At 48.4% G+C, this 118,234-nt stretch overlaps 4 protein-coding genes across 4 annotated transcripts; 2 read left to right on the top strand and 2 right to left on the bottom strand.

The window, feature by feature from the left end:
• Window positions 1-13,527: 13,527 nt before the first annotated feature.
• LOC142091358 (discoidin domain-containing receptor 2-like) lies at window positions 13,528-75,370 on the top strand. Its single transcript, XM_075170476.1, has 17 exons — window positions 13,528-13,703; window positions 41,614-41,751; window positions 46,089-46,191; window positions 48,432-48,660; window positions 52,529-52,676; window positions 52,886-52,991; window positions 55,744-55,930; window positions 59,259-59,505; window positions 60,527-60,619; window positions 61,147-61,304; window positions 61,546-61,741; window positions 62,952-63,196; window positions 66,412-66,533; window positions 66,912-67,109; window positions 69,880-70,114; window positions 71,512-71,661; window positions 72,894-75,370. The coding sequence occupies exons 2-17, from the start codon at window positions 41,688-41,690 to the stop codon at window positions 73,032-73,034; spliced, it is 2,622 nt and encodes an 873-aa protein (XP_075026577.1). The 5' UTR covers window positions 13,528-13,703; window positions 41,614-41,687; the 3' UTR covers window positions 73,035-75,370.
• A 3,654-nt stretch (window positions 75,371-79,024) lies between these two features.
• CIMIP2A (ciliary microtubule inner protein 2A) lies at window positions 79,025-92,132 on the top strand. Its single transcript, XM_075171004.1, has 8 exons — window positions 79,025-79,100; window positions 79,416-79,503; window positions 80,648-80,841; window positions 84,585-84,898; window positions 85,843-85,960; window positions 87,158-87,252; window positions 89,386-89,503; window positions 92,044-92,132. The coding sequence occupies exons 1-8, from the start codon at window positions 79,025-79,027 to the stop codon at window positions 92,130-92,132; spliced, it is 1,092 nt and encodes a 363-aa protein (XP_075027105.1).
• Window positions 92,120-94,344, bottom strand: TUBB4B (tubulin beta 4B class IVb). Its single transcript, XM_075170475.1, has 4 exons — window positions 94,210-94,344; window positions 94,008-94,116; window positions 93,820-93,930; window positions 92,120-93,332 (listed from the first exon to the last, which is right to left on the bottom strand). Exons 1-4 carry the CDS (start codon window positions 94,264-94,266, stop codon window positions 92,272-92,274), a joined length of 1,338 nt encoding a protein of 445 aa, XP_075026576.1. The 5' UTR covers window positions 94,267-94,344; the 3' UTR covers window positions 92,120-92,271.
• An 8,379-nt stretch (window positions 94,345-102,723) lies between these two features.
• LOC142091354 (ectonucleoside triphosphate diphosphohydrolase 2-like) lies at window positions 102,724-116,072 on the bottom strand. The gene is made up of 9 exons (XM_075170473.1): window positions 115,925-116,072; window positions 113,568-113,685; window positions 111,723-111,873; window positions 110,790-110,949; window positions 109,285-109,512; window positions 107,918-108,190; window positions 106,932-107,027; window positions 105,807-105,941; window positions 102,724-104,746 (listed from the first exon to the last, which is right to left on the bottom strand). The coding sequence occupies exons 1-9, from the start codon at window positions 116,036-116,038 to the stop codon at window positions 104,519-104,521; spliced, it is 1,503 nt and encodes a 500-aa protein (XP_075026574.1). The 5' UTR covers window positions 116,039-116,072; the 3' UTR covers window positions 102,724-104,518.
• Window positions 116,073-118,234: the final 2,162 nt, after the last annotated feature.

Genomic DNA, 118,234 nt, shown 5'->3' with positions numbered 1-118,234 from the left:
TCCGTGACCTCTGGCTAACTTCAGCTGCCTCCAGGAAAAGAGGTTTGTCTTTAAATATTCCTAAAAAGGAGCTAATCCAAGCTGCCTCCATTAATCAAAGCGAGCCTGTCTAAAGCCGCCTCCAGAGGTGGGTGCTGGCTGATGTGGTCAGCCTGGCTGCGAGGCTGAGTCCTCCCTGGGATTTCTTTCCGCGTGGGAAGAGGCTGCAGTGAAGGTACAGTACTGGACCAGAGCTGCTCTCTTACGCACCACAGTATGGTGCCAGCCTTGCTGGGCTTGCCTGGTCCTCAAGTGCTGCTGGGGCTGCTCCTACTGCAGTGTGGCTACCCAGCGGGACATTGTCCTTGCTGGCTGGTGCCTCTGGCCGTGATGGCTCTACCAAGAACCACAGAGGATGTGTGACATGGGCCTGGGGCACCTGAACAGTGTTTGCAGATAGACCCAAATTGGGGTACCACTTACAGGGGGTGCAAGGGCAACAGAAAGCCCATCTCTGTGTACACTAATGATATGTCCTTACACAGGGCAAGGGAAAGCTACTGATGATCCCTAGAAGGTTAAGTGCTGCTCTACTTCCCCACCCCACTCCCCCCCCCCCCAACTCCTGTGGTCTTCACTAAATAGACAAGCTGCAACCGGGAAAGCAAATTTTAACATCAGTGAGAGCAGGGGAAGATCATGGGTTGCGGTAGGGGAGAAAAGAGCAAGGACAGCTCAGGTAAGTTAGAGGTTTCCCAATAGCTGTGAATGATGCAATTAATCTGAGGGTGCAGAGGGAACTGTCTACAACAGCTTTCCAGACCACATGGAGATGGGGTGAGCCTCTGAAAGGTGGAGGGAGGACAAGCACTCCGACGTTTTCCAAGTTAAATCGTGACCATAGAGTCTAATTTCCTCCTCTGACAGGATATTCAAAGAATAGCTGTTAATAGTTACTGGGATGAACTGGAAGGAGTTTTCCAGGGCTTGGGAAATTCAATACCCAGAGCTGGGTAGGGAGGACAGAGGTGGGAGCTTGCCTGCTCATTGAATTTGGAGAGGATGGGGAGCTGGGAGGCATGCAAGCATTGCAGAAGACAGGCTTGGGATGAAAAGCATAAATTGGAGGAAAGGTCTGAAAGAAAGTTCTGCAGAGAAGAGTGGGAGTGAGCAAATGCACGTTCCAGGACGGGGAGGGCGAAGGGCTGGAAGGAAAACAAGCCTGGGGGGGATCTCAGTGCTCATGCTCCACACAAGGAATAATACCACAGGGTTGCAAGAAAGGCAAACATCCCATTAAAATGTATAAATAGGTGTGTTGCATATACAAGGGATGAAGTAATGCGGGGCCACGCGCGGTGCCTCGCTGGAGCGCTGTGGCCATATTTGGGTACCCTCCTGGGGAGGGAGCCCTCGGCGCTGCGCCGCATCAGCCATCTCGCCCGCAAAAGTGAGCTCCAGGAGGGGAGCAAGCGAGGGGGGTTTGTGCAGCCTGGGGAAGTTTCAGGTGAAGCATGATAAGCGGTTTCAAATATGCAAAAGACTGGCAGAAGGGAGACAGCAGTGCTTGGTTTGCCCAGTCCTCCTTGGGCAGGATGTGGAGCTGGCTCCAGAGGGTGAGATTTAGGTTAAACTTCAGGAAAATTGCTGTAGATGCAGCAGTAAAGCACCAAAATGGATTGATTAGGGTGGCTGCAGAATTGCTGCCACTGAACCTGGGGACAGAGGAGGATGGCTTAGCCAGAGCCGCAGGACTCTGCCTCAGTGGTCTCACAAGGTCCCACTTTGCCTGTCCTCCGTCACCCCTTGGTGCCTGTCAAGAGTTCAGCTGTAATTTTCTCCTGCCCAGCACACAGCTGGTCTTACTCACAGTGCTTCACAGAGATCACACCAATTAAACATTACTCCTCTGTAATGGGTTTGTTTCAGTTACTAAAACACCTGGATTTAAGGCACCTGCATCTGAAAATGGTCAGCCTGGGGAAGCGTGGCGAGACCAGCAAGTAACCCCCCGAATGGGTTGATTTCCCAGGTGGGATGAATTAGAAGGACAATAGAATCAGCCAGCATTGAACCCAGAGCATGCAGAAGAGTTAATAGTATAACTAAACTAATCTAGAACACCATTTACTTCCCCTTGACACTTTTCCCTTATCAATTCAGTTTATTAATAGTCATTAGATATGATTTTAGGGTCTACGTCTAGAGCTACCTCAGAGGACTTGTAGCCATCTCCAGGAAGCACCTGCAGAAGGGGCAGACCTCCCCAGCGTGGTTTGATGTTCTCCAGTTACAGATGTAGAGCTGGTCGGTGGCTCCCTGTGCCACTGTGCAGGAGTGGAGCTCGGCAGCGTGGGACTTGGCATCGGCTCCTGCTCCTCCTCCGGCCGTGGGGATCACTGCAAAGAGCCACTCATGGCTCCGTCAGGATACACACAGTCCAGGATCTTCTGTGGATGCTATTTTGAGTTTACTGACACCGTGCTTCCTGTGCTGTTTTATCAACCGATCCCTCGGGCTGGATTTCAGCTGCCCTAATTTCGGCACCTTGAGGAAGTCTGAGTAAGTCTGCCTGGGATTTCCCCATCCCTGCCTCCTGGAAAGAGCCTGCCCAGAAACCCAGGCCTGGGAAAAGGCCACTTGGAAAAAACTTCCCTGAGCCACAGCTCATGCTGTGGGCTCCCTGGGCAGGGTGGGACCCCTGGGACCATGTGGTGCCCATGCAGCCCCCAGGTTATTCCAGCCCATTGCAGCCCTGTTCTTCTTGATGCAACAGCTTCAGCTGTCAGCATGCTGCTGATGGAAGCCACCACCACTGCATCCCACCCCTGGCTTACCCTGCCATGATACCCAGCCATCCTCACCTGACATCTTCTGTCTAGGACAGAGTGAGCTCCTCCGGGTCAAACTCCTGCTAAGCAGCAGCTGTGGGCCAAGCCTGCTTAGTCTGCTACTACAGCCATGGAAGCAGTCACTCTGCCCTGAGCTACAGGGCATCTTTGTGGGCACATCTTGCCCTGCATTTGGCTGTTATTGCTAATGGTGTATCTCCCTGCTGGGGCTTTACCCGAGGGATGTGCCTGGAGGAATCACCATGTTCTCCCCAGCTCCCAGCCTGGGGCACCTCACCAGATCCCTGAGGCTTCTGTTTTTGTTAGCTTTTGGCATCGGCTCCAGCTTCCCCAGAGGGGCAGAGAGGATCCAGTCCCAAGGAGCCCACCCTTCACCAGATTCTGGCACCTGACCCCCATGAGATGTGTGTACATTTTTGTGGACAGCAAGTGATATGTGAAAGAAAAGTTAAAGCATTAACTGCAGCCAAAACCTCTGTTTTCACCTCTAACTTTGCCCCTCTCCTGCTCCTATAACAAGCCACACTATCCAAACGCTCTCACTCCAACCAGACCCATGCGGTATCTCGCCTGTTCTTCCAAGGAAAAAAAGAAAAAAATCTTCAAAATCCTGGAGAAAGATGTTCCCAGAACTTATGGTTTCCTTTTAAACTCTTTGAGCCACCTGACACAGGGTGTACCTGTGTGCAGGTACAAAAGGAGTTGCAGGCATGACTCTTCAAAATCGGGGAATCTGGTGCTGTGTTCCCACCCAGCCCTCCCCAGCTTCCATGTTTTCACAATGCAGCTCTCAGTTCCCCAGCAGCTTTCCCAAGGCTGCAACTGAAGAGGTAGGTACCCCTGTTAGCGGCCACAACTTGGCATTACTATCGCATGCCGTTTCTGATATATCACAACAGTTTTTCTTGAGATGACTTCATATATTCCCCCTGTGGGATCAAGGTTTCTGAGTCACAGGCTTGCTTTGCCTTTGACAAGGTCCTGCCATCTCTCCGGGTGCGGTGGGGGCCTTGGAAAGTCAGTTCTGAGCTTTTTCTTTGAGCATAAGCCGGTCCTTGGCTTCAAGGTTGTTGCTTCTCTCTCCAACGTGAAAAAGGGCTTGTGTGCCTTAGGTTTGCTCCAACTATTTCGAATGATGTAACAAGCATTTCTGCCCCTCCCTGCAGACTTCTTTAGCACAAACAGCACTGCAATTCTTGGGTGGCTCGAGGTCAGAACATGGTACTGAATGTTGCAGAGCACCTTGGCCTGACGCGACCCAGTGTCCTCAGCTTCATCAGTGCTATGGCCTCTGTCCTCTTCAGCTGCAAAAGCCACTCCATGCCGGTTCTGTTACTCCCATGACCCATGCCAAGGCCTTTCAGGTTGCACCCTGATGCCAAAGATCCAGCACCTCCACCTCTGAATGCTGCTCCTGATGCATCCAAGGCTCGGTTTTTGGCTTTGGTGATCCATTGGTGAAGTGCACTGAAGTCTCTGGGTTAGAGGGGGTTGATGAAATTCAATTCTTTGGATCCAGCTCAACAGAAATTGTTTTTCTTCTCCTTGCACCTGGTGGGCAGAAGATCTGCTTCATGCAGTGCTGATTCATCTTAGTTCTTCTCACTTGAGGAGGATCCAGTGACCTGCTTGGACAAGCTGGGAGTTATAAATACATCCCTGTGTAATACTCACATGACAATAAGCTAATGGGTAATGCTGATTGCCAATAAGAACAGGATTTGTCCCTACAGGTAGAGCCCCCTCTTCCTGGGGCTCATTTTGAGGTTGGGTTATTACTTGCCTCCCTGCAGCTGGATGCTGGACAATGCTAGTGAGACGGGTTAGGTGCATGAGAGGTGCAAGAAGTGGAACTTCACTGAGAAACCCCTACATGAGTAACACAAGGTGATGCCGTTGGTGCCAGAGCTGGAGTCAGCTTCTGGACGGGCTGCGTTCTGGTCCATCGGGAGCTGCCCATTAACTGCACTGAGGTAAACACAGCTCATACGGTGGGACAGCAGGAAGAAACTAAATTGATCTGTCTCTCTCCTTGGATATGATCCTGTCTGAAATAAAGGGGATAGTTGAATGTAACGCTGAATGTTTGATTTTTGGCCTTTAACATCCACGGTTCACTCAACATCCAGGTGTATTTGGTGTCCAGTTTGGGCAGCTGCCTGCGGCCCTTTCCCTTCCCAGCTGAGCCGAGCTGGCCTGAAACCCATGGCCTGGGAGTGGGAGGATTCGTCACTAATCCCCAGCCTGACTCATTTGTGTGTTGGGACCAGGGCGGGTCCGAGGGCTCAGACACCACAGGGCAAAGCAGCAGCAATCCACACGAATTATTTTCTCATCGCGTGCTTCTTCTAAGCTACTTACGTGATTTAGGTGCTGCCTGACGATATTGCACCAGTTGTGGGAGGCAGGTGCCTGGCAGGGAGCGCAGCTAGGACACTGCCACTGAGCACAGCTGTACCCGTCAGAGTTAAGGGACAAACCATTTTACCCCACTCTGACCAGGTTCCATGAGAGATGGTGACTAAAGAGGCTGCGTGAGCCAGTTCCTTACCTCTTAGGAGTTGCCTTGCCATGAGTGGACAATGATTAGGTGATTTTGGAAAAGCCATTTGTCTCCCAGCCCTCTGGACTTTGCCTTGTAGGGGGGGAAAAGATGACCAAAGACCACCAAAGTTCTGTCTTTATGACCCATCTGTGTCTCAGGTTTGAGTACTCATCTGAGCAGCGGAAGAGACTGTCCTGAGGAAGGTGTCTGGCTCCAGCACTTGGTTTAAATGGGGATTAGGGACGATTGCAAAAGCCACAGTGTTGCCACATAGAATTAATGCCCATTACCTTGGAGGTGCTGGGTGGCACAGACCTAGAAAGGAGACTCCAAGTATTGTAATCGCTGTGTTAGTAGTTTTATTTTGTTTCTGCCCAAGACTTAGTTTCCAGTGGAATAAGCCTGATGCCTTGGAGTGTTCACATCAGGACAGCGGATGGTGATGGTGATTTACAATGCTCAAAGTACAGAAGTTTGATGCCTTGTGACTTAAAGCCAACACCATTTTGTTCTTCCAAGAAGCAGAAAGCAAGCAATGTTAGGGAGACCAAAAGGCAAGAGGGAATGTCAAAGAATAGTTTTAAAATTTGATTTTTTTGCCCTTTGCTGCTGCTTTGTGATGGCTAAAGGCTGCCTGAGAAGACTTTGGAGAGATCAAGTTATATTTGATTTTACATTAGCCATCCAGAGCTGGTCGCCAAAGATGTTTTGCAGGAATTCATCTCTCATTCCCACCTGCTTGGTGCAGGTGTGAGGTGCCCCACACCAACAAACATACATGAATTTTGTAGCTAACTCTTCTAACTTCATGACAAAGGTCTCAGGGAGAGCTGGAGAACTCTCCAGCAGGTTTGTGGGCACTCAGCCCTTTCAGACTCTGTTTAGTCATCATAAGGCACAAAGAATTTGAACGTGAGCGTGTTTTTTTCCTTTTCTGGGCATATCCGAGATTGAGCTTGCCAGAGCAAGTGCTGAGGTTGCTCATTTTCTGGGGCATAGTGCTGAGATTGCACAGGGTCATAACAGAAACTGGGGTCTCCCACCTCCATCCCTCCAGCTCAAGGCCAGAGATACTGGCAGATGGGTTGGGAAGGCAGGGGAGGAAGGTGAGAGCATGCCTGTCCTCAGACTCCGTTTCTGTTCTTTATAGCAGATGGGTGAATTTTAATGAAGGATAAACTCTCAAAAGCACTGAAATGTCTTGAGGCAACGTCTTGTGATAGACAGCTGTAACAAAGGAGAACAGAACTGGGGAGGAGAAAATTTGGAGCATGCTCTTACACTCCTGTTAGCAGTGAGTGCCTGTGGGCAGATACGTGGTGCTGGGGGTAGAGACATTCCAGAGCGGTTTGTGAGTCAGCCGAGCTCCTCCCCATCACAACTTCACTCATCAAAGCAAGTATTTATAGCACAGGTAGGAGTAGGGAGAGAAATCAAAGAAGAGCTTCCCAGAAAGACGCATAAATCACTCCAAGAGTTCAGCTCTGGGGTTCTGCATTTTTTGCTTTAATGAGAATGAATAAAAGCGCCGTTGTTATTAGTAATATTTCTTAATATTATTTCATCGGTCTGCTTTTTGAATTAAAACCATCTTTGAGCAAAGAGATATTTCCATAGAGTTCTCCCAGCTTTCAGAGCTACCCCAGCAGGCTGCTAAGGACATGCTGTCTTATACTGGAGAAAATATTTTCTCCAGCACAGATCTGCTGAAAAACAATTCAGAAAGTCTGTCCAGGCCGATGTTTGCTGTCCGAACTTTCAGGAGACCTCCAGGCCTTCCAAAAAAGCGAAGCAGGAAAGCCAGGAAGGTGCTGTACCCAGCCCAGGTGAGAAAATATTTGCCACGTCAGGAGAAAGACCTAGTCAAGCGGTGGCTGCTCTTCTTTGTTGGCATCATCCTTATGCAGGTATTAACTGAGGATCCTGAGCAAGAGAGACTGGCTGGGGGAAAAAGCCTTAGAGAGCAGCTGCTCTATGCACCAGCATCACTGACGGCTGCACGGCTCGGGGCTGCAAGAAACAGCTCCAGAGAAGACAGAGCTATTTCAGAAGCCCCGGCAACAATTTTCTCAGCTTATGGGCACCAGCCTCTCAGGCAAACCCACAGCAGATGCGCCACAACAAGCAAGGTGACGTCCGCACGCCTTCTGCAGGCAATGCTTGACCAGTTTCTCCTGTGCAGAGCACTAACCTGTGTGTGAGAAGCTGTCTTCCTGTTCCTGCTCTTGGACATCAGCTGCTGGAGAACCGTCAGCAGCAGAAGTGGTCTGTGAACTTCTTCACCCCTCCAAGGGGACACGAGGACTCTGGATGGTGACACAGGGCCAGCGGTGGCCAGAAGCATCGAAGAAAGCCCAGGGCTGCAGCAAGACCTGTGCAGTTTTTACTGCTGATTCGTTTGTGACTGTGATTAGAGATCAGGGTTTCCGAGAGCTGTAACAAAAGGCTTCAGGAATTAGATTTACACTCCTGGATCGGGTTTGTACTGTGCTAACCTGCCTGTCACTGTTGCATAACTTTTTTCAGTGCCTCCATTTGCATGTTGTAATTTACTGTCAGTTCTCACAAATTAGAAGAAAGTAGCTCAGCTCTCGAAGCGATGAGAGTGCAAAGATCCTGTGCGCTTTTCTCCCTCTGTAACACTGTAAGAATAAAACTGCTAAGATCAGACTTTCACAACGTGCTTCATCTGACATTTTAAAATTAAGGTTTGCCACTCTGCTGCATGCTGAAAAGTGCTGACCATCCTGGGGAAATAAAACTGTCCAACCAGCAAGAATAGTGGGGTCAGAGCCACAGCAGGACCCAGACACCGACACGCTGGTGCCCAGCACGGGGAGAGGGTTCACAGACCTGGGTCAGGCTCTACGGCTCCGGTTGGGGAGATGGAGCACAACATGAAGCACAGGGCCAGGATAAGATATCTTCTTGGGAAAAAGCTGGGAGACCCCTAAAGGAAACCATGGGACGTGCTGGGAAAGAGGGCTGGTCAAGGGGCAGGTTGACCTAGAGATCACCAGTGGTCCCTTCTAACCAACACTTCTACCATTTCTATGTTTAACAGGGGGTTACTGGGAGTTTAGCAGCGCTTTGTGGTTCTGTGCGTGAAATATGGGATTGGCCACTGGTCCAGGGCAGTATGCTTGTAGGTTTTTTGAACTGAGTGAATGAGATGGTGTCTGGGGGCTACATAGCTTGGAGCGGGGCTGCAGCAGGCTGCATGAGTTAGGAATAAAGAAATCTGGCTCAGGACCTGCTTCTGCTCCTTGTCCAGCCATGGGGCTTACTACAAAGAGCCACTCATGGCTTCTTGCTGGAAATGCAGAGTCCAGGATTTTCAGTGGATGATATTTTGAGCTTATTGAATTTCCTGGGCTGTTTTATCAGCCAGCCCCTGAGGCTGGGATTCAGCTGCCCTAATTTAAGCATCCTGAGGAAAGCCTGAGTAAGTCTGCCCACGATTTCCCCAGCCCAGCACCCTGGGAAGAGCTTGCCTGGGGAAAGGCCACCTGGAAAACCTTCTCCAAGTCATGCCCATGCTCTGGATTCATGTATCCCATGTATCAGGGCTCCTCTCCATGAAGGTCAGTCCCAAAAGGCCACGCTATGCCTTAGCAGCCCCCAGCTTTGCCCTTTATGTCTCCGGTCCAACCTTCCACTCTGCAGAACAACTTCAAACTTTTGCCGGGTTGCTCAGGGCTGTATCCAGCCCAACTTTTAAAATCTCCAAGCATGGAGATTTCATCAGCTCCTTGGCGAACCTCTTACACTTGCCTGGGACTTAATTCAGATCTTTTCCATGCCACATGATGACAGACAGCTGGTGTGCCTCAGAGCAACGTGTCTCAGAAAGCAGGTCTTTTCATGGCAACAGCAATTAGTTCCTCAGGCCCTGATAAGAGCAGAACTCAAATGTTTCGTAATGACCTAAAGCAGCCACACATGACCCAGGGATGGAAGGAAGCTGGATTGCACATGCAGTGATTGCAGAAGAGGTGTGGAAAAGCCAAGTGCAGCACTGCAGGCCAGAACAGAGAAGAGCAGGGAGTTGCAGCCCACGGCAATTACAAATAGACCTGCTTATCTCAAAAAAAAGTAGCTGAAAAAGCTGAATCACTAACAGATTTTAGCTACTTAATTTCTACTGAAAAAAAAACCAGAGCAATCTGTCCATGTGCAGCCAGGGAACTGTCTGGAGTAAGGAGCAGCTGGGACACAACTTCTGCGAGTGGTGGTCCAGGATGAGTCCTTCAGAGGGGCTCTACATCCCATGTGTAGGCAGCCGAAGACCTGCAATCACAACGAATAACTGAATGTGGAGTTTTGTAAAATTCTGGAATTGTAAAGATTGTTGAAAATAAAAAAATCTTTCAACAATGGTGTTGGTGTTGAAATCTTTCAGAGTTGATTCTAAAGTTGGTAAGGACTTCCCCAACGCCCAGCATACCCCAAAGGCATCACGAGAGGGCAGCAGAGACAGAATCTGAGCAGGACCCAAAAGGCAGTGACCTGCAGTGTTTCAGACACCCAAATTTGAAACCGCAATGGCGCATATACAAGAAATATTGCTGAAGATGCTGTCAGTACCTTGCAGAGAGCTGATGTGGTCGGAAAACAGAATCTATCAAAACAAACTGGTGTGCTGGGGCATAACCCAGCAAAATGTATACAGAGATGCCTTCAATATAAAAAACCCCATCACCGAGTCTTACAGGTGAGAAGTTTTATTGTTCCATAGGGCATGGTACAGCGAGCTGAGGTATATGGTAATGCAGATGTAACAGAGGTTGCTATCAACCAACATCCAAGCCAGACATTGACAGCCTAAACCAATGCAACCACTGAAAATTCATTTTGGACCTGGTGGCTTGAATAAGCTAAATACAAAAAGGACCGTTAAAATCAGTCTGTTGCATGAAGTCTAGTGTTTCACGTCATGGTCAGCCCCTACTCCTATCTGTTACACTCCTGTTTGCTGCCACACTTGCTTTTGGCAGGATGTAACATGGACAGGACCAGCTCCGGCCGAGGGCAGGAGTGAAGGACACTGCTAGGACCGCACGTCCCTGATCCACAGCATGGTGCTGTGAGTGCTGTTGCGCAGCCGACCCTCTCCCAGCCCTCTTGTAGCTACTCCCAGGCCTGTGCATCACCAGGGCAGTTTAGAGGTACGTGCACCACTCCAGCTGAGCTCACAGAGGATGAGGCAGCCTGGCAGGACAGCTTTGGGAGCCCTGTGGTGCCCCGGAGGGATAATATGTCTGCGCTACGCCGCAGTCGGCAGAGCAGCGTATCCAGACAGGCTCTGTAGCTGGGACATGCCAGGACCCAGTCCTGCACTTGCATTTCCAGCCCTGCACACGGCTACTAGCAGGAGCTGCCTTTTCTTTGAAGGGAGCCCCTCGCACCCCAGCTCTATTGTCCCAGAGGTCTTCCACCCTCTGGGCCAGAGCCTGTGTCTCACTCCTTCCTCTCCCAGAACTCCCAGTTCCCTGCTCTGCCCACTCCAGAGCCTTCTAGATCCATGCTACAGCCCCAACCCCTTCTTTCCTCATACCACCCCTCCCTCCAACCTCTTTCCTTATCCAAGTCTCTTGGGCCATCTCAGCCCATCTTTCCTGCTGCCCCAGAGTCCCCCAGCCCTGCTGCTGGGCACAGAGTCCTTTGCTCCAGGAGACATCCCTGCTGGTAAAATCTCTTGGCAAACAGCATCCAGATGTGTACTGGGAGTGGCCCCTGGGACATTCCCACCATGTTCCCTGCCTGGGAATGGTCCCTCGGGAGCGTGACGGATGCATTACCCCGAACCCAGGGACTGTTCTGGCAGTTTGTTGTTACACATAATCACATTCCTGTACCCAGCAGCGTCCCCAGGAGCTGCTTAATTTAGTACTATAGATGTGTCCTATGGGACCAGGCGCACTGTGAGATGCAGCACTCCAAAGATGCTCCTAAAGGGGAACTTCTTGCCATATTTCCCCCATCCTACAACGTGAACACCCTTTCGACCCCCTGTGCCCATGCTCACCCAGAGCAGACACAGAGCTGCTCGCTCTTTTTTCCGAGGCAGCCGTAAGAAGACCATTCATAACCTCACTAGCAGAGATCTGCTCTCCCGCGCTATAACAGCAAGCTCTGCCGCAGCTTTTTGAGTCTCCACCAACCGTAGGAGCCGGCACCGCTTCCCCTCACTGCGACACAAGGGGCACCGAATGCTGCTCCCTGCAGAGGCGTGCCATGGGAATTGTAAACACAGCTGCTTTCGTTAGGCGCATTATTCACCCTCTGGCTCACTCTGAGCTGGACTGATGGTTTCTCAGGAGCGTAATGGAGAAAATATTAAAATGGTTTTTCGTTGCACTGCCTCACCTAGGTATTACGTGCTGCGCTACTCCATTGCGCAACTGGATGTTTGAAAAAGGGGAGCCTGAAAAGATTGCTGTAAAAAAGACTTAGAAGACAAAAATCAGGGGAAATGATAAGAAATCAATAATCAATGAGCAATCTAGTGAAGACATACCAGGGTCTGTACCTCTCCTTGCCCCACAGCATTAAAGAGCCAGTCAACAGAGCTCAAAGACATGAGATTGAAAACTGATTTGTGTTCACTCACATTGCAAAATATGAGTGAAAATTCTTTACGGGAGACAGAAAGTTTGATTATAAGGGGTTACCCTAACACCTAGCATTTCTGCTTCCTGGAGCAAAGCAATGTTCTTCACCGTTATTTCCTCTTAAACAATACCTTCAAAAAGTCCATCTACCTTACACCCAGAGGCCGTGTAGCTCCATCCAGCTGGTTGCTACTCTGATGTTTTGGCTATGGTTTCACCTGGTGTATTGAAAATCTCCTCTGAGCACACCCTTTCCCTGCTAACCAGTGTTTTCCTTCCTTTCCTTTCTCCTGCTCGGGTGAGTTTCCCGCTCACCTTCACTTTCTTTGGCTTGTTCGTGGCCGTGTGTCTGGACAGCCCAAGGGAAGGGCCCATCTTCATTGACATTGTCGTAAAAGGTAGCTGAAACGATGTCAAGTTTGTTAAAAAGAGGCACGCGTGGGAGAGGCTGTTGTAACTGAGCCTCCGTGCGTCCTCAGAGGCCACCACCAGCACACACCGGCCAGTGGCCCAACAACGCCAGGTGCCATCGCGGCCATGCAGCATGGGCACTGGCTCTGGGAGAGTGCTGGGGGTGGCGGGGAGGGACCCACTGGCACCATGGCGGTGTTGGGACCTTAGGGGATGTGGCGGGGACCTGGGGTAGGCGGCAGTGACTGGGGAGCATGGGGTGTGTAGTGGTGGCCCAGGAACATGGCGGCAGCCTGAGGTACACAGGGGAACAGGGGGACATGGCAGGGCCCTGAGGTACGTGAGGTAACCTGGGAACGTGGCAGGGCCATGAGGTAGACCAGGGGGTACGGGGACACAGCACGGCCCTGAGGCATGTGGGGTCACCTGGGAACACGGTGGGGCCCTGTGGCACACGGGGGACACAGTTCAGCCCCGAGGCACATGTAGCCACTGCAGGGCCCGGAGGCACACGAGGACACAGTGGGGTGGTGAGGCACACAGGGACACGGCTCAGCCCGGAGGTACCTGGGGGGCACTGGAACATGACTCGGCCCTGAGGCACACAGGGGACACGGCAGGGCTCTGAGGCACACGGGGACATAGGGGGCACAGCCCTGAGGCACACGGGGAATAAGGGGACACGGCAGGGCCCTGAAGCACACGGAGGACACAGGGACATGGCAGGGCACTGAAGCATACAGAGGACACGGGACATGGCGGGGCACTGAGGCAGACGGAGGACACGGGGACATGGCGGGGCACTGAGGCAGACGGAGGACACAGGGACATGGCGGGGCACTGAGGCACACGGAGGACATGGGGACATGGCGGGGCACTGAAGCATACAGAGGACACGGGACATGGCGGGGCACTGAGGCACACGGAGGACACGGGGACATGGCGGGGCACTGAGGCACACGGAGGACACGGCGCTGGCCACAGGCCGCCCCGCCCGCGCCACCGCTCCCGCCGGCGGCCCTGGGTCAGCGCCGGGCCCCAGCGCCGGGCGAGCCGCGGCTCCCGCCCTCCGCGCCGCGTTGCCATAGCGACGCCGCCCGGCGGGCCCCGCAGCGGCGGCCTCCCCGCAGCGCGGCCGGGAGCGCCGCGCCGCGCCACCCCCGGCCCCCCGCCGCCCCGGAGAGCTGTCGCTTTAAGAACGGCGAGGCCGCGGCCGCCCCCGCCCTCGCCCGCCCGGCGGCCGGAAGGGGGCCGTGATGCAGCGCGCCCGCCCGCGCCCGCTGCCGCCGCTCGGTCTCTCAGGTAAGCGCGGCGGCTCGCTCGGCCCCACCCCGCCCTCCGCTGCCGCCACCACCGGGGGAGGCGCTGCCCGGGGCGGCGGCCCCGCCCCGCCGGGTGCCCGCGGGCCCGGCCTGCGGGGCGAGGGGCGGTGGGGCCGCCGCGGGCGGGCGCAGGTGCGGGAGGAGCTCGGAGCCGCTCCCGGGCGCCTTTCGGTAAACTCCGCGAGGTGTCCGACCTCCCGCGGGTGTTGGGGACCAGCGCCCGAGCGAGGAGGGCTCAGCGGGGTCCCAGGGGCCCAGGCGTCGCTCGACCCTGGGGCCGGCCCGGGCCCCGGCTTCTGCGGCCCGGGGCAGCCCACGGTGGGCAGGGGCCGCTCGGCGAAGGCGGGACAGGGTTGATGGGTCCCCACAAAACCAGCCGGGGGACCCTGTTTTGTGCTTGGCTGCACTTACCGCTGCGAGTCGCAGCACTTGGGTTTGCTCACTTGTGTGTGCAAGAGCCCATACAGTTGTTGAAATGCAGCTCCGGACAGTTCAGTGTTTTAAGGCAATAAAAAGCAGCGAGAGACCTTTTTAATTAATGCTGCCAGCACTACTTAACAGGGTTTACTTTCTTTGTTAGGCCTTTTTGCCTGCCATCATCAGGAGCAGGCTCCAGCCCCGCTCCTGCTCAAGCCCGGGGTTTCTCCGCAGGTAAAAGGTGACGCTGGGTTTTGTCTCTCTGCGCCGTGGGGGTTATCCCTGCCCACTGCCCGGCCTCTCTGGTCTGCTGGCACCGCGGTCCCTGTGGCCAAACTGACCCAAAGCAGCACCGGGCCTTTTTCTTGTTCTTCTATTTTCCTGTAGCTGGATCAGCTTGCGGGCAAGTTCTTTGTGGCCCTACCAGCAGCTGCTGGGGCTGTGCGAGGTAGGAGTAAGCAGGCAGGAGGGAGTAAACTGTGCTGCTATGGTGTGGAACGGCAGTGTTAGTTACGCTCAGGTCCTGAGATCTGGTTTTTCCTCGCAAGCTTTAGAGTTAGACACTTGTGCTGGCTGATGGTTTCACTTGCTTGGGGGTTTTTCCCTTTATGAAAGAAAGAGCTTTTGATTTTTTTCTTGAGCAGAAGAACTTTTTTCTGAAGTTTTCCTTCTGTGGGAAAACTTTGCTTTTAATCTTTTATTTTGGCTTTTTCTGGTTGATACTCCGTATTTCAGTTTTTTGTTTGCTGGTGCTTTTCCCTTTCTTCCTTTTTGTGCTGGGTGCACTGGTTGTTTCTTTGGCTGGTCTGGCTTCTAAATGTTCTTTAATTGTGGGGGGGGGAGTGGGAAAAGATAAAATATGTGAATCTGTGACTTATTTCATGTCAACTTCTCTAATGGGATCTTTTAAACCAAAGGAGAAGAAGAAAGAAAAGAAAAAGGTGATAAGGTGGAGCTCAGGGTGCTTTGCTTTGTTGGAGGCAGAAAGGGAAAAAAGTTATGAGGGAGTGACTGAGATTTTGTTTCGCTTGTATTTCTTTTCTTCTGAGGTTGAAAGATAAACCAACATTTTGAAACACTTCAGTTTAAAATGCCGAGCTCTTCTTTTTCTCTTCAACTGACTCCTTTGGAAAAAAAAAAAAGTTCTCTTAAAAAAAATGCAGCAATTCTCTAGTTGTGGAGCCAGAAGTAGTGGCGTGTGTGGGCAGAGAGGCCTTGCTGCTCTTCCATCAGCCGTTCCTGCCTTCTCTCTGCGGACCATAAAATTAGAAAGGCTCCGATGTCCATTTAGTCTGATTGTCTGGGTAATGTGGGCTGTCGAAATCAAGAGAAGCTCTTTGTGTATTAGCCGCCATGCCGCTTGTGGCTTGCTCAGCCTGCGGCTTCTGGCCTCTGGTGTATAATTGAGGAAAGTAATTGTATTTTAAGAAGACTTAAATCTATTACCCAGGTGTGTGCTTGTGCCCTGGGCAGATGTCAGGGTGTGTGAGCTTTCTTTTGCTGCTAGCAAGTGATCTGTGACCTTCTGATGGTCGTAGGCTATGGTTTGAAAGTTGCAGCATCTTAAACTTTCAGGAGCCATCCGTGTGAGACCCTGAGGCTCTCTGTCCTTTTCCTGCCCTGGGAATTGCCCAGGTGACCTGCCTCCTCCCCCAGAGCTGGCTCCTTGCCTGTCCCAGGAGCTTTCATCTTTTTTCATTCAATTCACTGTCCAGGAAGACTTTATTTGTTGCATCTTTCCTAAATTTGGTTTTTGTGCAGTGACAAACCTGGCCATGGAGAGCATAGGTCTGTGGTGACGGAGGGAGAGCCAAGAACAACCAGAACTGGGTATAATTGAAAACCGTCAACTTTGCAGTGAAGGAGGATGTTCAAAGCATGTGGTTGTCTACCAAGGCTTGAGGTAGCTCCTTGGATAACACTGAGTGGAGATTTGGATCTTCCAGTTCTAAATAGTCATTGAGGAGAAAATGGCAGGAAGTCTCCTGATTGCCCAAATACTGGGGAGTTATCTCTGCTGCAGTCCAAAGGTGAAATGGCAGCAGGACTGGGTGATTTTTCTCTAGAGATGCTACTTGCCGCTACAGTTCTGCACCATCTGATGTGGTTGCTGTTGTCCTGAAGATGTCCTAAAGGGACTTCAAAATGATTGAAATGTTCAGGAACCGGTGCTTTGGAGTGCTCTGCTTGCTCCCGGTTTCCTGACCTTTCCTTTGAGGTGGCTGTTTCCTGGGGAGTTTGGCTGCAGTGGGGGTCTGTGCCCTGGAGGCACCAGCGATGTCCCGTGAGAAGGCTTTTGGGTAACAGTAATAGCCTAGAGCCCCTGCTGATGGGAGACCAGCGCAGAGAGCAGCATGCCCACCCAGGTGATGCACTCGGGAAACAGTGCAGCTGTGCTCTGAAGCTCTCCTTGTGGCAAGCCAGGCCCACTGGGATGCTCTCGGCTGGGCTGAGACAGCAAGACGCAGTTAGGGGCATGGGAGAGGCCTGGGCATCTGGGAGGAGAGAGTAATTCGGAAAAGAGGCAGATCTAACAGGGAGCAAATGCCCACCGCAGTGGTAAACAGCACAGACAGAATAGCTGCTTCTGCCGGGCACGCCCTGGCTGGATCAACTTTAGGCAGTTTCTCCGTGAGCCCGTGGGTGAAATTCACTGTTTCATTCCCCGAATGTCCTGCCATCCCCTGGGGCTGTTTGTATCTGCTGGTGTTTGCCAGACGTTGCCTTGAGCTGCTCTTAAACTGCAGCTGTTTTTGCAGGTTCCCAGTTACTGCACAGTTGTTCTTACTGTGTTTATTTTAGTGGTTATAAACTGATTTTTAAAAAGGAGTTGGAACTTGAGCCGGAAAGTCTCCTTTTTCTTCTTCCCCTTCGTGATTTGGTTGAGAAGCTGCACCATAGGAGGTAGCAGCTGAGCCCTTCAATATTGCCCCCCCTTTATGCTTTGAATTTTCTGAGATGTAGTTTCCCAGGGATTCGGGGGTAGTTGTCCTGTACTTTGATTTTAGTAGCTGACATATTTGGGGGGGTGTCTGCTCTTAATCTTGTAAAATTAGGAATTTGGCTAGGGAGTAAAAAACTTGAAGGAGACTTTTCTTCTCATAACATTTTGTTTAGCCTGAATGTTTGCAGTCAAAAAGAACTATGTGTTTCTTTTTCTTAAAGACACAGAGAGCAAAAAGCTTCTTTAGGGCAATATTTCAAATTGCTGTGAGGTTCAGAGTCGCAGTTGGAGCTACAAGGTGTCACTATTGACCAAAACAGTTTCACCGTGACTTTATCCTCCTGCATTGTACAGGGCAAAGTCCCTCACGGTGATTCTCATAGTGGTTTCAAGAACTATGGGTTGAGGTGTAGATAATCTTTTTAAAAAGTACTAAGTAGCTTTAGTAAAGAGACAAATTGAGGGAGAACCCAGTACAGTTAACTTGATTCTCTGTTCTCATGGTAATAAATGTGTGTTGCCTTTCCACTCTGATCTCTGCTTCCTTCTGTTTGTTTCATAACAGTTACTTTTGCAAGTTGAAATGAAAATAGGTGCTGGAAGTGGTGAATAATCACTTCGCTGGGAATAATCCATGTCTGGGAAGAGCCAAGGTTTCAGTCCTCCTCATCTCTTTTGTTAGAGACAGGCTAGCTTTTATTTCTTTTTTTTTTTTTCTTCCTCCCTCCCGTATGCTGTGTTGAACACTGAACAGTGATTTCTACGCAAGAATTTTAAGGAGAGTCTTTCAAAGTACTTGAATGACCAACTAGGGGCAGCTAAGAAAGGGTTGCCCGGGAGATGCTGTTGAGAGGAGTTAATGCATGGTGTGACAGCTTTCATGGAAGAGAGTGAAGAAAGGCAGGATCGTGATCTGATCTTCCCTGCCTCCCCTTTGGGGTGCAAGAGTGGTGGTTCTTCTGAAAGCTCAGGGGATGCAGATGTGACTGAGTTTGTGGGCACAAGAGTCACGCTGCTTGTTCTTCTCACCACAGTGCTCCTTCTAAAGGAACAAGGTGCAGCTGGCCCTGCAAAGATGAACTGGGAATCAAACGCTGCATTTCATTTCCTATACTCTTTGCAGTGCTTGTGCTTCCCCGAGGTTTTCACTGGGAGAGAAAAGATGTTGCCTTGTGGGGATGTAGCACGGGGAGGAGTGTAGGGCTTCTGGATGCTCCTGCAGCATCACCAGGAATTTAGGTAAAATTATGTTACATCACTTTAAGCAATCTTGGGGTAAAGCTGGCTTTCCAGGGAGCTTATTGTTTGTTCCCTTACTCCTCTTCAGAGCCCCCGCTGTACTGGTTATTCCTCTCTTTGGGTGCGTGTCTATGGTGCAAGTGATAATTGTGAGGAAATGCTGAAATACATATCCAGAAATGAAGAAAATATTCTGTCTTATGCATTCAGATCACCACCGTTGCATGTTTAATGGATTGCTTTTCCGGATGCTACTCAACTTGCAGCTCTGAATTTGTTCTTGCGCTCTTCCAGCGCCTGCTTAAAATGAGTTTGCATAAAAATGAGTGCTTTCGGGCTGTGGAGAATGAAAACGTGATGCTCCAGTTAGGTGTTGGCAAACTGTCCTGCTGTCTGGAGTTGTGTGGGAGGAGAAATGGTTTCTTGGTTGTGTGACCCCAATGGGGAGAAGAGCAGCTGGTGTTTAACAAACTGGTTAAAATTATATAGGCCCCCAAATTCTCCAGAGACATCTCTGCTTTCCTAGAAGCTTCCTTTAACAAGCTGATTTCTCAGGCTGATTGCTTGCAGATGAGATCATGCAGTGTGTTTTGCAGGGAAAGAATCTGAACTTAGACTGGTGAGCCAGAAAGTTTTAACACACAAGTCACATGCCCAGTGTCCTCATGGCACATACAAAACACTAGAGACTGCAAAAGCATCCGTCTTCAGGACGGCTTTGTGCTCCAAGAGCTTTCTGAATATAAAGAATACCAAGGGATGCTCTCAAGTGCTGGGTCCTGTTGCTTGGACAGCAATGGGAGATAGCAAGGAAGTATTTCATCTTTTCTTAACTCTGTTTCTCTCTTTAGTGTGTGTGGTGTTGGGATAAGCCCAAGTGAGGGAAGGCTCTCATCTGCCTTAATTCCACAGACGTTTTTCTGCTGGCTTCAGCAAAGGAATTTATGTAGAATTGATGATATTTTTGCTGTTAAGGCATGAGAACATACTGAGCAGGAAAGACTTGATGTTAATGTTCTGCTGCAGAGGGAAGATCCCACCAATCTCTGGTTCCTCTCAAAAGGGACACTGTTCTCCATTTCTCTCAATGGCAATTGGGTTAAGCTGTCCTTAACAGAAAGCCCTCTTCTTCCAAAATAATCACAGCCATGGTTTAAGAATGTTGAAAATTAAGCAAAGCTGTTCTAAGGTGATGTTGGGTGATGTTCCCAGCATAGGGGAGCAAGCTGAAAAGTTTTGTTGCCAGTAGCTGTAAAGTACAACCTGTTCTCACAGCAAGGTGGAAAGGTACCTCACTGATGCCAGGGCCTCTTTGTGCCTAAAATGGTTTCTTCTTCCAAATCAAGGCGGCATTAGTTATGCAAAAATAGATTGGGGGGGAGAGTTTTACTAATAGTGATTATGGAAATAGGAACCACTTGTTCCCAAAATAAAAATTGGAGTCAAACTGGAAAGGGAAAATTTCAAATTCCAAACCTGAAATCTGCCAATATTTTATGCAACTTGAAGACAGGAATGAATAAAGCACGCTGCGTTAAAACCTCCTACCACTCCACATCAGTGTTCTTCTGCCTGTAGGGGAGTCTCATTCTGTGGGTCACTCCTGTGAGCTTTCTGAAACAAATAGTTGGAAGTAAATCTTAGAGGTGAGCACAGACTTGGTGGTATTTTTTTTTTTTCCTGTCACTATGCTGCCTGTCACTTATGCATGTCTGCTCCATGGGAGTTTATCAGAAGCTCTTTCCAATGCGTGACTTCACACAGGTACTTTATAGAGGTGGAAAGTCAAGCAGACGAAAGTGGAAAACACCTATACGCAGGCTCGTAAAACTTCGTTTGGCATCCTTGTGAGTGTGTAGTACAATACAAGTGAAATATCTACTTTCTATGTCTTATTATTTTATTCCTTAGATAAAATAGTTGTGAACATAAGTTGCTTTGGTTCCGTGCCCTTACTCACTGGCTAATAATCCCAGGATGCTTCTTTTAATGAAAAGGACTGGTAAAACATGTGTTGCTCTGATGGATTGCCGTGAGGTTGTATATTTTTTCATAGCAGCTCAACCATTTCATTCTTCACGCTGCTCCTGGATGGGATCCTGCTGGGTCCGTTCACAGGCTGTCTGTCCACCTGGACACTGGCTGATGATCACCCTGGGGCCACCGGCTGGGTCAAGCAGTGTGTACACATGGAGGTGATGATCTCTACCCTGAAGAGTGCTGCTTAAACCTTGTTTTGTCCGTGACTCTTCAAGTATGGAGTTGTTAAAACACCAGCCCACTCAGAACTAATGCTTGCAGAATGCATGAGCAAGGAATTAAACTGGGTGGAGTTGTTCCAAAATTTGGATTTGGGGCCTGTCCGATCCTAACGTAGCAGCTCTCTGGGTGTTTGCTTGGAAGGGCTCCCAGCATGGATGATGCTCTCCTGACCTGATTTGACTTCCCTTTCTCGATGCCTGGGTACTGTGCCCAAATCTGTCTGCAAAGCTCTGCAGTGCAGAGCTCCGGTGCCTGATGAACCTGAAACAAGTCAGCTCCTGTCAAGAGATGGTAGGGAGATGATCAGCTCATATGTGCCGTGGGGGATGGAGGAGAGGGCGAGAGGACAAGAGGAGGCACACACAAACAAAGTAAACAGTTGTGCTTCTTCCCCAGGACTGTCGTACGTCCTGAGTCTGCCAGCTGCAATTTGGAGGCCAGAAGAATAGGGCGGGGTATTTTCTTCCAACCAGATGAATTTATGCAGTGAAAATGAGAAGTTAGTTCAGTTTCTCTGGGAATAGCATTTAAGGTGTAAAAAAGTCCCACCCATGAATAATGAAGAGCTGCTGAAGAACGAGCAAAGACAGAGGCAGAGCCTGCAGAGCACACTGCATTTGCAGCTCTTTTTCCTTGAAGGATGAGAGTCTGGGCATGGTTTTGTTGCATGTATCATTTGGTAGTGGTATCAGTCATTTGTGTTGCCTTCTTATGGAGAGCTAAACTAGCCAAGAATTGGGCTTTGTTCTCCATCTGTACTACTGCTATGTTATTTCACTTGTGCTTGTTTGTTTCCGCCTGTCAAAAAGCAAAAAAACCCAACCAAACAAAAAAACCCCAAAACAACAACCAAAAAAAAACCCAAAACCAAACCTGTAGCAGAAACAGTTGGAGTACCAGTATTCTCCAATATGAAAATGTCAGCCTCTAATAAGTGCTTTTCACTAAGCTCAGGGCTGTTTCTTCTGTTCCTGACAAGCTGTCACATCTTCATGCTGGGTAATGTGATCTTCCAGGAATGTTTATCTTTTGTTTCTGCATTTATAGTGGAGCTGAGCTTGGGGTGCTTGTGAGAACATGTGCAGCATGAGCCTCCAACGCTGTGTTATTGTTTGGGATGAGGTGTTAGCCATGTGTGCTATGATTCAGCTGCTGAAGAGAACAAATCGGACTAGCAGAGCTAGCCATGCAGTGAGCTCCCTTGCTGTTTCCCTGGACAAGGGTCCCAACACTGTTAATTAATCTCATGGACTTTGAAAGTGTGTGTGTTTTGCATTTGTCTGGATTGTGATGGATATTATTCAAATAACCCAACTTCCCAAAGTATCCTTCCATCAGTTTGACGCCATCCATCTGCATACTTAGCTAGCAGCAATCTTACATTTTCTCTCATGCTTTGGGACAACCTGGATGGGGCTTTATTGTGAGAAAATGAGCTTTGCTGGCCAGTGCTATGTGCAGAGACCGTGGACAGACAGCTGGGAGGAACGGCACTGATGGCAGTTTCTCTGACGGCCAGTGACCCTCTCTCATCTCAGCGCCTACTGCTGCTTCCCCATCACCCTCCAGACAGAGCACCTTGTGTAGACATGCTGCCTTCTTCCCGAGGACTGAACCCACCAGTGATTAGATGTGGTTCAGTCTCTGCTATGGCATTTTTCGGCCTCATCCCAGCACTGGAAGGGCACCAAATAGCAGCAGTGCTTCTGAGACCTCCCTGGAGTAAAGACTTATAGTGGGAAATGATTTTTCTAGTTGCTTCTAACGTCTTGAGAGCTATTGGCTGTCTTGTTTTTAACCTGTATTCTTGGAATTATTGCAAGCTTTTGTATTTGAATACATAGCTGAAGTTAAATGCCAAAAAGAAATCTCTTATGGCGGGTGTTAATTTGTGCAAGGTCAGGCTGATGCAATGTACTGACCCTGCGATACATCAAGGCATAGATACCGGTACTCCAGTATCCCTACCAGTACAGAATTAGCCCTGATTGTGTCAGTGCCGACATCTTTGTTAACCAAGCTTTTAATACAATCTAGAAAGATCTTTTCTGAAAAACTCGATGCAAGTCTTTCACAGAACTGTTTGCAATAATTGTTCTGCCTGTTCTCATTTGCTATCGCAGAGTGATGGAAATACTGGTTGGAAAGGACATCTGGAGGTCTTCAGCCTGACCTCCTGCTTGAAGTGGGACTGTCTCCAGCATGTGATTGACTCAGCCATGGCTTTGTCTGGCCAAGTCTTGAAAACGTCCAGGGATGGAGCAGTGTACCATGCCGGATCAGCTTTTGTTTGCTTTTGCTTGAGAGTTGTACCTAGTGAACCATCTTATAGTGTGGGTTATGCATTTAGGTTTGAATTACCTCATCCTGCAGGTTTAAAAACATTTAAGTGAACTGTTAGGAAATGTCCCAGTAGGGCTAGTAGTGTAATGTGTAATGTATCTGAATCCTCCTGTCTTTTCCGTGCTAGTATGGGAAATATGAGCAGACCGTAGTGCTGTTTCTGCAGGAAAAGGCAGGGATCCTGTTAGGTGGTTTTCTCATGTTTGCAGGGGGTATTACAGGTGAAACAGTGCTTGTAGGACATGTCCCATTGTTGGAATGAGTGCATGGGTATTTTCCCCTCAGTATTAGCTGTGGTGTTTGCCCAGATACGAGCTAGGCTTTTCAGGAGATGCAGGATGAGGATTGCGAGCATCCCTCGCCCTGGGGCTGAGTGTGGGATCGGTGCCGGCCAGCTGTGCACCCAGGCTGAGGCCACACATACACAAGGCATGCAGTTGCCTTTTATCTACCCTCCTCAGCCCCTCACAATAGGAAGAGAGGGTTGTCCCCGGAGTCTGCTGCATTTATTTCAGAAAAAATACCAGGTCATGAGATGAGTGTGCGTGTTGGAGTACACATCTGTGTTGCCCATCATAGTCCTGAATATTAATGGGAGCAGAACAGCTCTCTACATCTGAGAAGTAAACTTGCCTTCAGAAATGCCACAAGCTTCTGGACGCAGTGGGTGTCCATGAATGGCACGTAGTCAGGCCAGACCAGAGGCCTGCTGCTGTGTCTGGGCTGGGCTGGATTTCTTCAGACAAAACTGCAGATTGCAACACCCTTATACTTACTTAGGCCAGGGGGCCTTGCTTGGAAGGGAAATGGCTGAGATGCAAGGAGCTGCTGAGGAGGTGGAAGCTTCCCTAGCCAAGACCTCGTTGCTAGACTCAAATCTGGCTGCATCCCTGGACTCTGCATCCCCTCGTGTAACGGGGAGATTCAGAAATGATGTGCGTGCTTCACTGGCACTGAAAATGAAAGCTCCTGTGGGCTGGTCGTTTTGGCACTGCCTTCTGCTCTGGAGATGGATGTTTTATTCCTGTTAGAGTGCAAACCAACCGTTGTGTCAGATGAGTCTGGTGGTGTGGAGCAAGCAGCAGTGTCCTTGGGTGGGTTACGAGTTCTTGTTCATGCTGTGCAGAGGGGCCCTTCGGTATCCTGCCCGTCTGAGCTGCACACCCGAGAGCACGCTCCTGCCTTTTGTTTCTGTACCTGAGCCAGCAAAAAGGGCTGGGATCGTGGGCTTCTGCAGTCTTCTGGTTATTTGAAGATGATAGTTCTTGCTGAGGAATTGCAGAAATGTGGTGACTACTGTTGTCAGCTGCTCTCTGCCTGCTAGCTTCGGACGAAAGTGCAGAGGTTAGGTCTGGGGTCGTACGGCCGGAGGGTCCTGGAGCAACAGCTGTACAGGACTTCAGGGGTGTTGGCTGGAGCCTGGCTTTGACTGACAGCTCTTGTTTTCCCACCAGTTCTTTCATGCACCACGTATTTTTGCAGGGGTCTGTCTTTGTGCATTGCAGGCGGAGGAGCTGTAACGGCATCGCTGCCATAAGCTGAGCTCTGCCCATTTGTTGGTTCAGTTGGTTCAGTGTCCCTTGCTGGGAAAAGCAAATGGCTGGTGCTGAGTCCCTTCCCACGTGCTGTTCCTCCTTGCTGAAGCTTATAGCCAGTGCTTATGGTTTGCTTTGGCTTTCTGCTCATATTCTCCATGGCTCTGGAATAAAATCTTCAGTGAAGGAAGCTTTTCTCTGAGCTGAATTTGGAATTAATACTCAGACATTGGTCTTCTCAGGTCCCCACAGCTTGTAGTTTTTGAGGTGAAATATGCCAACACAGGTTCACCTGGGAAACTTCCGGGGGAGAACAACAGACTTGGGGAAGTATCACTGCAGGTGAGATAGCAGGGCTTTGTCCCCAGCAGTCCTGGGACCTGTGCAGCTCTGCTTGTCAGAACTCTCCTTACGCCGCCTTCCTTGCTCCAAACTCGTTACAGGGATGGAGGGCAGAAAGAGCTGGCCTGCTGCAGTGGTGGGGGAGGAACATGTGAAGGACAGTGCTCAGGACATTAGATATGATCTAGTGCTTCAAGAAGAAAGGTCAGCTTTGAAAGAGGCCTTGTGCCTTCTGAATATATCAACTGCTTCTAGGGATTAGATGTCAGAAGCCCAGAGCAGAGGCTTACTAGCTCATCAGTGATTCTCATCTGCAGTGCTCGCTGTTGCAGGACACTGGAGGGTACTTGGCTCATTGTGCAGATGAGAGCAACGCAGAGAGGCTGGAGACGTCCTGCTTGGGCTGGTCCCAGTGTCCAGGGATAGGGAGGGATGTCTGTTTGCAGATAATGGTTTTCTCTGCCCCTTTCTCACAGTTGCGTCAGCAAAGATGGCCAGGGAGAGTGTTTACAAGAGTGTCCTTGCTGAGCGCAGCTCTGTGCCAGCAGTTTACTTGTCTGGATGACGTGTGCACTGGGGCTTTGTCATTACAACAACTAAAGCTAAATTGATCTCGTTCCACTTGTTCTGACCTGAGGGTGTAAGTACTGCTTTCCTTCTCTCTACTCTCATCCCCATCTTTGAGGCAGCCCATGATGTAGTAGCTGGGGACCATCTTGTTTAAAAGACAGGGCAAATGGGAGGCTGCGGCTGTTTGGATCTTTCCTGGTAGTGTTAAAGCTTTGAGTGAGATTTCGGGGGCTGGGGAGGAGTCGTCATTCCTCCGTTACCACCTCCCCAGCCATTCGCATGCCTGGGTGAGGGAGCCGTGGTGGCAAAGCGGTGCTGAGGCCTCCTCTGCTTCCGTGTCCCAGCAGGACAGGGCTTCACTGAGCAGCTGCCCGTGCGCCCAGAAACAAGCAGCTTGGCTCAGCTGCAGAACTTTATTTGTTGCGGGCATGAGGATGTATCTGTCCCATGGCTGGACCAGAGGTTGTGCTTGTTTTAGTGGTTTAGAAAGTCACTGAGGGGCAAAGGAGACATGGTACTGCTGTGATGTTTGCCCTCTTGAGGACTCTTGTCATCTCTCTTCAGAGCAGGAAAGGCTTTCTTGGCATGGGGTGCGAGTTGTGTGGTGGAGGGTGAGTGCTGCCCTTGCGCCCCGTTGTCTCTTACACTTTTTTGGGAAGGGTTTGTCCCACATCAGGTGTCCGTATATGTCACCGCGTGCGCTATCGTGTCATCTCTGAGTCGTCTTCTGTTATCCTACAGCTCTAGTCAGCACCTTGTACGTAAGAGTGGCTTGTCGGTGTTTCTCGGAGAATGTCACACATGCATCCCAAACTTGCCCCCTCCGCTGTGCCAAGCTCTGTCCTACTTCCCTCTTTTCCCAGGTTTACGGCTGGAAGTGGATTTATTTGCAGTGGAAGGATGATACTAGCAGAGCTAGGCTGAGCAGATGTTTCAGCTGGGGTAGGGTGGGAGTGAACGTTGTCTAGTTGTCTTCACCTTAGCATCAACCCGCTCATTGGTGTTTGTTCGTTTATTTCTCCCAGTGCCACCTGATCACGCAGAGGCTCTGGGACAGCAAAAGGCAACTTCCCGATTTCAGTGTGAACAACTCACTGATTCATCACCCACGAATTTCAAGTTTCTGCTTTGCTGCTCAGCACAGCAGGTTATTTTTAAGCACTGGAAGAAAAAAACTGGTTTTAAGCCCATTGAAACACTTTTGAGGCATTATTTTCTATTTTGTAAGACCACCTCTTATCTCTTCTTAGAATGCTTTTGAAATACTTTTGGGATTCATGATACCATGTAGATGCCTTAAAAGCAGCCAAATTGTCCTGCATTGGGATAAACAAGCTTTTGTGTCTAAATTTTTATATGGAATTTAGTATCTGCTAATGGGTCTTCATCTATGAATTTGTCTGATCTTTTCCGCAGCCAAACACAGTCTGTTGGAGAAACTGTAAAAATGCCAGCCCTGGCCTGAGCTGGTTCTGCTCCCTCGCCGTTTGGAAACCTGCTCGTGCTGCAGAAAGCTGTTCTGTGCAAAACCAAAACAGGGTCTGTTGATGTTATTTCTAGTCCTTTGAGAAGATGACTTACTGGTCACATGTGCTGCTATGAGGTCATTAGGAAGTCTCTCAAATACACAATTTGAGAACCGATGATGCTATTGCAGAAATATGCTCCCTCTGCGATGCGAGATGCAAAACTCTCTGAAGTACTTTAGTTTGTAATAGCTCTGAGTGGGATCTGTTATTGTGCATATTTGGGCTCATTCCAGTGAAAAAAGGACTGTTTACTGCTTTGCTTTATCCCTAGATTGATTAGTGAATATATACCGTAGGATCAAGTTACATTTCAGAGGGCATCCAGCAGAGAGCCTATTTCTGTGTTGAAGTGCTGAAGGCAACAGTGAGTCTAACTGCAAGATCAGCAGTTTTCTAGCAGTGCTTTGCGCCTCCACGGCACCATCCTTCCCCAGGGAAAGGAGCTCCTCAAATCCATTTGCAAGTTGGGCCATTGCTCTTCCCAGTGCCGCGGGGGAATGGGAAGCTTTCTCTAGACCCTTGATGTTGCTTCTGTGAAGTGCATCTGGTTTGATACTTGTATTGATGTCTCTCCTGGACTCCCTGTTCCTGGATGTCAAGAGGTATCTTCTGCCACAAACTGCCCTGTGCCCTCCAAAGGGAATCCTTTTGATCCCAGCTTACCCCAGAGGCTTGTGATCCAGCTTGGTCCCCACGCATCATTATGTTGACAGGGCAGGCATCCTTCTTTTGGCAGGAGACTGCCTTGCAAGTGTGTTATCTGAATCAGTAACACCCTCTTGGAGTAGGGCTTCCCGGGCAGGGAGAGGTCTCATGTCTTTCCACCTCCACCCTACTGCAGGTCATGTGTTTCTGTCCCAAACCATATATGAGCCTTAGGGATTGTCCCATCCCTCTGAGCTGATTAACACACTCAAACATGGAAAAATTACCCAAAGGGGGGAAAAAAGTAAATAGCTTTCTGTTCTTGGTACAGAGGTGGATTGTGCGGCTGAGATGGGGTAAGGAGGCAGGGAGGAAGATGGGAGCGAGGCGGCATCTGACTGCACATACGACCATGTCTTTCAGCTCACAGCTGTATTTTCCAATTGGGGCTTAGTGTGGGCACAGCGTGGTTCATGTCTGCTTCCTTTTTTTCTTTTGAATACCCAAAATACCTGCTTCTTCTGTTGATGCTTTGCTGTGATTCCTGCTTGAGGCCTGGTGTAGCATATGGGAGTCTTTGAAGAATGGGCCGAATTGCTGCTGTCTCCACTTCTCAGCCTCCTGCTGTGGAGTCCCCGTGAGTGTCATTCCTCACTCCGGTGTACAACACTGGCATCCACTTCCCACCCCGGCCCTGCTGTCGCAGCCCTGCACTGCTGGCCCCAGGAGGATGCTTACCCCTGCTGGGGTGTCCGAATGGGACATCGCAGCCCTTCCCTTGTCGGACAGCTTCCTTGCAGGAGGCAGGCCAGCACCTGCGTTTCCCAACGGGCAAGTCAGCAAAGTACTTCTGCTCTTCGGTCTCCCTCTACTGTCATGGTCCCTTCTGCTGGTCCCCTAACTGGGGCCTTATACCAGTGACTGCAGGTGATGTTCCTCTCAATTCCCAGTGGCCTTGTCACCCAGGTGAGCATGGCCCCAGCCTGCTCCAGGGCTCCCCAACGGCCACAGCAGTAGCTTTGCAGCAGAGCCCGGCCGTGGGCAGGGGCGGCAGCCGGTGCTTGAGGTGGAAGGGCTTTGCAGGGCTGTGCAGCCGAAGAGTGGTTTTGCAGCCCTGTGGCTGTGCCCGGCAGTGGTGCCTTACTGGCATGTGTGGGTGGTCTTCCCAGGGTGCCCACAGCCTGCTGGCCCCCGTGGCCATGTCAGTGGCTCCATCTGCTGCGGTCCTGCTTGTCCTGCCAACATGGAGCCTTAGCAATGTCACCTGCCCGTGAGGTTCCCACTGTCACCCTTGGTAATTATCTCCACCCAAGTGCCACATTCTGGTATTGAGTTTTGGATTTTCCCTCTATTTCTATACTTCTAAGTGAAAAGGAAGTGAATGTGATGTCGCTCAGCTGTCTGACAGCTGCAGTAGTGAACTTCACTCCTGTGGGACCCCGACCCAAGGAACGCAAACAGGGGTGAGCTGTTGCGATGAACATGCGTTGAGCCCCGCTGTCACTGCTGGTCTCTCCCTCATCCAGGAAAGACTTTGGAAGTCCAAACGACTGAGAAGTGCCCTGCTCTGCTAGCTGGTTGCAATAATCCCATCGGCTGGAATTGTTTAATAAATGACTAGTTCTGTCTTTGCTTTTTACCTTTCCCCCGTGGACGACACAGGCTGGTGAATGAACGTGAGGAGCATGGTGTGGCGATGCCCTTGCTGGGATTTTTCCTGCGAGCGCAGGCAGCTGTGTTAAACAAGAAGGTGCAAGCTGGCTGTGCCGTGCCGTGCCGGGGCCTGGCTTGCCCCTGGGACTACACGGGCCCTGCTTCCTGAGCAGGAGAGCTGCTTTATGTTGTGGTTTTACTAAATGAATTCAAAGCTTGGCCTTCCTCCAGGCGCAGTCTGGGCCAAGTGCCAGCGGAGCAGCCCCTGGGGAGAGCACTGGAGCAAGGAGGGGCCAACAGCAGGGAAGAGCAGAGGAATCCAAGAAGGCAGATTTGCCTAGAAAACAGCTCTGTTTCCATCTGCTCGGTCAGGAGTTGCTATAGGAACTGGGATGATAGAGGCAGGGCCATCTCCTGGGCCTGTCTGTGTGTGTGGAGGGAGGGAGGAGGGAGGAGTTAGTCAAGTTTGAACATATCATGTGTGCTGGTGGAAAGTTGCAAGGAATGTCGAAACTACAGCCTGGCTCAACCTATGGAGATCAAAAGAGACATGGCAGTTGTTCCCTGTGCTCAGCAGGCTCTGGGCAAGGCAGGTAGGGTCCTTCCAGCTTAACTTGGCTCTCAGCTTGCGATCAGCTCTCCTCCTGTGCGTTTCTGTCGTTGGCTAAAGCACAAACGCCTTTGGAGACTTGCTGGAAATGGAGGGGGGGTTGTAGAGGTGGCAGCGCTGGGAGGTGAAGTCTTTCCTCCCTGGGCTGGTAGGGAGATGGTGGCTCTCTGCGCCCTGTTTTTCCTCCCGCAGCTGCGGGAGGGTTCACAGATCACGGGTATTACCGCAGCGTTGCATGCCCGGGGCCCTCTGGGACCCACGGGATCTTTTGTTGGGTAGAAATGTGAAGCTGGATGGTGTCGTTCTCCCAGACAGAAGTGGTTTCTGATGCTGTGGCTCTCTGGGAAAGCCATGGTGTTTGAGCTCTCAATCAGACATGCTTGCCTGAAATGTTTCAGGGCTAGGGCTGAGTCAGATATGCAAAAACTGGGGCTGGCAGCGAGTTGCTTGTGGACGGTGGGAGACTGGGGGGCACACGCTCCCTGCCTCCGAGCCCCGGCGGCTCCTGCCCCGCACAAGTTTTGTGGCTGCGCGTTGCCTGCGTTCGCTCACCTCTTCTCCTTCCAGGAGATGCAGACCTCCCTGTCCCTTCCTGATGCACCTACTGCAATTTTTGTCACTATCAAACTTTCTCAGACTCACATTTAGTGTAAAACACAGGAGTATGAATATGCAGAAAGCTGCTCCTGACAACCTGTGTTGTTAGGGTTAACCATGGGGCTCTCCAGTAGCAGCCCTTCCAGATAAAATCTGATTATTTCCCTGGTAAACCCATTTTTTCAGGGGCTGAGAACTTTCCAAAATAGCCGTGTTTCCACCGGAGTGTTCCAGGGTCGCTCACTGCTCTGCAGGTATTTATTTAATAGGTTTGGCTGAAACTTCATCTTCTCTTTTTGTGTTGCAGAGGATAATCTCTGCTAAAAAAAAAAAGGTGGGTAGTGTTGTTTCTCTTTTTGAGAAGCTGCACAATAAGCCGTGGAAAACTGAAATATGATCTCTATACACAGACGCTAAGCTTGCCAAACTGGGTTAGATCACAGCCCACCTACTCAGGCACCCATCTTATCTCAGGCAGCGGCTGCTTGGCACGTTGCACATGAAAGCCCAAGAGCTTGAATGCAGACAAATGTGGAATAACCTGCCTGTGTAGGAGATAACTTTCTGGTCACATTAATTACTGGTTTGCTTATGCCTGGCTGGATGAAAATTTATATCCAGTGTACTCTTTCTTTTACTCTGCTAATGGAATCGCAGATGTTCTTATTATGTAGATCCACTTCCAATATTTTATTGAATTACTCCCACATTGCTCTGTGGCAGTATGTCCCAGAGGCTTAATGGGCACGGTATGCAGTGGAATTTCATTTCCTCAGTTTTAATTTGTTGTTTTTTTAATTTCAGTTCATTTTCAATATAGAAAAGAGGTAAAGGGGATCCTTTTTTGGTCTAGGCATCATTATTTTACGTATTTCTTTTTTTTCCCTCATCTCTCCTTTTTCTCTTCTCTTTGCCTCAAACAATTCCAGGATTTTCCTACAGTTACCTGCCTTCTGTGTAATTGCTAAATCTTATTATTTCTCTGTGGGCTCCTGTTTTCTGGTCTGTCTTGAGAAAATTTGATCAGAATCGGCCATTCTGGCTTTCCATGGCTGTGAAATGCTGCTAGAGCTTTTTCAGTGTTCTTGTCTTTTCCTTTGTTTATAAGCAAAACATTTGGTTTGATTGCTTGAAATACATTGCAGTAAGCAGAGATCTTCTCTGAACTGTCTGTAGTCATGCTAGGTATTTTGCGGGAACATTTAGTTAATTGAAATTTCATCTCTGTACATGAGAAGTTAAGTTTTATCTTGTAGAGTTGTACTAGTAAATAGTAAACCCAGCAGAACATGGTTAGACCTCCGTGGAAATCCTCACTGGAGTCTCCAGGCTTGATGCAGCGATTTCAGCTGATCTGTAAGTGTTGCCACTCACTGCTCCCATCTTTGCCAGGCACTTTATAAATTAAACTTTAAAACCACTTTGTGTAGTAAACAAAGTTTGCTCAAGCAGAATGTAACAGCCGTGTGTACCCAGATTTTGCTTTCTCAGTTGTGTGCACTGATGCACGTTCTGCTCAGCCTCTGAAGAAATGATACCCTCTGAGGACACAGCCTGCCTTGACCCCTCTGGTTCAGGCCAGTGTGCTGTGGGAGGGCAGTAACACTTTCCACTTGCTGCTTTTTGGTATTTGGAGTTATTTCATTCTGTGGAATGCAGTAAGTGATAATAATTTTTGCTTCTTTCTGATATTGGAAAAGCTTCCTCCAGTTCGGTATCTTTTTGTAGATGCATGACATGGCTTTTCACGCTTAAAAACATTTTTTTTGGTAAGGTTACAGCAGAGCCAGTAAGTGCTCCTCAAGCTACGGGCAAGGTACATGTTCCAGTGACAGGTGCACTGAATTTTTGTTCTATGAATACAAAGAGACATTTTACTCATTAAAAAAAAAACCCTCATAAAACGTAGCTTTTGTTAGTATCAGCATTTCTGCTGTGGTTTGATGGAAACTAGATTGCCGGCTAAAGTAGTAGATGTTCCAAAGTAGTGTTTTTGGTTTGATTTTTCTCTGAACCATCTCTTAGAGTTTGGCTTCCACCCTTGCAAAAACCAGCAGCTTCTCAGCTTGGTGCTGGGTACTACGTGCTGCTGTATGCGACTTTCTTTGCTTCCCTTCAGGTTTTGCAAAGAGTCTGTCCCCATGTTTTATCTTTTAAAAAGAATCCTCTAGGAACATTTTGCAAAAAAATGTTGTAGATAAGTAGCTGTTACTGTAAACTAGGTATTCTGGAAGGTAGGCAATTAATAAAGAAAGCTAAAGATGGCTGAAAAAGCATAACAAATACATCTCAGGGCAGTGAGAAATATTTTAATATCTGTATAACAAAATAAATTTCTCGAATGGTGTTTATATTGTTGGGAAAGGTTAAAAAATCTAACTGATCGCTAATAACAATACTGAGAAGTAAAACGTTTCCTGTGTTCAGGGAGAAGCTGGGTGATGTACTCTCCTTTATGAGGATATCGAAATACCTTCTGTTGCACTGGTAACGAGGGAGGGTGTTAAACGCAAGATAACATTTTAAAGTCTTTGAAACTTGAACAAGATTGGAACCTGTTTGTTTAAAACAAATTGGCAAAGCAGCTTTCTGAATCCTGTCTGTTGATGTGTAATAAATCTGGGAAGACCAAAGGAGTTCCAGAGGTCTGGGAAAACATAAATGTTGTGGCAATGTTTTAAAATAGAGTGGGAGCAGGTAACCAACAGGCAGTTGAGACTAACTTCCATCCCGAGCGAGATCTGGGGAAGCTAGTGCATTAGTAAATCAATGTCAAATTAAAGAAAGAACATGCTCAGTGATCCATGTGCTCTGATGGAAAGCAGATCACGTCCGAAAAGTCTTCAGATTGTGGTTTTTAATGAGATTCCTGTACCGGTTGCCAAAAGTAACTGCGTTGACATCATATACCTGGATCCTGACTAAGTTCCCTGCTGTTGACCAAACGCTGCTGCTCCCGGGAGGCAGAAGAGGCTCTGCTTTGGGAGCAGGAGCGTGTCAGGTCCCTGGGGCAGCTCCTGGGCAGAGCAATGAAGGCAGGTCCCCCTTGCCCTGGGTAGGGTCTGATCTCTAGCATATCTTTCATGCTCTACTAGGGTGCCTCACCACTGCTGGTAGCTGGTGGGCTCTGAGCGGAGAAACACCCTCCTGAGCAGTTTTGGTGGTATCTGGTCTTTATTTGCTGTTAATGTAATGTAACCAGTCCCTGCCCCCTTGCTGTGCTAAGGTGGCAATATCTCAGTTTCCATTTCGCCGATCAGTACTATGTTGAATAAGTTGATTTAGAAAGTGCCACCTGCTATGATACCTCTCAAAAATAGTTACCAGTGGGAATGTGATCCATGCAGTCCCTAAAGAGAGGGCCATGGAGTAGTGCTTCAACCATGCTCAGGCGTCAGTATGGGACGAACTCAAGTTATTCCCTAGTTTGCCCATGAAGAAGCTGGTGGGAGTCATAACAAAATCTGCCCAGAGCTGTCCCACTGCCTGGGCGGAGCCTCGGTGGTGACTTGGGAGAAAATATTAAGTAACTTAATACTGAAATTTGGCTTCACGGAGGAGGTTGATGGAGCCAGGGTGGTTTAGTCAGGACAAGAGAAGGCTTTGGGATACCTAAGAGCAGGTTATCAAGAAGACAGAAACAGGCTTACTGAAGTGTGTGGCAGGAGGGTTGACAGTGATCATCGACTGAAATAACAGGAGGTTCTGCCTTGGCATAAGGAGGGGTGAAGTTTTCCCTCTGCAGACAGTCAAGCAGTGGAAGAGGTTGTCCAGAGAGGTGGGGGAGCCTCCATCGTTGGAGGTTTTTAAGACCCAGCTGGACAAAGTCCTGTGCAGGCTGCTCTGAAATTGGTGCTAACCCTGCTTTGAGCAGGAGGTGGGATTAGATGCTCTCCTGAGGATCTGCTCCAGCCTGAATAATTCTGCGACTCCGTAACCTGATCTCCTTCTGAATGCAAGTTTGAGTACAGTTAAGTAAAAGGTTATGGTGGAGCCCCTTGAGAATGGGGAGGGAGGAAGGTGGTTTAGATTGAGTGCTCTTAATACTCCATCTGTCATCTGTGTGGTTAACATGTCATATATATGGTTGCTATGTGAGACTCTCGCAGTGGAAGATTGTAGGTCTTGAGAGGACTATTGCTAACTTGTAGTTGATATGTTTTAAGGATAGTTTAAAAAAAAAAGTAAGCAACCTCCTCAAAAAAAAAAAAAAAGCTGGAGAAAGATACTAGTGTATGGAATAGAGTGAAAATGTCAATGTGCCAGGTGCTCTCTGGTGCCCGTTCTGCATGGGAAGGAACCTCTGGTAAGGGACGGTGGTCACTGCTGCTTGGGCAAGGAGAAAGGAGATAATCGGAGCTTTTCATTTGTGCGTATCTTCTGTTCTGCCACTTCTGCCCTTCCTGCATCATCTATCATACAGAAACAGCGGGACTGGAGGTTGGAGGCTGCTCCTCAGGTGGGGGGACCTGTATTTTGGAGGGCTTGCTGGAGTGCAGTGCGGTTCCCCCTGCCCCTGGGTTTAGGTTTAGGGTTCCTGGGGGATGGTGTGTGGTCATGACGTGCCTGGCAGGTCTGCCTGGGTCATGGGAAGTACCTCCTCGTTCCTCTGTTGAGATAAGCCCAGAGTACCCTTGCCCTAGAGTCAGTGGGGGAGTAGCTGTGTTTTTGGATTAGCTGAGCTAAGAAGCACCCGTTGTTAGTACAATGAATTGCATTTCCTTATCTTTGGCTTTGCCTTTTTAATGGTTTCTAATTTTGGCGTGGTTACTTTGATGGATTAAATTACATGTATTCATTTATCCCTAAGTCTGGTTTTGTGACAAAAGTGCTCTATGCAGTTTCATAAACCGAGGACACCCCACTCCTGTGGAACTGGCCAGCAGGCAATGAGAAAATGCTGGAGGATTTGTGGGTCTCAAACTCCTTTGCAAAAACACCCGTACCTCTCTCTGGGCTGTAGGTAAGATACTCCTTCATGCTTGGGTCCATGGGCTGAACCTAACCTCCCAGTGTTAAATAGCTATGTCATTCCAGTCATGGCTGACTGGAATACTGTTTTTCTCCTAAAATCTAGCGGGAGTAAGGTGTCACTTTTTTCATAATAGCCCCCTTAGATCTTTGGCTACAATGTGGAAAACAAGGTTCAAACCTTCCTCAGCCTCAGGGCAGTCCTATCACCCAGCCCTCAAGGGGGCGACCACAAAGTACACCCAGACCTCCATATTCCCATTCTTTTGCCACTGCCTCAGACCCAGCTCTGTGGTGTCCCTGTCCCCTCTCCATGTGCCACTCCCACATGTTGTGGTCCCTTTCTTAACCCCGTGTGTTCTTTTGTGTATCTTGTGGTGACAGGTCTCCTAATGTCACCTCGAAGATAACGCTGTAGCCTATTCTTGTCTCACTTTTCCTGTTGCTGTGTCTTAGCTCTCTCATGCATCTTCATTAACCCAACCCTTTCACGTAAAATCTGGTTGCTTTTATCTATCCAGACATGTTGCTGCTCTGAACATCACTTTGTGGTGTCACTGTTCCTGCCCTACATCCACCACCATATTCCTAACATTGCCATGGGTTTATGCTCTTTCTGGCCATCTCTGTTGGTGCCCATATTGAAGGACTCCTGTTGCAGCCTTGTGCTCCATGCCAGGATCTTGCCGGGCTTGCCCAGCTCCCCTGTTACTGTGTTAATTTTTGGTGTCACTGTTTGCACTTCATTTGGCTAGGTGCCACCCATGTGTCATGCAGAGACCTCTCCCCATGCTACCTGGTTGACTGAATCTAAGGATGGCCATAGAGACCACGCTCCAAGTTCACCTAAGGGAAGACTTGTTGCTGCCTTCTCTCAGGGCACCTGCACGTGCGGCTTGGCTGTCCCGATACTGGTCCCATCCATTCACCCTCCAGCGACTCTGCTGGAGTGGGTGGCTGTCTCCTCAGGCCAGCAGCCCTGCTCTGCTTTTTCCAATCTTATGGCAGTTGGTTTCATTAGAACATATTGCCTTTCCTTAAGATTATTGTCCCCGTGCACTCTTAGCATGATGCTACCCGAGTTGCAAAGGCAGAATTTTTATTAATGGTAAACAGGAATGTATAGGGAGGAGAAGACTGGGGCTTAAAAGCCCTCTTAAAAAAACAAAATTGATACCAGCAGCAAGAAGTATTTGAATTGTAAACTAAACAAAACGTTTTAAGAAGTGATCAGAATCCTTTCTGCTAAGCATTTTCATCAGTGGATTCTGTCTGGTCCAAACTGGAGCTGCGTGGGCTGTAAGTCTGTGCTCCAGGGGAAGACGGCTGGGTTTGGGGTATCTCAGATTAATTCTGAGGCAGAGAGAAATGTTCCGCCATCATTCTGGAGCCAGAAAAATGGAAATCACACTTTCCAGCCTCTATTTCTTCACGCTTCAGATATTGTCCCAATTAGTAGCTTTGCTGTTTCCTCCTTGAATTCCTTTAGGAATGCTAGGAGATACTGTCCAGTCCTCCTGACTGTTCCTGAAGCTCTTCTGAGGATACTTTGATTTAGGATAGATCCTCTTGTAATACATACAGAGTGCATCATACACACAGCTATGAGTCTTGATCATGACTATGGAGTTTCTTGGCACGGTGCTGGGCATCTGTAATGGGATTTCTGCAGCAAACCTTAAGGTCCCACTCCAAGGTAATGATCTGCGAAGGAACCAGTTAAAACAAATGCCTGTTTCAGTTGCGATCTAGAGAGGCTTGCAAACATGCCAGACCTCCGTAATGGATCTCTGGAGGGAGAACAGTACCTGGAGGAGCTCCAAGTCCCACCTTCTTCATGCACATCACTAAAGAATAGCTCCCTCCTGCGCCCACTGTGCCCAGCGCTTTTGCTTGCAGGCCCCATGCTGTGCTGGGGACAGCGCTGGGTCACAGAGAGCTGTTTCTCTGCAGAGGGATGGATTGGCTTTTCAGACATGGTGTCTGCTGGGTATATTGGGAAAAACTGCCCTCTTCTGCATTTCTTAGTGAGTTTTTCAGCAAGTAGATTTTTTTTTTTTCCACTCTCACAATGATTGTAACAGGATTTTATTCTCCTGCAGCCAGCTGTTAGCAATTAGCAACTTGATCCATTCAGTCCTGAGAACAGAGTTTAACACTTTCTTGCCTCTGTGAGGATGTTGCTAATCCTGTTTTTGCTGGTTTTGGGCTTGTACTGTAGTTTTGGCACTTTCTGTCTATGTGTGGGCAGGTCAGGAAGAAAGGCATGAGTACAGCAGGGGACTCTAATGCGGCTGAAAGAGCTACAAAGAAAAGTATCGAATCGTCCACCCCCCAAAAAATCATTAGGACGATGATTTCTGAGCGGTTTGTACAGAGGCTTGTATTTAGTAGTATATTCCAGTGAGTTCTAGCACTTGGAAGTGTGCAGTTTGGGAATCCAATCTACTACTAGCTGAGATTTAGACTCAGCAGAAATCAACATCAGTAGTTCTTCAAACAGCGGTTTCCGGCAGTACGGGCACCTCTCCTGGGACTCCCAAACATGCACTTCGGTGGTCCAGGACTGGGAGCCAAGTCTGGTGGGAAGAGCAAACCCAGCACAGCCTGAACCCAGCTGCTGGGGTCCCTGCGTAGGGCTGAACTGCTGGAAATAGTTTGTCACTGCCATATACAAAGGTGAGAATTTGTCTCACCAAACTGTGGCCACCTGGCAATGATGAGGCTGGTCTAGGCCACCCATTTAGGTTCCTTTTGTTATCAGTGGAGATAGACACATCCCGAGAGGATTCATCCTGCTCATCTTGGACGCTCTTTAGGCGAGGGCCAAATTCAAAGCCAGCTTTCGTAGGCACAGAGCTGCAGGCAGGCAAGCTCTAGAGCCAGCTCTGAAGGTTTCCTTTTCTCTCCCGGGCGCCAGGCTGGCCTCTATGGTCACATCTTCCAGTTTTGGCTTGCAGTTGCCCCAAGCCACACCATTTTTGCGTGACCTGCTGAGCTCCACGTACCCATCAAGTCCTGGGAAGCCCCCAGTTCACAGGGTACTGCCTGCAGGATAGGGTGAGACAGACAACTGTCTGAGCCACCCCAACCCGTACCTTTCTGCCAGTGCTTGTTGCTGGCTCAGTGGCAGGAGCTGACGTGGTGCTTGGGCATTTCTATGTGACTTTCCTTGTCCACCCTCCACTCCATTCCTTCTTCCCTCCTGTTATCTTTTACATTCTGATCGCTGCATTCAAGCGGTTAAATGATGTGAGTGGCTATGTGGCAATACGATAGGTGTGATTTAGAACAGAGCTTTGCATAAAACAAATGGGCACTTAAATTATGGTGTTTGGTCTGTACCTGGTCAAATGAGATAATATTGCTGTTTGTGTTACACAGCACATTATTTGTCATGACTTGCTCGTGTGTCATTTTCAGAGGATGAGAGAAACTTAGCACAACTACTCTATTGTCAAAAGCCAAAATCCTTATGCTAAGGTTCAGCTTAGTACCTTTCACTTGGGGTGGTAGCTGAGCCCAGCGGGGCTGTGGGCTCTGTGCTGATGGCAGGGGATGGGTGCTCCTTTGTCTCTGTGCTCCACTGCAGGCAGATGCCTGGGCAGATGCCTCCCTGCTGTTGATCCTTCTTTGCTGGGCTTTTGGATCAAATGAGAAGCCAAGGCATCTGAACACTTACAGTGATGTCTGGGGTTGCTCTCCTTTGGTTTTTTGCTTCAGTAGCAGGCCCTGGTTCTCACCTAGCCATGTACGACTGCTATTTCAGTGCTCTCTGGCCACCCTTTCCCTTAATCCTGGCCATGTAACAGAGGGAAATCCCAGGGTGTTTTGGTGGGTGCTAGCCTGTGTCTTTACAGATGCCTGTTTGCCAGGCTCTGTTTCTAGGCTCTAAAGGGGGTGATGAGGGCATGGAACATATGTGTGCTCGTCTTCTGCCACCTGAGGGCTCCAGTACAGTTGGCAGCTTTTAAACCTCCAGCTGAGAAGACACCTGGGAGATATCTCCAAGCTGCTGTTGTCCTGCCAGGGTTTCCTCAGCAACTTGCAGCTCTGTTCAGTGGCTGGTCCAGCATGGGGACCCAGCAGAAGGATCTTCTCTAGCCCAGGCTACACCCGCATAGTGCAGCTCATCTGGCCAGACACCTGGGCCATGGTCAGGGCAGCCCATATACAACGAAACAGCGCTCTGCTGTGTTTCCCATCCCCTCCTCCAGGAACGTGGTTAAAGTTAAAGCCTTAATGTTCATGACACTTTCCTTTCTCTCCCTCCTGTGGGAGGACAGTCTCCCGTAGTGCTGAACTCTTCGCAGTTCCCTTGGTGAGTCCTGCTTTGGGAGCCTCTGGGGCACCCTAGCAAATCACCTGCATAGATCAACATCCACCAGGTCTGTCTTCAAACTCTGCTGCCAACATGTCTTTACAAAATCTCCTTCTGCATGGCTACAAGAACTCTGCTCCGTGGGACTTACAGTCTGTCATGGGATGGTGGGAATTGGCGTGTTTGCATCAGAGATCACCTCCCTCCATTTCAGGGGGGAAAAGATGACCTTGGGTGCACGCACAGCTTGAGAGTGCTTGGTCAAAACCTCTTTGCTGATTGCCAGACCCTCCTGCTGAGTTATGGGCTGTCGTTTCTCTCCAGTGCTTTGCTTTTGCACACTCACCACCCAAGATGCCGCAAAATCACAGAACCTTGTGGTCACCCTCCTCCCAGCCTTGGCCAGGGTGCTCACGCGGCGCACAAAGAGGTGGCTGAAGCAGGAGGGGTCCTGGCAATTTTAAGGTCTTTTTTGTGTTTGCTTGCATTGTCGCATGGCTGGGCACAGCACCGCCGGGCAGCATCCACCGATCATTAGTTTCCCCTCCTGCATGAGCATTTGGCTCTTTTCCCAAGAAGGCCCTTAGTTGTTTTTCAGGCTCAGAGCCATCTTTTCTGACGGAATCCAGCAGGGACAATGGCCAGTAGCAAATCCTTAGGAAAGAGAATAAAAACAGGGCAAGCCTCAGTGATTCTAACCCTGATTTAGCTTCTGGGCGTCTAGCAATCTGCGGCTGGGGGATTTCGTGAGCCAAAGGTTTTACCTTTGGATTTAAGAAGCTGTGGTGTATCTTTCTGTTGTGAATATATCCGATTGTTTTGGTATCCACGGCAACTCACGGCTGTGACTTGTACAGTTTAATTATGTTGGGTGGAAAAAATACAGCCTTTTGTTACGAATCTCTGAGCTAATGGCATCTGATGCTCTGTCGTTCTTATATGTGTGTATGCCCTGGCATAGTGATGGCCCCTTTTTTATCCTCTCTTCCTTTACTAACAAATCCTAACGTTCAATTTTGCCTTTTTACTACCACTCTGAGGATCTTGAGCAAACACCCTCTGGTCCTGGCAACTTTTCATTTATTGATTTGTTCTGTTTTCTTTTCGCCTGACTTTTCAATATGAGACAGAGCCTCTAACCTGCCTTCTGTAAAGCTGTCTTCCAGGATGGGAACCTCCTGAGGCTCTTTGCAGTGAATGTGGACACAAAGAATTCACATAACTTTGCTGATACGACCTTGTGTTCCTTTAGGTGTTATCATGGCTTTCCACTGAAATTGCCAGTGTTTAAGCCCTTTGCTATTTTCCTTGTTTCCAAACAGGAAATTAAGTGCGCTCGCATGTGTAAGTGCACATGCTCTTTTGGCAGCAGTGTGGACATGTAGGGAGAGATTATTTTCGCCCTGTTTTAGACATTTATCTTAAGGTTGTGTGACAAGTTCCAGAGTGCCCACTTGGAGTAGGCAGCTGGTACGGATAGAGGTGTGCATTGGGTGGATAAGCCCCACTTGGGGAGCCTGGTTGGACTATCCAGGTTTGTTGTAGATGCGGCTTCAGTACTTGTTAATATAATAAGGAAAGTGAAGAATCAATGGGGGAGAGATTACTTTGCATTGGACTTCTTTAAGAGCAGTTAAGAGAGTATGTCCGCACAGTAGTCATGGCAGCTGAGCTCCTAAAAGCTGAATTACATTAATAGCTTTAGAGATGGCATAAGTAGTCAGGCAATCATTAGTTTTTCACTAAGCCTCTGATCAGGTCATGGATCAGAGTAGGGCTGAGGTCGAGACGCTCTTGAAGGCATGGAGATTGCCCAACCCATCACGAGGCAATGACAATATAGCAAGTCTGCAGCACAGAGAAGTCCTGTCTTTGGAGGACTCTCATCTTCTCTCTTTGCTTTGTCTTTCAGAAATGTAGATGGCAGCTGCTGTCTTTGAAGGACTCGCACCCATCTGACCCTGCACAGCGCCTCCGATTGCTACCATGATCTTCTGCATGCTACTGTTGGCCTCACTGCCTGAGCCATCTGGCACCGAAGTCAACCCTGGTAGGGAGCTGCCAGTCTGGGAGAGGACTCTAATCTCCCACCTTTCATATGTTCTTTCTCAGCCTTTCTTTGCCCTCTCACGGTGAATGCATATAAACGTAATGAATGCACGTAAACGTAATCACTAACATAGTCCCTGAATGTCCTCCTCTGGACTGAGTTGGCCAGTCTTACTTGACAGCTGTACTGGAGTGAAACACCTCTCCTGACAGTCCCAGGAGGGCTCAGGCACATGGATGTACTCCTTTCTCTGTCCACCCAGAGGGCCCGTGCTCTCAGCAGGCCTGCTTTGAGCTCTGATTATCTCTTCATCAATTTGACCACATGGCCTGCAGAACAAACCGGGCTCTAGACTGGCTCAGAGATACTGTGCTCACTGTGGAAAGTAAATTACCAGTTAGCAAAGCATAAGCTACAGCTCTCCAGCCAGCAAGAGAGGTTCTGCAGAGAGAGGTGTGGAAGGGAAGGTAGAAAACCCTACCTGGCACAAAGCTAGGGTGGAGATAGGGATATGCGCCTATAAGTCCCTGTGGAGGGCATAACTTATCCTACAGCATTTGGCAAGTTATAATCATGACAGAGATGAGTAACATAATGGTCTGCAATATATTGCAAAAGTCCCCGTAATGAGGTGGTTTGAGCTGGAGATAGTCTGTGAAATAAATGAGTCTAATCCTTTTTCAACTTGGCCGAAGGTGTGGTGAGGCAGCAGTGCTACCCTGAGGGCCTTCGTTAGCTCTGCTGGGTCTGGCTCTGTTTGTTGGAGCCCTTTGACTGTGTCTGGCTCTGACCCTGCTCTGGCCTGTAGATCTCTGCAGAGGTTTGAGATGGTGCTGCAATCAGCCAGAAGCGAAGTGAGGCTTGTGGGGGAGCTCAGCAGGCCCTCCGGTGCTCCCCGTTACACAGCCGTGCCTGACACTGTACACCCCCCACGTGTCCAACTTTGAACTGGGGTTGCCATCTCCTTCTGATGGTTAAAACTAGTGGAAGAAGAGGGAAGATGGCAGCTAGAGGGTCAGTCACATGCAGATCCCTTTTGGTGAAGTACAGAGGTTAGCGCACCCTAAGGTGCAGGAATAGCTTCCCCCACCACAGGATCCTGGGAGCTGGGGTGGGCTCTGAGCACAGGGCTGTGGTCCCACCCTCCTGCAGTAATCTTTTCCGCCAAGAAATAAGCATGTAGCTTTGCTCACGCTTCTCAGTTCTGCCTGTGACTTCCTCAAGCAGCTTTGTGTTCTCAGCTCCCACAGCTGCTCAGCTGCCTCTCTGTCCCGAGGGCCGTGCCCTGTTGTTCCCACCCAGGCTCCAGCACACCCATAGCCCAGCTCATGCTCCTCAGCTGTGATGCCCACAGGCTCCATTGATTATCCTGACCTCCTGATCTGCTCCAGGAGTGGTCTGGAACACCCCTGCATTGCCTTCTAAACCAAAGAGGCTGCTTTGTGGATGATTTCAGACCTGTGTAGGAAGGATCCTGTGCAGTCCTTTTGCCCAGCATCAGTTGTTTAACCTCATTAGCAGAGGTGAGCTGTGACATTTTTCTAAGTCTCCATGTATCCTTTCTGCATGGCAGCTGAGTGTGTCCTTGAGTGCGTAGTAAAGGGTCAGGGATGTCTGAGCAGAAGTCCTGATGGCACCTAAACACAGAACCCAAGGATGGTTTTGCTCAAGAGGATGTACATTTTGGTGAGAGCCACAGCCACCCACAGAGTGCATCCCTTGATGCCAGGGCCACTCTGGCTTCCATCTGCCAGCCTTGGGTTTGTGAACGAATGAGTTTTGTTCAGGATTGCAGTAAGGACTGGTCCCTCGGAGTCCTTGCCAACTAGCTAGCTCTGTCTGGCATTGCTGTAGAGTGTGCACTTGACCTTTAAATAAGGTGTGACCAGACAGGACTCCCACTGCAGAAACGCAAAAACACTTTCTGCTTTCGGATGGCGACTCAACCCTTCTGGAAAATCTTCAGATATTTACCCATAGTTCAGCAACATAGTAGCTTTCCAGCAATAGATCAGATTGTACTGCTCTGTGGTGGGACAGGTAGGAGTGAAGGCAGGCGAGGCTAGTTTGGTTTACTAAACTTACTGTTCAGTATCAGAGCAGGGTTAGAGCCCTCGGTTGGCTTTCAATAGCCACAATCATCATGCCTGATCCCAGCCAGACACCAGCTGCCTCCCAGTGAATTCTTCTGTAAACAGGCCTCTTAAGAAACCTCAGACGTATGAATGAATGTTCTGGGTGAGACCAGAGGCCCACCCAGGTTGGTGTTCTGACTCCAGCAGGGTCCCATCCCTGCTGGTTCTGGAAGAGTGCACAGATCGGTGAGCACACAGCAGTGCTTTACCCCAGGTGTGCGCTCAGCTTGCTGCACTCTGCTGCTTAGGAGCTTTCTGAGCTAGCATTCATGTATTTGCCTGTGGTAGTTTGTCTAGCTGATTTTTGAACCTGTGCACCTTTGGCGTTTGGAGTGTTCATAGATTAAGGATGCATATGTTGGTTTTGAACTCTGGTACCTGATCTGCTGATGCCTCCTGGTTCTGGTATTTTGAGAGACAGTGAGTAATTGTTCAGGATATAAATGATCTTTCTCATACTTCATTTCACTAATCTGTTTTGTAATGATGAGGCTGCTGATCTTTCCTTTTGCACCATCTGTGTTGCCTTCTCTGCCTTTTGATAGGAGAAGGAAGGAGTGAGCGCTCTATTCCACATCTGACTGGCATCTGACCGTGAATACATACAGTGATGTAATGGTGTTTTCTAGTTTGTTTGTATGTATTCCTGTAACTTGCTTTTTTCTATATTAAATAATCTGGTATCATCAGCCAACATTGTCACCTCACCATCCATCTCCTTTACCAGGTTATTTAGGAATATATAGAACATAACACATTCATTGATACTGTACCTGACAACAGCTGCAGCCAAACCCTATTGAACAACTCCTGTTTGCAAACATTTCTACATTGACTCTGTCAGGTAGTTATTCGGCCCGTGGTTGTTTATTCTGTGTGGTGGTAACAACAAGGTGGGTTTCATGCCTCTGTCTTTTCTTGTAGCTTCTGAACCTGGTGAACACCTTTATCCAGTTTTGGTAGAAGGGTAGCAGTCCTGAGTTACAGAAATGAGGAAGACGCCCAAGGCAGTGCACTTGCTGAGGGAAGGGCAGGCAGAACTGCTGATACGGCAGCAGGCAGCCGGCAGTGAGGATGCCAACCGACACGCATGCCACTGGAGTGACTGGAGCATGTGCTGGCACTTGCCTGTGTCACTGCAGACAGGGGAGGAGCTGGGGCTGTTGTGATGGGCTGCTGTGAGCTCAGAGGACAAAGACCAAATAGCTATAGGAAAGTCCATTTCCTTTTTTTCTGGGACTTGCCATTGACTATGTTTTTGTCTTTTAATTGTTTCATGATTTAATCCCATGTAACTTTCTTTTTAATCTGCTGTTGATGTCAGTCTGACAAAAATATCTTGCTTGCCTGTTTTGAATACTGAGCCTTAAGGAATACATTAAGACTTTGAGTTTTCTGAAACATCTCTAATATTCCAAGACGTGTTTAAAAACTTGTGTCAGGGGAGAAAGCTTGGCCAGCTTGGATTTGTAAGCTACATCTGCACTGTCTTTGGTGTATTGAGCTGTATTGAGCTTGTAGAACTTCATGGCTTGAGCCAGTTGTGTCTGTACTCCCTGGAGGCACCAAGTTTGAGTCTCTTCTCATGCCTGCAGAGAAGTGCTTGCTCCACTTGAGGGTAGAGGCAGGGAACAGACCAGGATGGGGCAGGGTGGATGGTCAGGGGCTTTGGCTGAAATGTAAGCTCTTAACCTGCAGTGACACCACAGAGCAGATGTTTCCATAAGCTAGTCTAGTAATCTGTAATAGAAGCTGTTTAACTTCTCACTTGTTACTGGACTGGTGAAAATAATAATTGTTCTTATTTGAATGCAAGTCAAACATCCAGTTCATTCCAGAAGAAGAAAATTCTTTAAGAAATTCTTCCTGTTTGTGTTGCATCATTTTTGATAAATAATTTTTCATTGTAAAATAGGTCTGTGCAACCATTAACACTAGTATGGTTTTGGCTTTCATGTTCTTAAGACGTTTCTTTGTAAAGTTTTTTGCCTTGCCAGGACTCTGCTGAATGATACGAACTCTGAGTGTATATCATTACTTATTTCAGTTTATGGTAATTATTTCATCCTCTTTATTTGCATTCTCTATTTTATCATTACCATGTTTATTCCCTAGGCATTGATAGCTTTTTAATTGAACTTGTCTGGTGATTTAGAAAGAATTGGTACTGATTTTTTTACTTGCTTTTGTTCCCATTTTCAGCTATATGCCGTTACCCTTTGGGTATGCATGAAGGGACAATACGGGATGAAGACATCACTGCTTCCAGCCAGTGGTATGATTCCACAGGACCCCAGTATGCACGGTAGGTTAATCTCTGGCAAAAAAATGTAATCCTTTTTTTCTTCTAGATGTCTAGTATGTGACTGAGGAAGAAGTTCCCTCACCCTTAAAGCAATCTTAAGTTGGCTTAGCTTGTTCACTGCTTCCATATTGAATCTAATCAGTGCATAGTGAAAGACCAAGAGGTAGTGGTTGTGGTCTCAAGATGGGATACAGGAAATTTTGAATCAATATTAAGAAAAAAAATCCTTCCCCATGAGAATGAAGTGGTGGAGCTCTCAGACAGGTACCCAGAGACGTGGTGATGTCTCAGTGTTTGGAGATTTTCAGGACGTGGCTGTACAGGTCCTTGAGCAACACACTGTAGCTTTGGAGTTAGCCCTGCTGTGAGCAGGAGATTGGACTAGAGACTTCGAGAGGTTGCTTCTGACCCTGGTCTTCCTGTAGTTCTGTGAATAAATCTCTAAGGGATTTGACTTGCAGGTCAGCTAGGGACAGTGCCCCTGGGATTCTTGTAGAGCGCTTTAAACTAAATCATAGGAAATCATTTACGAGGATGAACTTTTCAACAGCATCATATTGAGGAAATGGGCTGTGTCCACTTTGACTCAAAACCTGGAAACTGCAGAGTTAAGGAATTGTTAAAAAGCAGCTAAAGGATTTTCTTTCAATGTCAAGCAGTACTACAGTCTTTCTCATAAGCTTGGCTTTTCGTTTTTTTGTCATTTCATTTCTCTTAAAGCTACTAACTGATGATGCACAAAATACTTACAAATGTGAGTTTCCTTAGAATTGTTTATAATGATGATATCGAACATTTCTACAGTTTCGGTGCAAGTCAGATATGAATTTCAGGTTAACTATGATACTTATATTTTATGATGAATTTGGGCAGTCCAAAGTCATAAAAATCTCCTAGTGCTTGATTATTTTTTTTCTTAGTCTGTGGTAATGGAAAGATGCTAAGTGTCGGGCGTTTTTAATGGAGTTTGAACAAGCCTGTGGGTCTGAAAGCTGGGAGACTTATTTTGTTCTCGGAGGTATGGCTTATCTCCAGTTGTGCAAGTACTTCAGGCATCCCTTGCCATCTGTTACCATCATCTCTTTGCCAGGGCAGCTGGGTGTCCACAGGGTGAAGACATGAAGGCACCCTTTAGCTGACTTCATTTTGTTAGAGGTCACAGTTGTCCTATGCAGATGTCTGACCCCGTCATTTCACTGTCACTCTTCCTGCCTTTCTTATAACTTTTTACTTGCCACTTGACTGTAAGAAAGTCTTTCACAAACAGCTGACCAACCTGAGACAAAAATCTTCTCTAGCCTGTGCCTTGACCTTCAGTGTCTCCTTCTGGGTACTGCCTTCCTTGATGCACAGGGGTTGGTATTCACCGATCACATCAGTTAGAGACGGGATAGCTGTCCGAAAGACAAGGGCTTGCTGTTTGCTTAGAAATCCCTGTTGCTAAAAAGCCCACATGGTCTTTTTGTGTCTGGATAAATTTTTCACATTTAAAACTCTCATCACTTTGTGGCTTGCACAGCTGAGCCTACGGAAGCCTAGGTAAGGCAGTGTTTCCTTTAGTGGCTCCACCTGCTGATTGCTACAGCACTCTGCTTGGCATGCAATCTCCGAGGGTAAAAGCCTTAATCTTCGCAGCTGGTACCACAATGTTCAACTTTGAAGCAGAGACCTTCACATCATACACCTAGCAGTGTCTGCACAAGCAACTCTGCTGAATGAAGGAAAGGTGAAAGATGTGTTGAGATGACCCAGAATAAATTGTAGCTGGGCAGAGCTTTTCTTTCTAAAATGTATTTTTAAGATAGCTCCTCTTTGTGCTTGTTAGAGCTGTAGGAGGTGGTCAAGCAGAGGTCCAGGCCTTACTGTATGGGGTTTAGAAGAAGTGAGTATGCACTTTACCAGCAAGGTGCTAAAAAGCATGCGGTATGCAATTACCTACTGAGTGGCATAATTGTTTCTGATCAACATGAAAGTATGTGTCTGGGAAAGAACTTACTTCTAACAGTTAATGAACAATATCCAAAACTGAGGGAGTTGTTCTGAACAGGGCAAAACTGGCTACAGGACTCGGATAAGTCTCAGTTGACAATCACCCCAAAGGGGAGAGGTATTTGGTAGCCAGCTGTCAGATCGCACTTGCTGATTTGGTTTCTTTATCCCAGTTCTCAAAGTTTCAAGGCTTCAGTTACTGGGAAGGCTTGGAAGTGACATTTTTTTAATGTGTGTGGTTTTCCCCTTAGGTTACAAAGGGAAGAGGGGGACGGAGCCTGGTGCCCAGCTGGCTTGTTGCAACCAGAAGATGTACAGTTCCTTCAAATTGACCTGCACAAGCTCTTTTTCATCACCTTGATTGGGACTCAGGGACGACATGCCCGTGCCACAGGCAAAGAATTTGCCCGTGCTTACCGAATTGACTATAGCCGCAATGGAGAGCGCTGGATCTCCTGGAAAGATCGTCAGGGCAGGAAGGTGAGTGTAGTAGGAACTGAACTGTGGGGCACGCAGAAGTCAAGTCATAGAGAAACTAGACTGTAGAAGGCATGTCCTCTGTGTACTGCCTAGTGCATCGTACTTTATTCTGACTCTTCTCTGTCAGGCATTCAGCGTCCTCTGCTTTAGTCCTGTGTTTGCTGTGATGTTGGACTGTTCCCCTGACCTGATCCCCCAAATCTCAGCCATTGCCGTGACTGAAAACCGTGGCTCTTCACTACCTTTCTGTCCATGTTCAAAACATCACGTGAATGTCCCTCTACCAGCCAGACACTTGCTTCTAAATTGGAAGCTGCAAAGCAGATGCCTGCTTTGTAATTAAAAAAAAAGGGAGGGGGTGGCAGGGAATGGAGATGAGTTTCTGGATGTCTGAGAGCAGTGTTTAATGTAGGGAGCAATGAGGAGGAAGGAGTTAAGAGGGTAGGAAATGTGCTGAGCACACACACTCAAAGAGGCTTCCCCACTTACCACAGTTGTCTCCTGCTATCTCCAGACTTGAGCACACAGCTCAGCACTGGCTGTGTTCATAAGCCTTTATTAAACTTCCCTTGGGAAGGAATCCCCTTCTCTCATCTGCAGCTCGTCTGACCTGATCACCCTGCCTCAGGCTGGCTTGTGGAGTCTGAAGACCTAAGCCAGACTAGAAAAGGTACTGGGTGTGGTGATGTTTTCTAGCACTGGGGATGCTTTGGAAGTCACAGTGGGGTCTGTATTGCAGTGTTAGGTAATAGCTTTTAGCTTGTTAATGAATTATTTGCTCACTCAGATCTTTGATCTGCTGTTTGGCTGTTACCATTATCTTCCCATCCCTCACGTTTTGGTGTGTGCCACAAACGCTGTATTTGCAGGATGAGAGTGGAAGTTTAAACTCCATGGGGCTAACTGTTCTTCATCAGAATTTTCCTAAGTGAAGTCTATCTGCATCTCGAGTTGTATCAGAATTCAACTAGATACATGTCCACAAGCAGCTAAATGCTTTTTGTCTCCCACCCCAGACCTGTGCAGAGCAGTGTTCTCGGGCACTCAGGACTGTGTTAGTGTCAGGTGTAACGATTTAGTATGGGTCAGTTTTTGCAAGATCTCCCTTTTAGGCCATAGAAAGGTAATGAGCATGTATTCAGCTGTGTATGATGCTATAATGTGAGTCATCCTGTATTCTAGTCTGTATATGTGGAAGTCCACATATATTCTGTCAGTGTGTGTACCTGTTCCCCATCACGTGGGACCAAAAAGTTTTCCCTCCTGGTATCTTTAGAGGAGATGCTTCTGCTCCTCTGCTCCTGCTGTTCTGGACATGACATACACAATGGGGTGCAATTCCTGCCCTTTCAGCTCCTGTGTAAAATGACCTTCTATAAAACATATTTTTCAAAATGTGTCACCAGTATCCATTAGTGAATCCATATTTCAAAAGCAGTGCTGTCTGGTCAAATAATTTGGTACAAATGTCCTGGAAAATCATTCAGGCCTTGGGATGAGGTGCAGAAGGAGATCAAGATCCAAATCTACTTACTTGTATGCGTTAGACCTCTTCCAGTCCTGCAGTTGATAGACTCCCGATCACTGAGATTTTAGTGTGGCTATGTGAGCCCATCTTGGCATGTCTTTGTCCAAGGAGATCACATGAATGGTTGTAGTGTAAAAAAAAAAAAAAAAAAAAAAAAAAAAAAAACACCCAACAAAACAAACAAAAAACCCCAAACAAAACAAACACCCCCCTACCAACCCAAAAACAAACAAACAAACAAAAAACCACAAACAAACCCAGAGCAACCCCTTCACTATGCTGTTAAGTTTCAGATCTCACAGGATGTTGTGTCATCAGATGTGTAGCACATGCTGCTCCTCACCAGGAAAGTCACCTCCAGCTCTAGTTTGCTCAGTAAAGGCAAAGGGTCAGGTTGCTGTCCCCTTGCCTCTGACACGAGTTGAGGATGATGCTCTCCATTGGCACTAATGTTGCATGGTGCAGCACTGTTAAGTCCTGGTCTCTCATCAACTTCTGGGATTAGCCATCTACAGTTGTTTGCCAGCAGCACCAGTTCATTCCTGATGTTGTTGGGAACATTGATTGGCATCAGTAGCGGCCAGGACTGGAAACTGGTGCTGAGTTTGTTCCACACACAGCTGATAACTTGGTTTTTTTGGCCCTGAGAAAGCAAGTGTGCTCAATAGCAGCAACCCCACCTTGTGGAGGTGCTATGCAAAGTGCATCTTCTCTTATGCTTCTCAAAAGATGTCCATACAGGACAGGCAAAAATGTCAGCTCTTCCAATACAGAGCTGGTGCAAACGTACCTTTTTCTGAGGGTTTTTTCTTCCTACTCTGTCCGTGTAGGACTTTTTGGCTTGACATATCTGCCACCCCCAAGATTCCCCAACAAATTGTCAACTCCAGAGGATCTGTTCAACTCCTGTATGCAGATCTGGGGTATTCTGCCATATGTTGTCTCCTCTTGGGTTTTATGTCCTATCAGCAAGATCTTGTGGAGCCAGCTTAGATGGCTTCCAGGTCTCCAATCTTAGGCCATCTGACAGCTGAAAGGGTTAATTGCTGTCAGTTTGTTCCTGAAGTCAAGGATTATTTGTGTGTTTCTGCTTCATTGGAAGAAGTCATGGGTGTTTCTCCTAGGAAGCAGGATCTCAAGAGGCTGCAAGTTAAAAGCCTGTTGAGAAGCTGAAGAGGATGAGGAAGCAAGCTTACTTTTTGGCTTTCCTTCTGTCTTCCTTGGTCAACTCCTGGGACTGTGCACCTTTGTAGAGCTGTCCAGCCAGGTGCAGGAAACTGACAGCTATCCTGGTGCAGTCCAGAAGACCACCAGATGTGACCGGCTCTTCTTCAGGGAGATGCAGTCTTCTGAGTGGCTTCCTTTTGTGGTACAATAAGGTCTTTTACTTCTCAATGGACTCTCCAGCCACATTCACTCTCTGGAGATCTTCCCTGCTGCCATGAAGAGGAAGCCACCTTTCTGCTCCCTCATTGGCCTCCCTTGTCTTTTAAATTGCCTGTACATCAACAATTGCAATCCATGTGGTCTTTTGAGTAACCTCAGTCTCCGATTCATCCTTCTCACCAATAACATCTTTGAACAGGAGCCCTCACACTTGTAATTCAGACTTTTGATATCAAAAGTGTTCTTATTCTGTTTCCATAGGTCCATATCCTTTCAAAAAAATCTCTTAGGCACTTTTGTCCACTGCTGGAGGATTGACTGCTTCAGCTGTTTCCACACACTGACTGTCAAAATAAATAGTGGACTGTTCCCAGAACGGTATTGAAACTGAGGGGAAGGGGAGGGTGAAAGTCCTTGCCGTATCAGACTGTACTTCAGCAGGATGGGGTGACTGTGGCAATGCTGAACACTTCAGTTCAAGACATCTGCCGTGCAGCTGCTTGCACCTTCATCCCCCAAACACTGCAGCACCTCTGGAATCCTGTTGGCTCATAGAAAAAGGATATCAGGACCCTCCACCAGGTAACTAGGGCAAGTGCTCAGTTACCTGCTGTTAGAGTGTACATGGAGACTCACTTGAAGAGAGGTTACATACTAGTAACTGGAGCTCTCTGCAACGTATAGTCCACGTGTACATTTGTCTCCCACTTGCCTTTCTCCTCTCCCTCACAGTACTGCCTGCTATGGGTCTGCAGTGGACAGGAGGTGAAATGGCAGCACCCTTCACCCTGTAAGCCATGTACCAGGTAGGAGGAGGGGAGCAGCAGCAGCTAATCTTCTGCAGATACTGCATGGGAAAGCTCCCCAGTCTCAAATGATAGGGTACAAGTACACCACTGTTCGTATTAACTGCACAATAGGGAGAAGTTACTGATAAGGAGCTCTCTTCTCCAGGTGATCCAAGGCAACATCGATACTTATGACGTGGTCTTGAAAGATCTTCGGCCTCCCATCATTGCACGTTTTATCCGGGTGATTCCTGTGACGGAGATGCCAATGACTGTCTGTATGAGGGTGGAGCTCTATGGCTGTGTCTGGTATGGTAAGTAGCAATTTCCATGCCTGTCACTGGAAAGCAGTTCTTACACAACGCTGACTGGGACTCACCTGCGTCCCCACGTATGCAGAGGGAATCCCAGACCCACGGAACTGCTTCTGTTGGTCCACATCATAAATAAAAGGATCATATGGACAGAGATGATGGAAGGCTGCTGCTGCTGTATTTCTGAGGTATATGGCCTTCTTTTTTAGATGGTTTGGCATCCTATAGCATCCCTGAAGGAGGGACAATAGCGGCTCCTGGCTTCCCCATCGTTTATCTGAATGACTCGACCTATGATGGCTACCAGGAGCGCAGGTGGGAGAAGTCGTCCTGTTCTCTCTCGGTCACTGTGCAAATTATCTTTTCTTTCCTACTTACCCTGTCACTAGTATCTTGTATCCCAAACACTACTTTGAGACCTCCAGAGCTGCAAGCTAGCCTACTAGTTCTCCAAAGCATTGTGGCTTCATTGTTCCATGCCCTTTGATGACACGTTGTTAGTTGCTCTTTTAAAGGAGGGCATGGGCTGCATCAGATTGCATGAGGATGCATCATATTCATTTCCTCCAGCTGGCAAAGGCTGGCAGGAAAGAAATAATTTTTTTTGTTATTGGAAGTTGTTGTTGCCTCTCTTTAAAGAGAAGTGTGTGTCCTTATACAGCTAAGTGCTGTCTTTGTTCATAGCTTCCATGTTTACATGATGTGATGACACAGTCCTGACGTGTCTGATTGCTTTAAAGCCCTCGTTGCTCGTGGTCTCTAATTGTGACCATATTCATTGCACTGATTTCTTTGTTGGTTCAGGTGTAGCCTTAAGCTGTTGTTGATACTGCAGATCATAAGGTGCAGCTAGTCTTCTATTGCCCCAGATTGGAGTGGGAGAGCTGGCTGGACCTTCTACCTGTGCAGTCCCAGTGTCCCTGGAGCAGATGAAGGTCCTTCCCCTCTTCATTGCCTTTGTTGCTTCAGGAGTTTGATATCTGAAATGCATTCTCTAGCAGACTACATCTTAAACTGTTGCAGGAGGTCTCCAGGGTAAACTGGGCATCTGAGAAAGTGCACGATCCCTGAACTCTAGGCCTGCACTTGATACCTGTGAGCTTCTGGACAGATTTGAGATATTGTTTTTGAAAACAAAGCTCTGATGGACTTGAAACAACTTGGAAAAGTGCATCACTCCCTGTGAGAAGCTCCAGATCAGCAGAGGCACCACTGCCAATGTGGTATGAGAGGAAGGTGGCTGATTACTCACTGTAAAGATTTCTTGGGTATGATGCTTTTCCAATTTGGACTCAAAAAGCCTAAAGTAACTGGATTTTGACAGCTCATTTCAAGGTCTGTTAATTTTTCACATCACTGACATTAGTTAGGTAGAGTGGCATGTTATTGACGTTTTGAGGTGTGTCTGCTTTGCCTACTAATTGACTCTTGTGGAAGGAGAGTTCATTAAGAGTCTGTATCTGAAATGTTAAATAACTGGCTGAACTTTCAGACATTTCGTGTGACCACTTTCTTTGCTATAAATACAGATTTGAGTGTGTTTCAATGACTTGAAACCTCAAACAAACTTGGGTATGGGCATCCTCTTGAGGCAGCATATGCTTGCCTGTGCAGGAATGTAGCTAATAAGTGATCTGACAGTGTCTTCTCAGTGACCTGGTGTCATCCATTGACTTAAGGTGCTTTTATTTTATGTCCTGTTTCAGCTGTCATTAACTTCCTGAAAACTTTTACTGTTGCCTATAATTTTTTTATGCTTAGAGGTGATTTTTGTAAATGTATTTGTGTTTTATCATGCTGGAAGTTAAAATAAGGGATTGGAAAGTACGTTCTTCATGCTTGTAGGATGTTGCAAGATATTGGGTAACAATGTCTTTATATGTTAATATCTGACGCTTTCAAGCTGCATTGATATAGTAGGGATTCGATATTTAAAAAAAAAAAAAAGGGGGGGGGGGCAGGTTATGTCCAGAAAGATGTAGGTGTTGCATTTAGCTGTCCAGCACTAACTTAGGAAGCTGGGTTTGCTGGGGAGTGTCAGGGAGCTACAGATGCAGGCACAAGACCCAACGTGCTAAGCAAGGAGTCTTTCAAACTACTTAACCTCTAGGTCATGTACCTGACTGGCCTGGAAGCAGGAGTCTGCCTCTTCCAGCTGTTCATCCTGTTTTGGAGTTCAAAGGCATCCATACCTGTGCAAATCCTAGTGACAGGAATGCTCACCCAGGATGGACTTGAGGCCCTTCGGTGTCGGTAGCAGCCCAGCCCGGGTTACAAAGACTGCCTAGAGGTAGCTGAGTGAAACAGGTCCAGGGAGCAAGTTCAGGCACTAATACAGCTGAACTGTTTGCACTTTCCCTAGGACAAGGGACGTGGCAGGGCTGGCTCCCAGAAGGCAGGTGGGTCAGGAGTGTACCACATCTGGCATCTTCTACTCTGGACAGTGCTGGAAAACTGTATAGTGGGCTCTGCACTTGGATAGGAAGTGGAATGAGGCAGGGTCCTGGGCGAAGAGTCTGATCAGCCTTGGAAACAGAGCCGATAACGCTCTCTTGCACAAGGAGCAATGCCAGAAATAATTCCAGTTAAAACTGGCTGTGGCTGGGTGAGCTGCCCGTGGTCTCACTGCTCTCCTTCCTGCTTTTCTGTGCCTGCCTGCAAAACTTTCCCTACTGGTTCCCCCAGGGCAGGATGGAGCAGTGTTCCTCCCATGCAGCTCCATGGTGAAATGCTACAATTAAAGCTGTGTTTGGAGAGCATACAGTGTCATTTTCTGTAGCCTCAGTTTTTGTTCTCAAGAGACGCTGCTCATAGCTTGGCTTTGCTGTCAGTGCTTGATCTCAATGCAAAAACTTCTGTGTTTTCCCAAGCAAGGAAAGGTTTTAAAAGCCCAGCCTGAACAAAATAAAGGTGATGTTGCATAAGAACAGGGAAGGAGTTCTTGTCCAGCATGGGTTAAGAGTAAATAAACTAATGTTTTCCTGGTACTGGTTGAAGGACCCATGTGTTTTCACATTTGAGCTCTCCTGGCTAGTATTCTGCCTAACTGTTGGTTCTTTCTTGCTAGGCACTTGTACGGTGGTCTGGGCCAGCTGACGGACGGTGTGCTAGGACTGGACGATTTCACGCAGAGCCACCAGTACCGTGTGTGGCCAGGCTATGACTATGTTGGCTGGAAGAACGAGAGCTTCAGCACGGGCTCTGTTGAAATGGAGTTTCAGTTTGACCGACCACGGAACTTCACCTCCATGAAGGTAGTCAGCGTTGTCCTTCTCCAGCAGTCTGGGGTAGGCTTTGGGTCTGGGGCTTCCAGGTTACCCCTTTGGATCCTCTTCCCGAAGCAGGAGGATATAAGGTGCCCAACAGCAAAGCCCAAGAGAGGCAGAATTTTAGCAGGAGACGTCCCAAGTCTGCCATGTAGAAAGGTGAAGCAGGGGAGCCCTCGTCTTTCCAGAGCTAAGACATACTCCTTTCAGTATTTGGCTTAAAGGAATAAAAAGCAGACACCTGAAGCAGTGGTTAGACAGCCCCTGCTGGCAACTGAGATGGATTTAGGATCTAGGCTACTTACTGTCTAGGGTCTGCCTGACCCTTGAGGTAAAGGAATGTGGTTGTGCTTCCATTTTGACCAAAAATTTCTTTGGATGCCTCAATCTATGCTTGTGCTGTGGGAAATTACTTAAACACACAGGAAAAGGATCAGCTGAACTTTTTGAGTCTGTAGTAAACAACAGAATCTTTTAAAAAGGATTGGTGGCTTTTCTTGTAGAGATTTCAAATGAAGGAGAACCCACCACATCCTTAAGTAAATTGTTTTGGTGGTTACTTACCCTAGTTTTATTTTGTCTATTTTTAACTTGCAACCATTGGCTCTTAGCCTGCTTTCGCTGGCAAAAATTCCGAGTCCTGCCTTCTCAGAAATTTTCCTGCTTCTACACTGTGATTAAACCACTCTCTTAATCTTTGCTTCAGTAAACTAAGTTGGCTGAACTTCTCAATGCCTTCCCTGTGAGATCCAGGGTAATTTTTGTAGCTATCTTCCAATCCTTTATTTCTTTGCCGGTACTCTTTTGGAGGTATAGAAACTGGCACTTGGAGGTATAGAAGCTGGAACTGGGTGCAGGCTTTCCATCAAACTGCATGAAAGAATGGTACCAATTTCCTGCCTTTGGACAATTCTTCTTTGTTTATGAATCTTGTGATCATATTAGTCCTCCTAGCCAACGGATAGGGAGCCAGTGTTCATTAAGACTTTGGTATCATGCTGAAAGTCAGTTCAAAGTTATTAGTGTCCAGGATAAAAGTGCAGTGTAGAGAGCGTTGCTTACATTTTGTTCCTGAGTTTAGTACCCTGAAATGAGTCAGTCCCAAAAACCTGTTCAGCTCAGCTTATTTGAGGAAACTTTGATTTATTTTTTTCCCATTTAATTTATTTTATTGCTAGTGATTCTGCTGTCTTTTTCAGATCACTGAAAAAGATAGCAAATAACCTTCGGCTAGGAATACATTCCTGCTAGAAAAACAGCTACAGAAGAACGATTTGTGCCTTAAAATTTGTAAGGCTTACTAGTTGAAAATTTTTAATCAAATTAGTATAATTCATGAGTTCATACTACACTAACTGGAGTCAGATGTTATAATGAGTAAATCAAACGCCTTATAAAAATCTGTCAGGTAAACACAGCTATCCTGATCAACCAAACACATAAGCTCATAAAAATATCTCCTTCATTTAGTATTGCATTATAAAGCTGTATTGATTAGCATAAATTATTCTTCATTCTTTATTGAATGTTGCCTGTTTCAGCTTTGCATTTATTTTGTACAGGCTAGGTGATCTGTAAATACTTTTTTGTATCTTCATACCTGTTAGCTTTATTCCAGTTTTCTGAGCTTCCCCAGTATCCAAGGAAGTATTAAAAATAAATGTTAGCAAATATCACAACTGCATTGCAAATTACTTAGGCTTGCATATTATAAAATTGGACATTAGTAGGCGGTGTTTGGAATAGAAAGTGTCTCTCTATCAGTCCAAGATGCGAACATATCCAACTCCTGCCCAAATATGGCACATTGTATATTGCAGGCGTCAGGCTTTCCTGACTTGTTATGGATGACTATATCTCCTTATTGAATAACGTTGTCTAAGCTTCATCTGTTCCTAATTATAAGCAAATACCCTTCTTTTGTGTTTTTACTGCTCATCAGGCCTGTCGTCCTCATTACTGCTTCACTGCTATTTGCTGCAAGACCTTGCAGAGGCCAAGTAATTAATAGGGTTCAAAGCTGCACTTAGTTTGGAAACTGTTGTTGTCACAGTTGCTAATACTCCACAGTCATTAGGAAATAATTTCTAGAGTCACTAGGGAAGGTCGGACCACCATGGCTATGCAAATGGAGTAGACGGAGGGATACCAAAGATTTTAAGGGTCACCTTATTCCTTCTGGTTCCTGGTCACTGGCCACAGTGCCAAGATACTGTGGTCCAGATCTTCAGGACTGCATGGCAGAACTTAAACTGTCATATTTGTTTGTTTAAAAAGGCGCAGGGTGAGATTAGCACTGAAGACAGACAGTGGAACAGTGTAAAGGATCCTTGCAAGCCTTGTCCCTCTTCGCGAAGCCTGCTTCCTTGGAAGTGCTGGAGGTCTGGGAGAGTGCCAGGTGTTTGGTGTTGATGGGCCTGCAGTGCTGCAACCCAGGAAGATGGAGATGTCGCTTTTATGCTGGAGCCTCTTGGTTTGGGTGCAGCCCAAGAGCAGGAAGGGAGAAAGTTGCTACCAGCTCTTGGGAGGGTAAAACAAACCTCCCAAATACGGAGGTGTGAAGTCAGCCTGAAAGCAGTTTGTGAACCGCTTAGTCTGAAAGTGGACTATGTGGAGCCGTAGCTCAGAGATGAGAGCCTTTGTTTTAGTGAGATGTTAGCTTGGCAGCATAGTGATTGCAGTTTAAATTCCAGCATCATTAGCTAAACCAGTGGTGCTGTTGCAGCAGGGACAACCTGATGATGAGCCATCAGGAGAGGTTGATGGATGCAGGCTTACACGATGGTTTTCTTAAAACTTAGATCCTCCGTTGTCTTCAAGGTGCAACAACAGCAGAAGAGCTGCTGTATGTCAGGGGAATATCTTCTTGAGCTTGTACCACCTCTCTTTTTTTTAAGAGATTAGCTTAGACTGCAGATGCTGAAGGCTTTCTAAAAGAGGCTAGAGCCCAGGTGTGGTTTTTCCGTCAAGGGTATGTGTTCAAGGAGAATTGGTCTGTAAGGCTTTAGATTAGTACAAGGTTTGTTTGATTGATTTTTATATGGGCCTTTTGAAGAGCCTGCCAAAATTTGACTATTAATGTAACTTGCATGTAAAGTTAAGAGCTATTTCAGAATCACTTTTTGCACAAATGTTCTCGTTGCACACTACAAGTGGATGAAGCTGTACTGGAACAAGTCACTCATTCTGGGTTAGGAGTATTCATACAGGGAGATAGTGGAAATAGAAAATCTTCATGAACAGAAAATCTCTGAGGCTTGATTTAGGTTTCAGTAAATCTTCCTCCTGTCTGATTGATCTGTTCTCTTCTTCCTAGGTGCATTGTAACAACATGTTTTCCAAAGGTGTAAAGATCTTCCAGAAGGTGGAGTGTCTGTTCAAACCACGCCTGATTGCAGACTGGGAGTCTGAACCTGTTGGAGTGGCAACTGTCTTAGATGACAAAAACCCCAGCGCTAGGTTTGTGACTGTCCCCCTCAATCAGCGCGTAGGTAAAGCCATACTTTGCCACTTCTACTTTGCTGACACCTGGATGATGATGAGCGAGATTTCCTTCCAGTCAGGTGAGTATTCCTCCAGTCAAGCAGATCTGATGAAGTACAGAGAGCAAAAGAGATGGTGTGGATGTGCAGGACGTGTGGGGTTAACACGAGTGTAGGGCACTGTGGGGCTACGTGATAGGAAGGAGGAGGTAGTAGAAGCATTGAGAGGGTTGGAAGGGCAATGCAGGGGCAGAAAGGTCCAGCGTACAGTGGATTCTTTTCAGGCTGATACTGATGCAGATGTGCAGAAGCACAACCAGGGCAACCTGGACTGTAGAGCATTTCTTCTTTTTGAGACAGTTGCCTGCTGCTTATGGGTTGATTTTTACTTCTCTTTACCAAGTATTTTGTTACAAATAATTTAAGAATATCTACAGATGATGATCAAGTTAGCAGATTATGAAAAATAAGAGGCTGACTTTTTTTTTCCCTCAAGTCTTAACTATGATGCAGAAGTCAGTGCCATGAGGTGCTTTAAAAGGCTCTAGAAGGGAATGGACAAGAGTCTTGGAGAAAACCACCAGCACTGTCGGTGAAATGATCTGGCTATAGCTTCCTAATCGAAGGTCCCTAATCTGCTATAGTGAGAGGACATTCCTGGGGAAGGAGAGCTCTGATTGCAGCTTGCTCCTTATCTTGCTGATAGCAGCCGCTCCTGGCTAACCTCTGTCACATGTGTGGCTAGGCAGACTCTTGATCTAGTCTGGGATGGCGATTCTTAGAACCATGCTAAAACGGAGGAAAAAAAAAAAAAGCTCTTGCTCCAATCCCCTATGTCTGGCCAAACTCAGGGAAGTATCCTGCACATACTGACTGTTTGCTGCGGTCAGGAACTGCATGCTGCTCCACGCAGAGGCTCATTCCTGTAGGTGTGCTGGGAAGTGCTGAGTGAGCAGGTATCTGTTCATGCTGTTCGTGACCTGCTGTGTGGGTCTCAGCCCAGTCCTGCTTGGGAAGGTGGGAGTGGTGGTTGGGATTGCACTGACTGCTGGCAGGAGCATGGAGGTTGTTGGACTGACACCTTTTTCCTTCCCTTCCACAGATATGGAGAGCGTGAATCCTAATTTTGTTACGGTAGCCACAAGCACAACGGATCTCCTGGAAACAGAGTGCAACGTTACTGAGGGGATCTGGGGTAAGGACTTCTGTCACTTAGCCATGCCAAGGGCTCATGTGTCAGGGAATTTCACAGTAACATCCTTGTTAATGTGGTCTCTCCCTCCATTCCTGGAGATATGGATATGGCCTGGTTATTGCCCTCATGCACAGGGCCGCATCTTACAGTCCTCTGAGCCTCAGCTATTTCTCCTTCCCTCAGCTGGCTGAGGCTGCCTCAGAGAAGTGGGCTGAAGGCATATGTGCAGCCAGTGAAACTCTGAAAAATGTCTGCTCTAACATGGATCCATCGCAGGAATCTGTTCCAATGCTAAGAACAGTCTTTGATTGCAGCAGTCCTCTGCACAATTCTTAGCTGCGAGCCTCCAAAATGAGAATTTCTGATAAGAGCAAAATGTGAGCCCAGCTGATGCTAATGCTCAGGAAGGTGCCTAAGATCTTTTCTGTACCAGACTGTAGGAAGGGACATGCAGGAAGTTAGCCAGCACAGATAACAACCTGTGCTTTGTTAACTCCAGATTCTTCTTCATTCCTCTGTGATTGCAGAAACCACATCTTCTGTAACCAGCACCTGGATAGGAGAGAAAGCAGATGACTCCAATACCTCCATCCTCGTGGGCTGCCTTGTGGCTATTATTCTTCTGCTCCTGATGATTATAATCATTATTCTTTGGAAACAATATGTTCAAAAAAGGTTGGAAAAGGTAATACAATGGGGCTATTTTGCAGACACAAGTTCAATACTAAGCATTAACCCTAACGAGCTGAGAATTGTGTGGAAAGGACTGGGTTTCCCCAGCTCCATAGAGGAGCTAAAACTCTGTTCTCCCAGCAGGGGAGGATGCCAGCCCTATCCAAGACATTACTGGAAATTGCTGCGGTTGCAGCCAATACATTACTTAACAACTGAGCATCGCCTCAGCACTTTTCTTCTCTCTTTTGCAGGCCCCACGTCGAATCCTGGAGGAGGATGCCACAGTTCGCCTCTCTTTCTACAGCTACACCATTGCCAACAACCAGACCCAGATCCACCAGTCAAATCCCACCTATGAACGCGCTTTCCCACTGGATTTGGAATATCACCAGCCAGCTACACTGCTCCAAAAGCTTCCAGAGCTCTCCCAAAGTGCAGAGGATTCAGGTAATGTAATAGTCAGTCTCCAGAAGTTATGCGTTTATTCTTCTATTATTTCTCTCAAATTTTAAAACGTGCCACTTCTCAGTGTCTAAGTAACCTTCTCTGACTCCTATGCAAAATAATACTAACCCAGGAAGCTAAAACTATTCTGGAGCTCTGAAACTTTTTAGCATGTAACTTTGGCAGATGGAGCACCAGCCTTTTATTGTTCTCTTTGAAGACTGTGTTTATATGTTAGCTAGGTCATCTTTTAAGAGCTGGTTTTGACAATCGCAGCAATCGCACATCGTTTGTTTCATCAGCCCCTTGGCAGTGGAGCTGCTACCTGCAGCACTCCTGGGCTGCCCAGACTGGCTGGTGGAGAAGACCTTTAGCACCTTTTCCTGCAGCAAGGGCTCTTTGAACTTCCCTTAGAAAAAGCAGAGGGGAATGCAGCAGAGAATTGTCAGTGGTGCCCTGGCTTCCAGCCCCTGGGGAGCTTTTGGACGCACGCAGAAGGGAACGTTTCCAACAGTGTTTTGTGCTCGGTGGTGGCCGTGCTGATTAGTGAATGGAAGGGCAGTGCTGCATTCCTCAAGTACCGACAAGTTGCTAAGATTCAGCACTATACTACACAGGGAGACTGCTTTGGATTGAGTCAGGATGTGAATTTGAAGCAGAACAAAAGTTCTGTGTAATACTGACCGTACAGGGAGTTAATTATAAAGAGTTATGCCATGATATTTATGTGAATAAGCTGTAAGAGGTAGCATAGCATGCCAAAAGAGTACATGGAAAACGGAGACCCTGATCAATTCTTGTTGCAGAAGCGAACCCAGAGCAAGTTTGACATTGCAAGCAACATCCCTGCATCAGGTAAGGGGAACAGACCATATTTAGGATGAATCAGAAACAGAAAATCACTTTAGACTCATGCCTCCGTGTCTGAGCGAGAATTTTAGCTCTCATAACTGGATAGAGAGGCAGCTGTTTAACACGAATTCACTGGCACCTCACAGGTATTCTGGTGGCTGCAGAAGTGTGGCTTGCTCTGGTTTAAGCCCTAGTTAAAACAAAGAGTCTTCCGTCTGGATGTACCTTGGTACAAGGTGGTAGGCATGCAGTTAGGCTGAATTCCCAGAGGTCTGCAGGATCCAGAGGAGTGGAAGCCAGGCCATACTGGTTTTAAGAGAGTGAGTGTGTCTGACTCCACCTGTCTTTGGTTTCCCCTTAGTGTGCAGTGGGGACTATGCTGAGCCCGACCTGACCAAGTCCACTCCTCACCAAGGCTTTCAGAACAATGTTCCTCACTACGCTGAAACAGATATCGTCCACCTGCAAGGTGTGACCGGCAACAACATGTATGCAGTCCCAGCCCTCACTGTGGATTCACTTACCAAGAAGGACATCTCAGTGGGTGAATTCCCACGGCAGCAGCTACGGCTCAAAGAGAAGCTGGGAGAAGGACAGTTTGGAGAGGTACAGCCATTCTCTTCCACACTTCCTCCAACAGAAAGGAGATGCCTAGCACAGCGAAACTTCTGAGGTGCCTCTCTGGCACTGCTTCATATTTGGGGGCTGAGGGACCTGGATACCTGTATTTTATTTAATACATGTCTTTGCTGTTGGAGAGAGCTGATGATAGGCGTCAGAGAGCCCTATTCTGCATCTGTGAGGCTGCTGCTTGGTACCACATGAGTCTTTCTCAACAGATGAGCTTTGCGAACTTTTTTTGTTCGCTGTCTGTATCCCCATTTAGGACCCTATACAAAATGCCTGGGGATGAGAGTTCAGACTGTTTCGCAGTCTTCCATGGACATGTCAAACGTGATGGCTGTCACCCACCTTTCGGCATGTGAGTTTGAAAACTCTAGCAGTGACTCCAGCCAAGACAGGTTGATCCGAGCTGTAAAAACATCTTTCACATTAACAGGTGGAGGTTCTGGTGGAGCTCTGCATGCTGGCCCAAGCAAAGACAGGCATTTCCCAAGCACTGTAGTGCCCTCACATATTCTCTAGCATTGCTGCTTGCTCAAGCCCCAGTTTGTGTCAGAAGCCTCAGGCAGCATGATACACACATCTGTCATCTGCCAAGCTTTCTCTTTACTGCTTGAGCTCCGCTCAAACTGTGAATATTTTCACCTTGTCTTTTCTTCTCTCCCTGCTTCATTTCCATACTGAGCAGGTCTTCCCCTCTCCTGCTCCCACTCTTCCACTGTCTCTCTTTCTTCTTTCCAGCTTTTGCTCACTCGCAACCTTAAATTCTGTCTACTACATTTTGGCAAAGCACAGCCTTTTACTGACTGCTTCCTCCTGTGTGATGTGCCCATCTTTATAGTTCCTCCCTTCTGGCAGCACACCTTCCCTACCCCAGCCCCTTCCCTATCCATCTCACTTCTTTCTGGATCACTCTGTGAATCGGTGTCATGGTTTAACCCCAGCCGGCAACTAAGCACCACACAGCCGCTCGCTCACTCCTCCCCCAGCAGGATGGGGGGAGAATCGGAAGAGAAAAAGTAAGAACACTTATGGGTTGAGATAAGAACAGTTTAATAATTGAAATACAATAATATTATAATAGTAATAATATGTAATGAAAAGGAAAATAACAAAAAGAGAGAGAAATAAAACCCAAGAAAGACAAGTGATGCAAATGAAAAACAATTGCTCACCACAAACCGACCGATGCCCAGCCAACCAGTCCCCGAGCAGTGGCCCCCCGGCCAGCTTTCCCTTATTTTATATACTGAACATGATGTCATATGGTATGGAATATCCCATTGGCCGGTTCGGATCAGCTGTCCTGGCTGTGCCTTCTCCCAGCTTCTTGTGTATCTCCAGCCTTCTCAGTCGGTAGAGCATGAGAAGCTGAAAAGTCCTTGTCTTAGAGTAAACGCTACTTCACACTGATGGTTTAATTGTTGCTATCAACATTATTCTCATACTAAATCCAAAACGCAGCACTGTACCAGCTACTAGGAAGAAGATTATCTCTATCCCAGCTGAAACCAGGACAACTGGGAAGGTGCTGACATCCTCAGCCTCTTCACCTGTCTGTCAGCGTAACCCCTTCTGCTGTTGCCTGGATCCTCCCCTGTCTTGGGCTGCGCTCCAAAAGTGAAACAGAGAGGCTTTTTTTCTCATTGTTTTACTTCTGGTTTCTCCTTCCCTTGTTCCTGTCCTTCTAATAACTGTCAAAGCTTTCTGCTCCTCCTTTGTGTTGTCAAACAGCAGCAGCCAGGCTCTCCCATCTCCATTTTCCTTGGAGATTGGTTCACAGCCTGTTCCTTTCCTCACATCACAGGCTCTTTCCCTCACTTTTGCAAATGTGCCACATTGCATTTTCCCGTCTCTCCTTCTCACCTCCTTAATCTTTACCAAACTGGTCATCATCATACGCTCCGCTCCACTGCTGTGGCTTAATGTGCAGTCTTGCTTCTAGCAACATGGCTCATTGCTTTTTTCCATCTCTCCACTCAGAGCTTTCTTCCCTTTGAATCTTTTTTCTTCCTTGCTCCTAACCATCCACTCCCTGGACTCAGTGACACATTACCTGTGCTTGTAATACATGCGCTTAGTACCGTGGCACTCTTTCCTAGTCCTAGTCTCGTGACTGTACTTTCACCACAGCAGATTTCATTCTCCATGTAACTGCAGCAGCATCTTTGTACTCTTGTTTCTGTTCTGTGGGTTTGTGCCATTTTCTATACTGTCTCCTTTTTCTCTTCACTATGCTTGTTATGTAAGTTCTTGGTGCTTTCTTCACATAAAATTCATTAAGTTCCCATTACATTCCCCTCACTGCTGCAAGTTCCCATTACATTCCCCTCACTGTCTTTGACTGACACATCCAGTCTGCTCCCCTCCTCCAGTCCTTTTTCCTAACCACCACACTCGGGTCCGTCTACTTTCCTCACCCCGGCATTTCTTGCCCAGGTCTCCATTTGAATATGCATTCTGATAACTTCTTAAGCAAGTGTTTTGTCACTCCTTTTTATACAACCCTGGCAGAAATGTTATGTCTTTATTCATTTATTTATCTGAAGAAGCTTGGAATTCTGTGTACTCATCAGAGTATTCATCTCTGGGTAGTATTCACAGGTGCAGTGTTCACATCACACACCCACAGATCCACACACTTCTCCTTTTTTTTCTGGAATTAGATGACTTTGGATAGCTGTCTGTAATTCCTGGATGCTCCTCAATTAAGTTTGAGCGGTGACTCAGGCCAGGCTGCAGGACAGTTCTGGACTTGTATGGCTGGTGTGATGTGCTGTACATGCCAAACCTGCTGCAGCCTTGCTGTTTGCACGCACATGTAGGGTAAAGCAGACAGCTCCAGGCTCAGTGGCCTTCCTGAACATCTCCAGTACTTGCTGGGCAAATTGGACTGCCCCAGTAGTCCACTGTACCAGTCTGCACACATGCAGTAAATTCAGTGCGCTGGGGACACATCAGACTGCAGTCCACATGCATTCCTACGTCATGGGCTATATAGTGTATGTATACATTTTGTCCAGGGTCTAGGGCCAATCCTTGGGCTATTTGTGATCAGAACAGTGTCACCTTCATTAATCATTCACTTGGTCACTCTGCCAGCAGTGACCAAACTGGTGACTTCAATGTGACGTTGTTTTCCTCTAGTTTTCTGCCTGTGCATGCTCTCATAGTTGCCTCTGCCTTCTGCCCCACAGGTGCACCTTTGTGAAGCCGATGGCCTGCTAGAATTCCTGGGAGTCTCGCCTACAGAATTCACTCACCAGCCGGTTCTTGTAGCAGTGAAAATGCTGAGATCAGACGTCAACAAAACAGCCAGGTAAGCACATCCACAATGCTGACCATCTGAGAAGGAAAGCAAATACTCTGCAAGCAACAGTTTCACATAGGTTAACCCTGGTGACTTCTGTAAAAGAGAGTCATGTGTCTCTGGTGTACGTTCTGTGTTCGTGTAAGGACCAGGACACAAGCAGGGAGTGTGGGATAGGAATAGACGTAATGTCAAACTGAAACGCTGTATTAATCCTGTTTGCTGGGGAAAGGGTCAATGTTGAACATAAGCATAGCACCAGCTTTCAAACTTATTGTGTGCAGAAGTGTAAATGTCTCTGAACTGAGATTTTCTTACATGCCACTTCTGCTTTCCTTAGACAAAGGAATAGTTTAGGATTCAAACCTGTGTTTTCTGTTTTACAAGAAATGATTTCCTGAAGGAGATCAAGATCATGTCACGGTTGAAGAACCCAAATATCATCCGGCTTCTGGGTGTGTGTGTGCGTGACGACCCACTGTGCATGATAACAGAGTACATGGAAAATGGAGACCTCAATCAGTTCCTGTCGCAGAGGGAGATCTACAGCAAATTTGCCATTTCAAACAATATTCCCTGTGTCAGGTAAGAGCAGCTGACCATCTTTGGGATGAATCAACAATACAGAGCTACCAGTTTCATCTGCTGTGCCTTCCAGGCAATGACCTTCCTCCAGCCCAGCCATTGCCACGGCACATACTGTGGACACCAGTCCTGCTTTGTGTGGGAGGTTGTTCTTGAGGCCTCTGGAGGTCTGTGTTCCTGTGAAGCGTCCCTGACTGCGGGCTGTTCTAGTGACCATCTTAGATGTAATGTTTACTGATGTGACCATCTGTTTATGTTAGTTGGGCTTGTATCAAATATTTCATTAATATGGGAAGCCAGTTACATTACAGCAAGAATTTTGGGATGAAAACCAAGAATGTCTCTTAGGCTTTTAAGAAGGTTCATATGTTCTCTGGATGTCTAAAAAATATTATGTAAGGGGAGTTGAGTGTGGAGCTTCACTAAGGAAAGATTTCATCAGCAACAGGAGAATATTTGGCAAAGAAAACCATTTTCTGTCAGTGGTGGCACTTACCTCCCTCCTCTGTGGAAGGATTAAATGTAACATAAAAGCTTCTCTACTATCGCAGAAGTCCTTTCCTCAGAGGAGAGTTGTGTGTAGGACTAAGGTATCCTGCTTGATAAAGAAACCTGCACTGATCAGAAGTTGCTGTGTTGCTTAGCCTTTGGCATGTACCTCCCCAAAGGATTAGATTTATTTATGGTTCAAGAACTAGGCAGAGCCAATTCTGTTGACAGAGTGGACAGGAGATGTCTTACCATGTTGAGATGACATCAGTGTTTTTGCCAGTAGTTGGCAGTGGTCAGTAGTCCTGTCGGGCAGTGTTAAACTGGCATCCTGCAGTCATGACACACCAGGAACTGTAGGATAGGAGGGGGTTTGCATCTGAGTAGAAACATATTCCAGCTCTCTCCCGTCTCCTGCGCTTTTTGCACATCTGAAATGGTTTTCACCTTTAGACTTGTGGCTTTTTTTCCTGGCCAAAGCCTCAAACTGTCCTTTCTTCTTTATCTCCTCCTCATCTCTAATCTGACTTCAGCACTGTCACTCACATTCTTCCTTGGTTTCCATTACTTGGCTCTACCTCTAGTTTTTCCTTCTCCCTAGCTGATCCTTCAGCCTCTCCTTTTGTCCCTTCCAGCCAGATATAGTTTCACATGAAAGGAAGCCGGTACGACTAGCTCAGATATCTGTCTATGTAGGAGTCATTTACTGAGCGTGAAGTGAATTCCCCTGCCAGAGTGCGGCTTGTCTCTGCTGGTGCCTGTGGGTGTCTCATGGATAGGGCAAGGTCCAACCATCTCACCTGTCTCTCGAGCTTAACACTTGGTGCACCAAGTGTGGTGACCAGACCTTTCCTGCAGAGAGGTCACACATTTTTAAGTCCATATGGCTCTTTGGTATTTGAAATGCATCTCCCTAGTGTCTCTCTGGCTATCTAGCAAATCATGAAGATGAGTCTGCTGAGAGGTGTCTCCCGTCCTGCCTCTCTGTATGCAGAGCTGCGCGCATCCAGCCCTGCAGAGCTTGCTGAGCAGAGGGGCAGGGAGCTGCTGATGGGACCCTGCCGGGGTGCAGGTGGGACAGGGGAGACGGGGCTTCTTAAATGGGGAGAGCAACAGCCTCAGGCAGGGAGGCAACTGGAGCTGGGCAGGGAGAAGGTTGGGTCTAGAGGCTGTGCCCGCTCCTATGTGAAAAGCCAACAGCCAGGTTAAAAGGTACAAGTGGGTGGCACCGTTCCTTCTGTGGGGGCACAACAGATCCACTCAGATCAGGAGAAACATTGAGCTGACTGTGGGACTGGGCTAAGTGTCACCTAGCTGAGCTGTGGTGTTCACCATGCTGAAAAGCTGGGAGGGAAGTGGTGCCCAGACCCTCCTGCCAGTGCTCTGCTATCTGTAGTGATAGCTTAGCTACTGATTAGAACAAATAGATTGGATCTGTTATCATTAGATGCATTACATTATTGTAATTTAGATAACATGGTAGTGCTTTTCTCATTGCCACCAGAACACAAAGAGGAGGAGACTAAGACTTTCTTGTTCTGAGCTTTATCAGAGGAATACTAACTGTGAACAGTTTATTAGGTTTGTTGTGACAAATGCTCCATTGTGTGAAGCATTTGAGCACGCACAGTGGGAAACAAGCCGAGCATCGCAGAATAATAGTGTATGAAGAATGCTGCAAGTCAGATGGTCCGAACTTTGTGTATCATGCAACTTTATTAATATTATCTTCATTTGGCTAATGGGGGAATTAAAATTATATTAGATGGAAAATGCATCTATTTGTATTGTCAGTAATATTAAACATATTAAAAAAAAAAAGTAAGCTCTCTTTAATGTCAAGTGACATATTTACATTAATGTAAGCATTGCAATAGTGGCAGTGTTTGAAATACCAAGCTAAACAGTTTTTTAGATATGAGATTCTGAGATTGTACAGCTTAATTTTTCATGTCTCTCTGCAAAAAGTTGGTGCTTTGATGCATAAACTCTTTTAAAATCTTGAGATTAATGCTTGATATTAGAATTTGACATCCCTTAGATTTATTTTTTTTAAGGGCCCTGAATTTCAGGGACAGCTTGTCTGTTCTTGCTTAGTCAGCTCAGGAACTTGGCTTAGCCTGGCAGATTGGGGGTGTTAGTGCCCTGAAACTAGACAGTTTAGTTTCACTATTATGGCAAAAAATAAAATAACAGGTCACTGTAAAACATTAAATGCAAGGAAGAATTGATTGTAGGGAACTCTGTTGATTTTTCTTCGTTTTGTTTTCTTTTAATGCAGCTACTCTAACCTGCTGTACATGGCCACCCAGATTGCCTCTGGAATGAAGTATTTAGCATCTCTGAATTTTGTGCACAGAGATCTGGCAACTCGCAACTGCCTGGTGGGGAACAACTACACCATCAAGATTGCGGACTTCGGCATGAGCAGGAATCTTTACAGTGGGGATTACTACCGTATCCAGGGAAGAGCGGTACTGCCCATACGTTGGATGGCCTGGGAAAGCATCCTCCTGGTAGGGACTGCACAAAACCATTCTCTCTGCCTTCCTCTGATTTTTCACTGTGCCCCTGAAATAGTAACACCTGTATGTGTAACGGTCCTTATAGCATCAAAACGTATGCTACAGATGGTCCCAGGTGAGATGTCCATTAGGTTGTGTTGGATATAACTCAGATCCTGGAAAAAGAGCGTGTCTTTGCTAATACAGCACAGGTCGTCTGGGGCATAATTTCTGTTCTGTGCCTGGCATTCAGGATTCCTGCTGGAATCATAAGGAAATTGCCTTTCTGTGCTTATTTCCCCAGCTGTGAAGCTGAGAGGGACAGAGACAGAACTCCATGAGTTTCAAGTGCCAAGTCTGGTTTTGAGGTTGGGGTTTTGTTTCGGTTTTAAGGGTCCTGCTGTCTCCCCTTAGGAGATTGTTTGACAGCACAAACACATCCAGTCTGGAGGCAGTTCCTTAATATTCAGCCCCATATTTCTTTCTCAGACCAGTTGGTGAAATCACCTGGTTATACTTTCTTACAAGACCCCCTCCGAGTACCCAGAAAAATTGTAATTACCTCTGCTATAAAGGCTGATAGGCCCAAGATTTTCTAAATTCACCCTATTTTCCTGGTTACAGCTGCATCTAAACCATAAGTCATTCCCATCTTCCTTGTGTGAACATCTTCCAAACATTGACAGACTGCTAGGTTGCCAGATAAGCCTGAGCAATCCGGGTCTTGGATGTTTTCTGCCCAAACAGGCCCTCCAGCCCCCAATCGTTGTTGTCTGTTATTTTCTGAGCAATCTTCAGCTTCTTTTTACTTCTTCAGAAACACATTGTTCCAAACACGGCCAGTTTGGGCACATTTTTCAAAGACAGAAAACAGGGACAGCGAGCAGACTGTAACTGGCTTCTTACATGTGCAAAGATCAAAATTATCTTGGCCTTTCTCTAAGAGTCTGGAGTCTGCTTCGGCTCTGTTTTCACCCCGGGGGCTTTGCTTCCTGTTCAAAGGCTTTTCTGTGCTGCATTGCTGTGTTTTGGGTGGAGGTAGGCAGCAGCTATCCACCCCCTGCTGCAGTCCATTTTCCTACTGCTGCAGACAAATACAGTCTTTCTCAGGAGGGACGGTAGTTTCTGGTTTTCTCTGAGACTTGCTCCCTGTTTCAAGAGGTTTGCCCCAGTGAAAACTGCCCCTTCTTAGAGCTGTCGTGGGGGTCCCACAAAGCAGCAATGTCATACCTCGGTCCCTTTGTGCATTGCCGAGAGCCGGTCACCTGCTCTGCTGTCTCTTTGAGAGCATTTTCCCAGGTATGAATTCTGCATCCTCGTGTTTAGCTGCAGGGAGTGTAGACTGAAATGTTTTTTGCTGAACGTGCGCTGTGAGCAACCTGGGCTTACAACATCCTTTCTACTCACAGGGCAAGTTCACCACAGCCAGTGACGTCTGGGCATTTGGAGTCACCCTCTGGGAGATGTTCATACTGTGTAAGGAGCAACCGTACAGCCTCCTCTCAGATGAGCAAGTCATTGAGAACACAGGAGAGTTCTTCCGGAGCCAGGGCAGGCAGGTAAGAAAGCAAATATGACCTCTCCTTCCTTCATTTGACCTGGTCACATCCAAGTGGATCTCCCCAGGGCCTTTTTGCTGGCCTCACGTCATCTGCAGAAGTCTCTGCTACCATTACTCATCTTTTCAAGCGTATCCTGCCTCTCTTCCCCTTCCTCCAGACTCATTGCACCGGCTTTCCTCCCTTGGAGTCCCACTGGAAGAACCTCTTGGCCCTGTCCAGTGCTTCTGCCTTATAAGCCACTTCTGTTTCAATCTGCCCTTGATGTGCTGTCCTCCTTAGCTTTTCTGGGCTCTCCTACACAATCCTTTTGCTCTGTTCCTTTATCAGATCTCTCTCCCTCTAGCATTTTTCTGAAAGACGAGGAAGCACTTACTGAGGTGGGGAAGGAGGAGTTGTTAGTGCCCAGGGGTTAGATACTCCCTGGAATATCTCCACGTAAGCTGAGAAGCCTTTGGCCATCTCTGGTTGCTGAAGGGCTTTTCTGTGTCATTGTCCTCTCTCACTAACTCCCAGGCAGGACTGCGCACTCCACTGCTGCTACCTTCAATAGCTACCAGTGATGACGCAGGACAGTCCGGCACCTCAGTACTGAGGATCACTGTACCCCAAAAAGTAGAGTGCCAGTTGTTTGCTGTTCTCCCAAAATTCACCTTTAGCACCAAACAAGTTAAAGGATTAAGGGGAATAAAATAATGGAAGGTTTTATTCACTGTCTCCCGAATACTAATGATTTAGTGAAGAGCCTAAAAGGTGTGTATTGAAATGAGAGGGGAAAAAAAAAATATTCTGCCAAGCTGTGCTTTAGATAAGCTCTAAAAGGTGTTTTTTCTGTCTCTGCTAACAAGCTGTCACGATGCTTAGAAAGCCTCATGGGTTGTGTACGGTGAGTGAAAGCATTTGGATTTTATTGTGGTAAATTTGGTTTTGGTTTGTGTTTTGCTGTCACTTGGAAGACAAATCTCTCTGAAGCATTCATGTGTCCTCGGGGACAAAGGACTGTTTTGTGACCAGCTCATCAAACAAGTTGGCAAAGTGTCTGCAGTGCCATTTGAGATGGCGTCAAAGCTCCATCCAGACTTCACTGCCAGATTCACACTTAATGGATTTCAAACATTGCATGATGGCCGTGTCTTGTAAACCTAGAATGAAACTGTCCTTTTGGTTTTTAGTAGAGGTTCAATTCTTCTATGGAAAGCCCACTGAAATAGCTGTGTTTTTCTTCCTTTCAGATCTATCTCTCCCAGACTCCTCTGTGTCCTAACCCTGTGTTTGACCTGATGCTGAAATGTTGGAGCAGGGATATAAAAGATCGTCCCACTTTTGACATGATTCACCACTTCCTGCTAGAACAAATGGAATCAAACATTTGACTCCAGAAAAAGAGACAAACTGTTGAGAACAGAGTGACTTTGGTGTCTCTTTGCCTGTACCTCACGGGAAGATGGTCAGGCCACCTTGCTCTCCTCCCTTGACTGTTCCGTATTTAAGTTGAGATGTCCATGGCAGCTGCTCATTCTATTGGCCATGGTCTGACACACAGGACCAGAGGATCTCATTTGGTTGAAAAATCATCTCCTCTTCTGAATCATTTCCTGGGAATACTGTGAGAGGGGTTTTATTAGATACCCGTACACCTTTGGGCAAAGCGAATGAGTAAAACTTTGAGGGACTTGGAGCTCTCTCCTGGGTGGAATAGAAAGCTACCAGTCGGTGGGAGCGCTACCACTCAAGAACAGATTTCTAGAAGTAAAGACTTCAATCTTCTAAACCTATTCCATTAAATCAAATGGAAGTCTTGTGCACATTAGCAAGTGTTCCTGTATGCTCTTGCTAGAGACAATACGTATAGTGAGAGACTAGAAATGTCTAGAGCTAGGGAATGGTTTAACAGACTTGAGAACTGACGGAGCTGGATTTAGCAACCCTTTGGAAGTAATGCCACCAGGGTCTACGGAGGATGCTGAGACAAGAGTCCAAGATCATGTTCTTTTTTCCTGTGGTTGTTAAGCACTGCTTTTGTTATATATGTGCATTTTCCCCACACTGGATTTTTTTTCTAGAAAAAAAATTTTGAAAATGAATGTTAAAGGTCATAGGAAGGTCACTACGGTAGAAGATCTTCTTTTGACCTACAAATTAAGGCTAGGGTAGGGAGTTTGTATTGAAAAGTAGCTGATACTGTACTACTGTCACTATGTAGATTTATTAGCCTAATGAACTTGTAGCCACAATGGACTGATGTGCAATTAATCCTGTATAAGTACCCATTAATATGAGATCTCTAAGTCAATGCTGTTACATGTGCAGAGGGAACTTAGATTTGGTGAAACCGAATGGCTGAGAGCAGAACCCGCTATGTCACTTGTCATATGCTTGTGCGAGAGGAAAAGGAGCAGAGTACGGGTTGTCCCCCGGCACACGCACTCAGATACGTATTTCTAGCATCAGCGGTTCCTCTTCAGGTCTGCAGCAGGGTTAGTGCTATCGGCCAGGCAGATGCACTTTGGCCCAGGCTCCTTTACTGCCGTGATCACATCTGGCATGGGGAGATGGGACAGACATATCCCCTTAGTTTGGGTTTGTGTTTTATTTTGGGTGCTCCCTGCACAACGTAAGACAATTTACTCATTGAACTTGGGGTTGTTTTTTGTTTGTCGTGTCACAAACGGCTCATTCTCTGGAGGGTTTTAGAGGGCTCTGAAATCCATTTGGAGTGAGTTAGAGAATTCAGCTTGTTTCTACAATAAATCCATTGTGGATTTACCAGGTGCCTGGGGAATACTCTGCTATTCCCTCTCTAATCATTTAGCAAGATACTTAGGACCAAACCAAATATTTCATAAGCTGGGAGAAGATGAAAGCTCAGCACTTGGCTTTTTTTAAACAGCATCCAGCATAGCATATATTTCCAGTAAAGATTATAAAGATAATTTTTGTCTTAGCCACGAGCATAGTGTGAATGGCTGTCTGTGCTACGAGCTCTGTAAGAGGGTGCTGCTGAGAGAGGGAATGTCAAAACAGTTATAATACGAGGATAATTATGACGTTGAAAGAAAAAACCTGCTTCTGAATTGGCAGACGCCAGGATGGAGCGTGGCATGGCTGTGTCTGCTCCCCCGCAGAGCAAACTCCATTGTGAAGTTTCCCAGTTGCAGCTCACTGCACAGGACCGTGCCCAGGTTGTCCTGCTGCAGACCTGGCGTGGGGTTCCCCTGCCTGCGCGTAGGCGTCTCCATCCGAGCTGGTCCTCTGAGCCCCCTTTACGTGATAAGGAACCGGAGGGTCCAGGTCATCTCATCTCCCTGCGAGGGCTACGCGGGCTCGGGTGAATCTCGCCCCCAAATAGGTTTTTTTTTTCTCCTTTGACTAGAGAGGCCCAGGGCGAGCTGCCGTTACACGTGTGCACTGTCTGCCTGGAGCTGGGCGATGGGAGTCAAAGCCAGCGTGGTCCCTGCTGCAGCCTGTCGGGCACTGGTGGCTGGCAAACCGTGTGTCAATTGTATTTCTGGAGTATTTCTATCCTGCCCCGGAAAATGTACCCAAGTAATACACAGCCATGTGCGTGATCTCCTGTACCAGAGCGCTGTAACGTCACTCGGATGGGCTTTGTACTTCTGTTATGTCAGGACGTGCTGTTCCTCCGTTGACATGTTGACATACGAAGTTTCTCTCATATCAATAAATTCTAATGATAACCTTGACAAAAGTGAATTTCTACTTTTTTACCCAGGTATCTGCACTGAGGACCGATATTTTGGTCTGATTATTCAGTAGCTCTTTGGTAAGTCTGTGACCCCCAGGCTTGGAAGGAGCGCCCACTGGCCATTTAAAGGAGTGAGCTTTGAAGGGAGTTTCTGAAAATGCTGGGAAGATGCTGGCCTGAGCCTCCTCAGGAGCCGAGGAGGATGAATGCGGTGCTGTATTTCGTAAGCGATTTTTTTTTTCATGTTCATATTAAACTCAGAGGAAGATCTAGGCTGGGAGGGACCTTTGTAGGTCTCTAATCCAATTGTCCACTAAAAGCTGAGCTAACTTCCAAGCTGCGTTGGGGTGCTCTGGGTGTTCCCCAGCTGAGCTTTGAAGACTTCCAAGAATGGAGATGCTACCATGTGCCACGGCTGTGCCTCTCCTGTTGGGGAGAATTTTTTCCTTGTATCCAGCGGGCCTTCCCCTTGTTGCATCTTGTGCCTGTTACCTCTTGGTCTTCCACTGTGCACCTCTGAAGATCCATCATACACCCCTCAGACCCATCTTCCCTGCAGGCCTGGGGTTGCTGGAGAGGTCTGTCCCTGGTTAGAGCTCAGGTATTTGGGCAAACTCAAATATATTTATAAAGGCTAGAAATTCCAGACCTCCTAAAGTGTTTAGGTTCCAAGGGCAAGAGTCAAAGCAGCATTTTTATCTCCTCAGATACAATTCTGGGTGGAGTATAGGCACCTAAACAGATGAGAACAACCCTCGAATACTCTGTGATTTCTCGTTAGTAGCTTTGAAACCTTGAAATGATTCTGCCAGCCACGTGGCTGAGCTCTTCAAGGCCATAGAGGGACTTCGGCAGTGAAGCAGGCTGGCTGCTGGTATTGGTGGTGGTGGAAACGATGCTGGCGCTAACAGGCGTAGTGGTCTTTGGCTCGAGGACATACTGGCCACAGTAACTGTTCAGTAAAGAGGAGACCCGTGTCCTGGGCCTGTCTTCGGCTGGAGGGGGTGAAACCCACCGCACACGAGACAACGTGACCATACGATGTTGGGAATGGGAACAACCTTTATCCCGTGTGAAGCAAGGCAGCAAAGGATTGCATCCTCAAACAGCCAGACCGAGAGGGCAACAAGGAGCAGGGAGAGGAGGGCTGAGCCTTCCACCGCAGCGCGGTGAATCCCCAAACCTCTGCCTTGGGGTTTCGTCGAGAGAAGCACGTGCACGTGGCCGTGTGTGTGCAGGCAGCGCTGGCCTGGCCATGCACGTGCTCTACCAGGGACTGGGGCACGCACAGCCAGGCTCTCCCGAGTTGTGCGTGTTGGACGTGAACCGCGCTGTGAACAGGTATTTGTGCTGGGGCTGCTTACGGGGAACACCTGTGCTACTGTCCCAAGGGCTGTGAGCCTTCAGGAAATCTGACAAACGCTATAAAATCCCTGTGCTCATCCAAAATTTCCAGCTGGGGGAAAAAAAAAGATGCATCCAGAAAAACCTGACAAGCTGTGTGTTGCAGCTGGAAGCGCTGTTGGGTACTGACATCGCTCCCGGCAGCATCACAGAGGTTTCCCGGGCGACCGCATCGCGCTGCATCTCCTTCCTCCCACGCCCGCCACCGAGAGCTGCCGCATTGCCATGGCAGCCCCGAAGGAGAATAGCCTCTTCCCTCCCAATCCCTACTATATCCCCGGGTAAGTTCTGAAGTTCATCCAAAATGTCTGTTCATTTCCAATGCAAATAGCTCCGGTTGGGATCACGTAGTATTTATGATTCATGATATTTTAGGGGTTTTTTTAAAGACACTATTAAATATTCCATATAACACTGCTCTGAAGGAGACAGGGCTCCAGGATAAGAAGCACCACCTTATAACAGGGTATAATTAAAGACCATGCCATAGCGCGTTGAGGATAAAGTCAAAATTGTTCTTTTTTCCCCTTTTTTTCATTTAAGCTGCCAAATGTTACCAGGGCTGCTGTGCAGGCTTTGGCTTCCAAACTGTCGTGACTTTTGCATCAAGGATGTTTGAAGATCTCCTTTGAATAAATACTTGCATAGACATGATATGCTCTTGTCAAATTGGAGCGCAGTCCTGCTGCCGGATCTGAGCTCTTAGAAGTCGGTGACTCTGTGGATGCTGGTGACCTAGTTGATACGTAGTTAGGTTTTTTCCAAAGCTTTTTGCCACTCCTCTAAAGGCTTGGAAAGAAGAAACCAAGGTGTCGTGGGTAAGAGGTGATGAGTTATTGGTTAGAAGGTAAAACATGAACGGCAGAAATAAGTGGCTAGGCTTTGCGGTGAAGCAGAGAAGTTGTGCGTGGGGTCCCGTGGTGACCCGTGCTGGGAGACGTGGTCCCCGATGTGCGTAAATGGGCTGGGAAGGGCTGGACGGCCACCGAGGGAAGAGAAGCTTCCGTCGGTACAAAATCACTGGGATTAGTCCAGCCTGAGGGTAACTCCGAAGGGCGTCAGGACGGGCTCCCAGGGCGGAGGGGCTGGTGACAGCCCAGGCCGCAAAGCTCAGCGCAGAGGAAACCAGGCGCGTCCCGCACGGCCGCGGGTGCAGCACAGGTACGGGCAGGAGGCAGGCAGAGCCCAAGCTGCAGATCAAGGGTGGAGCACGTTTCCTTCCTTAACGATGCTCCTGCTGTGACGATCACATCAGTCCTTCCCATTAGAGCGGCGCGCAGGACTTTTCCATTACTGATCTCCGTATCTTCCAAACTTACATAAGCTCTGGGTTGGGGGTTTTTAACACGTTGTTGCATTGCTGCGGTTGTCTGAGCGATGTGATGTGTTACTCCGTGCGTGCTGTCACCCTGTCAAAGCTGTGCGCTGACAGTGGCTTGGGAAAGACGAGTAACAGCAAGGAGGGAGCTGCAGCTGGGCTTGCACCTCCAAAAGCCTCAAAACCTTCCCTTGCTCGCTCCTGCCTGCAGACAGCCCCCCCAGAAGCAGCTTCGAGCCCTAATACTGACACAGCAGCTGGGGCTGCTCCTCTCCGGGCTGGTGCTTCGACCACTGAAGGCAGGAGGAGGAGGAACCAAATTCTGTGCAGGCTCGTAGCGTCACCCCAAGCCCCAGAGGAAGCCCCCGTGGGTGGTGAGGGTGCTGCTTTGCATCTGGTTCGGGTGACTGAGCGCAAGGAGGAGCTGCCTGAAGGGCATCGCCGAGCCCAGGCTCTGCGGCCGGCAGACGGTGCACCCTGAGCTGGGGTGCCAGCAGGAGGAGGAGGAAGATGCCGCATCGCAGCATCTCACCAGCTGTCTCATGTGCTGTACCTGGCCGTGCCGGTGAACCTGCAAACACAAGGGCATCAAAACGGACTGCTGTCACTCGGGTCAGGCAATGGTCATAGCCAGGACTTTGAAAATGCCACCGCAGTGCTCGAGCATTGGGAAGCCAAACCCAGCTTGTGGCATGGTTTGGGAAGGACTTGGTGCACAGAGAAGGGGTAAATCCATGAATCCCAGGATCCCAGGCACCGGGCACAGCCCTGCTGCCCCATCCTGGCTTGGTGGAGCTGGGAAGGGCACGGAGCCGAGCGAGGATGGGCCCAGGGCCAAGGCTTTTTCCTGGCAGTCAGGAAGGTTGAGCAGGTTTGGGTGACACAGTCTGGGGAGTGGCGATCGAAGAGATATGGGTGAGTAAAAGAAAAGTGAAATGGGGCTCAGCCTTGGGAAAGCAGGTTACTCCCTGCTCGCCAACGCGGTCCGAGATCAGCGGCTGCAGCGGCTCAGTGTGAACTACAGAAATGGGGGAATCTCTCTAGTTTCTTAATTGAAATACCAAGCGGGAGACAGTCAAACAGCCCTGCTGAGACTGGTCGCTTGCCCAAGCGCCACGGCTTTTATCAGCAGCACCTGTAATTCACTCTGCAGCAGATCCCTTTGCCATAAACCCAGACTGACTCGCCCGAGCTGCTCGGATTACCTCGCTTTTAATTGCTTATGAATTGAATCCTTTCTCAGCCCTACCATTATTTTGTTCATGATCAAAATCCCTTTGGCCGTCCTGTAATTATTCAGGCTACGTCATTTGTGCTTTTGCTCAGCTTTATCGTCCCAGCGTAGCTTCCCCGTGTTGCAAGACTCATTGAAAATCAGTGGGGATGAGCCACCGAGCTCCTCCGGCAGCTGCTGGTGAGAGATCCTGCATGCAAAGTGGGAAAACTTGCCAAGTGTAAATGCACGGCTCTGCTCGCTGTTGTTCAATGTATTTGGAAGGGAAAGTACTTACTCATCATCTTATGATCCTCGTGCATCATCCGGCTTTATCCCCAGATAGGCAGTGGGATCATTGATTGAATATTTCTGTCTGAACATTGTAACTGGCAGCTCTACCTTTCTTCAGTGGTGGAATAACATCACCATTAGGAAACTCGATACCGGGAATAGTTAAAGTTCCTGATCCCTACTGGTGGACTTGGGAGCGGAGCCAGAGCTCCAGCACCTGCCCTACCCTGTGCCACCGAAAAGTCAAACTGCCGGTTCCAGGGCACGGGGAGCGGAGACGCAGCGTGACGCCACGCACCCTGCACAGAGGTCCTGAAAAAATCGAGGGATGTTTGTTACCGGGGCTGAGCAGCCGCCTGCCCACCCGTGCCTCTCCCGTGCAGCGCCTGGGTGGGTTCGTGGGCCCGGTCCCGCTCCTCGCTACGTGGGTACAGACCAGAGAGGTTTGGAGGGTACAAGCAATTTTTCTGATTTTTGAGTTTCAATATTGAACAAGGGACACTGGGAAATTCCCACTGACTCGCCGTGCTTTAGAAGAGAGAGAGGGATTGCAAAATTTAAAACTGAGGCATGTTTAACCAGAAATAATATTTTAACTGGGGGGCTGCCGATGTCAGAGCGGCTGCAGCCCACGCTGTGCTCCCGCTGCAAGTTTTCCCATCCGCAGGTGCTGCTTTGGCCGCGCTCCCTGACCTCGTCCCGTATTCCTCCGTGAACCGAAGCACAAGCCTGTGCCTATACACGCCTGTAAATCTGAGCCAGTTTTCACGCTGACACGTAAAACCACGCATGTGCGCACACACGCGCAGCCCCGCCTGGCTTCGTGCGTAACCACACGCATCTTCTCGGTGCTCCTCGCGCGCCGCTGCTCCAGCGGCGTAACCGCATTCACGCTCGCAGGCACATCCCTGTGCAATCACCTGTGCTCCCAGCCACGTGTGCTCCTGGCCCTGGCCTTTCCAGTCAACAAAAGCTCTAACGCAGGTTATCCCACCAGTGGACACCTTCCAACGCCATCTCAGTGACTGCTCTTTTTTGGTTTCCTCCTCAGCTATGAGGGCTTCGTCCCTCAGTACAACTATCAGTTTGGAGAAACCTTTGGCAAAACCACGTACCGCCTGCTGACGGACCCTGGAGTTCGGAAGAGCCCTCGTCCCTTGCTGGCACCGCTGCACAAGCAGAAGTTCGTTGAGGACTTCAGCGGGACGAAGCACGGTGTCCAGGGTTATCTCCCAGGGCGTCCAGGTGAGCAGACCCCGGGTCTCGTCGCTTTGCCAGAACGGGCTCTGCTAACGAGCACAGGGTCAACCACGAGCAGCGGGATCTGTGCCCGTCCTCGATAGGCTCCTGGGGTGAAATGGGATATTTTCCATGGAGCGATCGTAGCTCTGGTGCAGGAGCTCGGGCACCCGGAGAGCAGCGCCGCTGCGCAGTTGGAGCACTCGGCCTCAGCTGGTGAGCACGGGGCTTCTCACGTTGGCGTCTGGTGGGGCGGGGAGGAGAATTTTAGTTCCCAGGTTATCTTCAGTTAGATGGAGATAAATGATTTTATGGCATATTATGAACTCGCTCCCCAATTCTTCCATATTCCTGTCATGGTTTAACCCCAGCCGGTGACTAAGCACCACACAGCCGCTTGCTCAGTCCTGCCCAGTGGGATGGGGGGGGAGAATCAGAAGGGTAAATGTGAGAAAACTCGTGGGTTGAGATAAAAACAGTTTAATAATTAAAATAAAATAATAATAATAAATTATAATGAAAAAGAAAATAACAAAGAAAGAAATAAAACCCAAGAAAGGCAAGTGATGCAAATGAAAACAATTGCTCACCACCAACCGACCGATGCTCAGCCAGTCCCCGAGCAGCGGCCCCTCCAGTTTTATTTCTGAGCATGACGCCATATGGTACGGAATATCCCTTTGGTCAGTTGGGGTCAGCTGTCCCAGCCGTGTCCCCTCCCAACTCCTTGTGCCCCCCCAGCCTGCTCGCTGGTGGGGTGGGGTGAGGAGCAGAAAAGGCCTTGACTCTGTGTAAGCGCTGCTCAGCAGTAATGAAAACATCCCTGTGTTATCAACACTGTTTCCAGGGTTGATAAATCCAAAACACAGCCCCATACTAGCTACTGTGAAGAAGATTAACTCTCTCCCAGTCAAACCCAGCAGAATTCCACAGGCTCAAATCCATCTCTCTGGGGAAGGTCAGCTCTGCCGCTCCGACCCTTTCCGGCTGACCCGCCTGCTGCAGAGCTCGTTCTGCGCAGAGCTCTTCCTCGCAGCTTGTGGTTCATCTTGCATCTTCCTCCTCCTACCTCAGCTCAGCTCATGTGCCCTTTTCCCTTTTCCCTTTTCCCTTTTCCCTTTTCCCTTTTCCCTTTTCCCTTTTCCCTTTTCCCTTTTCCCTTTTCCCTTTTCCCTTTTCCCTTTTCCCTTTTCCCTTTTCCCTTTTCCCTTTTCCCGGCCCCATCTCCTCCATCAGATGCTGAGACATGCTTATGTAGATTCCCAATGCTGGGAATTTGCAGGAATCTCCTAGCAAGTCCCGGCCCTTCTGGGCAAAGGGACTGGTCCCTGTTGGGCAGACCCAAATCAGGCCACAGCAGCAGCCGCACCGTGATCCCGGTCAGCCCCTCTCGGGGACGCGCCATCCTTTGGAGACCCATTTGCCATGGACCATATCGCGTGTCTAAGCCGTAGCTGTTGTGGACGCCCCGTTCAGTGGGGGCGAGTCCTCTCCCAGCTGAACGCAGGGGTTATGTGCCCGGGAGGGATCTGGGTCTTCATTTCTCTGGGGATGGCCACACCAAAGCGATGCTTTCCCACTTGTCGCTGGGAATTTGTGCCGTGTAGCTTCTTGCAAACTTTTGGCATTTCTGTTCTTCCTAGCTGTGTTTTCCAGGATCCAGGTCTCCCCTACGCAGGTGGTGTTTACAGGCTTCATTCCTGGACATTTAAATTTGCATTTCCTTGGACTAAAATGTAGTTTGGATGGACCCAACCAACCAGTTGACCTAGTTGCGCGCTCTCATTATCCTGTCCTCATTCTTGTTCTCTCCTCACCAACCTTTATGTCACCTGCCAACGTTTGCAGCTGGGAGCTCACATTTGCTGCTCGTTGGTGAAATCCTGAAGAATGTGGCCATGGGAGCACCTTGCTGTGCTGGTAACTCTTCATCAACAGCTCCTGCTGTTGAGCTGTCTCTGAGCGACCCCTAAAACCCTTCACTGCAAACTTTGAGTACTGCCTGGCATCCTCCTGGGTATTTTATATGATGGACATCAAAGACCTCACGGCCGTGTTGGATCTGTGTGGTTGCCTTTAGCCAACTCAGTCTGAAGACTTTTTCTCAAGGTCTCTTTTTGATAAAGCCTTGTTGACGGGCACCAAGTATATCGCTGGTTTCTATCAGTTGAATCCCGTGTTGTTTTCTTGCTGGAAGCGAGGTCAGGCTGGGTTGGTTGGGGATATCAGCCAGGGTTATGCTGGAGCTCCAGGGGTTGCCGTGTTGGCATTGAGGGGTCATGGCACAGGCCAAGCGTGCAGGCACCCGCTCCCCAGGAACCTGGACTGAAACCATATGGATATTTACTCAAATCAAACGCGCAGTGCTCTCCTGGCTTTTAATATAGTGCCTTACTGCGCAACCTTTCTGAATCAATAAGTTTGGAAAACGCAGAGTCATAAAAAAGAGCTAATATGGATTTCTCAAGTACAAACCAACTTCATTTTTCCTTTTCCTTTGGTTTGTGGCATAAAAAGAAAAGAATAGATGCAATATTTTCCTTAATAATGAAGGAAATATTAAGATAAACTGGCTTTAAAATTTGCTCATTGGATTGAAAAATCACTTTCATCAAGGATTTGTCTTAATTTTGTTGCTAGGCTGGACAACACTTGAGAATACAGTTATATAGAATATATATACTTTACAAAGTTATACACAGTATATATACTTTATAATACAATTATAAGCAGATTAGAAACCTAAATGCCCATCAGAAGTCTTATACTCTTGCAGAAAGGGGTAAATTTTGCTCTGCGCTGTTTCGGCCGGGACAGGTAGTTATGCCCCGAGACTCTCTGCAGATGAAGCCTTCGCTGGAAGTCGGTGTCTCAGCCGTGGGGCTTTGCGCTGCGGTACGGATGTCCACCAAACATGAGGTCAGGGGAAGGCAGGAACGACCAGAGGGCTGAAAAAAAATGACCTATGAGAACAAAAATGGAAGGAATTTGGTTTGTTCAAAAAAGACAAGACTGACATAGTGACAGTTTTCCAATAAAGGTTGTTGCGGGGCGCAAGAGTGATCATCCTCCGTGACCACCAAGGAGGGAGAAATCGGCTTCGCTTCTGGCACAGAGCTCGGGGAAGCACCCGGGCTGGAGGTGCCGTACGGGGAGCCACGTCATGGGATATTTTTAAGGGAAGGTCAGACAAAAGTTGCCAAGCTCAGCTGTGCCTGCGGAGTCTCAAGCTGCAGGGCTCGTCCCTAGGTCCCAGCGGAGGTATTTAGGACACACTGGCCGTAAGATTTTTTTTTTTCTTTTTTTTTTTTTTTCCTCCTCTCAGCCAGCGTCACAGCATACCCTTTCCTCGATGAGCAGTAACGAAGCCAGTGCAAGAATTCCTTGTTGGACACCGGGGGGGTCTGTGTTTGGGATGTGCTGATGCGGCCATGGGGAGAAAAGGATATGGGTTCCCCCCCCCCCCTTAATCTTATAGCTTGGCTGATGATATTTTACAGTTTGGGTATCACTTAAAATAAATTTTAAGCTATTGAACTTATATTTGTGCAGTTTTTCCGTGCAGGCCGGTTTATTGGATGGGGCTGACGGCACTCGCAGGGTGCGCTCACAGCCCGGGGGATGCTTTTGACCTCCCGGCTCCTTTCTTTTGCTCCGGAGGGGCGTGTGGGGGCCGAGGTCCAGTGTGATGGGAATCCCTCGTCCCTTTTCGGCTACTCCTTTCCCTTAACTCCCTCTCTGTCCCGCAGGGTACTTCCCCTATGAGAGAGCTGGGGCTGCAACAAGCTTTCCCGAACCAGTCCTTGGGCCAAAACCTCTCCCACCGGGGCTGGGGCCGGCCGAGGAAGAGCTGATGATGATGGACATGGACCCCGTGCTCCACCACGACCCCAGCGAGTACGTCCCGAGGACACGGCTGCCTCAGGGGTACCCACGGAGGATTTCACACCATCCTGTGTCTGAGGGGCGGGAGTGGCGGTTGCCCGAGCTAACCCCGGGCTGTGGGCAGGGAAAAGGGTGCAGACCCGGCCGGCTCGGCGGTGCCTTGGCAGGAAGCAAACCGGTAAGTCTTGGGTGGAAAAGACGCGTGGAAAAGGGGTGCTGCTGCGGAGGGATGGGGTTTGGGGGCTGGTGGGCACGGGAGGGATTTCCTCGGCCGGGGGTGTGAAGAGGGAATTTCATATGGGTGTGGATGGCAAGGACAAAGTTTAGCGTGTCGTGTAGAGGGATATCGAGTACACGGACGTTTCTAGCAGTAGCAAATCCACCACGTCTTCAGGAAATTGTTGTAATCGTTAATTACTCTTCCTAATCAAAAAGGCTTAACTTCTTATTTGGTTGAGTTTTAGCTTCAAATCCCAGCCACTAGATCTTGCGTTACGCTGTGTTTCTTTTGGGTGAACTGGGAGGCTTGCCGCTGCCCCCCCCCCCTCCTCCTCCCCCCGAAAAGAGAGCGCTCCTGGCACCTTTGGTTACGTGCCGGGTTTCTGACCCCTTCACTGCTCCCACCTGAATTTCCCACCATCGTTATCGCTCAAAACACAAGCACTGGGATTTGCCGATGGAGCTGGGGGCTGCCTGGCACGGCACCGCCGGTGTCACTCGGGACCAACGTGTTTGGGCCCCTTAGTTCTTCCGGAGCCAGAGACATTCGCCACGTCACAGCCAGCCGGGGCTCTGCAAATCCCCTGAAGGCAGAGATTAGAGGTTTGACCTGTCGAGTCAAAAGCTGGCTTGGATATAAATCTCAAGAAGGGGCATTCCTGCTCCTTGCTCTGAGAAACAGATTTGCGTTTCTCCTGGGGATTTTGCAAAACCTCTGTGTACAGACAGCTCGTCCAGCAATTTGACTTTTCCAGAAATTCTTGGAGTAGCTTTCATTGTAAAACTGGGAAGAAATGGAAATGGCAGTTGCCATTCACAGGTTCTGGCAGTGATTTAAGCAATGGAGCCAAAGGAAGAAGCAGGTTTTACTGGTGTTTATTTTATTTCTGCTTTTATTTTGAGCCTGTAAAAATTGAAGGTGTGACACTGCCAGGAGTGGCTGAAACAGTGGATGTGGAGCAAGATGATCGGTTACCAAAACTGGAAATACCAAATGCGATCCAACAGAAAGTCATTCCAGGTAAAAGAGAGGGAGGTCATGTCCAGCACGAGTCCACCTCAGAAGAAATCGTGTCGCCCTTCTCCCCGGTGGGGAAACCTCAGAGACATTGGCCAGTCGCTCCAGCTCATTTGAACGCTTTGGGATGGAAAATGCCCCTGCTCCTCTCCATGCAAGGGTGTTTCTTCGGGATGCTGTCACCCCTGTGGAGCTCACACTGAGGGACACGTGCCCATGGGCAGGTGGAAGTGATGCAGGAGCCACCTCAGTTCCCCGCAGCTGCGGGGCCAGGCTAGAAATTGCTCCAGAAAGCAAGGAGAGATGGGTCATGGGCTCTGCACCACCTCCAGCAGCTTGACGAGTGTCTGTTACCGTTGAGGTGGTTTATTTCTCTCCTAGAAATAAGATGCTTTTCTGAATCATCAAAGCAACAGTGCGTTGCTTTGTTTTTATGCATTTATACCATCATAAATGTATAAACCTCTGTCTTACAAGGAGCTATACTCTGTAACTTCTCCACTCGCTCTAGAAGAGCGTTCCTCCACAAGCGGGAGAATTACCCAGGGCGATGCACTGAACTCCCCCCTAAAGGGTACGACACCAGCGGGAGGGATGCTTCGCTCTGCAGCGGACCACAGCAAATACAGGGATTGCGTATCAAAATATCTCAGTCGAAATGAAAGAGCATCGATGTTTTAGGATGCAGAAGACAGATTTCTCTCTCCTTTCCTTTGGAAAGAGGGAGTTCTGGCTGCTTTTAGGTTGTACCTCTCTACGTTTTATGTAGTTTTAGATTTTATATAGTTTCTGTCTTATAAGTGGTGAAAATTTGTTAGATGGGCAGAGCAAACGAGGAAGAAAGGTTGGACACCTGATTGTTAGCCCCTGAATGTGTATTAAACTGGGGGAGAACAGGACAGACCTGTTGGTGTAAAGAAAAGACTATAAGAAAATGAAATGTTTCTTCCATACCTCATGGAGACCAACAAAGATCAGTTCAGCCCATTGAGTTTTCCTTGGGAATAAAAAAAGATTCTTTCAGAAAAGGTAGTTCACATGTAAGAGTTAATTTTACAATTTAAATGGATGAATTTTTCCTTCCTATACTCTGCCAAGGTTTTACATTTATCCCAACCTCTTCCACTTCCAGACTGCTTGATCCTTATACGATATGTATGTTCTCAAGCAGAAAATGTTCTCTCTTGTCTTCATCCGAAGGGTACACTGGATTCATCCCCCGCCTCACCTGGATTAATGGCGTGAACTACATCCAGGGTGTGAAGGAAGCAATAAATGAATTTGACCGACATCAGGTAGATTATATGCATGAATCTTATTTCAGCAATATAATGTTGGTGTTGATTCATCTGCAACAGGAAAAGTGGTTTCATTTACAGTAGTATTAGAACTGGGATTATAAGTACAAGCTAAATAAAATGCTATTAGGTAACACGTTGAAAAAATCATGAGCAATTAAATTCTGTAACTTGTTTCCTTGGGACATTAGGGGAGGATAAATGAGTTCATAAAAGGATTTAGCAAATCTATTGAGGGTTGGGTCAATGGTGGCTATTAAAAATGTTGCTCTGAGTGCAGAAACACAGGATGCAACTATCTGCGCTTCCCTTACGCAATATAGCTTCTCTACCTGGATGGCAGCGCTGGATGGCTTCCTGGGCTGCTTGGATGGCGATTTCTCCCTTTTAATTGGTTGTAAGGCTTTTTCCTTTACTAACATCATTTGTCTTAAAGGGATCTAGATCTTCTTTCTCCTCCTTTTGGGAAGGATGCAGAAATATCCCTACTGAAAAACTGTTTTGTCCCCTTGCTGTAAGATCTCCCATATAAAGCCATGTAATCCTCCTACACAGGAGAATGAGATCCCTCCCACGGTAGTTAATAGTTTGCATTCAAAGCTACACATTTCTTCCTGCTGCCAGGATGGAGTGAGATCCCGGGATGCAGCCGTCTTGCGGGTCCAGCGCCGGTGAGGGCTGATCAGCTCGGTGACACAGCTCATTAAAAGCAGGTTACAACGTTTCCAGCCCTTTCTGGTCACTGGGATTCATCGCAGTGCCTTCGTCCCAGAGCGAATGGGTCTGATGTAGAAAAAAGCCTAAGATAGAGGATCCCCAGCTCAGAGAAACTCAGCTGGGAAGAAAGGGCTCAGCGGGGAGAGCCGCAGGGCTGACAGTGCCCATGGCAGCCTCATGCTTTGGCTGAAATGCATTTCCCTGTGCTGGCTTCCTTAGCCTTTCCTTCTGCCATTAATAGGAATTGAAATGAAGCAAACGGAACAAAAACCAGGCATTATCAAAACTAAATGTGCTGTTTGCAAAGCCTTTCTGCCCCTGATTTCTTAAGAAACGTCTGCCGCGTAGTAAATCAGGGAGGGAGGTGTTTCTCCGTGGCAGGACTCGGCAGAATCCAGGCTCGCAGAGGTTAGCTGCCGCACACCAGGCACTGAAGGAATATAAGCACGTAAAAGAAAAAATCATACCACATTTCCATCTAAGATGGCTTCTGACTTCAAGCCTCTAATCTTCTGCCCTAAATCTCTGTTGCCCTAGGTTACATACTGGGATGTGCCATGGATCATTGCTTACTGCCTGCATCAGGCAAAATAATGCAATCCTCTCGCTTGAGGAATCGCAGCAATCGCTCCATCATCAGGCACAAAGTGGTTCGATGGCCCCACGGTTTGCTCGGCTCCATGAACCCGGTCCCTTCACCGCCGAGCAGGGTGCGCGCCGAGGAGGTCGGCGCAGCTTTAGTGACATCTTTAGGGGTTTTGCCGCTGCAGAGACGTGCAGAGCTGCAACATCCATCCTCCAGCACAGCCCCTTATCTGGGTCTGACCTCGGAGGGCAGGGACAGATCCAGAAGGTGATTTACACTCTCCCTTACAAGCTCCCTAAGCCTTCCTGTTCCTCCTAGCTTGGGAATTACCGGCTAATCATTGTCGGTGGGACTCATGGAAAAACAAAACCAGTCGAAGGGGTTAAATGGAAAGAGAGATGTGCAGAGTCATAGCACGGGAGCCGACGAGGCGCATGCCCAACTCCAGCAGATACCGCGGTGTACCCAGTGTGTGAGCACAAGGTGTTTGGGACTTGATGCCCACAGGTGAGGAATGCAGTCCAGGCTGTAGAGATCCTGACGACTACGCCTAGGCCAGGAGCTGCTCTGTGCCCCTGGGGTACGAGGCAGCGCTGTCCAGGGCTGCTGCCAACACCTCTCAGGAGAAAAACTTACTTATAATGTGGAAAAGGGGGACAATGCAATGTAGCTCCTAATTAGAAGAAAACAAAACCGGAAAGAGAATTGCTGTACATTGGCTTAAATATTTTCTCTAATATGGAGTCAAAGCACATGACTTGGGTAACAACAATATGGTTTAAAATTAACTGTACTGTGGTGGTGTTTTTTGTTTGTTTGTTTTCCAGTTTTTGTGGAGGAACCCAGCTTGCAGCTTTGGCAAGAGATTACCCCAAACATACTGGCCTAACAACAGAATTTACACCAGTGCTGGACTGCTACCTTCCTACACAGGCTTCGTACCATGTAAGTTCATCAGCTGAGTGAAAATGAAAGTCACTAATACTAATTACTGTCATTAAGTAGCAGTGTTATTAGCTGTAGTGTTGTAGTAGTGAACAATTACTGAAATGTTTCACATGGGTGGTAGATTTTTTTTCCAGTCTGTCCAAGGTGCTGGAGCTGTGGCAGCCCCTGCCTTTCTGCAGGAGAGCCCATGGTCCTCGCTGCCAGCCTGGACTTGTGCAGAACCTTCCTCTGGTTTCCAGCCTCCAACCCCCTGCTAAAGCAGAGGCGGCTCAGTAACACCCCACCTGTTACACAGGTGCATTACAATTTCTTCGTCAGGAAAGTGATTCTGTTCTAAAAAGCTTAAAGTCTGATAAAAAGCAAAAGGTCGATGATACAAAGGGGTTGAGAAAGCACAAAGCAAGCAGTGAAACAGTGTCAGTCTTCAAGATAGGTGGTGGCTACCCTGATCCTTGTCAGATCCTTGTCACTGCCTAAAAGGAGAGGTCTGAAGAAAGTCATTTTGTGTGTGTTAAGAGAAAGGTCTGCCCATGCAGAGCATTAAGGTATTAAGCTAAAATTTCAACAAATCAGCAGTTGGTGTCTTTGGCCACAGCAAAGTCAAGACCCACAGCTCAGTAAGGTGGGATGGGAAATCATGGAGATAAGCTAGAAAGAACCAAACTCATAGCTTGCACCTAATGCAATGCAGAGGAAGAAGATGGTGGAAGACACAAAATGTGGTAGAAATGAAATCAAAGAGTGGGAAAACAACTATCCTTGGACCGTAGCTGATATCACGGTTGAGCCCAGAGAGGAGAATGTTGAGGCAGTGAATGTGACTCTAGCAAGACTTGTATCAGGGGCGTGAGAAAGCCATGTAGAAAAAGCGACGTTGAACACATGGCCAGTCATCAGGAGCTTGAGGGATGGCCTAAGGGAAAGGATGGAAGCATCTTAAACGCCGATGGCGAAAGGTGAGGCTGGACAGGCCTTCTGATCAAAGAGAAATACGTTCGTTTTGGCCTCTGTCACCACGCTCCGGGGCAGATGGCAAGCGCAGCAGCCGCCGTCCCCGGTGCAGTACGCTTGCCTGTCCCCTTCCTTCGCCGGGCAGCTCTGGGGCGTCTCGTGTCAAAGCCCCGACTGTGCCGGATTGCTCGGGGAGGGCTGTGGTCACACTCCACACGGCTGTAGCCTGCAAGCTGAAGCCCCCTGGAGAAAGGCTGTTATGAACCTAAAGGTCAACTGGACTCCGGTCTTAAAACTCACCCAGGTCTGTTGTCCTCTCTCCACAAGCCTGCAGAAAGCAGGGGGAGAGCAGCCCAAGCTCTTCAGGGGAGGCTGACTAATGTAGCTCTGCCCAAAAGGGTGCTGGGGGGACAACGCTGTCCTGCCCTCAGTAACCGGCAGGCCAGGGAACACACCAGCTTCACTGTAATGAAAAGGAGGAAGAGAAAACCCACCCTAAAATCAAGGACAAAAATCAACTGCTTGAAGTCTTACTTCATGCTTTAAAAATGTGTTGCCATCTTTTCACCTTCAGAAGTATTCTCCGGCGTAGGTTTGAAACCGGCCACCTGTTTCTGTAGACAGACGAAACCACTGCCCCAAGAGCCACCACAGTCACTGCAACTTTAACTACTCCAACCAGCTCAACTCTGGAAGGAGAAACGTACCTTTAAGACAGAAAAACTTAGCGCAAAATCAGTTACAATTAAGAACACTGAACAGAATTTCTTCAGCAGGAAAGCAGCCTGCTATCTCCTGTCCAGCTATTCAGCGACAGGTTTGCCACTTTAGGTAACACTGAAGATATTAACTGTTTCCACAGTAAAAATTTGCTTTGCTAATACAGGGTTTTCGTGAGAGAAAACAGTGTAATTTGGTATCAGGTGTTCAGCTCGCTTCAAAAGCTGCAGCAACCCCTGACTGATTTAGTTTTAAAAGCTCTACATACCCATTTTAAAAAAAGTGACTCCAGCAGGGCGGCATGCACGGGAGCTCTTCAGTGTGGTTTGTCCTCAGCAGCAGCACAGCTCGTCACGGCTGTCCCCAACGCTCTGGTGACAGGCCACGGCTACCTGCTGGGTTTATACTGCTGCGTAGCTGCAGGGATCAGCCTGGGTGAGGCCAGCTCATCTTCTGCCAGAAACACCCACCTGAATGAGAAAGGCAGCTTGCCCGCACCATTTTGTTGCCCAGGCAGCCAGGGTAAGCTATAGCTGACACCTACATTTGAGCCTATGCCTCCATTACGGTCAGGAGAGCTCCTCTGCTCCTGCTGAGAGCGAAGCCTGTAACAGGAGCCCACAGGCAGGTACCTAAATTTAGACACAGCTTGGAGCTGAATTCCATCCTCCATGTGAAGGGTATCCCCCTCCGCCAGTACACTCGAGTATGGAGAGGAATACCAGGGCATTTCTTCAATTCCCACACCACCACATCCAGTGACACAAGCAACAGGCGTCCACCTCGTTACAAGGTAGGGAGAGAAGCGCGGTCGCCCCGGGCAAGGTGGCAGGGCTGACGCCAAGTCCATTATTTTTCCTTTCCAGACCTCCGACACACCTACGCGCTTACTTTTGGAAATGGCACTCGAAAAGCTTACCAAAAGGAACAAAAGAGACGAGCTTGTGCACTGTGAAAAATGCTTTAATGGTGCCTGTACAGCATTTGAAGTGACTTTGAGACAGGAAGAGGAACACAACACAGACAGAGAAGTTTTGAGTGAAAGAGTTCATACAGCTTTAAACAAAATTTACAGGTGTTCATCTGCATAGCTTTTACTCTGCCTCTTCCTCAGCCTCCTCCTCAAACTCCCCCTCCTCCTCAGCTGTAGCGTCCTGGTACTGCTGATACTCAGACACCAGGTCGTTCATGTTGCTCTCGGCCTCTGTGAACTCCATCTCGTCCATGCCCTCGCCAGTGTACCAGTGCAGGAAAGCCTTTCGGCGGAACATGGCCGTGAACTGCTCAGAAATGCGTTTGAACAGCTCCTGGATGGCTGTGCTGTTACCAATGAAGGTGGCAGACATTTTCAGGCCACGAGGTGGAATGTCACAGACCGCCGTTTTAACGTTATTAGGAATCCATTCAACAAAATAGCTGCTATTTTTGTTTTGAACGTTCAGCATTTGCTCATCAACCTCTTTCATGGACATACGGCCTCTGAACACAGCGGCTACGGTCAGATAGCGGCCGTGACGTGGGTCACACGCAGCCATCATATTCTTTGCATCAAACATCTGCTGTGTTAGCTCTGGCACAGTTAAAGCACGATACTGCTGGCTCCCACGGCTCGTGAGCGGGGCAAAACCAGGCATGAAAAAGTGCAAACGGGGGAAGGGAACCATGTTTACTGCCAGCTTCCGCAGGTCGGCATTAAGCTGGCCTGGGAATCGCAGGCAGGTGGTAACACCGCTCATGGTTGCCGACACTAAATGGTTCAGATCACCGTATGTTGGAGTAGTTAACTTCAGTGTTCTGAAGCATATGTCGTAGAGGGCTTCGTTATCGATACAGTAGGTTTCATCTGTGTTCTCCACGAGCTGGTGGACTGAGAGTGTGGCATTGTAGGGCTCTACTACAGTATCTGATACTTTAGGGGAGGGCACAACACTGAAAGTATTCATAATTCGGTCTGGGTACTCTTCACGAATTTTGCTGATGAGGAGGGTACCCATGCCAGAGCCTGTACCACCACCGAGAGAGTGAGTAAGCTGAAAGCCCTGGAGACAATCACAGCTTTCTGCCTCCTTTCTTACAACATCTAACACAGAATCAACTAATTCAGCACCTTCCGTATAATGGCCCTTTGCCCAGTTGTTTCCTGCTCCGCTCTGACCTGGAAGAGAGCCATTTTCATATTAGATTACGGTCACTGCTTCCTGCTTGCAAGCAAAGCTTAGGAGCATCAGGCTACAGAGAAACCCCACAAAAGCTTTCATTTTATCGAGCATAGAGCTGTGGTTTCACACAAGCACCTCTGAGATGGCTCGGCAGATACACGGAAAACATTCATTATCAATGATACAGCAGCCATTTAATTTCTCCTGATACTATGGAGGAGCTAATGAGAATCGGAAGAGCAACGACCTCTTGTGCCTTCTCGGACCTGCTCTCCCAGCAGCTGCCATCATGCACCATCCGCAGATCCCCGGTATTTCATGCCCGTCATGAAGCGCCAGGATTAACCCCCCTCCCGGGGCCGCGCTTGCCTCAGGAGCATGTGCGGCGGTGAAGCCCGCAGTGCAGCGTCCCTGCCCTGCCCACCCCACCCCGAGCCGAGCCGGTTACACGACAGGTCCCTCCCCCGCTCCCAGCGCACTCACCGAACACGAAGTTGTCTGGCCTGAATATCTGGCCGAAGGGCCCGGAGCGCACCGAGTCCATGGTGCCGGGCTCCAGGTCCACCAGCACGGCGCGGGGCACGTACTTGCCACCTGCAAAACAGGGAGAAGCCGTGACTGCGGCGCCGGGGGCGGCCCGGGGAGGGGGCGGGCGGGGCGCCGGGCCCTACCTGTGGCCTCGTTGTAGTAGACGTTAATGCGTTCCAGCTGCAGGTCGCTGTCTCCATGGTAGGTACCGGTTGGGTCGATGCCATGTTCGTCGCTGATCACCTCCCAGAACTGCCGGAGAAAATCGCGTCAGGGGCGGCTGGGGCGGGCGTGGGGCCCCCCCCCCATCACCTCCCCCCACCGCCCCCTGCCCACCGCCCGGACCTTGGCCCCGATCTGGTTTCCGCACTGCCCGGCCTGCAGGTGCACGATCTCCCTCATGATGGCGGCGGCACAGCTCACTATCACCCCACGCCACTCTTCCCCCAACCGACTCTGACTGCGTGAGGCAACGGCCAAGGCTTATATAGCAGCGGAATGCGCGCGCAGCCTTCTTTTCCCCTCCCAGGCGACCATTCACAGCCGCTATTGGCTACTCATAAAGAGGCTCTAAAAATGAGGAAATCTGGTTGGTCGAAACGCTGTCATTCAAATCATTGGCTCCTATTTGCTCCGCCCGTCTGTCTGTTGATTTTACTGTTAGGCAACCGGGGTCCACGAATGCCCGCCCTACTCGCTCAGGACACTCCTGATTGGCTTAATTGAATGATTGATGTCGAGCATGATTGGCTGTCGGCCTCAGGGATGAGCTAACGTCATTTGATTGGATGAAAACAAAGTGTCCTAGTAACCGTCGCAATGACTCCGCAGCAGGCCCTGGGCGGTGGCTCGCGCAGCCGCCTATTCCCGAAGCCGTGTGCGCACTTTGCGCAGCGTAGGCGGCAGCTCCTCCTTACTGCGGGAGAGGGGGAGGGCGGTTTCCGGGGAAACCTGGCCGGGCCGTTTCCCCCGCGGGTCCCGGGCACCCCCCTGCCTCTCGCCTCCGCTCCTCCGGGAGGGCCTCCCTCGCCCGGCCCCGCCGCCACCGCCTTCCCCCGCCTTCCCCCACCCTCCGTTGGCCCCGGGGCGCTGCAGCGGCGCCGTGGGGGCAGGGAGCCGGTCTGCGCAGGCGCGGGCTGCGGCGCCTTTCTAGCACTTTCTGGCGCGCAGCCGCCTGAGGCAGCGGGACCGGGCGGTCGTTGCTATGGCAACGCGCTCCGCGCCGGGCGGCGGGAAGGGGTTGGGCCAAGGCACGGCCTGCGGCAGCGGCGAGTGGCGGGGGCTGTCCGCCTTCTGCTTGGGGCTGCGGGGAGCCTGCGTGGGCTCTGGGGGGGCTGGTGGCCGGGGAGAGCCGGTTAGCGGCAGCTCTGTTGCGGGAAGGCCCAGTGCTGCGAGGGGAGCGCTCGCACGAGGTGGTGCCCGCCTGGGAGGGAGCTTGTGTGAGGTGGCATCCTCTCACAGGCCTCGAGGTGGGCGGCTGGCCCACCGAGTCTTTCCGAGGGTGAGCAGAGCAGCACTATACTAGGTGACACCTCTGTCCTGGGCTTCATGTTCATGTTGCAGCCCTGTCATGGGGCAGCCAAGCATCCCAAACTAGATAAATGTCTCCCTCGTTTACCTTTTCTCTGTCTCTTACTCTGCCGCACTGTTCGCCTTCTATCATCCAACTTAGTTAGCACATTCTTGCGTAGACAGTTCATCTATTGGTCACAGCTTCTACTGAGCATACTTTTGATTGTTGTTTTAGCAGAGCCTTTTTATGATTATACGTATTCATTAGGATGTCAGCAAGGTCTACAAGTCCTAGCATCTCTTCTTGTTTCGTACTGTAGCTAAAACTTGAAAGACATTGCTAATTGAGTTCTCCAAACCCAGCTAGTCTCAAACTGCTGCCTTGATGTGGGGGCGATCTGAGGCAAAAGCAGCAGATGACCTCAATTCTTTCTACACAAACAGAGCACGTTGGGCTGGCAGTCTGTGTCATTCATGCATTCGTATGAGACGGAGGTACATTATGGCTTGTATATATACCACGATCTATGCTTGGTTAACAATCCTACTGCTTCTGTGACTGGGTCAGGTGAGGAGCTGGGCAGGAGAAGAATAGCACTGTGAAGACTTTTGCTGGAGATCGAATAGCCTCTGGTAGTTGGCTTAACACAAAGGTTATGGTGATTGATATTTCTGGTATGTAAACAACATACTCGCCCAGAGATGCTGGAAGGAGCCCAGGAGTACTCGGAGCAGCTCCAGAGACCCTGGGAAGAGCCCCAGGGTATCTGGGGTGACCTGAGAGGATCCTGGGAAAGACCTTCATCAGCCCCAGAGGTGCCCAGACACGGCTAGGAAGACACACGTACGGCTCATCCTCCACATTCGAAGCCAGAATGCAGGAGGCTTATGCAGTTTACTTCGAGATAGCTGAGTAATGCAAAGGCATTGGGGTCCGGATTTATCCCACCTAATTACAGACATTGATCCGAATAGGTAGCTCTGGACTGCGTTCACACCAGAGTCAGTGGAAAGGGATGGCTCGGCCCGCTCCAGCTCTGAATAGCCCTCTGACAACACCTTCCTGTTCTCTGTAAAGGTGTTTGAGGTGACCGAATCCAAAATCTCGGTATCATTTAAGTATCAAAGGCAGCCGGGATGAATCCGGACCAGACTTGCTCAAGATTTCACACAACGCTGTAATAATCAATAAAGACTGATTATCCTCCGGGATGTGATAATGTCTTTTCAGAGTAACGTAAAAAATGAATACTGTCTTCTTTCTGATTAAAAAGAGAGAATGTAGAATGTCTTGCCTGTTTTCTGCTGTCTAGGAAAGCACATTCAGCATAAATTCTCATCGAGCATACTCAGAACAGCGTTAGCAAGCCTCTGCGCTCATGAAGCCCTAGAAAACTATCCCTAAAATGGAGCAGGGGGAGCCACTGCAGGGCTGGTAGGAGGTTTGCTGATACAAGTGCTGCTGTATTTAATGCAGATACAGGTTTTTTTCAGCCAGGGCCGGAAAGCAAAGGACTGCGCATCAGTGACAAAGATCTATTTCCTTACTTTGTTAGAAACATGAGCCTTTGTAGCTGGTGCTTCTCACAACTTGTGCTTCAGCCCGCGCTGCCTTTAATGTTTGGGAAGCTGTTCTGTAATGTGTAGAGTGAGAAATGGTTGCCACCTCCAGCGTTCCCAGTGGCAGCAAAAAAGTGGAAATACTCTGCTCAGTTAAGACTTGCTATATCTACCTCCAAAATGCTAGCAGGATCGCACCCCGCAGAGCGGGGGATAGCACCCTATGGGGTAGCTAAAACTTTGCTCCTGTGATTGAGCCTCCAGAGGTTTCCCTGGGAGATTCAGCCACCTGAAGATCTATGGGTTAGGAGGCATTTCAAATTATTCATGTGACATTTATTTTTGCAAATTCTATCCCAGTCAGTCAGTATTTCTCTTCTTAGCTACATACAGATCCACAGGAAATGAAAATTTTATTTTCAATATTTTTGCATTTTTTAAATTAAAGTAAAATGCCAGTATTTCTAAGCTCTCTGTGAGGAGGAACACAGCCAAGCTGCCAGGAGTCTCTATGGAGAGCTGCTGGAGCTGCCGACCATCTTAGCCCTCCAACTTCTAATGCTGTGGCAGCCCAGCAACCTAATTAGCGTGTACCAGAAGGTGAACTGGCAAGTAACGAGACAGGTTTCTGCCAAACCTTGTCTCACACGAAGCATTCCTTCAAAGGCAAACCGTCCGTACTGACAATTGGGCTAATTCTGGGGGAAAAAAATTGCACATTCCATGGTCGTGCCTAAGCAAAATGCTTAAGTGTGTTTCTAATTGTCATTGGTTTAGTGGACAGCCTGCACAGAGACGCTGCTGCAGATTCCCGGGGCAGGGGAGCAGTTGGAAAGCAATTGGAATAGCAGAGAAGAGAAGAGCTCGACCAAGGTGGGGAGGTATGTGGCTCCCACATCATGTTTTCATTGAAGACATCTGTTTTATCTGGTATTTGATTTCTTTGAAAGCTCTCCTCAAACCCTGCTGCTAGTGTCAAGCCAGGAGGTTTCACCTCATTTAGGTGCTTCTAAATTTCCCATCTGCAAGTTTGCTGTGTCAATTAATGGCTGTAACAGGGATACTGGAAAACATTAGGGGCCACTGTTACGCGGCCAAAGTCCCTGGGTATAATCCAAAGAAAGACATGGTAGTGAAGTTAAAACTAAGTTGGAAATTGCATTTCTGTTTTGTTGAACTATATAGCAGTTATCTTTTAACTTTTTATTGTAATTATTTTGGTTGGTTTTTTTTAACTATCCGTACAGCTTTCAGCATGGAAACAGATTTGCTGTAAATACAATTGGTTTGAGCAGAGTGGGGAGAGACTTTCTTTAACTTTTGAGTATTGCATTCCTCTTTTACTGAACCAGGGTTCTTTGTGTGCTATGGGGTGTATAGAGACGATCCCTCCCCTTGGCAGGCAGACAGACAACGGCTATAATTCTTCTCTTGACACTTAACTAGCAAGATAGCAGTCTGTGTCTCTGAAATAGCATCTTAGTCTAAACTGAGACTAGTACCCGGGGCTGGGATGATGTTGGGGCTGGCAGGAGCCCAAACAGAAATCACAGAACTAATTCTGTTTATATAGGTAAAAATCTGAAGCCCTAAGTTCAAGAGAGGGGCACAGCAGAATGAATGTGAGTGGAAGCCTGCCTGCAGAACTGAAAAGCTTTTGGTGTTGGGGTCGTTCCAGGTTTACGGTAATACTGAAGTATGACATTGGTATGTGCAGACCTTTTGTCGTTCTAGTCTTTCTGAGTGTTACTTCTAAGGATAAACAATGTTTTGTTTTCTAGAAATTATTGCTCCTGAGAGATTGAAGTTATTGAAGGTGAGAGGCTGCTTCCAGAGACTGGTGAGTGAGAGGTGCAGTTGTGGGATTCCTGCTTGAGAGAAATAGGAACAGCTGGATGGGATCAAGCCACATGGGATCCATCCAGACCAGTATCTTTTCTCTAAAAATCAGCAGCAGTTGCCAAAGAAGAACAGGGTAGACATATACGGATGTGGCAGGTGGTTCAGGCAATTCTTTAGCCACAAGCAAATAACTTTTTGTTTAATAGCCCCAATGGATTATTATGAATTTATCTAATCACCTTTTTCAGCAATGTAAACTTTTTGCATAAACAACCTCCTGTCATGATGAGTCCCACGGTTTAACCACAAGCTGTGTGGAAGAGCTCCTTCCATTTGGTTTGATGATTTACACTGAGCTCCTCAGTTCAGAAGAAGGCCGCGAGCCTGTCACTTCAAAGCTTGCACTCAAGAGAGTCTTAAACCTTGTCAGTGATTACCATGAAAAGAAGGTAATGCTAAACCAGCTTTTACTTGATGTAAGGTTCAGCATTAATTGGCAGCTTACATCTCCTTCATGTCTAAAACCAGTGAACTTTGAACACTGTTCCCATAAAGTTTCCCTCATTCGGTTCCACAGCTCCACTGCTGTGCATTGTCCAGCGATAAGCCCTGTAGGTATCGCCTTCTTTCACTTGGGAGATCTGTTTCTCCGGAGAATTTCCACAAGAAGTGGTGACTAATTCGATCATGAGGAGCGCATATGGTGACACCCCCTGCTGTGAACAAAAATAAGCTCTCCTTCACACAAAAGTTGATTTTATCATTCCTCTGTCTCTCTCAGACCTCCTCTTCTTCATTCCCAGTGCAGTCCTCTTCCTATTAGGGATTATTCTTTCTCCCTCTTGTTTCCAAAAAAGCCTTCATCCATACTCCACGCTAGTGCCCATCTCCCTGCATAGAGGCCTTCTTCCACTAATGCCACAGCTTCTTAAATCACTGATTAGAGCTGCTTTCACATCCCACACGTAGAGAGCTTCCATACTGCAGTGTGTCTTTCATCTGTGCCCACATCAGGAGTCTCCTTGACGAGTTTCCAGACGAGCCTGCTTGCTAATTTATGTGATTTGTGGTGGGAGCAGCTACTAGCTGTGTTGGAGATTTCCTGAGGCTTAAGGCGCTGTTCTGCCAGCCTCCCTCTTGTGACTAATCCCTGTCATTACACAGTCAGGGGAGCAACAGCTTACTTTCTGTGTTTACCTGACTCAAACAGGGGATCTAAAAGCACCCTACTGCAAGAAGGCTCTGAATATCTCATATCGAGGGCACATTGGAAACCAGGTCAAAGACACCTCTTCTGCCTGGTCTCCACTGTGTACGAGTACACAGCAATGTTTGCATTTGCAAAACATCAAAACACTTTGACTTGCCTGGGTTTGATGGCATTATGAAAGGACTTTTATATTAAGAGAGCTGTGGCAAAAATTGGGGTTTTACTGATCCCAGTATTCATTCAGGCTTGTTCTTCTGATAGCATTTCCATCTACTTCAGTGTGTCTGAATTAGATCTTGAGGTAGGAGTGACAGTCCATGAGGTAGGATATAAACATCATATGGCTTCCTACTTCTCTGGAAGATATTCAGATACATGCTCATTGGCATGGTATAAGAACAAAATAAAAATGTACTGATCGTCTAAATCCAGCCATCCTAAAAGGCATTCCTCTCATGTTCTGCTGGATTTGTTCCACCAGTGGTTGTGGATTTCAAGTTATTTCACTATTGTTTATTATAAGAGCCCCAAACAACTGAAATGAGTGCAAGTACTGCAGCGCCTGGTGCTGTACATTGTTTCTACCCTTGCTATTCTGGAGACCTTCCCTTAACCACTGAACTGGATATCTTCACAGGCAGGACAGTATCTCAAGGAGAGGAGGAGTCACAATCACTGCATTACTAGTGGGAAGCTGGACCTCAGCCATTATGACAAGTTTTGCAAAGTCCTTGAAGCATGCATGACCTTCTCATGACTTGCCAAGATAAGCTAGAAGTCTGTGACAGCACCTGATAGAGAGTCCAGCTCTGTGAAATCCCGGTGAACTAATTCATCCATAAGCATCCATGAAATACCTGCATCTCTAAAAGCAGCACCTGTCTACAGCCCTACCTCGAGTACAGCCGGGTACCGAGGGGGAGGTTAGGACTCAGCTTAGGTCTCTCTTCTACAACCGCAGGGAGCCTGGGTGCGTCAGAACGGAAAGAAAGAAACAACTCTGGTCCTGTGGTGGTGAACTTCGTACTGCAGAACTGGACTGCAGGCAATAAACCGATATTTCTCTCAATATTCATGGGAATTCATTGGTACAACCCAGATGGGATGTACTGGTTAGGAATCCATGATGCTTTGGAAATGGTGTAAACTGGAAGAAAGATAGGAGCTAATATACTCCTAAAAATGTGCGGAAATTAAATTTAGGCCACTCTAGCCCGCAGCAAGTCAGCTAACCTATTGTGTTTCTGGAGCTAAAATAGAGAAAGTGCTTTCTGGTGTCAATTTTTGTATCTAAAAAAATTTCCTTCTTATTGATACTTGCTGACAGCAGCAGAACTGCAGTTACATGTGAGCAGACATTTATCTGCGAGAAGAGCTCTCCCATGGTTCAGCCTGAGTGAGAAGCACGGGAACTATGCATAAACATAAAGAATTTATGGACAGTTAGAAAATCTTCATTATTAATCATTTCCACAATTGCATTGTAACCAAAGGGCTGCAAGCATCTTAGTTTCAAAGTGAGTGAGTTAGTCTAGAATCTCCTTTTAAGTATATTTCTGCTGTCCAGGTAATCTGGGGATTAGTTCTGCAAACTTACGTAGTGCTGACGTGAAGGAGCTGCTTCTATAGAGAGCTGGGAGAAAAGAATGTGTGACTTTTATTAGTTTCTATTCTTCTCATAGGTTCCCAATTTTGTTATTACTTGTCTTTTTTATGACTAAAAACACACTTCAGGGCTTTTAAAATACCAATCTAGCTCATCATCTAGTAAATACATCTATAAGTAGTTTTTTTTTCTGCCAGATAGAACGAAAATGATACGCACCGTGAAACCGCCCATTCCAAGCCCAGTTCACCTGGTAACCCTAGCTGCTGGAGGCTGCAGCTCAGGATGGGCAGCACAGTCATTGTATGATAACAAATACGCCTGCTCCTGCCTGCCCCCACGACCTGCCGGCAGGAGAAGACAGCAGTGGCAGTATTTGAAAGGAGTGACGGGAAAGGAGGGAGCGGAGCTGCTGCTTGCAGTGTGTGGACCAGCGGGGGAAGAACTTCAGCCATCGAAATGTCTCACTGTGCCTTTGACGAGAACAGCAGCTTTTAGCTCAAGAATTTAGGATCTGCTCTAAATCAAGTGGTTGTGGGTTGTTGCATTGCAGAGCGGTGGCTCGATGTCAAATGGTGGCTTGAGCGTCACGGATTTAATGGGGCAAGTTAGGCCATCTGTATGTGCCATCACTCAATACAGCTCAGTGGCATGTGTGAGGCAAAAGTAAAGTGTCAGGAGGCCATGCTGAGCTTCTTGCCTAATTGCTCACTTATTATCTGCATGGAAGTCCCAAAGCTTCTAAACAAGAGCTTGGCGAAGTTCCAGCCAATGTCCTTTTCTCTTGGACCCTGTGATCTAGTATTCAAAATCAAGAAGGTGTAATGACTGAGCGGGCCAGAACACCTGGAGTCTTGGGGTTCCTGGTATCTCACTGGCTTATTTCCATTTCTGACAGTGGTAGGATTCTTGGGCAGGTTGCAAATCTCAGCCAGGAATCCTACAGTTCTCCTATGGGCTGACAGGTCACAGAGGTCTGTTTAGTGATTGCATTTCCATATGCGGGAGGAATGAAGTCTCAGGAATTTCCCCAATATCACTGACTCCCTGGTAACCTCTTCTTTTTTTTTTCTATACAGGCTTGCCTGAAACCCTCCTACCTTCTTCAGATGGTTTGAGCAAAGAACACATCAAAGATGTAGACACGTCTCTCATCAACTAAATACCAGCAGCCAGGTTATCTGAAGTCATTTTCTGCCTGCCTGCCACTGGGAAGAAAGTGCCTTCAGGGGTTCTCATTGTGTACCCCGAAAGTACACAGCATAACAGCTCTTGAGTAAACAGAGGTAAAATCAGCATCCCCCATCCTCCTCACTGAAACACTCTGTATTCACAATAAAACCCCCGCTTTGATCTTTTGCCAAGAATAACACAGACAGTCTATTAAAACATCTTTAATAACATGATATAATTAAAAATATCTAATGTGCGACTCAAAGAAATGAATATGAAGCTCGTTTAAATCTGTTTCCACACCCCTCCAAACTTGACTGACAGGTTCCAAACCTTCATTAATTGGCCTGCAAATTTATGAATACCCCAATATTATGGGGGAAGGGGGGTGTCCTATATATGAGTTGGGAGCACAAGGGATTAATAATCAGATTTGAGAGGATTTGGGTGCCATGGTAGCGCTAAAAATCCTGTGAGGCACATCACTGCATCTGTGAGCATTTAAATTTCTGTTTAAAGTGGTCTGAAATGAGTTGGAGACACTCGTCCCTTAGGCTTTTAACAGCCTGTGTGTTTAAGTCTCCGAAGCAATCCGAGAAGTGAACTGTAAATGCTTCAGTAAAAGGAAAGCGTTGGTCTGAATCGATCCCTTTTCTTCACAATAACACAGAGAATTTTTACAGCACCTCATCTTTTAGACGAGCAGAGCAGACCAGAGGAACTGGAATGACTGCCAAATCCCAGAGGAATCCTGAGTATTGGATTATAAAGTAACTGTGGTCACAGTCTAATATGAAAGTCATTGGACTGACAATTAGGAGAGCTTCTGTTCCTGGGTCTGCTCTTGTCTAAAGGACAATATTAGATGAGATACTTCACTTTCAGAGTCAGCAAGACAAGCACTTGAGTGCAAATGAATGAACCGGTGAACCTCAGCCCAACATGCATCCTGTTTTAGCAGATGTGAAATTAAATGTGTTAATTTAAGTCCTGGTTAAAGAGGTTAAATTGACAATTTTAACCCTGAGTTGCCATGACTCAGCTGAGGGACAGGAACTCCAGCTGCGTGTCTGTGCCCTTTGCTTCTCCTTTGACACTCTGCACATTTTGTGGAGACCAAGACTAAAAAGCATTGGTTTTGAAGGATTTTTGGTCAGCAGGAGCATTCACTGGAAGGGTTGCATCACTGAGATGGAAGAACAGACAGATCAATAGTAGCAGGCAGAAAATACCTGCTTTTTCCCTAGAACATGGAAGCAACTTGGCTGTTATATTCCGACTATATTTTAATGCTGTTCCAGTCTCCACTAGTGGCGGTACTGCAGGTATCGTCTCTCTTGTGGGCACAGAAGAGGACAGAGCACTTTTTTCAGACACCACCTCTCCTGATTAGACAGGAATATTCAATATTAACTTTACAATAGCTCAGGGCCTGCCTGCTCAGAGGCATTGTTTCATTAGGTTGACGTGAGTAATCTCAGCTGCAGCCCAAGCAAGACCTGTGCAGGCTGCTCTCTCATTTGGAGAATGAATAGCTTGCCATCCACCGGGAATCACTGGTTTCCTGCAGAGCAGGATCCATTGTCTCAAAGTACAGTAGTGCAAGTGCTAGCAAGTTGAAATAAGGCACTGAGGCTCTGCGAGTCCTGCAGGAAAATCACTTGCATTCACTAGTGACTTACACGTGTGTGATTTCTGTATGTACCCTGTTAACTGCCCTCCGGCAAGAGTATTAAGTTCCAGGATAACTGTCAGTTGTCATCAAAAACACTGCTGTTCCTGTTACTGAAGCTGTTTTCCTTGACCATCACTCGGTATGAGATGCGCATGAAAGAGCCAGTGAGCAGCACGACAAAGAGGATAAGGAGCAAAGACCAGACCCCTGGTTCGATCCCCTTGAGGAAGCCTGGGCTGTCCTGGGGGATGGTGTTGGTCAGGCTCAGCAGGTACCCAAGAGTCCAGCCAGATGTATCACCCATCTATTGAAATAAAAAGGAGGAGAGGTCAGAAGAGAAGCAGACAGTCTGGACCCCAGCTGTGTTTCTGTGCACAGGCCCAAGGCCTCATATACTTTATTTGAGACTGATCCAAGGATTAGGCTTGAAATGAGGAGCTCTCCCACTCTCAGTGCCCTGAGTGCACTAATAGACCTTAATTGCCCTGATTAGCCTCACCTGGGGTTTCCACCCACTCCCTCTGCCCATGGGCCTGGGAGCTCCATTTAAGCTCTGGCCTGGGCAGCTACCTGTTTCCTGAGCTATGCTATAGGTGTGCGCTGTTGCTTCTGCTTACTGACTGGTTTTCCCAGGTGGACCTCAGGTCTACATTGTGGGTAGTTCTGTCTCTCGTCCTGCTGCCTGGCTGAACCTCAGACCTATGTTGTAGGTTGCTTCTCTCTGGCTTTCCAGACTGGGCTCCCCGGATGGACCCTGGACAGACCCTGGACCTACCTTATTACCTTGCCTTAGTCTGATGATCACCACATGGCTGACTGAACCACTATCACTGATGTGGCCCTGCTCAGTGGGACCATGCCTTTGCTGGTGAGTTGAGAAGAGGTCTGGGAATAGGCTGTCTTTTCTTTTGTGAAGGGGAGGACCTGAATCAAATCCCCCTTTCCTTAGGGGCTCCAGATCCTGAAGCAATTTCAGACCTTATAAGCCAGTTATAAAGCCTCACTAGTATATAGGTGATTGTGAAGAGGTAGGGCAGCATCTTTTGGCTCAGGAAATATTATCAGCAGTTTGTCCTTAGCATTAAGTGGTGATCAAGCCATACTTCCTTCCCTATTGGGCATAGACTCTTAAAGATGGTATTGCTCCAGATAAGGTTTTGACCTATGTGTTTTTCAGTGGGGACAAGTGTAATCTCTAGCTCTCTGACACTGGTTTTCTTGCTTATCACAATTGTGAATTTATTTTGCAAAAGCATCTTGCTGGAGAAACCTAGCTGGTTAGGGCTTGTAGGAGTGGGGACAGGCGGCTTTACTGAAACCAACCCTCCCTTGTAATTGGAAATACCACACTGTAGGTAACTCGCCTTCTTCTGGAATGCAGTCCAAACAGACCCGTCAAAGTCAAACGTGTATCCCTTTGTACTGAGATGAAAGATGAAGGCAGACACAGTGCAGTAATCAGCAAGTGTATCCAGGCTTGTTTGGGACTCCTTGACCAGCTGATGTTATTTCCAAAGATGGGGGAAAAAATAAAAGAAGTAAATATTCAGTAGCTGAATTTCAGGCCTGCTATAACCTCTCCTTTCCTGCTCTGGGACAGACTGTGAGACTGGATGAGGGGTTTATGTCCTGTGCAGACTGAAACCATGTTTCCTGCATCCACTGGGCTGCGGTCTGGGAACGAGTGTCATCTCTTAGTGCCTTTGTTCTCATCTTATTAAAGACCAGGCAGTTCCAAGAGCAGCAGGGCTGGCAGCCAGGTCTCCTACAGTTGCCTTGCAGGTGAACTGCTTGGTATGATTCTCTGCTCTCTAATTAGGTTGAGCTAATGCTGCAGCCTTTCTCTCAATAGGAGCACTAACAAGATCTTTCTCTTCTATCCAGAAGAGAAAGCTTTAGGGGACTGCTTATGAACTTTGCTACCCCATAAGCAAACCCTGTAGAAATTGTCCGGTTTGAACGTTACTGTGGATGCTCGGTCAGTGTAGGTGCAAATGAGGGTGATCTCATAAACCACCAACTGAGGGAAGGAACTTACAAATTCCCCCTGGCTTGGGTCTCCATAGGCCCAGGTGAAGTGGGAAAGCCCCTGGAGTCTCAATCTCCTTGCACTTAAGGAGAGGAGGATAACAGAAAGGCCAAGGTAATGTACAGGAGTGAGTAGACAGCCTTCCTGTTTACTCCTTGATATGCAGCAAAAAGGTACTTGTGGCCTTTCATTTAATTAAATCCAGGTGTTACCAGCAGCAGCTGGGATTTGAGAGGAAGGAAAATAAGTGGAGCTTGTTTCCTCAAAGTAAAAAAAAAAAAAAAAAAAAAAAGAAACCCAACCAAAAAAAACCCCGAAACCCACCACCCCAGGCAAATCCAAGTTTTTCCCTGAGGGAGACAGTAACTTATGGCTCTGTCAGTCTGAGCCACATGGGCTTTTACAACAGACTGTTCCTTGCTTCCCACTCTCCCTGCACGCTAAGTTATTCCACAGTTACCTCTTTGACGGACATCCCACAAAGCCTCTTGACTGCCTGACCCAAGTCAGGAGAGGGTACAGTTTCTCTCATGAAGTCCACAGCCTCAGAAATCACCTACAACAGCAGCAGAAATAATCATCAGGTTGGACTGCGCTCTGCATCCTTGCATTGCATACAGGGCCTGTAGGAAAGTAAGCGGCAGTAGCTTTGGGGCGCATTGCCAGGGTGCCCTTTCTGTGTGCCTGTGTTGGTTGCAATGCGTCTGATGGGCGCAAGGAAAACAAGCGGATCTGTCACTGTCTGGAGATGGAAACAGGACTGCTTCTAGCTTGCATGCAGCAGCTTTCCTGGCCCTGCCTGGATAAGTAGGCTAGTCCTTCTGCTCCTTGGCACAGTGTCCACGGGAGGCTCTCAGGAGCAGGGAGCTGGGGAGACTTCTGAAACTCCGCCCTCTGCATTTCCTCACTGAAATGCACTCAGTTTCTTCTAGGATCTTGAGATGGTCCTGGCTTAACATCCCAGTGTCTCTGGACACCAGATCCAGGGTCTCAGATATAAGCATGCTTGTGGTGGAGCATGTCCAGATGTTTGCTCACAGTGGCAGAGGATCTTCAGCTTCACCACATGCTTGGTGTGGGAAGACCTGCTCAGCACAGAGCTCCTGACTGCCCTATCCTTGCTGGCTCAGGTGAGGTCCTATACGGCTCTGTGGAGCCCCAAAGTTTGTCTCAGAAGCAGACATTGCTGAGACATGGATGAAGAAAGCCCTACCACAGTTGGTGGTGGGAAGCCTGTGGTCCATACTTGAACAGCTGTGTGCAAATGAGGGGGAGAGGGCAGGAGTCCATGTGTACAGCATTAGTGCTGTGTATGCACCATTAGCCAGAGCACTGGCCCTCTGGGCACAGCATGGCTGTTCCCACTGTATTTATTAATGACCAAACTGGTCCCATTTCATGGGTTCTCCATACCAGTTGCCTACCCCAGTGTGAATGAGAACCCACCAGAAACCTGGTCCGGAGAGGCTTGAAAATACTGCTGAGGGAATGCTTGAAGAAGCTGCAGGAAGAGGAAGAGTTGAGCAGGCTTTGCACAAGTCTCATGCAGGCGGTGGGATTGCTGGAGCCAGTGATGTTGAAGACTTCCTCAGGGCCGGGGATGTCCGATGTGTCATCACGGGCAGCACAAGGCCCAGCATGCACCGATTGCCACTGCACTTCCCTGGAGTAGGTGAGGGGCCAGCAGGGATTAGACACAGTTTTAGCACTTCTCTGATCCTAGAGAGGCAGAATAAAACAGGGGCACAGGCAGCAAGAGAGGAGGTTGGCATCCCAGGGCTTCATAAAGGAAGACAAATTGCAACACAATGAAGAACAGTTTTCCTCTTGTACTACGATGTTGTAAATGAGCAATCAGGCTGCAAAAGGTTTGCCAAACCTTATCTCAACTAGTCAACTGCAAGACTGATGCAGCAGGCTCCCAGCTCCTGCAGGGTTCAGGCCAAGCTGCAATGCTTGGACCTTCTGTGGGAGGTCCTACTTCTCTCCCTTAGGCCAGAAATACAATTTCAATGAATCTTGTACTCTTTCTAGTTGCAAGGAGGAGGCTGTTCTGGTCTGCTTTCCAAATGGCTCTCAAGAATCAGTGTTTCCCATCTCTAGGAATTCCCCAATATGACTGGGGTGAAGTGGGTCTCCATGTGGGACATTCAGGTCTCAAATAAGGGGAGGTGTGGTTTATAGGGAGGCAAGTAAATGGGCAGTGAGTAATTTATTTCTGAGAAATTCAGTTTTGGTGGAGACTGATTCCTGACTTTGCATCAGATCCTGCCACCTCCCCCCTCAAGTGAAATAAAGTTTGGAAGAACCAAAACGCCTGTATATTTTCAAAATGAAATATTGCTCTTTTAAAGACTGCTTCAGGGTTAAAGTCAGCAAAGGACAGAAATATCCCAAATGAAAGGTCCCAGTTGGTTCCTGGGTGCTGTTGTTTAGGCTGCCCTCCTAAGATGGAGGAGCAGTTCAGAGGAGCCAAGGGAAGTCTTTGCCTCGCTCTACCCTGAAGGTGATCTTAGCACCTCTGGAGAGCAACTTTGTGCTCGTGCGTATTAAGTAAGGAACCAAATAGAGCCTGCAAGTAGGAAACTCTGGAATGGGTGCCAATGTGTCTGCTTGGAGGGCGTCGATTTGGGCATAGAGAGTATGTTCGACAAATGCACTGGGCTTTTTTAGATATATGCAAATCCCTTCTATTAAAGACAGTGATTGACATTTTGCCCATTAGCAGCTATGCCTTATGCAACTGTTACTCAGTGCAGAGGATTGATATTGTATCCAGGAGCCTTGCAAATGCCCTTCTGGCAGATACTCACTTGAATGAGCATAGAGAGCAGCCTGCTGCGGAGCTGGTCCGTGCCATGGCAGGGGCAGTGATGAGTGTACACGTTGTGCGTCTGTCCATATAGCTGCAGCCTCACTCCCTCTTTTGGTGCCTGGTTCCCTTCTTCCACCTTGGAAGTGAGATGTGCTGAGGTTCCTCTCATGGACAGGACTCCTACCATCCCCTTCCCGGAGGGGACCAACTGTCCTCGCCAGTCGTACTGACCCAAAAAGAACCAGAGAGGTCAGTTCTTAAGACTTCTACATCTAGGTCACGGTCCGATGCAAGCATTATTGCACAGACAGAGAAAGCAGCTTTCTGGTGCAGTACATCCCAACTTTTTTTTTTGCCCACAGGACATAAGGATGCTAAACTGGTGGCTTTGGAGGGAATAGAGGAGCCATTGTACAAGCACTGCCGTCTGCGCAGAGAGCTCCCCACAGCCAGCAAGAGCAAACAAGGCTCACCTCATGGCACTGGTCTTGGCAGGTAGGAGCAGGGGAGGAGAGGGGGGTGGAGGTGGGGAATGGGAGGGAGGTTTCCTGGTGGGCAGATGGGCTTCAAGTGCTGCCTTGATGCTAAAGTGATCCTCCTGTCAGAAGAACCCTGTGGTTTCATCTCCTGCAGTCTTGCAGGACTGATTTTGGCAATGCTGAAGTTAACAGTACAGGCAGGAAAGTTTACATGGGTGTAAGCACTCTGTCCCTGGCCGAGGGAGGCTGTGTTGCTGCCAGCAGGGCTAGCAATTCCCTAACCTGTGCATGCTTGGTGCTGGTTATCAGAACTGCCTTTCACTTCCCTTCTGTGGAATAACTCGGTCTAACCCACCTTTCTCTTGCCCTTTGAGTTCTTCTTGAGACCCTTTGGCTTGAGAAGCCATGGGTAGAGCAAGGAAGCTTAAATCTATTCTTTTTGTTTAGCGAGTGCGTTCTGAATACAGACCAGGCGCCTGTGCTGGGGACACCCAGCTATACTCTCGCTAGCGTCTCAAGGAGAGGAAATTTGATGGGCTTTTGCTTTGGCAGCAAAAGACTCTGCTTCTCTGTCCACCGTCCACAGGATGGCCTATGGGACAGCTGGACTCCGGTGGCAATCCCACAGCACCCCACAGACATAGCAGCAACGCCTGTTTGACAGCGGTACTGAGCTAGAGCTGCAGGGACTCAGGGCAGTGGAGTTCTTGTTGACGCCCCAGGGCCAGGCTATGTAAGGTTATCTGTGTGAGCATCCTGGATGTGCTGTCCAGAAAGCCTCACATCTGTTAGGCCAACTGCATGAACACGTCCATGAAAGGCTATATTAGAGGTTTGGTCCTTCAGCCTAGTTTTAACCATCTCACATTATGTCCCCCAGCCTTCTCTAAAAGACAGTGGAAGTTGTGCTTAAGCATTGTTTAAAGTACAGGGCTTTAACGATCCCTCCACATGTCTTGTGGCTGCTTGCTAATGGGAGTTGCTCAACTCAGTTCTGTACTCCCCAGGCAGGATTGTCCTTTACCTTGAAAAAGTTCTCCAGGACATAATTAACAGCAACCCAGTTGAATGCTTCCTCATCTGGACTAGACAGGATTTGTGCCCCCTGAAAGTCAAAGGGGGTTGACTTCAGGGCCACAGTCAGGGCTGCAAGGAGACCGTCAGAGAGGGTGGGATGGGTAAGGCTAAACAGAAAAGAAAAAGAAGGCACATTTGTTGTTACAGGACCCTGCCAGGAGCAGCCTGCAGTGGGGGCACAGCTGCAGGGCTTCTGCTGTGCTCCCCACTTTGGGTCGTAGCACAGAGACACAATGACAATCCCAGTCCTGCTGCTACTTCCCTCTCCCCTCGCACTGCACTGCAGGCAAGAATTGGAGAGGGATGATTTGAGCAGTTGTGCCACCATTCAAGCATTTAGGAGTTCAGTACCCTCTGTCACTGAGGGATCCTGTGGCCTTGCCCTGCTGACCTGGCCCCCTCCAGACCTTACTTTTTCCCAGTGTCTAAAAGGACATAAAGGTCCCAGTAATGAGGTGACTGAGAACAGGGTCCACAAAGTGTGTATGATAAGGTGGATCTTCCCATCACCGCTTCCAACCTGCTGACAAGAAGCACCCCTGCAAGCCCATGTGGGTTGTCACATAAACTGAAAACACTTCAGCTTCCAGACTGACAGATGTTCTTCTAAGCACTAATTGTGAAGCCCTAATTGTGAAGGAGACTTTATACAGACTGGTCGCAGTAGCAAGACTGTCATTCTCGTGGCTGCTTGGGGGGACATTATGGAGACACAGCCATGCCGTACTCCCCTCGAGAGCGTGGGGACCTGACGAAGGTTTACCTGACTAGCAGGTTAGGGATGAAACACGCTGCAGAGCAGACAAGGTGAGATGCATTTACAGAATGATCCGCATGACGTGTGCTGATCTCTGGGTGTGGGTTTGCAACATTCACTCACTTCAGCTGCCTCATGCTGGCGGTTGCTCCCAAGTAGAGGGGGGTTTGGCTGTGCTGCTCTGCTGGGATCTCTTTCTGGGCCCAGTTCAAACATGGCTCCAAGTTCTTCCCTACTTTCTGAGGAGAATCTGAGTAGTTGGAGACTCCCAGACCTGAGGACCAGGGGAAAGAATGAAATTTTCTAAGGAAGGATATAGGAGAAGTGTGAGAGCTGTTACTCAAGAGGTTGCTGTCCTGGGACATGGTTAAAGACAGGACCTGTCACAGGTGGAATGAAGGAGTTCCTCCAGGTAGCCATCCTGCTAAAATATGGTATGGGGAGCAAAACAGCACATGCATGTAAATCCCAAATCGCACAGAGAACCCTAACTCTGCTGCTGAGACATCCCGAAAATGACCACGTACCAGCCACAAGACTGCTGCAACAGCTGAGGCTGTCTCAGCCCACAGAAGAAGAAATGTGGCTTTAGCCACTTAAAAAGATAAGCAAAAGGACACAATGCCATGCAGATACAGCGAAGGCTGATGTATCAGCTCTCTCCTCCAGCCACTTCCTCTTGTGTTGGCGGAGGTGGCTTCCAAGCCCCGCGCCTGCAAGCAAGACATATCTGCTCTAGAGGAAGCTGGTGCTGTGCGAAGAGGAGCTGTGTGCAAGCCTTGACTCATCTTTCCAGCAAGATTCCATGGGGTCTTAAATGCTGGTTTTGAACCACTACCCAGAAAGAGCCTCTCTTCCCCACCCTCTGGCCCACTTGTCTTTCTGGCTGCGTGACTCCCTTTGCTCTCCTGGGCCCTGTATAGGGCTGAGCTGCAGCTTGCTTACGGCCACTCAAAGGCTGTGACCATGCTGCCATGCAGCAGACCAAGGATGACTCCCCACATCTGGGAGACACCTGCCTGGACCTCTCGCTGCTGCTGACACTGTTGCAGCAACAGGTTCAAGTAAGTCTTCAAGCACTGAGCTACAGTCACTGTTTTTAACCCAGGCAGTGAACACGGCAGCAGTCAAGGGATGCATACAAGGTTTCAGGGAGCCCTTATTGCATCTTTTCTATGTGGTTTGTATTGCTTATAGCCTGCAAGGGCACAAACCCTCTTCCTTGCTTGTTGTGCAGCTGCCCTCCCACAGCACACTGCTACTGAGAGTTCAGGGTTTCCCAGCATCCTGCTCTAATCAGGCTTCAACATCAAAGCAAGATTGAGAGATAGGGAAGGAAAACCCCAAGCATTAATGCATGAAACCCTTTCAGCTGGCTTTGGCACGGCCAAACCAATTCAAACTAGTGAGGGAGACCCCAATAGTCCCCAAAACGTGATACCTAAACCCAAATTGAACTCATACTTGTGCTGTCAAACCTCGCGTAGGGGGTTGGAGCCTTCACACCTCTGTTGTCCTGGAGCTATACCACTTACTGCCCAGAGTACAGTCAGGAGGAGGCAGAAAATACCAGGAGTCACCCTGCAGCCAGATTTGTCTCTGTTGCTGTTCACTGTCTCGCCTGGGTGAGAAGCTGAGCAAGCTTGGCTCTGCCACTGATCCGCGTGGACATCAGGACCAGCCCCAGCCCCTCTGCATGCTCCCCTGCCTGCAGCAGGCCAAAAAAACCTGTCACCTGCTACTGCTGAATGCTCTGACGTCCAGCTATGTATGGCTAAATCTGCCCATGTCAGGAAGACCCATGCTGAAAATAAGCAGCCTGTGCTTCACTGTCACCGCTATTTCAGTGTACAGCTAGATGATACAGGAGCCAAGGAAATTGCAGCAACGGTCCATGCATGGATCTCTAGGTTTCCATCCATCCCATGCCAGTCCCACAGACCACCGAGCATGAATCGGGCACCTTACCTTGTACAGGACAGGAACTGCATTCCCTGATCACCCCGGTCTTGTTTGCCTTGGTGGTGGTCCACTGGTAGATGAACAGGATGGTGCGGGATGGGCCAGCATCCAGAACAATGCCATACTGGAAAACCCCCAAAACGTTCTAGATAAACACCACTGAATGCATGCTGTTTTGTTATTTGTCAGCATTACGTAGGTATTCTGGGTAACCCATGGGCCTGCACTGCAGTATTTGAGTCAGCTTTTCACATTCAAAGAAAGGGTGAAGCCAGAAGATGATGTGGATTTGCAGGGAACCATCTGCATTTCTGAATATACATGAGGAGCAGCAGGAGTGGAGAAACACCCAGAAGTGTGTCAGACCTACAGTGGCATGCTCTGTAGCTGTTCCTGAAATCAGGTAGAGGGCTTCCACTGAGAGCTGAGCCACCTGGAGCTCAAGAAAAACAGGTCCCAAAGCATGGGAGGTGGCTCTATACAGGCTCTCGACTGATTCTGGGACCCAAACTGCTGCTGGATTGTTTTGCTAAAGAGATAAGGGTTTCATGCAGGAATCGGAGGGCTGCGGCTTGTTCCTGCTTCTGAGGAACCCGAGACTCCCACATCGGTTTGATGCCCCACCGCAGAGATGGTGCGACACGGGCTGAGTTTGCCCCAATGCGTGCCAGACTTGTGGGAGCTGCGGCGCGCTGGGACCAACCAGCACAGACACTGTCCAACGCAGCAGCCCTGAGGACACTGAGATAATGTCTTGGCAAGAAACAGCAGCAGCGAACATGAGATTTCTCAACACCTTGTCCACTGACAGTTCTCCTATTGCCTAGCAGTGAGGCTGAGGGCTTTCTTAGTCTCTCTGCAGCCCAGGGTCTGGTCTGTTTGCTGCTGACCAAGCCTTGCTGAGCTGCACCTCATATGTGAGTTTAGGAAATGAGAGGCCACTGGGGTACCCTGCAGCACAGCTCTGTGGCTGTTTTGGATGTCCCCACACTCAAAATAGCCTCGGTGCTAGCCTAGGTCTCCTCCTTTTCCCCCTATTACATGAGCCCAAACTGGGACATCTCCTACACAGCCAGGAAAGAAACTCATGAGGTCTGGGAGGTACGTGGTAGTGCATGGTCTAAGCTGTATCTTGCACAGAAATAGCCGTAGCTGTGACTGAGTGGGAGGAGAAACCTCCTGAGAGGTTGATGTTAACATTGTCAGAAGGGTTTTAGCACAAGACAGAGCCTGGCTGCAGCCTCCGAGTGAAGCTGGCTGCCTGCTGCCTTCCTGGGAGCTCCCAGCTGCACCAGAGACAGCGCCCGGGCCAGGAGCTGGTGGGACTGGAGCTGGAGCAGAAATGCGGAAGAAGGGTAGAGCTCCCTGTCAGAGCCTGCTGGCATCCTCCCACCAGTGACAGCTCGTATTTCTCGCAGGGACATGTCGGCTGCTGCAGAAGAGGAAGAAACGAATGGTATTGGTGGAGAAACTTGGATTTTTTTTTCCTCCTTCACAAAATGAGAGGCTGCTGTTGGGAGCGCAAGGGAGGAGAAGGGTTCACCGTGTTTCTGCCCCAGCTCAACACCAGGGAAAGGCAGAGCATGGAGCAATAAAGGTTTTTTTTTAAATCCAATTTTGTTTCTGAGAGGAGCGTGGAGGAGGGGTAGTATCTCTGAACACACAGGTTAACCTAATTCTGTTTGAGTAAACCATAGCGTGCCACCGATCTCACCTCAGCATTGGTGCATCAAGAGGCAGAGCAGATGGGCATTAACCCCCCCGTCACCGGGCAGATCTGACCCCGCTGCGCAGAGCAGGTTGGCTCTTTGGTTAAAATCAAGAGAGGACAGAGAGGAAAAGGCATGGAAGATAATTTTTTTTTTTTTAAAGACAGAAGCAGCACTTCAGGGCCAAATTCTTACTGACTCTCAAGAGGGACCAAGGTCTTTCCCTCCACTGACACCACTGGTCCCTTGCCGCTCTGGGGTAGCTCCTGACACGGGCTACCTCTCCTCAGCCTGTGGTGAGCATCTCTGCTGGGTGATATCCAGCCCGTATTTTCCTGACCAGCCAAAGGGGTTGGCTTGTTTTCGGTTTGAAAAGCTACAGCGTGTTGAAGGATGCAAACCCATCCCGGCAGTCTTGTTCTAGTCCCCTCCTCAGTCTGTTGTTTTGGGCTGGTAACTAAGTCAGTAGGGCAATGAATATAAAAAGCAACAAAACACACCCGGTTTTAGTTTAAATGCCCCAACCCCCCATCGGGTTGGGGCTTGCACAAGGAAACAGGCAGGTTCTCCTTAAGAAGCAGCCCCACAGATGAGGAGAAGGTCCTCTGCTTATTGCCCCGCTTGACGCCTGGCTTGGCCGCCCCTCGCCCTTACCTTGGTCCTGAGAGGGGTGATGGGCACATCCTTAGTGGAGACGCAAAGGAGCACGATGCCCGTCAGTCCCGCTGTGATCACCAGCCAGGGGGGAAGGAGTTCACGCCAAGACATGAAGCGCTTTCTCCTTTCGCAAAGAGTCAAAAGAGGAAGCAGCGGAGCAGAAAACTGACAGCGGCTGCTTTTTATAACCTTTAAAAAGAGGAGAAAGGCGGGGCTGGGGCCAGGCTCTGACTTCAGCCCAGCCCCAAGCCACAGGGACCACAAGGAGCGCGTGGGCCAAGCTGTGATGCGTCAGGCAGTTCTCCCTTCCATCGCTCCACGTAACAAATAAAACGGCTTCATGCCCATTCCAGTGCTAGCTTTGCAAAGGCATCGGTGCAACCTCGAAACTGCCCCAGGCATCAGGGTTGAGGTAGACAGAAATGTGAGGTTAACTCAGCTGTGTAATAAGCAGAAAGCAGGCAAAACTCATCCATTTGGTATTCTGTGCCTGGCAGTGCTAGCTGCCAAAATTAGAAGTGGGGAAACTCCTTGTCACTGGGTTTACTTTATATCTGAGGGCTCCAGGGTGGACCTGGGGCGCTTCCCCGCAAGCGCAGGCACTCTGCCCAGTTCCTTCAGACTACTCCTGCTTCCTCGTTCACTCTCAGGCAGCACCTGGGACAGGAAAACATCTGCACATTTGGGTTTCCACCCAAATGTGGTGGTTTGGTCTGGCTGGTTTGGTCTTTGCTGTGGGGGGGAGATGGTGGGGGCTTCTCAGATCTTTTGCCCCCACAAGGTCAGAGTCCACGTAGGTGACTGTATGCCCCTTCCCGACAGCCTCCCCATGAAAGATAACCAACCCCCGGACTTTACAAAATGCGTGCCCACTTTCTCCTTTCTGGTGCCACAAAGACACATCTCCGAAACCAGAATTCCTGAAGAAAAATCTGTCAGTCAGACCCAGGAGAGGTGCTGTCCCCATATGTTTCCCGGTGATTTGGTCCAGGAATAAATGCGCAACTCCTTTAAAGAAATGTTTTCGTTTGTGCGAGCTGGACCATTACTGGCAAGACCATCTTGCCCCCATCAGAGCACTTCACCAGGCCAGGCCTCTGTCTGCAGAACTAAAGGAATGACACCTTCTCGGTCTTGCAGGGGTATTTGGAGATGCATCTCTCCGTCTTAGAGTTGTTTTAAGCAAAGTGCCAGAATTCCCTCATCTTCCTGCAGACTTTAGACTCCAGTTCAGATTTTGCTGGTCAGCAACTAGAATGCATCTGCAGAGGTCCTGTAGTGACAGGACAAGAGGCAACGGTTTTAAACTGAAAGAGGGTAGGTTTAGATTGCACATAAGGAAGAAATGTTTTATGATGAGGGTGCCGAGACACTGAAACATGTTGCCCAGAGAAGTTGTGGATGTCCCATCATTGGCAAGTTCAAGGTCAGGTTGGACAGGGCTTGGAGCAATCTGATCTAGTGAAAGAAGTCCCTGCCCATGGCAGGGGAGTTGGGCTAGGTGACCTTCAAAGGTCCCTTCCAACCCAAACCATTCTGTGATTTTTTGTTTTGCTTACACTTGGGCTGACAATGTTCTACTTTGCAACGGGGACATAGATTAAATTGCCAGAGTGCTGACAGTTCTCCTCCCTCTGCTGTCACGTCTGCCCGGGAGGACAAGCAGGCTTTCACGCGCTTTGCTGGTGAGGATTCACGCAGCCGTTCAGGTTGCTGCAGTGTCGCAAACAAAACAGGTGTCCCTGGCGTCCTCCTGTCTCAAATACGCTGCATGTGGGATGCGTGGAGCGGCTGCTTGCACTGTGGTGGTTGGCTGATTGCTCATGCCCAGGGGCTGTCACGGTAGTTTATACCAATATCGCGATATATCATCAGCACCTAAGGATATCCAGCAGCTACTGAGGAGCTGTCAGATCCTGCCGTGGTCAGGCCAGTCCTGCTTCTCTCCCGCAGAAAGCACCCGCCAGCAGAGCAGCATGCACCTCAAACTGCGCAGGGGTTGCTTTTACAGACACGGAGAGGGGAAATGAGGGACCTAAGGACGTTGCAGCAGCTCGTGGCTGGGAATAGCGGAGCACATCTGTTCTCTCATCTGGATGTCGGGGTTCACGGGGGTCTGTCGACAGACCCAGGTGGTTTGGGGGGCTCTAAATCATGTAGGTTTTGCCTTGATAGTTATATAAACTGGTGGGCAGATGCCAAAGGGGTTTCTGTAATGGGTTGGACTGACGCAGCTTTATACAATCCTGGCGCCTGGCTGCAGATCTCACAACGGACAAAGTGGGGTTTTTTCCCCCGCTCTGTAGC

This window comes from Calonectris borealis, chromosome 21 (assembly GCF_964195595.1).
Source record: "Calonectris borealis chromosome 21, bCalBor7.hap1.2, whole genome shotgun sequence".
NCBI classification, from domain to species: Eukaryota; Metazoa; Chordata; class Aves; order Procellariiformes; family Procellariidae; genus Calonectris; species Calonectris borealis.
Note: the sequence above shows the minus strand (reverse complement) of the source record. Positions and strands in the feature narration are given on the sequence as shown.

What these genes read in the sequence shown, in the direction of transcription:
- LOC142091358 (XM_075170476.1), top strand. Translation starts at nt 41,688, where the DNA reads ATGATCTTCTGCATGCTACTGTTGGCCTCACTGCCTGAGCCATCTGGC. An exon ending in CGAGATTTCCTTCCAGTCAG is followed by an intron (nt 59,506 to 60,526) that starts GTGAGTATTCCT and finishes TCCCTTCCACAG; the next exon opens with ATATGGAGAGCGTGAATCCT. An exon ending in TTCAAAAAAGGTTGGAAAAG is followed by an intron (nt 61,305 to 61,545) that starts GTAATACAATGG and finishes TCTCTTTTGCAG; the next exon opens with GCCCCACGTCGAATCCTGGA.
- CIMIP2A (XM_075171004.1), top strand. Translation starts at nt 79,025, where the DNA reads ATGGGGCTCAGCCTTGGGAAAGCAGGTTACTCCCTGCTCGCCAACGCG. An exon ending in TCAGCGGCTGCAGCGGCTCA is followed by an intron (nt 79,101 to 79,415) that starts GTGTGAACTACA and finishes GCTTTTGCTCAG; the next exon opens with CTTTATCGTCCCAGCGTAGC. An exon ending in TTATCTCCCAGGGCGTCCAG is followed by an intron (nt 80,842 to 84,584) that starts GTGAGCAGACCC and finishes TCTGTCCCGCAG; the next exon opens with GGTACTTCCCCTATGAGAGA.
- TUBB4B (XM_075170475.1), bottom strand. Translation starts at nt 94,266, where the DNA reads ATGAGGGAGATCGTGCACCTGCAGGCCGGGCAGTGCGGAAACCAGATC. An exon ending in CTACTACAACGAGGCCACAG is followed by an intron (nt 93,931 to 94,007) that starts GTAGGGCCCGGC and finishes CCTGTTTTGCAG; the next exon opens with GTGGCAAGTACGTGCCCCGC. An exon ending in GCCAGACAACTTCGTGTTCG is followed by an intron (nt 93,333 to 93,819) that starts GTGAGTGCGCTG and finishes GCTCTCTTCCAG; the next exon opens with GTCAGAGCGGAGCAGGAAAC.
- LOC142091354 (XM_075170473.1), bottom strand. Translation starts at nt 116,038, where the DNA reads ATGTCTTGGCGTGAACTCCTTCCCCCCTGGCTGGTGATCACAGCGGGA. An exon ending in GCCAGCATGAGGCAGCTGAA is followed by an intron (nt 110,950 to 111,722) that starts GTGAGTGAATGT and finishes TTTTCTGTTTAG; the next exon opens with CCTTACCCATCCCACCCTCT. An exon ending in CTCTCCGGACCAGGTTTCTG is followed by an intron (nt 107,028 to 107,917) that starts GTGGGTTCTCAT and finishes CTGCTGTTGTAG; the next exon opens with GTGATTTCTGAGGCTGTGGA.